Here is a 144,179-nt window from a genome sequence, read left to right on the forward strand (position 1 = left end):
TGTATTGATCTTGAAAATATAAAAAGTGAGACATTTTCTTATCCTTCTTTAATCTTGCTTTGTTTCTGGTTTTATCAGATTTTTCTCAAAGTGGTCAAAAATGATGCTTTGCCACAAAATGTAAGATGGGATGTGCACATACATTACTTTGTAAAAGCAAACATTGTCCCTCTGGCAGCATTCGATGGCAGAGAGCATATGCTTTTCCCCTTGGGAAGAGAAACACTGCCACCTAAGGAAAGTGCCCTTCTAGAGGATTTTCATCATTTCTAAGAATGATCTATACAAAATGAAATAGAATAGTAAAAGACAAAGAGATAGCTTGGAAGCTTATTTTATTATACTTTGGTGGTGTGGTTTACTGCAGATGAAGACAGACAGGTTGTTTGAACACTCCCGGGCTCCCTCAAATACAGTTCGGTATCACCTTGCTGTGTACTGCTGAGCACACTTTGAATTGATAATAGATAGAGGCATATCAATATAAAGAGTGCTTTTCCTAATGGTAAAACTGTTCTTTTTTACTAACAAAAAAATTCACTGAACATTTTAGGCTTAATTTTAAAAACCCAAAATGAGCTAATAAATTTTGCAAAAAAATGGAATTTCTAAGAGGATGAAATGCTGATTATAATTTAACAGTAGCCATTCAGAAGACACACTATAGTAGATCTTTTCAGAAGTTACAAAATATATACAGAATATATCATCTTAAGATGGCTTTGGCATTAGCAATGTTAACTGAAATACAGAATTTAAAAGTCAAAACTACTTTAGGTAGTTCTTCTTACAACAATTTTCACAATGGCTGTAACGGAAACTGTTCTGACTATATGCATCATATACAATATGCTGTCTTATACACCATTTCCAAAATAGTACACAAAAATATTTTAAACAAGAAATCCACATAAATAATGTTTTCAATTACGTGAAGTATGTGACCAACGGTTTAAAATAAGTACCTTCACAACAGAAACATATCCTGATGTAACCAGCACATACAGTCTGAAAGATAAAAAGGACTCAAATAATCTCTGCTAAGGCCACAAGCACCCTGTGTTATGAAGAGCACCAAGGCAACATGGACAGGAAACACAAAGAGGTAGTGTGCCATCTGTTCAGATGTGTGTGTCCACGAAGGACTGGAATAAAGAACGGTTAAGAAAAGAAGACTTATTGTACTGTGGCATGATACACTTTTCATATAAAAGCTATTGCACATTTAGGAGCATTAGCAGGTATTGCTCCTCAGTATCATACGTCTCCAGCTTTCCTCAGGATGGTTTTTGTGCAGTGCTGTTAAAAAGGTTGCTAAGAACACTTGATGTCCTGAAAAACTCCATGTTCAGATATTCCATTCCAGAGAATTATGCAAGAAAGCACCAAGAAATTTATTCTTAAATACTTTAAGAAAATTGCTTTAATATTTTCTTTCTTTCTTTTATTTTTTCAATGTCATTTCTCCTTAGGAGGAAGTCTCTTTCTTCCTGAGGTTCTTTAACCAACAACACTTGAAATGATTCTTCAGTTTCCTAGTAATTTTGCCTGCAATGGATCACTACTTTTGTATTCAATCTGTGCAGCAACTCCATGTTGATGCAACAAGAAACCTAGGACAGAAATCTTAAAGGAAGCAAACGGAGCCACTTTCTATGAAGTGCTGCTGGCCTGGTTTGAGGTGAGGAAGTGCATTAACTTGAACAACTGGAAGCTGATTCGTGTCCTGAGTGTGAAAAAAGAACTGTGTCTTATGCCAGCTGCCATCTTCAATCTGAAACACACAGGAGAAGCATATCAGAGTCGTATAAAAGATGAGCCTCAAAACACAAATGAAAATTGTGCTTACAGAGTGAAAGGGAAGTAGTTGGCAGAAACATTTATTCTCTCAGCAGTTCCTAAAGAAACTGTGTAATTTAACAAATGCCATTTCTGAAGCCTGAATTTTCATTTTGAGGGTAACTGTTTGTAAATTTTCCTGGAGGACCTCGCTATTTCTGTGCTGATGTCTCTGCAGTGTCTTTGTACAGTCTCAAAACACACGAGACACAATGCAAACAGCAAGTATAGACACCCTGTGTCACTGCAATTGCTTTTACCCTTGAAGAAATTATGAATTCAGTACCTAAAGGCTGGCATATGCAGAGCTATGAAAAGAAGCAAGCTTTAAGGGATATGAATCTAAATGATTGTCATTTATTTGCAGAATGTTAGCAATGTCTAAACAGTACCTCTGTCCTCCCTTTGATAATGTGATGCTAAAAGGTATTTACCATGCATTCATCCAGAAGCACTTTAGGTTCCAGGAGAGTATTTGCTTTAAATATTTGACCATTCCATCCTTTAAAGGTAACTGATGTCTTCTGGCCCCCTGCTGTAGTTAATGCCCACATGGGTGTGTTTAGACAATGGACTGTGATGCTGTGGGTTGCTTCTGAGCTCAGTAAATGAAGGAAGTTCATCTGCACTTTTCCAACACCGAACTCCAGCTGAATTCCAAGAGAAAAGCATTGTTAGACTTACAGCTGGACTGTGCTGAATGGCTCAGCAACACAAAGTGCCATGGATGGGAGCATGTATACATGTTTATATACATCAGGGTCAATGCCAAAGAGCACAGTCTGCATTCCTCAGGGAGATGTTAGGTCCTATTACAGTCATTACTATAAACAGAAGCTTTCCTAGGACATTTTCAAAGCTTAAATATAAACATTTGCTGACACTTACAACACTGCTGAAGAACAGCTGGTCAGAAAACAGTATTTTTAAATAAGGAAACTGAAACAAATGCTTTTGTGATTCAAACAAAGATATTATCAGCAGCAGTGTTTTAACTGCAGCCACATCACTCTGCTGTTTAGTCTTCTTGGACCACAGGTTCTGGCAATACTGATAGTCCATTACAAATTCATAATTTCATAAGTGTATTTTGATTTTAGACAGAAAATATAGTAACTCATTATACAAGAAGAATTTCTCCAAGACTATTCCATATTCAGGGATCTTCCATATGCAGGAATGAATATGTGAACTTCACAGTATTTCTGAAGCTCTTCAGTGACTACAGTGTTTAACAGAACTTCACACTTAATTTATATTCCCAAGAGTTCAAGAGCTAGATGTAAAGGGGAGCATGAACTAATGATGTACAGAAAACTAGTCCCTCCCTAATGGCCTTTAAAAGTTCCTAAGTGTTGGAAAGCAGTAATAATTTTCATTCTTTCTATTGTAACAACCTCAGCATCTCTATGCTTAGGTGTCCTGAGTGATAAGATACTAATGTAGCTTGGAAGTATTTCAGACTTATTTTTATGCCTTGTAAAAGAAAGTATAAAGCAAAACAAAATAATTCTATCAGCAGAGATAGATTCTCACACAGTGAGAATTACTAACATATGTAGTCTCCAGAAAATCTGTAACTTCTGTACCAGAATAGATAAGGTCCTTCCACAAAGATGCACATTAATGCCCCCCAGAAATCTAACTCTTTTTAATGAGTTGTGTAAAGAAACATGCATTTGTTTAGAGTTCAAGCACAGACACAGTGTCTCTAGAAGCAATGCATACCTTTGTCACAGACAGTGGTGTTAAACATGTCTGACCACCTGCAGTGAAGTTGCAGAAAACTTCAATGGCATCAGAAGGACATCCAATATTTGGGTCAATCCAGTATTTTCCTATTAGTATATAATTCCAGACAGAAAATAAAACCAAAATATAATTACTACGAATTTGCTAAAACATTCATACTTGGCAAATATTACATATATTATCACTATACCTTCACAGGGAAATGAAAAGAATATGAAAATGTTTTCACTATTAAAATTATATTAATAACAGATACTGAGAAAAATTACCATAATAAACCACTTCTGACTACAATGACACTGACAGCTTTAAATAGGAGGGGTTTTTTATTTGAAATATTGATTCAGGAACTTCTGAGATACAATGACTGTCAGTGGTCATGTATGTGGTACCCAATTTTCTAATTAGGAATCTAGAATCCTGCAAGATGAACTATAAATATTTGGAAAACTTCAAATCACAAAATTGCATTCAGTTTCAAATTTTCTGGATACATCTGTTTACTGATAGATATTATCTGTCTAATATTTATATATTAGATAGTTACACACTTCTACCTTAAAAATTCAGAAATTTTATCTTAAAGATGAAATAAATCTATTTGTGACAGGCACACCGCAAGAGAATACAATAAAAAAGAATAAAAACATTAAATCGATCAGATCAGAATTTTAATGTAGAAAGCAACATTTGGAAGCAGCACCTTTCAAAGGTACTTGAGTGCAAGTGGGCACTTACCATCTGCCACTTTAGGCTCACAATGGAGCAAATCCCTGCAGATGCGTGCTGGGTTATCCCGTGTGCCAAGAGGGTTCTTGATGCTGTGCAGTAAATTGCTAAGGTAGTGGAGCGTTTTGAATATCTCTGTACTCTGATCTAGTAAAGTTACTTCAGTATTCTGGTATTTCTGCCAAGGGCCATTAGCAAATGTGTTACCACAAAGAAGTGTCACAACAACAGTATATGCAATAAGAGTCAAATGGCCATTGAATAGCCAGCCAGAATCCAAGTGTTTATATGAATGCAATCAGCCACGTAAAACAACGTAAGGTTACATATCCCAATAAACAAATTAGGACATTTGATTAAAATTGACAGAGCAGTGACGTTAAGGAAGGTTTAGGTCATGCAAATTTGTCATTATGATCTATTGACATGAAAATATGAATACAAGGAGAAAAAGGAAAAATTGGTGCATTTTTAAAGTAAATTTAGAGGTTTCAGATTTGAAATAGTGACATTTACTCTCAGGCTAAACTTAAAAAATATATGCACATTTATTTGACTTCACCCACATAAGGGATTTTCATGCAACCAATGCAGCCCGACACCTATATGTTGATTTTTATTTTTTTTTAATCAAACCCTAAGTGCTGCTATTGTTATCTGTGTCCGAACAGATACAGTCCCCTATGTGTGATAGTCAGTAAATTCTCACTACTACCAATCATCACAAAAGGTAGAAGTCTTACTGCTTGTCTTAATTTCATTTCAACTCTATCCTGTAAATCCTAGCACATTTCATTACATCCTATAATTACTTGCTATCCATTATTAATTTAAACTAAGTCTTTGAAAAGAAACCCTGTTATGCCCTTAAAAAATAAAATTATAATTGCATTCCCTGTATGATAATGTAAATACATTTAAATATATACCTCCATCTGCAAGGCAGCATTTGACTCAAACAAAGCTTGAACAGCAGCATTGAGATCCACATGTTTCTAAAAAACAGGTATTTCAGAATATAAAAAGATTAACAAGAATATACAAAAGCACAGGTGGTAAATTCTTTGAACAGTGGAACAGGGAGTACATTTGAAGAGGATCCTGTTATTTTCCCTTTCAATAAAGCACTGGTTAGGTAGCTTAGGGCTGTTACAGAATTTACCCTTGGTCCTGGTGGTCCAGGTGGTCCCTGGAAAATGGGAAAAACCAGATATTAGGGGTGCTTCACATCTTTATATAGTGCAATCAAAACGGAAAAATACAAGCACAGTTTTTTATGCACTTACAGGTGGCCCAGGCTGGCCCTGCTGTCCCTGAGGCCCCTAGAAGAAATGGAGATACAATGCAATGGTTATACATTGAAATCTCTGGGTTTTCATTTATGTATTTATTAAATCACAAACATGTCCTAGTGTGTATAAGGAAGAAGGTGTGATATCAGCTGTGATAAATTGTGGATTATTAGTTACTATTGTTAAAGCACCTTGCTCCATTTACATATGAATATTGATGCTGGAGTTCCTGTGTTGTCTGGTTCCTTGTTTCTCCAATTACTTCTGATATGAAGGGAACATTAAAGGTAATAGAAAGTATTAATATATGATGTGCTATACATTGTGCCCGTGTTATATGTCTGCTGAGAAGATAACTAGAAGGGGTAAATAAGCACAAGAACATTGAAAATAATGTTATCAGTAACTGCAAAAAACTAATTGATCCACTTTAATCCATGAGCATGTGCCAGGCTTTTATCAGTTTAATTTTTCAGCAGTGTCAATTCTCAGCCAGAATATGTTATATTCATTGTTTTACAGTGATATGGCAGACTTCCTCTTTATTCAAGAAGTTATGCCCTCATTTAGTGTGTAGGATGATTGCAGAGGAGAGGAGGAACTGCTTTTCCCTAGCTTACAGTGCCTACAGTGCAGGTAAATCTGAGTTTTAGGCTACCTTAGGATTGAACTTTTCCAATACAATAAACCCATCTGAATCATTCTTTCAGCTATTTATTCAACTATTCACATTGAGCTGGAATGGTTGAGGTCATTTATTAATATGCAGTGACACTTGTGTCTCTGTTAGATTCTTATCTTCAAGTTCTACATAATCAACACTTCTAGGAGCTATTGTAACAAATAATGGCACAATGATCACAGGGAAAAGAATAGGTGGCAGTGCCTTAAGAAGAGAAAAAGAGAAGGAATGAAAGGCATGGGCTAGATCTGCACCTTAAATTACTAAAACCCTTTCAACAGAGCTAAGTCAATTTAAGCAGAACATTCTTTTGTCAGTGCTGTTTGTACCAATTACTTGAGCACAATAAGCTGTTCCAACAAAGCCCTCATACGTCAGTATGGTCACGCCGGTACAAAATCTCTGCCAAAAGTGAAATAATCTGATGTGACGTGGTCACGCTGACAAATGTTGTGAAACTGATCTAGTCAAATAGGAATTAAGCTGTAAATCACTTGATAAAGTAATAACAAGTGTTTCTGCTGTGAGATTTTACAGCAAGCAAGGTCTGTGTGAGTGTCACTTCATGCTACAACTGCCAAAAGCAGGGGCAGCTGGAAATGGTTAAAGACCAGATTCAATCTAATATTAATTCATGTATATTTAAAAAAAAGGATCTCAAACCAGATAGGAGCAATGTACCTAAGTCACTGAGGCTGCAACTTTATCAGTACTTAGGTCCTGAGGCAGAGCATGTGGCAGTGCCAGGGAATGCATCTGCTGGGGGTTACAGTGACAGCTGCACAAGTGGAGCGTGTCTGCACATCACCTGCCCTGCCTGTGCCCCGGGGCTCAGCTGCTGGAGGATGAAGGATGGGAAAATTGGGGGCCACCATATCAATCCAAGCACCAGCTCTGTGCAAGGCTATGTTGATGGACTGCAAATGGCTTTGAGGGAAGATCCATGTCTTGGATGTGTTCTTTGGAGAATAGAGGAAATTCAAAACTGAAGCAATTTCTGGATGTTTAGGTAGATGATTTTCTGATACTTAACCAAGAAGACCTTAATAAGATAAGGTCTGTGGATTCTAAATATTGTGAGCTTTTCAGCTGATACATCCTGACCCTATTTATTTATGTTTCATCCCCTTACACCCATAGAAGGGACTGGAAGCCATCTTTTAAGTAGATATTTAATGATTAACTTCTTTATAAAAGATGTTATTCATTAATGTTGGCAAAAAAATAGAAGAACAAGTAATTTTAGCATATCTAGTACTAATAGTATGGATATCCCTGTGGTTCTGTGTGTATTGACTAGCTGTCATTACTTTTCTGAGTTTGATTATTGCTCAGCTGGAAATTTTCTTTGAGATCCTATTACTACTAAATATGCATTAAATATTGTTGCTATTCATTATTAGAAAACCGATCCTAGTTTACACAGATTACATTCACTATTTTGGCATAGTTCCTCAGCTGTTGTAAATCAATTGGGTTTCACAGGGCTGTACTGTTGTATGCCAGCTGGGAAGGCTGACTCCACATTTAATTAATCAGGTCAGGTGTTCAGGTGCTGTTAGACTGCTCCAGGACACCTTCACTCTCATGTGAATATATTACTGGCCTGTCTGATCATGCTTGCACAAGTATGTTTAGGATAAAATGAAAGAGAAAGTGTGAAAAAGGATCTTGGGAAACAAATTTGACATTGTAAGGGTATATTTGTTTGTCTTGGTTCAGGACTTGATTATGCAAATACCAAATCAAGGAAAGGTACAAAGTCTTCAACAGTTTGTCCCAACCACTGCTCTCGGATGAATAGATGTCCTTGTTCTGAATGCTGAGATTTAGACATTCCAGTATATTTTTCAGATCACTGAATGCTTCAGTTAATGTTCTATGTTCTTGGCATATGTCACCTTTTAAAGACTCAAGAAGTCTTGGGACAAGAGCAGTTCAAGTTTATAGTGGTTTCTGAGATAGAACTGAATGTTTTAAAAATAAAAACCTGCGCTGTTGCAATGAGTTTGAGGTATTTTGCAAAAGAGGAATGTCATTTGTCTTGATCCACTACTGTCTCCTTGCCAGTAAAACCCATGGGAAAAAAAAAGAGGTAAACAGTGAATGCTATTTGTGAACTACTTTGTGGAATATCACATTTCTTAAATGCATTAAAACTTCAGAGAGCTACAGCAATTATCTTTACAAATCTTTAAAATGTAATATACTGCACAGAGTAGGGATTTTACCAATGTTCTTTCTCTCTGCTGCAGAGCAGAAAAATGAGGCTAAATTACACTTTTCATGAACTAAGTTAATTGCTAAATATTTTACTGGAATGTACAGGATTACTTTTACAAATCTGCTTAACTTAACCTTTGGTCGCATTAGAATTTAAGTGAGAAAAGTGTAATTCCAGTCCATGAAAACAAAAGCAGAGACTAAACCAGTTAGTTTCAGTGTGTTCTTAATTCTTTACTCACTCCATTTTATTGAACAGAAGTTCAAAGGCCAAAATTCCAATCTTTTACTAATGCTGAGAGGCCCTGATTTTACATACAATAGTACATATATTTAACTATGAAAGCATGAACAATCCCAAGGACATTCATATTTTCCAAGAATGTTTAAATTCTTGAGGAGTATATTTTTTAAGAAAGAATGTGTGCTTCACCACTGGCCTCAATAAGAAGACATGATTTTGCATTCCATGTCTTTCTGGGGATAAAAGGATATTTCTTGTAGTAGTGAACTCTGTAACCCTGACAGACTGAAAAATATGACAAAATATACTACAAAAAGGTTAAAATCTATGTGATTCTAGGAAGAATGCCAATATAAATTTTAAAGGTATAAATTAAAGCTCAGAATAGACAGCTGGATGAAAAAAATTTGGTCTCCTTTTTATGTAATAGTAGTTGGAAATAAATCCCTTTCTTGGGGGAAAGTAATGTCACTGTATATGACTTAGAATTAAACATTCTTCTTCTGAAGACAGCCTTACTAGATTAACTCATCATTGTGAATTCAAGAACTTATTTAGGAAATAACTTCTTAAACACCAGCACCAATAATGGAAACAGATGTTTCTTGTTCACCATTCTGGATGGTTTTTTAATGTGTCAGCATTTTCAGCTCTATGCTGTCATAACAATTCTTATGAACAAACAGTAGATAAAGACTGCTAAGATGGATAACAGCAAATTGAGAAAATAGCTTTCCTCTTATTCTGAGATAGCAATTGCCTCAAGAGCATTAGAATCAAAGAGGAGTGTTCTCCAAGACATAGAAAAGAAGCTTCATTCCAAGCTTTAGCTCTTTAAAATGTTTTGAATATTTCAGATCCATTTTTCAAAATTTTATAAGGCAGTTTGATTGAATTTTTGGAGGTGGCCGCTAAAAGGAAAATACAATAAGTGAAACAAATCATTTTTAGTGAGATGGGGTGAAAGGCAGGGTGAGAGAAACAGGAACAAGATCACATCTGCTAGTTACTGGAAAATGAACTAATGATAGAAGGTAACACCATAGTTATCAACTTTGTGTTCATAAACTTGCTCTAAATATGGTAACTTAATGACTTTTCACATAGCCATAATTAGTTGGAGACTTTACTGGCTCTAACACAAATTTAATATTAAATCCAACATTCATGAATGTACAAGGTCTCTTGCTGAAAAAGAGACAGCAAATTCATAACCCATCAGTGCTGCCTGCAGTTCCTACAGCTGGAATGCATTGCATGGACCTGCAGGTCTGGGCTTCTCCTGAGCTTCTCCCTTTCTGGACAAGGAGATCCAGATCTATGAACACGTGTGTTCTGTGAGCCACCAGATCTTTGACAGCAAATGTGACTCAAGATTTTCCTTTTAGATCTGAACATGGACAGATATGAAGTATGCTCCAAACTGCTGTGTGACCAGGGCCCAGCAGCTCACACCCACTGGGCATATCTGCTTTAGTCAACTTGAGCAAGTGGTCACACTTCTAACCCAGGCTACCAGCTTTCCTGGGCAGTGCTCTCCAGGAGCACAACACGACTGCCTGGCATGCAGGGCATGCATGAATACATTCAGCCCAACACAGGAATAGATTTTACACAGCTGAAAGAATGAAAGCACAAAAGTTGTTTCATCTTACCATTTCACCCCTCGTGCCCTTTTCACCTCTTGGTCCCTGTAAGAAAGAGCAGCTGTTAATCTGATATGCTTTCTAGCTTCCTAGGACTGAAATAAGCAGATTAATATCCCTGAGAATTTTACTGCTCACATGAAAAGTCCAGTCTCATCTGTGGAAGTATTTACAGCTCTGGGGGTTTAATTTTCCTGTACTGCTAGAAAATAAAATTAGTTGAAAACATCTTGTGATTCCTATATGTGGAAAGCTGTGTTCTTCAGCTTGTATGTTACTCTCAGTACTTTTAACTATTGTCTGTTGATCAGCTGTATTCTCCACAATTTCATCCACATTCAGCACATCAGAGCTTCACCATCTTTAGAGAACAAAACTCAGTACTCTGTCACTGAAGAAATCCATTCTTCACAGATATGTTTTTACTATGTTATTAGTTCTACTCTCATAACCAGATTAGATACTATTTTTCTGTCTCCATTTTTGGCTGGTTTTGCACTTAAATTATGTTCCCAAGGATGGCAACAATCTTAAAGTTCTTCTCTGGAAAAATTTTGTGTCTTAATGGCTGCATTTCATAACAAGTAGAAGTAATCTTCAGCTAAAATGCTTTCTTGATGATAATGGCAAACATTTATATTCGATATGAAGTCTGTTAAAAGCCTTCATACAAGTGCACACAACTGTGAAGTTTTTCTCCTCAGTGCAATTGAAAAGAATAGAGCAAGACAAAGTACTGATTTTTCCAACAAGTGGAAAGAATTATAGAAGGGATGAATGTCTCTTTTTTCTAATTCACTTGTAAGTATTTGCATTTCTTACTTTGATTGTATATTTACTATTATTATGATTATTTTGATTTTTAGACATTCTCATTTACTCCAAGTCTACTTGATCAGGTACAGGAACCTTCTGGTACAAAGAGTTTCTAAAATCTGCTTTACATGGTTGGGTGGTCTGGAGACATGAGCCACGGGGTTCTCTTACAAAACAAATCTGGCCTGGGTACCATGAATGTGACAAGAGATGGAAACAGGGATGAGGGCAGAGCTGCCCCGGTGCAGGGAGCCTGGGGTGCATTGGAAGCTGTCAGAGAGGCCCCAGGGATGTTTGAGCTGTAACAGGGACCTCATCAGCACCAGGAACAGCCTTACCAGGGCTCACAGGCACTCCCAGGGTGTCTAGAGGGGCACTCTGGACAGTTCAGCCCACAAGAAATGAAAAAGAAACTATATTGCAACTGAGTGTGGATATTCTGTAGATATATCTCAGACCAAAGGCTGAGAAAGGATATCCAGGTGATAATTACTGTGTGCTGTGTTACACCTTGGCTCGCCACTGCCCCTGCACACCTGCTCTCTGCGTGCTGGGCTTGGGCAGGGGGCCATTGCAATTACTTTTCTGTCACTGGTTTTGGTCTTTTTTTTTTTTCTTGTTTATACTATGAATGCTGGAGTCACATACATTAACTTACCAGCATGGCATAACAAGGAAGGTCCTGTTAGTTGCTATTTGCAAACAGAAAAATAAGAAGGTTGCTAGTTGAAAAACGAGATTAAACCAAAGGGTAATGAAATAAACAAATAGTACAAAAGTGAAGGGAAACTTACAGGCCTGCCACTTGGGCCTGCTATGCCTTCTTGACCAACAGGGCCAATATATCCCTGTAAACAAGCAAAGAATTTATTAGTTCACCATGTTTCCAAAATGAAGAACATTCTCATGACATGTCCTGATTTAAAGTTGCTCAGCACACAGACCTGTCAAATATCCAGAAGATCATGGTGGTACTCTCTAAATATTCAGTGCACATTACAACAAAATCAGTAAGGTCAATATTTTAGTAATTTGTAATACTTGTGCTTGGAAAGCGCCCACACATTCTTTAATGTGAAAAGTGATGTGCTAAAACCAGGGGAAACTTAAGTACTCTGATTACAAAAGACCACATATTTATTGAGCTACAACCAACTCTATCTTGAGCTGTTGGACTCTTGTAAGGCTGCCAGTAAGTGCTGCTAAAATGCCACTTTTCAGTTCCATTTCACTTGGAGCAAACTGCTCATGTCCACTCATCATCTCCTACAGGAATGTTTAGAAAAATAAAGTAGCTATTAGAACAGTCCCCTAAAGCTGCTGCTCTGCACCTGGTTGACTGAACAAGTTCAGTGATGGCAAAGGTGGCAGTGAGAGAACATGTTGTAGTGAGGCTTCCCATGATTCAGCCTTTCACACTTGATGCCACACTGGATGCAAAAAAATGCTAAGAACGTTTCCATGGTTTTTGGTGAGTAGCAAAGCAGAATGCCATGAAGAATGAGCTAATGAAGGTTAGGAACATTTTAGATAAAAAGAAAATCTTCATTGAAAAAAGATTACCTTTTAATCAATAATGCCTAAGCACCACTGTGTCTTACTGCAGGCAAAGTTTGATCTCTATTTTCTTTTACTGTAGAACTCAGTTATATAATGAGCAGTTTTGCCAGTGAGAAGAATGTCCAACAGACAAAGAAATACAAAGTCATAAGATTACACTAGGAGATCCACACTTAGTCAGCAGAGCCTGCTTTTTCTTTCAAGATTAAGGGCCCAGCTCTGTTTGTATGTCTGTGTACATGTTGTAACCAGAGCAGTCTTGCATCTAGGCTCAGAAAGGTTTGGGTTCTGGCCTTGTTAATAAGCAAAAGGATTATTTGCTATGTTAAAAACCGTGTACCACTTTCAAACCATCCTAACAATCTCTTTCATGTAGTGAAACACTTACAACTTGGCCTGTTGGACCTTTTGGGCCCAAAATTCCTACGAAGCCAATGTCCCCTGCAGGACCCTGCAAATGCAAAGGAACAGTTTAATCCACCATGGACATTAGCTATCCACCTGTTTCACACTCTTGTAATCAGTGAAAGCAAGATAATTTCTAAGAGCAGTAAGAGTGAAAATATCAAATGCACTGACATAGAATGTTTGTCCTTAGACAGGGAGTACACAGTTCTGCCTACCATGTTCCAACAATCCAGAGATATTGCGAACAAATTAGAGTTAAAGCTGATTAATTCTATGCTTTCATAATGTTCTCACTCTGTAAATAGCTTACAATCTAAGAGAAAAGAACGAGCACATACTTTTGGACCTGGGAATCCTTGAAACCCCATTAAACCTTGATCTCCATCTTCTCCCTGTAATAGGAGCAGGCATCCTTTCCATTAGTGCACGTTGCTAACTCTTGGACTGCTTGTTTTGCATCAAGCCCTGTGGTTACGTACAATCTGTCCTTTCAGCCCAGGGTCTCCTGCTGGCCCCTGGTCACCTGGTGATCCTGGAAGGCCCCGTCTGCCTCGCTTTCCTGGATGACCTAGAAGTCCTCTCTCACCCTGCCAATAAGAAGAAAATATATATTTTAGTACAATTATGGAAGTTACAGATGCAAATAGAGGTTTCCTGTCAGAGGTGTGGAACTTGCTTTCTTCTTAAGAAATATACTTTTTCCATTCATTTTATTTCCCACAGGAAAATGATTAAACATACACCAAAATGCTAATGTGACTTGACTGCTCCTTGAATTGGAAACATAAAAATCATACATGTTGGATCAATTCTAGTATGATATCTCACAGTATAAGCAGTAAAATTCACAAAATTAAATACAGAACAGGCAGGTTAAAAGTGAATTTTAAAAATAATCCTCCGAGCAAGAGACAGTGTACTTGTCAAACTCCCTGCTGTTAGAGTAAAAATCCACATTGATTCAAATGGAAACTAGACAAGTTCCTGCAAGAGAAATCCTCTGAGGACTATCAAATGCACAGAAGATGTCTAGCTCAGGAGGTTATGGAGGTGCAATAAAGGCTGTGAATATACAGATTTCATGCTTATGCTCTTTCCCAGGTTTTACCTTTGTGTTATTTGCCTTGAGTCAGTATGTGCATTATTAATGCTTATTCTGTAATATATGTGGCAACAGTTTCCTCAACTCATCTATTCCTTGCCTTTCTCAGACTGCAGGCACTTCTGAGCAGGAACTACCTCCTACAGCTCATTGTCTAGGCAAAGAAGTAAAATTCAGACTGGAGGCACTGGCAGTAAACACTGCAAATAATGAATACAGTTTATACTAAAGAAAATGATAACAAAGACATTATTTCCAGTAACTGGAGTTCCAGTAAGTTTCCAAGTAACTTAAGGTTTTAAAGAACAGCTTACCAATCAAATCTCACAAAGAAAAAGAGTTTAGATAAAAATCATGATTTTAGATTAAAAAATTCTATTCTAAAAAAAAGAAAATTCTATTCAAAATGAAGAAAATTATCTGTAATTGTTACTTGTTTTCTTGTTTAAAATTGAAATGAGTCTAATTTATATGAGGATATGCTGATATCAGGCACCTGGAACTGCCTGGAAAATGGAGCACACTCAGATTTCTTTCATTCCAAAAGGGCTAAACAAAAACAATTTAAGTCCTGTGATAATTATATACTTATTAGCCCCCAAACCTGACACTTAGGCTTGAAGTTATGGTAATTCTCTACTATTAGATTGCTTAGATGTTTGAATCATCCTGACTGTTCTAGTAGCCACAGAAGTTTAGAAATAAGTCAGGAAACATCTGACCTAAAGCTGGAGTGAATAAATACAAAGTGTTTTGATGGCTTCTGGGAATAGTGTTCAGATGGATGAGATCTCTATTTTCAAACTGCTGTTTATAGAAATGTTGTAAACACAACTTGTAATCTTAGCCTTCAAATAGGACTTGATGTCTTTCACTCACATGATTAACAGCAGTTTGGTGGCTCCACAGCCACCAAATGCAGCAGGAAGAATAAGCAGTATCAGCAAAACTGTAATCAAACAACCAGACCCCATGTGTGTACCCACCTTTAGTCCAGGTGCTCCCATGGGCCCTGGCATGCCTGGCAATCCCTTGGGACCTCGAGCTCCAGGATAACCTGCTAGACCTGGCAAGCCTGAGTTTCCTTGATTGCCCTTAACAAATTGAAAATAATGCTTTACAAGTAGAACAGCCAAGCATGCTTTTTCATTGTATGCTGAAACAGGCAACTTACATAAAATCAGCCAAAACCACTTAATGCTGTCTGTATATATGGACACACAATGATAGTACATCAAAATATATAGAAAGACAATGATCAGCAGATTCATGTGGATTTCTGCTAATAGTCCAAAAGTAAAAGGCTGAAAATTGTTTGAACCTCTCAGTATTCATCTTTCAAGAAGAAATAACTCCACATGAAACAGAATGAGGCTACCTTCCCAAAGAAATATTCAAAATTCAACATGTTTATTTATAATGATCAGGCATGCTGGTAATACTAGTATGCCTGTGTACACACTCTGTAAGGATTCACACACAATAACATTACCAGATGAAGAAGGACCAGAACATTTGTTATGAAATTGTATGAGAGCATCAACCTATCAACAAAAGCAACTATTTTAAATGAAAAAACATGTTAACGAGTACATGGAGTTAAGCCACTTTTGACATGCTACAAAATGGAAATTTGCTACCATACAAATGAATATTTCTGTGGTGTAATTTAATAGAAATCTAAGCATATGTAAATCTTCCCTATTTCCCATGACACTCAGTTAAGCCCTCATAGAAATAAAAAGGTTGTATAAAACACGATTTTTGTATTAAATGTGATTTTTTGGGCTTTTGAATATGGTGATGTGCCTTATAGATTGATGGACTGATAAACTTACATAGCAGAAGTTCTGTCCTTTTTTATTCATTGTGGCAAACATCAATTATAAACCTCTCTTTGTTACAAACTGTAATGGGGTAATGGAGTTGTCTTTACTATGGCTGTATGACATTTTCAGTGGAAAGGCAAAAATGTAAAAATTCTTTGGGGTGATTCTCCTAAATCCAGCTCCAAAGAATTTTAAGAACTTGGAAGAGGTTCATGACCTGAGACTGGAGAAGCTTGAGTAGGGTGCACCTGCCCCCTATGGGTAACTCGTTTAATTTTCTCTTTTTTTCAACCAGATTGGAAATTTATACCTGAAACAACAGTGCCTCATCCAGCACCTTGGCTAATTCCTAACTCCAAATCTAACTCTGTAATCTTTTATGACCAATAATTATTGGTCAATCTGGGGAGAATACTGAGAAATTCATACTGGAAATGAAAATGGTCAGACTTTCAATGATGAGAACTACTCAAGGAATCTTCTCCCCCTCTCTGGAGGGACTAATTGAAGAGCTGTGTCACTGCTCCCAGTGGCAGCAGGTCACCACCTTTGGCCCACTGCAAAGAACAGTCAGACAAAAAACCCATTTCCAAGAATGCTTTTAGATACCTCACATACCTAATACTCTGTTTCACTGGTTTGGGACAAAGCTTCATAATTATTTAGGTGGAGAGGCATAGGTTACAAAGTCAATAAGGAAATGTAGGATTATCTCAGACCCTAAGAGGAAATAGTCTCAGGCTAATTTTCAGGACCAGAATTGTGCAGCCTCTCTAAGAAATGATTTTCACTTAGCTGTAGTTACTACTGTCATACACCAATGAAACTGTTCTCACAGCACACTTCCCTTATGCTAGCTTTGTAACTTGGCTGGAATATCAGGAGCAAAAGAGAACAAAAATAAAAAAAATGGTCTAATTTCCAGAATACTCAGGGAACTGAGAATGGTCTTTTCCTTTTAAATACCTTAACCTTGGAAAATTCTGTAAAATGCAAAATGGCACAGAGGAAATGTGGAAAGCAACTTACCTTAGGGCCAGGCTTCCCCGACAGCCCAGTCTTTCCAGGGTTCCCAGGAATGCCTTCTGGTCCAGGGTACCCAACTGCTCCTTTCTGCCCTGGTGGCCCTGGTTTTCCCTAGAAAAAAAATCAAATCAAATAAAGCACTGTTTGCTCTCTTCATCTTCACCCTCCCAGAACTGGATTTCAGTCACAGAATTTCCTAAACCCTACACAACAACAGACCCAGTGATATGAATGAATAGTTGCAGAGGGAGCTCTGAGTTAGGATGTTTGGTTTAGAATTCTGGTTTAACCTTAGACTTGCCCTGCCATGGGATCTGAGCAACTTCAGCTGAAATCATGGGACTGATCCCTCTGTGTGCCAGTCTGGAAAGTGCCTGGGAGTGTCAATTCTTCACCTGAAGTGAGGAATCCTGATAAAGTCATCTACTTATCCCTGGAAAAAACCCAACCATATACCTTCTCACCCTTTATTTTACTAAATGCTCAGTACTGGACTTTCACAAATTTATGCTGTTCAAATTTGAACATATCAAAAATACAAATTTGTAATATGGCAAGTTTGTGGTAACTGTTGCTATACTTGCACAAAAAAGGCCTCATTTGGGATGAGTTTTAGTTCTAGTTCTAGTTTTACTGCCTTCTCCTCATTTCTCTGTATGTCCCCACTTTCCTCCTTTTCCTTTGCCTGCTGAATGATTCCTGCAGCTCTCCAAAAGAAAATGTTGAGTGTTTACAAAGGACACACAGTTCCTTTTCTTCAAGTCTCCTCTTGCACTCTGCCCAGCAGGTACAAGCTCTGTGCAACAGCTGCTTTTCTCCAGTTACTGACAATGTTTTGATGTGAGGTAGTAAAATTATTTACAATATGTGCTTGTGTGGCATTATTTATTAGGGGACCAAAATAACCTTGATGCATTTTGTTCTTCATGATGTTTACAGGACACCTACTGCTTCCTGCTCTGTTTTCTCCCTCGGGGAGAAGGGCATGCAAACCAGCTCCTCTGCAGTAACTCAAGAAAAAACATTCACATTTCAGCTCAGGGCAAGCAAGAGAATAAATAAACCTCAAGGCATTTACCACGTGTATCCATCAGGGACATATGGATCCAAACTTCTGTAGGCTGCAGCGGATCAAAGAACTGATGGGGTCAGAAGTGAACACAAGCACAGTTCTGTGCAATATCATGTGATAATGGACTCACAAATGGGCTAATTAAATAACTTCACAAGTGGTAAGGACCTTGTTAGTTGCACATCACTTCCATATGCTGAGTAACTGAATATAATTCAGTATAATTTAACAAAATTTCAAAAATCATGAATATTCAAAAATGACAGGGGTTCCTTTACACTTCCTGGATAATAAAAAGGTTCTTTAGAGTGAACACAAGGCCTTCTGGTAACCCTGACATGATTCAATTTTGGTTTTATTAGTTAGTAATTTCTTTGTTTTATAATTTGAAAATAGGCTGTAGAATTTTGTTACTTACAGGAATTCCAGCTTTGCCTGCTTGACCTGTTACTCCTTTCTTCCCTGTGGGTCCCTAGAAGTCACAAATATTTGTGAACTGACAAATGTCTCAAAGTCAATCCCCTAAGAAGAGCAGAGGATTGTTCCCCTCTAGTATTCATGTTCACATTGCCTGGCTTTGGACCAGATTATTCACATTTCAGGAGACAGCAGAAAGTTTTTCAAGTAAAAGCAAATAGGTTTTTGGCAGAATTGTCTATGCTTTTTCCCTGTTGTGAACCAGCTTTTAAAACTTTTCCAACAATAACCATAAAATGTTTTTCATCATGAATCTGGTAATTTCCCCTGTATCAGCCCTCCTTCTGTGAGGAAGTGCACTTCTACAGCATTTCCTGTACTCTTCAAATTGAAGTCATGAAATGTAAATGCACTGAATGTCTGTGGAAGAGAATATTAGAAAACAATAGTGTCACATATCACAGATGTGAACACTTGTTCTTATCTAAGATCTACACAAAAGATAAAACTTTCTTAAAACCAGAACTATTTTCATCTTGACTGATCTAGAAATTGGTAGTCTTAGAAAACTGAGAGATACAGAGCAGATAACATTCTAATAAGTGGTTTAGTGACACAGGAGGCCATGCACCAAGGAAGAAAAGCTCAGAATGGTCAAAAGCTTCCCAGAGAACTTTGTTATAGGATAGTCTGCACAGAATACAAACATTTATAGCATCAATTTTATCCTGCCTCTAAAAGATGCAACCACTGAAGAACAGGGACAATAATAACACTTTTTAGCACAGAGCAAGTAGAAAAAGTTTTCCAAGATTTTCCAGACTATATCAAAAATGCTTCTCAAAGCAAATGTTGTGCTATCACTACTGTGCTGCAATATGACAGAACATGCAATAAAGTGAAAAAGCCTGGGTTACTTTAACTCTAAATGTTTTATAATTGTGCAAATATGACAAAACCAGCAAAATGTTGTTCTATTGTCAATTTAACACTTTTTTTGCGAAGAATGGCATAAAGAAGTCCACCAGTCAGAACTGGAATGTGCATATTCAAATAACCTAATGCGTTTTTATTAGGATTTCTGGATGCATGTAAAGAAAACCCAGCTGATTCAGTGTTGCAGTGTGTGGGATCAGCTTTGCAAGGCTTGCTATAGCAGCACCAGGAATGGCACCCCAGTTAAGACTCTGTCACTGCTCTCACCACTAACACTTCTGTGGAAATCTTTAATTTCTTATGGGCAGCTCCATGCTGGATATTGGTTCCACATTTGTAAATGGCTGAATTGATCTGAGGGGCATTTGCAAGACAAAGAAAACATTTCTTCAAGAGGAACTACTGATTTTGTCCCGGGATGTGAGTAGTTTGTAAAAGCAATAGATCTGAGTTCACAGCTCACAATGTCTCCACATCACATTTCCTTTCTGTTGCTTCAGTCAGTTCCAGTCTACTACAGATTCCTGGAGTTACCTACAAAATTTTGAAACTCTCATAGAGTTGCTTCATGGAACTTCTCAGACAAAATATCTCATTTAAATTGCAATGGTAATTGGTATTTTAAGAAATCTTTTAGCCTAAAGCTTTTGAAATCTCAAAAGCCAATGACATTCAGTCCATGGAAGAACATAAACACTTTTGGCAATTTTCAACACACCACCAAGATGAGCTAATATTTCTAAAGAGAAAGATTTTGTCTTTGATCTTTGTCGTGACTTGCTCTGTCATTATTGCTCTAGTATTCCGTAGCAAATTCCTTATTCCCAGATCTCTGAAAACTCAGTGCTGTGCAGTACCAGGAGGCTTCATTTACAGATCTGAGAAGCAAAATCCCAGTTGGCCTCCAGAGCTACTTTAACACAAGAAACTCCACTTTAGGGGATAATTAAATATCACTCAAACGTTTTCAAAAGAGCTTCTCATAATGATTGATATCACTCCAAAATAAAACTGCTTACCTATCAAATAACACCTATTTACTAACCAAGATCATTATGCAATTTTCCACTTTATATTTTTTTTTTGTCCCTGCAGGTATGAAAAGGAAACCCAAACACTTAGTTTTAGCCTTATGGAATAATTTTCCAAGAATAGCCAGTGAACAACAAAACCCTACAAATTCCAAGTCAGTGCAGTTTTGATTTACTTTTTTCTACTTACTTCTGAACCTCTTTCTCCTTTTAGTCCTTGCTCTCCCAATTCACCTGGCTCTCCCTTTGAAGAGAACATACATTAAATAAATGCAATGAATCATTTGAATGCAAATGAAAAGATATTTTCAACAGTCCATAGAGAAATCTGCCTTGTTTGAAATACTTACTGGAGGTCCTTGCTGTCCAATAGGTCCTCTAAGCCCTGGAAGACCCATATGACCCTGGGAAGGAGAAAATATGACATATTGCAATAGAGGAGCTCAGGCTGCCATGCTCAGTGAGCTGCAGACTTCCTTGTAAAGGAAAGTTTAGCTCCTGGGAGGTGTCAGGTGGACCCAGATTCATTGACACAACCTAGAAAAAGTATGGTCAGACCTCCAAGATCAAACTCTACAGAGCTTTTATTCTTTACATTTTCTACTCCACGCTGTGAGTGGGAATTACACATTGTTTAAACATGTCTGCACTTCTGTAAGCATAGATTTGGTTCATGCATTTATTACTGTGTCTGTCTGTGTTCCTGTGTAACTTGGATATTCTGTGCCACGGACTGTCTCTCTTGTATTTCAGTGAACTGCATCAGTGATAAGCATGAGTTCCCATCCAATTTTTATGTGCTGAAAGACTGAATATAATTAATAATTTTTATGTGTTGAACGACTGAATATAATTAATGAATAATTTTAATTATTAGATTTAAAATAAGTAGTGCTTAAATTTCAGAGAAAAATGTTAACTAATACAGTATGACAGAAACACAGAACTGTTTATGTTAAAAGTGACTCTTTCTCAAACAAGGCCAGCTAGAAATGATTGTCCAGGACCATGTCTAGTCAAGTTTCCAGTATTCCCACAGCTAGAGACCCCACAACCTCTCTGGGCAGTCTGTTCTGGTGCTCAGTCATCCTCTCAGTAAAAAAGAAAGCCATTTCAAAAGGAATTTCATGTGTTCAGCTTTTGCCCTTTGACTCCTGTCCTGTCACTGGACACTACAGAGACAAGTCTGTGGAGCTCATCTTAATTTCCTCCCATCAGGTATTTATACACACGAGGGTCACTGAGGAGTTGCAGCTCCCATGTCCCCACAGGAAAGATGCTCCAAGAGGTTCCAGGAGTGCAGCAGGGCAGTGAGGGAACAGCACAGGCATCTCTGCACCCTTGTGAGGGAAGGTGGCACTGCTGCTGCATTACTCCCCATCTCTGCAGGGCATGCCATGCTCAAATCAAGACTAAAACCCAAGAGGTATTACCTTGTAGCCCTCATCTCCAGGCTCTCCTCTGTCTCCACGTTCACCACTTCGACCCTGCAGAGCAAACCAGGGAGCAAAATGAAACAGCTGGACTGAATATAATGCTGCAGTGAAATATGGACAGAAAGCTGGGATTTCTCTTAAATTATCCATGAGAGGGAACTGAGGAATACAAACATAAAGGGTAGCTTGGCTAAAGGAATAAACATGATTTTTTCCTAAAGAGAGTGCATTGCAGTCAGACAGTAGACACAGTCTAAAATTTTTTGTAACTGAAGACTGGAAGCTAAAAGATAAATATTACATGGTGCTTAATAAAACAGGAGCTTCAGTGGAGCTTCTCCAGATTTATACTTTTATATATATATATATATATATATATAAATATATATATATGGATTTAAAATCTGAATGGATAAATGAAGTGACTCTGGTTTCAAGACATGCAAGGAAAACACTCTTATGGCTTCTGTTAGACAGCCCTTTAAAAATTGGATTCTTTTCTGAAATGACTTGCTGTACTCACAATCTGCTTTAATGTTGAAGTTTGTACTAATAATTTTGACAGGTTCATGAATGCTGCTGAGATACACTCTACAAATGAATTCAGTACAAAAATGGTTACAAAATGAGCTGGATTAGTTTGCAGGGATAATAATTCGTATTTTTGATTAGTAAGGCAATTAAGTATAACTCAGGATAAACAGAGAGGGTAAAATTCTTTTCTAAAACGGGCTGATGTAAACACAGACTAATGGCATTATGTAATTAAATGGAGGGCACAGATGTTTAAGCAGGAAAGAGCACACAACAGCATTTTCAGACTGAGATGACTCATTAAAGGACCATTATTCTATATTTTAGTACCCATTCCTGAAACAATGATATAAAGCTTCAGAAATAAATGCATTTGCTCTTGTCCTGAGATGCACTAATATAATTTTTTTGAGAAAGAAAGACCTACTGGTTCACCTATGGGCCCAGGTAGTCCAGGGACTGTATTGTCTTCACCTGGGTAACCCTAAACCAAAGAGAAGGATTAAAAAATGTTAACTTGGAAGTTCATGTACCATGCACATAAATTCAAATGCTAATAAAAAGCAGAGATGTTGTATAGATGCTAAAAGTGAATATGATGCTTATGGTTTAATATCATGGGTGTGGTAACTCCATTTTAACATTCCCCTAAATGTCCCAAAGACATTAAGAACTAAAAAACCCTAAATATTTGCTTTATTCTCAAAGGCAGCTATAAGAAAAAAACAACAATTAACTGAACAATATCCATGTAATCATGCCTCTGTTTAATGAAAAAAAAGGATAAACAGGATATTTGACAAGGGGAAAAAAGAAAATTTCTTCCACTATTTTGAGAAACACACTTAATAGAAAGAAAAACAAGAGTACAGAGGACTCCAATGTCAAGCCTGGAGTTGATTAAAATTTAAATATGAAATAACTGACATCCAAGTTAATAAACAAAAGATTATCTATTCCAGATGATACCTAGCAACAGTAATGCAAAGAGAATCACAATTTAAATACGATTGAGGACTTCTACAGTGCACCACAGTGGTTTTTCAGAAGTGACCCAGCAACCTAAGCACCTAGCTGTCCACAAATCAGTTTTCAGTTATTGTTCCTTAAATCATATCAAAACCTATTTACAACATCAGCCACTAAATGCCTATTCAGAGTATTTATTGCAAAATTTGCTCCAGGTTTGTAGCTCTGTGTCAAGGGCAGCTCCAATCCAATCTTCATGAAGTGACTCCATGTACCTGCCTTCTTGGGTTTCAGAGAGCATACAAATCTGTTTTCAGGATTTGAGACTTGAGAGAAAAACAATAAATTTGACACTAAAATAGCAGCACTGAGGCCACATCCTGTCCCTAACATTTTATATTAACCACAGACATTTGTCCATCCTAGCTGGACTTTCAGGCAGATCTGTGGGTGTGCTCACAGGCTCAGAGTTAAGTAAATATTTAGCTGGTTCTGCACTGATTATTTTTATCAGCAGTGCTCGCTAAGGGCAGTGCTGCTGTCTGACACAATGGACTGTGTTCTGTACAATGGGTACCTTGTGCTTTAAAACCTCAAACATTTTAACAGTGTAATTGTGGGCTCCAGCTCTGAATGACCCATCTCCTCACTTTGCATTTCTTTTCCCAGTCTTTGACAACACTAACAAATGCTGCAAATGGTGCCTTTTGCTGCTTGCTGTGGAAAACAGTGGGTTTGCAGTAACATTTCCTCTCTTTATAACTTCACAAAACAGATCAGTAAAACCCATGTTCTTACCTTTTCTCCTTTGGGGCCTGGGGGCCCTGAGGGCCCTGGAGGGCCCTGGTGACCCTAAAGAAGCAAACCAAACACAAATTGTTTTAAAACACATAATAAAAGAAATAGCTAATTCCAAAATTTCTTTTAGCTCCTTGCTACATTTCTTTTTCTGCTTGAAAATTATTCTAAATCATGTTATGATGACAAAATCAATGGCAGAAAATGGACTGTGTGCAGGAAAAGCTCTTGCATTTTGGGAAACTGCATGTTCTGGTAGGGCTTAGTGCAGGGACAGGAGCTGGGCTGGGTCTGGCTTCAAGGTCAGGGCCAGTGCTGGGTGTTTTTGTTTGGAGAAGAGACTGGACAGTCTGCTCTGTGAGAGGGTGACACCATCCATCTATGATGATTTTCACAGCTATTTTTCAGTGAAAGCCACAATATCTTTGTGTCATTCAACTAACCTCATTCAATCAGTTTCTGTTGCTTAAATGGAAACTACATGCCCAGAGGTGGTGGTGTTTGCTGCACTCTCTTTACAATGAATAGCTGCAGTAGGTTTAGAGGAACTTTATTCAGAGGGGGTGAGATACATTGGATAAACAGCAGCTTAAAGTTTGTGGTAAAACCCCCCTGTGAGCAAACTAACAAAAAACCAGGCAACCTTGCTTAAGGCTAACATTTCTGAGTAGGCAAACACACCACATAAACATACGTGAGTATCTGGCTGTCCTGAAAATATTTGTGTAGTCTAGATACAGATTCCTAGGATATTTGAAATCAGAGTACCACAGACTTACTTTGGGATGTATATGGACATGAATTCAGTAAAAAACGTACCCCATAACCTGGAATTCCTGGCTCTCCTCCAGGTCCCATTCCTCCTAGATGTCCCTGTTAAACGGACAGAGAGAGAGAAACGAGCTCCTTTCTAGAGTGCTACAACAATGCCTACTATACAAAGTAAGCACTTGGGAAAATCTTGAAATATTGACATTTGACACCATGGACAACTTTCTTGTTCATTTATTAAAGAGTACTGGGCTTTTCATTTAAATGGTCAATGTTTTGAGTCCTAACCTTATAGTCTTTGTGCATAATTAAATCAAAAAGATCTGAGCTTTGAGAGGTGAGGAAGAATTCTCTTTATAAGTGCCAAGGGAAGCAGGGAGTGGTCATCACCTCAGAAAGTTGACTCCTTTTTTTGAAAATATTGGCCATTAGATAGTAAACTTTGCTTCTGTGCTTCATTCACACTGCTGCATTCAGTGGCCACAGGAGTGGACTGAGACAGGCATTTTGCCTCTCTAGTGTGGAGCCTGGATGCTGCTGCGCATCTGTCACACAGTATGGAGCAAACCTGGGGAGCTTACTATGAAAGGAGCTAAAAGTTCATGGAATAGACTTAATTCAGTTAACTTGGGACCAGATTCCTATTTTGTAGGAGCAGTAGCCTTCATCTGAAGTGCTTTGTTTCAGCCATGGCTAAAACAAAACTGATGGTAAAACATGGCTGATGGTACGTGATAGCAAACCCCTTGATTTTTGCTCCTGGAACTGGAAAGGTTTATAAACTGGAAAGGTTTATAAACTGGAAAGGTTTATAAACACCCCCAGCAGTGAGGTGGTATGTGCAGAGTGAGACAGGAGTGTTCCATGGCAAGCTCTGCCATCCCACTCCCACAACTGTCAGATGACCAAAAGCCTGAGGTGGCTCCTTCCAGACCATGCCCCAGGTTTCTGTCTGGAAAGGTGAACAGGTCTCATTCTGATGCTGAAAGAGCTCTATAGGTAACAAGGGTTTGTACTAACCGTGGGACCTCGAGTTCCTCTTGCACCTTTAGGACCAGTTTTTCCAGGTTGGCCAGAATCACCAGCAGGTCCAGTTTCTCCTGGAGGGCCAAGCTGCCCCTTTTCTCCCTGTTGGTATTATTGTATTAAAAATACTAAGAGATTGACACTTAAGCAGTTGATGCTTCATCAAAATGTGTAACAGCATTATTTAATAGGTATGACATTTACTGTATGTTATTTACTGTAGTTATTAGAATGTCTGAGCCCAGAACTCTGCAGTATAAAAGAGGCTCTGCTAAACCTTCCCATTGTGTTTTTGTTTTCTTTTAGTCAAAGCTTAAAGCAGAAACTGTTCTGAGTTGCAAAACCACATCTTGATACAAGTTTAAATTTCCTAAGACCTTGAATGTTATTGATTGCAGAATGATGACAATTGCTATGGCTAACAAGTAAAAAATTGGCTTGAAGCATGACACAAAACAGGGATAGTTTTGGTTCAATGGAATTCTGTAATGTAAATTTGAGTTTCAGATTAAAGGAAGGGAACTGGGGAAGATGAAAAACACTACCTTCTTTCCTAATCGGCCCCTCTGACCTGGATTTCCTGGTGGTCCTTCAGGGCCCTATAGATTTATTAGAGAGAGAAAAAGAAATGATTGAGAAAGGCCTGGACACATGTTTAAGCTCTGCTCCAAAGTGCAGAACTAAGTAGGCTTTGGTAAAGCAGAGAGGTGGGAGGAGAAATGTCATTAACTGTGTCTTCAAGCAAGTTAGTAGGGCTGTCTCAAATTATAGCATAAACAAGTGGGCAAGTTTCAGGGATCATTTATCAAAGTAGTGGAAATGCACTGCAAATAAGGGAGAAAAAAACCCATTAAATCTTGTCCACACAGAAAATGTTACTTTACAGATTTGTGAAGCTTATTTGTTGCTTTGTAAGTTACTGTTTAAGGAAAATGTAATGTTGCTCTCACCTCCAATGAAACACTCAGACAATGGGCTATAGGAAAATGATTTCCATGTTTAGACTAGGGTATTATGATCTGTCTGCATCCCTAGAATGAGGTCAAACCAAAACTGTGATGTGTACACTCCCAGATGCCAGGGAGGACGAGTGGAGAAGAAGGCAGCTCTACAGCTGCTTTTGGAACATGCAGAACAAAAACGTGAAAAATCCCTCCCTAACCACATCCTCCCAAAAATCGAATTGCCAGACCTGCCTGTCTCTCTGAGGCACAGAAGCACTGCTGATGTTGATTATTGTACACAAGTATAATTACATAAAGTGTAGCTATGCCAGTGTTGAGCTGTTTTACAACTATTTCAACATATGAAACTTCCAATGTTCCCCAAAAGTACCAATTCAAAATAGAGTCAAAGAAACAAAACTTGTTCTGCAGCGCACTAAGGGTGCCAACAACCAAAAGAACACTTTTTTCATTTCCTAGAAAAGTAGTTAACAGTGAAGAACCCAGGACAAAAGACAGCAGAATGCAGCACTGATGCTTAGAGGACAGAGTGGACAGTGCTCCCAGCCATGAGCAGCTGGAACTCAAAGCAATGTTTTGTCAGACCCCACCATCACATAAGAGCTACACAGAAGGAGCCAGAGGACTGCAGATGGGAGCATGATGATTTTTGGTAAGGGAAGCTGGTCTGATTTAAAGCTACAATACTTGTTTTGGAAGCTGTGCTCCAAAATTGTTCTCGTGAAGAAGTTGCATACAATTTCATGGATGGAGTTTAGTTGCCAGGAGTGATGCCAGAACACATAGGCAAGCTGATCTGACAATGTGGTCTGTGAATTCTAACGCTTGTCTACTATTTGATCTGTGTATGTTTGATGCCACATTGTTTGGAGAGGAGAGATCTGAAGTGAGAGGCTCCAGGTTGTGTGGTACATGTGTCTGGATGACAGATGGTGAGGAATCTCTATTTGCCAAGAGGTCCCATATTTAAGATAGGAAAAGCATTTGTCTCTTCTCTCTGCCAATCCTGAACCACACTGGAAGCTGATTTAAATACAGTCATCTCTAATTACATAGAAAACCAGGAAAATCCAAAAGAAAGGAAGAAAGAAAAATTACCTTTGTTTACTAAAGGCAAACAAGCAAGAAGTCCATTTCAACCAGAAAACACTTACAGGAATTCCCATCAGGCCGGGTTCACCAGGGGGCCCAGCAATTCCTGGTAATCCCATCTCTCCTTTTTCACCACCTTCTCCAACAAGTCCCTGGTCTCCAGGGTCTCCCTAAAACACAGTTAAAAAAACCCCAAAAATCCCTTAGTCAGCCTGCTTCTACAGAATTACTTGTTCATAAGAAAAGGGAATTCTGGATCTCTAAGTTTGAAAAAAATCACTCTGAAACTGATGTGAACCTTACCAGTCAAAATCAGATCAGGCTCTAAGTTAGAGTAAAACCCTTTCTATGCCATTCCTACACTCCTACAGCCACATTTTGCCTCATCCATCACCAAATATCTGAGGTTGTACTCTATGACACCCCCTATCCTGGCGCCTGTCACAGTCCCTGGCACAGCACTGATCTAATGTGGGGAGCAGAGCAGCCTTGGGCTTGCTTCCTCCAGCACTTCAGTCCCCACAGACAAGAGCTGTACTCAGGTAAAGCTTGCTTTTCTTTGTCAAGCCATTCAGCTTTGCAGCCTTTGCAAGCTAGATATGTACCCCAAAGGTACAGAAAAGCCTGTACTTTGCAGCACCTCCTAGGCTAAAACTAAGTGCACTCAACTGGGCTCAGTTGATCTGGGGCTGACCTAGGATAAAAGGGAGATTTGGGTCCTTAGAGCAATTAGAGTACTTCACATCTGCTGCAGAAATTGAAGGTACCTTTGGGCCATCTTTTCCTTGAATGCCATCTTCTCCTGGAGGCCCTGGTTCACCCTTATAGAAAGAAACAGTTGAAAACAAAGTTATTGCCTGTATTTCTTGGCTAGTTTTGTACATGTTTATTATCTTTTGGACAACTTTTAGTTGCTGTTACAGTTTATTTATCTTCAGTGTCACAGCCCATGAATATCCAATGCAAGAAAACAAAAAAGATCATCAGCATTAGAAAAATGAGGCAATATTATGCTGATATAACCCTGGGGATTTAGGCAGCAGCACTGAGATTTTGTTTGGATTGAGAGTATATAACATGCAATTACAGTAACCTCAAAAATATACCAGTTCTGTCCTGAAACTTCCATGTTTATGTGGATAACTACTATATTGGTATGTTTACTGTAGGGCCACTTACCATTAGAAATATTTCAGCATTATAATCACAGAATCATCAAGGTTGAAAGGAAGCTTCAAGACCATCTAGTCCAACCATCAGCCCCACCATAATCATATTCCCAAGTGCCACACCCAGATGCCTCTCAAACACTTCAAGAGACTGTGACTCCAACACCTCCCACGGCAACTTATTCCAATGTCCAACCACTCTCAGTGAAAATTTTACTTGTAATCTGAAGGTTCCAATCTGAAACTCTCTTGGTACAACTTAAGGCCATCCACTCAATCCTTTGCTGGCTGGCAGAAGAGACTGACCCCCACCTCACTGCAGCCTTCTTTCAGGTAGTTGCAGAGAGAAAGGAGCTTCCTTTTCCTCAGGTTAAACAACCCCTGCTCCCTCTGCTGCTTCTCAAAATCTGTGCCTCAGCAGCTCCATTGCCCTTCTCTGGACGTGCCCCAGCACCTCAATGTCCTCTTGTGAAATGAGACCCAGAACTGGGCACAAAGCTCAAGGTGCTCCTTCACCAGTGCCAAGTACAGGAAAAATTCCCTGCCCTGCTGCTGGCCACTCTGCTTCTGGCACAGGCCAGGGGCCACTGGCCTTCTTGGGCACCTGGGCACAGCTGGCTCATGTTCAGACGGGCTGATGACCAGCACCTCCAAGTCCCTTTCTGCTGAGCAGCTCTCAAGCCACCCTTCCCCAGTCAACACTCTTTTTACCTTACTACAATACTACACTGGATTTTGTTTTTTCTTTTAAAAAAGAGGCTATCAGAAAATAACTTCTTACTGAATTCTTCTGTTAAATCAATATTTCTCAACCTGCACTTCATTCGTAACATACTTGTCTGATATGGAAGAGGATTTGCATCCACAGCTTACCCTCAGACCTTGGTCACCTGGTTCTCCCGCCTTCCCAGCAGGTCCAATGTCTCCCTGGATATCACAAGGAAAATAATCCAATTTTAAAGGACAATATTTTTAACAATGACATGGTTTACAGCTGATGGAGTCATCATGACAATAACAGAATTTCTTACTGGTCAGTTTCCTGTATCACTGTCTACTTGGCTAATGAATCAGATATCTCTGATTTGCTTTTATGAGATTTTGAAAATATAAACATCTTAAGAGAGAATAATTTCAACATTTACCTTTGTGCCTGGTTCCCCCTGCAGACCAGGTTCTCCTTCAGGGCCAGGAGGTCCCTGCATGGTACAAGAGCTACTGTTACATGATCATTAGTAACAATTTTGCAACAATTAAACAATACACCCAAAACTGAAGCAGGAGAATGGGCTGAGATACTGGGAACCATGAAGGTCTGAAAAATCAAATCAAGACAACACAGTTCTTTGCTCTTTCTAGAGCCAAACAGAAAAGAAAGAAGGGTATAGAAGGAGTTCAGGAAATACAGTGTAGGTCAGGAGCATATTGAAGACTCAGCAGTACCCCTGAGCCTGCTCCTCTCACCATAAATTACTGCTGAGCAAGCATCCATCTTCTGCAAATCTGACTGACAACTTCAGCTCTGTTTAGGCGTGGAGCCAAGTAGCCTTTGGAGAACTAAACCCTTTTTGAAGACCTCAGCCCTTAATGAGTTGATGATATCAGACTGGTTTTTGTAAAGTTTACATATAAACCTTCTCTTAGTTAAGTCAGAAGTCTGGATTTTGGGTGACTGAGGAAGAGCATTTCCTTGAATAAGCCGAATCCCTACTGCTCTAAATGAGCTCATCCCTCAGGTACTTCATTACAAATGCTGCTAATACATTCTGTCACATTTCTCTCAATCAAATTTTAATAATAAAGCACAAAACAGAAGTAGAAGTGAGCAAGAAGGCTTTCTACAGCTGCTTTCCTTTATCTACAAATTGAAAGAACATATGATTAATGGTGTTTTATTGCTAGCTGCAAGGAGAACAGTACTTCCAAAAATTGTTTGCTCAATTAAACATTCACCTTCTATGACAAATATCATAACTATATGCTCAAAGGCAGTGCTTACAACAGAACAAGCTACTTATTTTAGACATTCTTTGGTAACAGCTTTAAGTAAAAGTCTCTGGCTGGTTCACGATATTTAAGTCAGCTGCAGGTTTATAAAAATTTTTTAGAAACATATTGTCCAGGATTAGTCAGTTGTTTGAGTACTTGTAATTGTTACATAAGTGATTAAAATCTCACCTCAAAACCTGTTTCTCCAATAGGGCCAGCATCCCCTGGTTGTCCTCTTGGACCCTGGCATTAAACAAAATTTTGGATGCATTATTCAATTAACATTAAATTACATGGTAGAGTGTTCGATTTGTCTCTTCACAATTCCTCCAACTGGAATAAAGATCTGTATTTCATTGTCCTTCCTCCAGAATACAACAGGGTCTCCAAGTCCCACGATGGCCTACAGTACCAACCCTGCTGCACTGAAATAACAAGTCAAATAATAGCACAGATGTCCTTTCTTTTAGATCAAAAATAAATTATTATCTGAACTAAGCTCTTCTCTTGACTAGCTGAGACTTTGTTTAATTAAGGTTTGTTAGACTGTCTGGTTTGCTTTGTGGAAAAGCCTACAGTCTGGTATGGAATTAACTGAAAACAACTGCTTCCCCATGGACAGAACAGTCACTGAGGCATGGCAGACTAAAGGCTGGAGCCTTCTTAGTAACATTGAGAACCATAGCATAAGCATTTTATGATAAGCCTTACATGTAAGGAGTAAATGTCCTGCAGGAACACCCAGGGATCATTTCCCATGTAGGATCTGAGCTCACAGAGCAGGATTCGTGTGTTGGGGAGCAGAAGCTGCCTGTAACAGCTCACAGCTGATTCTACAGCCACTGGGAGTGTGTGTCCAGACAAATCAGCTCTCTGCATGTAACCCACCTTGGAACTTCTAGGAAGTTCATGTCTATTTATCCCTTTGGGACTCATCTGTGCCTAAACACATTCTAAATTCAAAACATTTTCTTGATCTACAATTCTCATGTAAAAGAAAGATGCTGCTTCTATTTATAACAGAAGCCTTTTAAACAAATATTTACTCTTATTTTGTTTCACTTCCTCTTACAGACTCTGTGCATGATTTTGCTCCTCCTGATGACCTGTGAATATTCTCTTCCGTTGTAAAAATACCATAAATTGCATCTTACTGACAGAATTCCGGCAGATGCATCTATTTTACCTTTTATCTTCATTTAAACATGAACTACTAAAACTGTAGTTACTTCCCTTTGATAATTTACTTCATCCTAAACTAAGTTAATTGATTTTAATTTGCAGAAACTCCATGAAATTCCACCAGGCAAGTGTCAGAAAGCTTCAGTTTGCTTCACAAATCAAATATTTCTTCATATTACCATGGAGATCAGGCTGCTGGATCAGTGATGTATCTTTCTCCTGACACTTTCAGAAGCCAGAATTTTATAGCAGTATGGGGACTCCTTTTAACCATGAACACCAGGTAACTTGCACAGGATTTTACTGACACGTCTGACAAGTAGATACAGCTCGAGTGCAATTTAGATCAATCCCGTTAATACAAATAATTGTAATTGCTCATATTTCTCTGCTCCTCCACTAACAATTAGGGCTTTTCTGCTCTGAGTAGAGCTAGTGACAGGGCCAGAAAAGCTCAGCAGCTGGCTTTCACATAGTGACCAGCTGACACAGGATGAAATCAAGCTGCTTGGACAGGCAGCTAAAACAAAGAGCCACGCGTTTTGTTGTGCAACTTCTTCTGTCTTTTTATCACTTTCTAGCTCCACAGACCATCTCCTGAAGACATTTTATTCTTTCAGCACTTGATAGAAAAGATACTCTGCTCATAGGATAAGTGTTTCTTCTGACAGTGAATGTGTAGTTTCTATGATGGTGAGCACAGAGAAATGTAGATCACTTAGATTAGGTAAGGCAGACAGGCACGCTATTGATACAAAAATTCATTTTTGGCCAGAAAATGGCAGGAATTGGACATATAAACCTTTCATTGTAAGGCTCTCAGATGTTGCAACATGTAGATAAGATTTAATAAATTAAAGAGATGTAGTAATAGGAATCCAGTGATAACTATTGGAAAAACACATTTTCTGTGAAATATGTTGCCATTCCTTAAGGTTGGGAGTTCAAGTTAAATATGCAGTTCTATCCTAAAGAAAATTTGCTAGTGTTTTTCTAGCCCTCAAAATGTGCAATTACTTTCTGTAAGCATGGATCAGTAGAAACAATATAATAAAATATTATAAAATAATATTATCAACACTTCACTTTCAAGATTTAAATTAACTACTTGCAATTTACTGTGCAAAATTACTTTCCAGGAGGAATGTGAACACATAATTTTTGACTGCTCTATTAGATTTCTGCACCAGAAAATGGGAGCCTTCTCCCAAATCCTACTTAGACAGCATATGTTCTCTGACTGTATTTACCTAATCTGATTCACCCCCAGAGATGGTGCTGCAATACCATTCCTGTCCCAGCTATATCCTGCTGTTCAGTGCATTTATTTGCTGCAGGTTCTGCCTGATCTTCTGTAACAATATTAGCCAGATGAAAATGAGCGTGGCTTTGACACAGTAACAAGAATCCATCCAGCAGAGGAATGTCTGAGGTTTGTTACAGCAGGCTCTCTTGAACAAAATTCAACCTGCCAAATAGATGTGGTCCCTGTGTTCCTGAACAACAATCCTAATATTTGCCTAAAAAAACACCACTAAAGTATTGCCACATACATTTACCTCATACATAGCACAGATTTCTACCTCAACATGGTGCAAAGCCACATTATGTCGTGGTCTGTGCTCTGTTATTCTCTCTTATGTTGTGCCCCCCTTACTATACAGCTTCCCAACATATCAACAGGACTCCTTATCAAAAGTTTCACTAAGCAAAGGAGGCAAACTCCAGTTCTGCAGTTTGGGAGCAATCACCCCACAATTCCTACCTAACCACAGCTGGCAGCACAGGATCTCAGTACGTGGAGCTTGAGTTGTCAGGGAGCTTGTACAATACATGGAAAAAACTTTGAACAGGCATAAGGACCAACTTACTGGCTCTCCCATTGGTCCTCTGTCTCCTGTGGCTCCTGGAGGCCCAAGCAAACCCTGGAAATTAAAATTTAAAAAAAAGAAGTCACTGGAAAGAGGTTCTCCATACTCTGAGCACAGCCACTTCCTCTCTTGTTTTTGCTCATACAGTAACTAACACAGTAACAGCCATGAAGCATGTGTGGCCTTTTTCTCTGGTTGACATGCACTGACAGATCACTGGCTTCTGTGGCAGGTGAGGGAGTCCTGAATAAGTCCTTCCTCAATTTCTTTTACATACAAATGAATCTTAGGTGAACCACCATTTACCAGTTCATTGTAATTCTCCTAAGATCCACTGGGCTGCTTGGATGTCCAAAGTGCCCTAGGGGCTGTATTTTAGGTAATCAGGAAGGTTCACAGCACACTTTTCTCTCTGCTCAACCTTTCTCATAGCATTTCTATCTCACACTGTCTTCTAGAAGCTGTAGCTGTGGGAGTAATAGATCTGTATCCTGTACTTTGCAATTAATGTGCTATTACACATCATTTCAGCCTCATGAGGTTTTGCTTCATTCATTTCTGTGAAATTACATCTAAAAGTTCTAGTGAATGAAGAGGAAATGAAAACCCCTCATGTCAAGAGAGGCAACGAGCTCCTTAATCTGAGCAGAAAAGGCAAGAGAGGTATGGTGACAACAACATTTTGAGTTTCCACTGCAGAACAAAATCACCATCATTCCTGCTTTATGTTTGATTTTTTGCTTCTCTCTTTGTTGAAAATCCAGTACAATTTGGCCTGACTGATAACCTGCTTTGGAAAAAAAGCCTCAAATAGAACACATTAGATTTCCATTCAAAAAGCACTAAAAGAAGGAATTTTCTCCTATACATGATATTCATTTAACACATTTCTACATCTATCCCTACATTGACAATACATACCTACCCCAAATTCTACCACAGAATTATTGCTCTATGTTACAAAGACTTTCACCCTTCAAATTGCACTTCTGTCCCTGGTTCTTTGTATGAATAAATGCAGACTGCAAAGTTTTCCAGCTGCTCTGAAACAGATAAACTTCCTCATACCCAAGTGTCAAACAAAGTGTGAGATTTTCTGGATTTTTTTGGGTAGAAGTACTAGTGAATTTCATACTCACAAGTGCACCCTGATCTCCTCTTTCTCCTGGATTTCCAGCTTTACCCTGGTTAAAGAGAAAAATCAAAAGACAATGCTGGCTTCAAGTAATTTCCAAACACAGCTCAGAAATCAGAGTTACTGTGTTAAAGCTTACAACAAGCACTGGCTCCAATACTTACAATGAGCCCAGGAACTCCCTTCTTTCCTGGATCACCTCTTTCTCCCTGATAAATAACAAACCATGTGTAAATTCTACATGCATTTGCCTAATAAGCTGCATGCAGTTACTGTGAGTTTAAATGCTGAGTAACTACAGAAAATGCCTCAAAGCGCCTGGAAAAGCCAGAAATTTGCAAATCTCTGGGGTTAAAGGGAAATCACTGATTTCTGCTATGATGGGCTGGAGGGGTTTTTTGTTTGTTTATTTTCATCTGTTATGGTCTACCTCAGTGTTTTCTATAGTACTGAGCAATGCAAACACTCACCTTAACACCTTCTGCTCCCAGTTCTCCTGGAGGACCATCGAGACCTCTTGGCCCCTGAATATTGAACAAGTGGTTTGGAAGACTAATTATGCATAATTTTTGCTCGTCATTAAGGAGATGTTACATAAGCTTAAGGAGAGGGGAAACATTTTGTTAGCAGGAAAAACAATTTTCATTGTGTTTCAAGTGTGAAATAAAGATTCGAAGAATAAAATAAGTTTCTGGTTTGTTGAATTATGAACTTAAGAAGAAAGATTTTTTTAAAAAGTGTGTAAACAAAACATTGAGTGTCTCTGCTGGAGCCAGATGGCAGGCTGAGAGTTTCTGCTCTTTTTTTCATCCACTTTGTGCTCAAGCAGCAGACATGAACTTAGAGGGATTTAGATGATCAGTGGATATACAGAGTACTTGCTTTTGAGCACATTATAAGATGTATATGCAAAAATTAATCTTGCTAGTAAGACTAAAAAGAGCAGATAAAATTCTTCCACTAGTAAACCAGTTGGAGGCAAGATTAGAAGCAATTTATAATTGTGAAATATTGTGGTCTATTGTTAGACTAAAATGTTTTTGTACATTAATCTTTATAAGCAATAGATGAACAAAGATAGCCTGTTATATTATTGTAGCATAATACAGCAAATACCTATTGCCAAAACATTCAGATTTTGTTATTTAAGATTGGGAATTTAAATCCATTAGCTTTCAAGCAAATGAAAAATCCTTAAATATGTCATGAGCAAAATGGAAAATAATATTTTATCCATGATGAGTTAGGAAGTTATTTCCATAATTCTAAAAACCATGACTGTTTAGGTATGGAACATTTAATTAAAACCAGTTAATAACAACTTAAAACTAATGACCACTTCAAAGGAAGAGCTAGATAAGCATCAAGACAGGCTCTTTACAGCAGTGTGCACTGGGAAGATGAGACATAACAACTTTCATGGTGGCATTTGGGCTGGGCTGGCATCAGAAGGAGTTTAGTACACTACTATGGCAGGGCCTAGAGGAAAACAATCTCCATTTCCATGGTGAATTTCTGAGTTGTAGAGAACCTGACATCCTGGGTCATGGTTTATAGTGAAGGGCATCCAATTGTGACTGATTTTCAATCATCAGACTGTTCTAAATGATAATAATAGGGGCTTGTAAAATGACTTTGTTGGAAGCACATCTGAGTTAATTTAGTTTACTTTCTCTCCAAAAAATACCTGTGACTTCCATATGTCTCTTGAATATTTTGCGAAAAAACACACCAGATTTTGTTGTCTCTGCCTCAGACTCACTGATCAATACCAAAACCTCTCTTGGAACACTTTTCTCTGGAGCAAAAGGGAAAATGGCTGACTGGTAACTCAGGAACAGTCTGTATCCAGAATCACTGAGGCTTTTCTCCTGAAATGAAAACCTCTCAGGAACAAGCCTTTCCTGTGAGCTGATATAGAACCACAACCCCTGGCAAAGCCAGAAATATCCCATGAGAATTCATCTGTCATCATTTCAGCACTGCTACTTCAGGCCAGCACAGAGGAACACAGAAAGAGTAGGAAAAGGAAAAAGGGCAGGCAGGGAGAGCTGTATGAAACCTCTGCAGTGTGGGACACAGCTCTTGTGGGGCAATCCTTGGGCTGCTCTGCTGTGAGCCAGCACTGAGCAGTTACAGGCATTTCTTTGGGCTAGAGAGGAAAAGAGGCTACAGAAAACAACACTGAGGTGCCACATGGCACTCAATGTGAAAGGTCCCAAACCAAACAATACTGAAGTCTATGGAAAAAAAATCTGTGACTTCAGTGCCCTCAGAGATTAGAAACAAAAGACCAGTGGTGCCTTCAAAGGTGAAGGAGGCTTTTATAAAAACATCTTTATTGGGACTCATGTTCAGATTATGCAACTGGGTAACTCAATTGTTGAATTACTTTATAGCATAATTCAAGAGAAAGTGAAATGTCTTGATCAAATAATTTCAGATTACTGCTCTTCACTTTTTTCTGTCACTGCTATGTGTAGCACAGATATCAGTTCTGATGAAAATTCAAGGCAGATTTGCCAGGTTTACTGTTCCATGACCTGAAATGTCTCAAGAGCAGGAGGAGAAGGGACAAGAAGAAACTGAGATGGAGTGAGGACAGGTCATTCAGCTGTGGGGGTGAAGGGACAGAAGCTCAAGGAAGACCCGTGGAGAAACCTCCTATGGCAACAGAAGGAAGGGGGAAATGGAGAGCATAAAGTTAGCAACTGCAGGATAGTTTTAGATTTTCTCAGACTTTTTAGATGTGTGACCTGTCATGTCTCCTTATTTGTTCTCCACAGGGCTGACCAGAAGATAGACTCTCAAGATTAAATATTCAAGGAAGAAAAAGGACAGGTTTCCATTTTACAGATTGGTGTGTTTAGGAGTTGTCTTTCTAGGTTTTCCCTTCTATCATTCACAATTACCAGATAAATTCTTTCAACACTTCTGACATAATTTTAATCACAAAGAGGATCATAGCTTGCAGTTTGAGAAACAGGCCTGTCAGAAGACAGCACAAGATTCTGAGTCTGTGTTATGCACATAACACACCAAAACCTTTCTGGCACTCACACAGATCTCCATTCCAGTGGAGTTCACCTTGAGTTCACCTTGGAGTTCATGGCAGCCCATGACAACTGATCTGATCACTAATAGTTAAGCAAAAAAGCCTACCATTTAAAACACCAACCTTCACTATATAACTTGGAATTGAAAGCAAAGTAACAGAAAGCAACATGATCCTCTGGGCCATGCCTTCCTTTAGCCAGGCACAGAACAAAGGGCAGGAATCCAAGGGAAAGGCAATTTAATATCCTGACAAAAGCACACAAAAACATTCCTATAAATAGTGTGGTGTGACTCCTTATTGGCAGAGATGAACTGGATTGTACAATTTCTTACTAGTGCTAGCACAGAATGAGAGATATACTTGATTCGCCTGCTGTTATTTAAATTAGGTTGCAAGAGAGCTGGGGAGTGAGGCTGCCAAATGATTGCTACTGCTTTTTACCTTGGCATGGGTTCAGCTCTGTTTCTAAAATGGAACATTTTACAATGAAAACTCTAGGATGGTCATCTGAGAAAAAGTTCATCTAAGAAGGTAAAAAGCCCAATTTAACTATTTTTATTCTTTCTCGTCCTGTCTCCCCAATACCAGAAAGCACAAATAACACTAACAACAATATATAGCTGCTTCTCTTTTTTTGGTGGCTGACATGGAAGAATGTTAGAAAACTACATCAATTTATTCTCACCTCCTTCAAACAATTAAGAGAGATAAACATTCAGCTATCAATGCAGCACCCTGGACACGGGACACTTGTTTCACAAGTGCACACAATTTGCTGAGTTCCATATTCCCTGTGAGAAATATGGAAGATATCACTCTTTAAAACAAAGCACAGATGTCCTCAGGCAGCTGAGGTCCTTCATGCAGTACAGATACCACTGAACCAGGGACAACCCTACTGGCTGCTAGAGACATGAGTTGCTGCTGCCTGACCCTAAATTTACAGCATTTCACTGTGCCATTTATCTGCATTTTCAAGTCCAAATTTCATGATCTGCATTCCAGGAAAGTAAGAGCAGAAAAATTACTTCTTTTGAGCTTTTAAACACCAAATGCCAATCTGAAGAATACTAAATGCCAAGAATTTCAGCACCTGTTGGGAATTTTGCTTAGGTCTCACTTATGAAATGAATCTAATGTTACAGAATCTCTTCTTCTCAAACTAGGAGCTACAGCTGTGTTAGTCCAAGACTATGGCATGAGCTGAAAGCAGTCTCTGATGCTGTGGTTTATGTCACACATTAGCAAAGACAACAGAAGCCAGGCTTCAGACTAATGCATTTCTTCCTTCTGGTCATGGAAAGAAATTCTTTCTCCTACATATTGATACTCTCACCCTCAGTGGCATTCTGCCATTGAAGAATCTACAAAATGGTGCTGTGTTTTCATGAGATTAACACTAAAAAAATAAAGTGTCATAAACCTTCCACATGATTCTAGCCAAGGGCATCAAGCCCCAAGCATGAGCTGAGGAAGCTCTGTGCTGGTGCTGTGCTCAGTGGCATATTCCCTGAAATCCCCCAGGGCTGAGATCCTCCACAGGCTTCTGTTCAGCCTGCCTTAGCTGGCCAGAGCTGCTGGGGTACTGCAGAGTCAGCAGCTGGATGCTCTCAGACAGAAGTGAGCTGCTGGGTAATCTTGGATGCAAAACCATTGCTGAAAGGCCCAGAATTTATGAAGTGAAGGAATTCTATTCTGTGACAGTGCACAAGTGGAGGGTCAGTGTTTCTAAGACTTCTCACAGACTGCAGCTGTGAAGACAGGATACATTCTTGTTTCCACACACAATGAAGGGAAATTTCCATATGCTTCCATTTAACTTCTGTATCTGACTGTGGTATGCACTTTCTGAGGCCTTCCACACAGAGCTCTGGGCTCTGACACTTCTCTGTCTGAATCCAGAGATGACAAACCCCAGGTTTCAGGGAGCCTCAGATATTTTCCTAATGTGAGATTCCACTTTTGGTCTGATATTTTGATCTTGAGACCAGCTAAAATTCTCAGTGGCTTCAGTGGGAGTTTGTTCTCAGAGGTCTGTTCTGAGACCCTCTTTCACAAGGCTTTCCCAGTCATGCTGGGTAGAGGCAAAGGCATAAACCACAATTCCAAAACTGGACTTTCACTGAGCCTGAGATATTTGGGATTTATTTTGAGTGATCTTTAATTATAAGCACTGTACTCCATGAGGTGCTGCCAAAATCATGGAGACATATTTATCAGGAATAAATGGAGCTGTGAAGACAACTGGTCCAGCCCCTGGCATGAGCTGTACAAGTCTCTTAGGGATCATGGACATGGTGTCAAACTGGTAGGTGAGGTGAGAGACACTTCATTAATGTGAGCTTGGCATCAGTGTTCTGTACACAGTGAGAAAATGGTTTCCATTTCCCTGATAAAAGTGAAAAGGAAATGACAATCTAACAAGGGCAGGTGCAAAGTTTAGCACACACTGTCTTCTGATTACACTTCTGCCTCCCTCAAAACTGTGTTTGGGAGACTTTGATTGCATTCCCAAAGAACTAAATGCAGGTAAAGAAAATTGTCCTTAAAACATTGAAATAGTCCAGTGGTAATTATAAATGACAACTTTTGCATGTTTATGTGTACAGAAAAGAGTCAAGTGGTCATCTTGGTTCTAGTTTTGCTCTCACCTGAAACCAATGGCAAAGTCCACTGTGAGGAGAAATGAAGATTCATATTGTTTCCTCCATGGAAATACAAGAATAATCTACCTGATTTCAGGACAAAGGAGTTCAGTCCAGAGCACAAAGGGAGCAGCTGTAAATGGGTTATATTCCAGATTCACCTTTGCAACACCCTGCTCTCTGCTCTAAGTAACACAAGGAGCTTTGGTACTTACTCTTCTTCCCTTAGGTCCCTGTGGCCCTGATGGTCCTCGTGCCCCTGAAGGTCCCTACATGTCAAACAAACTTATTATTCATTGTCTTCTAAACACAGCTTCCTGAAAATTACAAGGTTATGCACCTTGAGCAACAACAAACGCAAGCAAAGCAAATCAAGCACTTTCACTCACGGTTCAAATTCAATTAATTCTGTTTGTACAATTTATGTAGAAAAATCTAATTAACAGAATTATCAATAAATGTTACAAATGTTTGTAACATTATTTTACAAAATGCTGATGTGACTGTTGGATAGATTATTTCTAACATCCCAAAATTTTTAGAAGATACTTGTATTTCAGCAACATTAAAAATTAAAAAGCATGAATATTTTTTGAAAAAAGGTTCATTTTTTATCTGTATTGGAGACCCATGGTAGACAAATTATATCAATTATACACAGCAGTTTAGAATATAATTTATTTTTTATTAACAATGAAACTAAACACATAATGAATCTATTCATACTGTATTAGGCACCAGTGAATTTAAAAATATGATGCAATTATTAACTATCCTTGCAAAATTCCATTTCCCTACTTGTCTCAATGGAGTGATTTTTAAATGGATGAGTAAATCACATAATTATTTTTCCCTCTCTCATAGATCATCCTGGCAAAGAGCAAGTGAACAGATTCTGTCTGGATGGGTACATTTTCATGACAGTTTTATAGATTGCAGTACAAACTAGAAACCATTCTCAGCTTCACCAAAGCAAAAAGACAATTTGAAAATAGCTCATTTTATGTCAAACCAAAGCAGCATCCTATACCTACAGGTAATCCTTCTGGCCCCACAGGTCCAGGGCCTCCTGGAGGTCCTGCATAGCCCTAGAATTAAAATAGACATAGAAAAGACAGAACAGTTTTATCTAAATTGCTGTTATAGCCAAGCCTGCAGCACATTTCCTAGAGCACTTCAGCAAGAGCCTGGCCATGGGCACAGCTCTGTCCCTGTGCACCCCAGCAGCTCCCATGGGGTGCTGTGTCCTGCCTCAGGACAAGGGCTCCTGGCAGCAAGCCAGTCCTCCACAGGAGCAGCACCCAGGAGCTGCTTGGGAAGGGCTGGGCACTGGAATTAGAGGTGGTGATATTTACTAATCTACTAGAATAACCTGGGCTACCCTGGTTTACACAGGAAGGGGTTATTTTACTTTCCCTCCTTTTAATTCTCCCTGCATTTTCCAAAAATGCAGTTGCTCTGCTGTTTCATTCAGCAGATCACTTTGCAATATCACTGCCTCAAAGGGGATAAAGCCATAAAATGAAACTTTGTAGGAACTATGCATCATAAATACTGCTCTCCCATAAGGCCTGCACAGCTAGAGAGGAGAACTTATTACTGTTTTGGAGACCAAAGTAAAGCCTTTCTAAGTAACGTAATTGAGGATTTTGCATTATTTGTAACTTACCACGACACCTTTTTCTCCAGGAGGACCTACAGGTCCTGGACTGCCTCGCTCACCCTTTAACAGCAAAGAAAGAGAAGAAAAAGAAAAGAACATTGAATATTCTTTCTCCAATGTCCACTGAGCACACCTGCCAGTGCATCACACTGTTGGCTGAGAGACTGCCCTTCAGAAACAGTGCTGACACCTTCTTTACCTTTTCTTTTTTTTTTTAATTCCTGCATTCTTTCCTCCTACAAGCCTATCCATCTTTTCAAAAAATGACAAAACTGAATTTCTCTCTCCTCCTTTTCCTAGGAGGAAGAACCTAGGAGGAAGAAGAAGAGGTTTGGCTACATCAGTCTCTGAGAACTGCTGTTAGAAGATGTTTTCTCTCTGTTGCATGCATCATATTTATAGTATATCCCTTAATCTATAAAATTCAGGACACCAAACAAAGAAGAAAGACAATTTTTTTTCTCTCTTCCTCTTTTCTTCAGTATGTGTTAGGAAAGCACAGGTCTAAAAGGAAGGCCAGCCCTTCAAGGGCTGCTGAAGCAACTTCAGCAGGGGAAGCAGGAAGGGTGTTTTTCTGGTCTTCCATACCTTTTCACCTTTCATTCATGTCACATCCAGCCCAAATATCAGACTTAGCTGTAGATTATCCTCAGAATATTACACTGTTATTACAAATAGTGCACATGACATAGTAATAACAATACAATTTATATTGCATACAGTAATTATGCTGGAAATGCATTTGTCATTTAAATCCACATAGCATGTGTTACCTTGCACTATTTAATCCACAGGAGAGGAAGACAATAAATTCTACAGAAACAGGATAGCAGTGACAATTACTGCACCATGAAGAAGCTTCCTTCCATTTGCTGATGATAAATTAATCAGTCTTTTACTGCATTTCCTCTCCTAGCTACACTAGCAGCAGTATAACAAGGTAATCTTTTTGGGCCAAGTGTAATTATGAAGAGCAAGAATCCTTTGACATGAAACTCTAAGATATTATCACTAAAACCATGTGAGATTTGTCTAAATCTAAAGCAGGGCTTTCCACTGATGTACTTCCTTTCACAGATTATATAAATTATAATCAGCTTTTAATGGAATTTTTAATAGTAGATTCAGACTTTCTCAACACAATATCTAAATAGCAGACACCAGTCTAGGTGAAATAATTCAGCCCTGCAGGAAAGAAATCAAAATGGTGCAGCATCATTCTGACAAACAATTATGCTTTTATCATAATTGAAGCTGACATGCAGTCCAGTAATAGCTTCCTGTTTTTCAGTTTTAAAATATTTCACCTAAATAAAACCATGTCAAATACACTTAAGCTATTTATACTGTTTAGTCACACTGAGTCTGCCAGACTTTGCTTTCACAAACACAACTGTTACTGCACAGCAGACAAAACTCAGCCTTGTCTTTTTTATTCAGTTAATGTATACAACCAAGTTTTCCTTTCTACTTTTGTCTTCATTATGTAGTAGTGTAAAACCAGTGAGTACTGAATAAAACAAGTGTAATTCATGCCAGTTTCTCTGAAACAATAGCAGTGTAGTAAAGCGACATAAGATAGGTATCAAATCTGTCAAGTCCAAATTAACTGTGAAGTAAAATCAAGGATATCAGATATATCCCTCAAATAAAAACATTTGGATTACAAGTTTGTAAATCCCCATGCTCTGAAATAGCTACAGGAATGTTAGCTCTGACAGTGGTCAGTAAATGATCTCTCACCAGTACTTTATCACCCCAAAGGTTTTTAAGATACCTTTTCACCCAGGTTTCCTGATGGCCCAGCTTCTCCAGGTAAGCCAGCTGACCCCTGTATAAAAAGAAAGCAGACTCTTGCTTGCATGATGCCTACACCAGCCCATGGTCAGCAGCTCTCCAGGGCAGTCAGAGCCCCGAGGGACAGCGAGGGCTGCTCGGGTACCCCGGCTCACAGGGACCTGCACCCCAGCACCGCTGCAAACAGCTGGGAAACTGCATCCATCTCAGCACAACAGCACCCTGCCAACCCACATCTGCCCCTCAGCCCAACCCTGCTCTGCTAAAAGCTTTACAAACACACAAATAAAGGTGAGAATTGCTCTGACAGTGCTTCGGGCTGACCACAAATTTCAAAGGGAATAAATTCAGTGGAACAAAGTAAAATGCAGTCAAAACAACTTATATTGGATCAGGTGTTGTCAGAATTTTCCCTTCAAGAATAGTAGCCCCAAATGCCTTTGAAGTCAGAGGATCAGAGCCTTTCAGGCATTCAGAAATGAAATCATTCTCTCTGGAGGCTCTCTCACAAATTTCCACTGGATAGAACAAGTACGACCACATGGGATGGGAAGCAGGAGAGGAAGCACTTTTAAGAAACCTTATTCCCAGTGCTTACAATACCTACTTTGTTATGAAAGCTAAAAGAAAAAGAAATTATAGCACAAGGTTCTAATTGAGCAAATATGACCCAATGAGCCTGAAGAAGAAGCACGAAGTGCCCAGAGTACATTGCACAACTGCTCTTGGAACATGGCAGAAATGTGGAAGCTCCCAGTAGCGACATAACACACAATTGTATGACGTCTGTGTCACTTAAAAAAGGGAAAAAAAAGGAAGTGATGTCAGTTCACACAATGGCATTGACATCTTTATGTGTGCAAGAAGGAACCAGCATTAGGAGCGCTACACTGGCATTGACGCACAATTTAAAAAAAAAAGGCATTGCTTAAAAAATGAAAAATGCAGGCTTTGTCTGTATAATCTGGATACAGCTCAGACTCAAGTCCTTTAACAAAACAGGTGCAAAGTAAGTAGAGATTTTATGATTACTTGTTCTCTTGGACTGCTAGCTATGCTGGAAATCCCACAGGTTGGACATATGGCAAAGAGCCAGCGATAAAGCTATTTTCGAGGCTGACAATACTGGCACAAATCACTTATGGAAGGAACTAAGGAGATAAGCAGGCAGCTCTATGGCCACTGGACTGATATATTACGTGTGGGAACTTGTGTATTATATGTCAGAACTGAGATGTCTCTTGCCTTGGCAGCAGCCAAAGATGGGTTCTGGCGATACTGGCGCTGAGGCAACGGCCCCGACGTCACTGGCAGCAGTGAGGGACTTTTGTGATGGATTCTGAGAGTGAGAGCTCCCAGTCAGAGCCAACAGCAGGCCTCAGGAGCAGGCAGAAATCTGTGAGACAAAGAATTACCCTGTACTCTTGCTTATCAAGGTAAAAGGTGTGGAGGTAGAGTTTCAAAATGCTAAAGATGAATCACTTTGATTCCCCTGTTCCAGAAAGAACAGAAGACATAATTAGAGCCAAAGTGAAACTCAGAGCTGTTCTCTTCCCACAGAGACACTCCTGATCTCCCACCCAATGCCATGCTGTTTACAGAACAGAAGATGCTGATCAGAAAGATGGAGAGCTGTGCCTTGCCCCAGCAGTGAATCATTTAATATTCAGCTCTGGTCAAGTTCTCTTTTCAATTCAGAAGTACTGTCCTCCCAGTTTGGTTGCTCTGGGCTGCAGGAGCAGGAATGACTAGGAAGCAGGGACTGTGAATGTGTTCTTGTACTCCCTAGCACATTTGGGCAAGCCTATGGCACCCTCCAGAGAGAGGACAGAAGTTGGTTATTAAACAGAAAGCTTCTTATTCTTTGCTATCCTCAAAAGTAGTTAAGAAAATTTATGGCAAAAACACTAAGAAGGCTGATAAAAAGATGCAAAAGAAACTTGGCATACCTGGAATTGGACATCCATGGAAAGCAAAACAATAGCCAAGATGACTAGAAATGAAGCCAGTGACAGGCTAAAAGCAACAGGGACTTCAGAAAGTATGAGGAGAAAGAAATTCATGGCAGGTTAACTAAATGCTCTTCCAGCCCTCTATTCAAAACAGAGGTCAAGTATCTGAGACTGAGAAAATGCTAGGGCTGGTATGCACACAGGCAAGAGAGCCAAAATACTTACTTAGAAATAGAATCTTGAATTTCAAACAATTAGTAGCATTCAGTGAAAAGAAAGTACAGAGAGCAAAACATCTTGTTCTGTCAACATATTAGACAAAAAGTGATGTTTTCCCTACATCATTCCTGACAGACTTTCTGTAAGATCATGTGTCTCTTAAAATCCCAGGTTTGGACTGGCTTGTTTTGAAGACCAGCTACTAGAACTGGATTGAGGTTTAAACTCTCTCTCCATCTTATGTAAGAAAATGAATACAGTCCAAAGCAGATCTGTTGAGTCAATGTCTTCCAGCATCCCTTCAGTCCTCTGGGGAGCAGTGATGGATTCCAAATATAAGACTGAATGTATTAGAAAACAAAAAAGTGAAGCAAAAATCCTGAAGTGATTTAAAAAAGGAATCAACAACTTATTAAAAAAATAGCCATCGACTTTCATTTACAAGGACTTGTGTAAAAGTCTCCAGTGACAACACCAGCATAATAACAGCATTTTAGAAACCTTCTTGACAGGAGCATTTTGTAGAAAATGAATCAGAGACCAGATCTCACAACTAACACATGCCTGAGAAAGACAAAAACATCTTGCCAGGGCATATGCTCTGTGTTAGAAACTGGACTGTAGTTGAGTAATTGAAAACACATTGTACACTGAATGCAAACCCAAGTACAGAGCAATCCATTGAAAAAGCTGGTAGTGAGAAATGAATGTACAGCTGGTTCCAAACATTCCCATGGCAGCAGTTACCTGCCAGGTTGTACTTTAATGTGTTCTTCTGTGATAATTGAAAATTTTCCAATCCAGTGCTACTTCATTTACAGTTCAGCATTCTCAAATGTCTTTATTCAACATTCATTTAAGGAGATGATATAACACATTTAAAATACTATCTTGTCACAATAACATTTTTCTATTAATTTTCTGTCTGTTGAGAAAGTTACTTGGTAATCAACCAGAGTTGATAATCTGAGTGAAAAATCTGTGATTTGCTATGAACAATGGAGGAAGTGAGTAAGAGCAGAGATGCACCACATTTGTACCTTGCAGCTGATATTTCACTCCATTCTTTAAAGGACTCCAAAATTCATCTACCTGAATATTTGAAAGCCAAAATGTACTGGCACCAATCACCTACTCAACAGCAGTTTTAAGAAAGAAATAAATAAATAGATTTTAGCACTTGTAGGGGAATGCTTGGATTTAAGGGAAGCTGCCTGACCAAGTGGGGGTAGGATGTGCTCACTGACAAAACCTTGGAAGCCAAACTGCAGATACCATGTGCAGGTACTATTATGAGCCCTGAAAATCAACTGAAACCAAATGATAAAGAGAACCACTAGCAAAAAATCCTTCAAGAGAAATGAGCCTGATAAAGCTAACTTCTAGACACTGTAACCTCTTTCTGCACTCCTCTCAGCAGGATCTCTATCAGGTCACCCAGGGTAGAAACAAGAAGCACAAGGTAAGACACAGAAGCACCTCTATTGCCAAGCCCTGTTAGGTCCTTCACAGAACCCACAATAATCTCTATCCAGCTGCTTTCTGAAAGCAGCTGAAGCAGTTCCTCTTTGGAAGCCCTTGGCAATGTCCCATGCATTCACCAGACTTTGGAAAAAAAAGGCTTTCCTCAATTGACTTATCTTGTAGCCTATGGTTTAAAATTCTCTTTTGTATATCCCTAAAGCCCAGACTTTTCAGGATAATTCAAACAACTCCTTCTGTTGGGTGTCCTGAACACATCAGTTAAAGTTCACTTAATCTTTTCTTCAAGCAAAAGGAATTGCAATTTCCATTCTCCCTGAATTATGCATCCCTGGTGCCTAATCCAGATAATTTTTACCCCTGTGAAGGATGTGGTAATTGCTTTATGGTAATTCTTCCCAAAAGCAGCTCAGCTACAAGGCACATGGCCTGACTGCAGTGTTTTATTGCCATTCACAGACCATTTGCAGCCTGCTCTGGAGCTGCCATCCACAGCCTGAACATCACTGCTTTTCCTTGCATTGTAAGGTTTTTTTCATGGCAAAGCACTTTTTATTTCAGCTTGGTTTCCTTCTGTTGTTTCAAAAACTATGTGCAACCAGGGAAATTTGCTGACATGTAATTTCTGAAGATTATTTTTCCAGGATTTGCGTTCATGAACTCTGCCTTTTGACACCAGTTGCACACACTACAGCTGACAGTTCTACCCTTCTACTCTGTCTCAATGTGTGTATAAACATCAAGGATTTCTAATTCAGAATTGGACAGGTTGAATTTCTTTAACAAATTTTAAGAAATAGATTATTTGCATGAGATGCTTGAAGTTAGTTTCAAATATTTGCTCTCCATCACTGAACAGCATTTACCTGAGCATAAAAAAATCCAGTTGCACATGTCAGCAAAGAAAAAAAACTTTCCTCCCCCAAAATATAAGGGGAATTTTCTCAATAGCTGAAGGGGTTGTTTCTTTTGGCATGACTTCCAAAAGATTTTGTCTCATCAGCAGTATACATTTGCTCTGTCTGCTGTTCCCTTGCTTCTCACTATCTTACCCAATCCCTCTTCCACTGGACCTGCTGGTCCTGCAGTTAACCAAACATCCTGCAGCAAGGAGCAGCTGCTGGGTTCTACCTCAGCTCGGGGCTCTGCTGAACCAAGCAGCCCCACCTCAACCTGCCTCCCTTCCCCTTTAAACAAGCACAACATGTGCTGTAGCCAGAAAAACAGCTTTTGTTGTAGGATTTGGTTAAGGAATCGTGTCTGAAGTCTGACTTTAAGCACATTCCTGGTCTACTCTAAAATGTGTGTCATTTACGCTTACGAGCACAGCGAACATTTTATAAATTCAGTCTACTCTGTTTCCACAGTGGACAAGCATCCAGAAATATTCTGGCAGAAATGAGCTCTGAAGAATCAGCAGCTTCACGTGACCTAAGAAATGTTGGATGCTGTGGCTTCTATCCTATTGACAGAGGTGTATTTCAGCACGTATTCCACCTTACTAGGCTGAAAAGCCAAGTGTTAGAGTCCAATCTCCTGCTGTTGAAATTTCCCTCCTTGTGCAGAGTTGCCATCTGTGCTCTTCAAAGCAGGTACTAGGCAGGACCTGGGAAAGCTGCTACAGAAAAGGAATAACTATTTTGGCACCTCAAAGAGCAGTTGCAGACATTTTAGTCAATGACAGGAGATGGATGATACCAGGGGAAGTAAGCAAATCGAAAGAAACAGAAGAAAAATATTGGTTCAACCCTTTGGTATCGAGAGCAGGCAGGCACATGTGGTCATGGCATAATTTTCAATGAATTCAGCACTTACAGGATTTATTATTGCTAAATTGCTTCTTTGGACAGCTTATTCAGGAAATGCACTAGTTGTCATTTGGAACTCTGGAATGCTATGATGGATTCCCCACTGCTAGGAACCAGGATAATATATTTTAACCATGGACTTGAAATATCCTGTAATTGAAGAAGTCTGTCCATAGATGTAATGAATAAACAGAAAATCATAGGCCAAAAAGGGAAGCTAGTGAGGTCGTGGTGCAGAAGGGAGAAACCAAATACACAGATTTCTTTAGACATTGGGCTTATTATCAACATTGTAGCAATTTCTTTTTCCCTTTGCCTTTAATATTAAATAAACTTGACAGTAGTTGTACATCTTTTACTGCTATCTGTACAGTCCTTTTCTGTACTTAGTGTCACCAAGCACCTGGTAGCACACAAACTGCACAAGGCATCAGTAAGGACAGATATGCCTCTCCATACCATCTCAAAATCTGTCCCAGTGGTTGGTAACACTTGTATTTTGCTCTTGCACTTTGTTTTTCAAACTTTCTTCTGTTTCTCAAACTTTTTGTTTGCTTGTGTGTGGCATGTTGGATGCCAGAGATGTCCTCATGCCACCAGAGCCAATACTGAATGGAGTGGATTTATCAGTGAGTTGAGAAGTCCATACTCCATGTGCATGCCAAGGGAAAGAGAAATTACTCGTTACAAACAGAAGCTGTTGAGAAGCTGGAAGCAAAGGCTGTCTCCAAAGCATCCAGAAGTGAATATTTTGCATCAGGACTTATGTCTGGAAAAGCATTTTATGCATATGAGAAAAACCATCTTCTTCCTGTTAGTACTTTTCAATTCTTTTTGGAACAGCCTAACTGTTACAGACTGCAGTGGTGAACAAGGTGAAGGAAAGGGGTTTTGAAAGGTCTAAGAGTTCAGTGTGCTTGAGTCCCCTCTTGGTGTTTCACCACTGGCCTCAATGACAACAAAATATACATTATCTCCCTAAAGATCATGTAGTGAGCACAGGTCCTCTACTGCCAGATAATGCAAAGGTAACAACAGATCAAGGGCCTTTGAAGCTCATTTGATTAGATACATGTACATAAATCAGAAGATATTCTACAATCCACAGGTAAAAATAAGAAATATTTATAAATAACTTAGAAACTACTTTGATTTTCAGGTATCATGTGCCATCCTGTATCACATGTAAATTCTCCAAATATCACAACTAGGAAATGGCAATTAATGACTGGCCATAATTATTGTTCTTTACAAGACAGTAACAGGGCTTGTTTGGCATAGAAAATATTTAATTCTTGCAGCTTGACCCTGACTACTGTTAGGTAGCTGGTATGATGATTTTATTTAACATCACTGCAACATATCATCATTTATTATGTGTTTGAGCTGGTAATTACTGCATAGAATGGAGGTCTTTTAGTGGTGAAAGACATTATGCTCACACAAAATATCTGAGTTGTGGAAAATTTGTCCACTGAATTCAAGCTCACTGTGGAGCAAAAAAAAAAAAAAGAAAAAAATTCTATGTCAAATCCAGAAAGGTAAGTAACTGGGTTCTGTGACTGTTTCATGTACTGGTATTGATGTAATGATGCAAGACTGAGCCCAGCTTTGTCTTTTGTTGGGGGTTTTGGTGCATGTGGCACTGTATAACATCTATCAGTAAATGCTATCAGTTTCTCTAATATGTCACAGCCTGAAAAACAGAATTCACACATAATAAAAGCCACCCTTAGAGGTGCACTGGATGACTTCCAAAGGGAATTATGGCATGTCATGGCACTGCTGCTTCCTGTGTCAGCAGCCACTCTTAACAGACTGAAATTCCAGCTGCTGGTTGTGCTTCCCCAGAGCACAACCTCCAGAGTGCCTGGTGGAGCTGGCCTGACCAACAAGCAGTTTGTAACATTTCTGCAGGAACCAACCCTTGGATGGCTGAGCCTCAGGTACATCTGCTTGGTGCTTTGCAGACAATGGGGAGCTAACTCTGACTGCCCACTGAGCTGAACAGAGTTTATGTGAGTAGTACAGCACTAAGCCCAAACCAGGGTGTGGTATCTCTCCTCAGCGTAGGTGAATTCCAGAAATAAAATCAATTTAATAGTGTTCTACACAATATTTGGGTAACTCAAGCATGGTGCAACAAGCTCACATCTGCTCATAAACCCCAGACAAAAGCTAAAAATACAGAAGGGCAGAGGATGAAGTTAAGTAGAGAGAATTCCAAAGTGGTATGTTTCAGTGACAGCTATCAACTTGAAAAGCACCTGCAGTGGAAGAAGAGGAGAGATCAGGCCTTTAAAAAAAGCAGGATAGGAGGCTGTGGATCTCAAACTGAGTAACAACACACTACTGTAAAAGGGAGCACATCTGTGCAAGAAATAGGCTTGTGAGAAGCAGTGTTTCCTTTCTCAATATTCTCAGCAACTTGGGCAGCGGGCTGCAGTCATAGATGTTTGCATGAATTGGAAACAGACTACAGGGGAGTTAGAATGTGACTTAAATTATCTCAAAAACATAACAGGCTAATTGAATTGGGACTGTGAAGCCTGAAAAGAAAGAATGAAAGAGGCACAGAATAACAACCACCATGTGTAAAATGCTGTTTCCAGCAGAAAGGAATCAGGTTACACAAGTGAGAGAACTTTTTGAAAAATAGAGAAGCCCTGGTCTTGGAACTTTTCAATAACTGGTTAGATAAATATTTGTCAGAAATTATGCAAAGATAACAGATCCTGCCTAGGCAGAAGAGGATGGCTACGTGTCACCACAAGGTCACCTTGAGCTCTGTGTTTTTATGGAGCACAGAGGGAACAAGCCTGCAAAATACATCTCAGGCTAAATGCAGCCTCTGGAATGACGTACTGGAAAAGGATCCCTTGTTCACTTACATGAACATGCCTTGGAAAATCCCTACAACCACCTGCAATATTCACACAACAGACCGGGAGAAAAGCAGAATTAATTTTGGAAAATGCTTTAAATGGGAAGTTTCTTTAAATAGTATGAATCTTAAAGATTACAAAGGTACAGCTGACATACTACAGCTTCAAATAGAGGCAAACTTCATCAGAGAGTGTCTGCAACCAATTTTTCATTTGCTCGCAAATAAAACAGAATTAAAAATTAAACCAGAAAGAGAATTCAAACTTACTGCTTCACCAGTTTTTCCAAGGTTTCCTTGGTCTCCTTGTTCTCCCTGTTAAATGTAGAAAACAGATGATCTAGTTCACTAGAAAAGTAATTTCTTTCATATGTGAATATTAAAGTCCTCTGTTTTCCTAGGATCCTCTTCATTTCCTAAATTACATCTGCCAGTTAAAACTTTAAAAGCTAAAATTAAGTTACCGAAACCAACTTTGTCAGTGGCTAATTTTGATTTGGTAAAATGATGTCCTAATGAATTCAGGATTTGCCTGCAAAAATAAAAACTATCAATTAAGTGCTCATGAAACATTAGGTCAGCAAACACTAAAAATAATTATTCTATTTTTTATTTAAATCTTTCTTTCAGGAAATTACCTTCACTATTTCACTATTGCTTCAAAGATAGATATTGCCTGTGCACTTTATTGATTATGTAATATTGTTATGAAATATTAGGAAAATTGACATTTGAATGACATTTTAATAAACTTCTCCCCTTTCCCCCAAAATCTTGAAGCTGCCATTAAGTATTGATTAATTCTGTTCTCTACAATAACACTGTTACATAAGTGGAACAGTCTGCTGTGTGTTTCACAGGTAGAAGCTGGGTGTATAAGCACTTTTCATTATCTGGCTGTGACTATAATCCAGTTATCCAAGAACTGATGAACAGTTATTTGGGCACTGTTTACACAGATTGCAGATCAGCACTGGGAAATTCTGCTGCCAGGAGCTCCTCTTTTGAGCTGCAGCCCTTCATCTCATCCCCATCCACAGTTCCAAAATCCTGCCAGAGTAGGAGCTGCCCTGAGTCCCTCGCTGCCCCCTGGCCCAGGCACCCTCACCTTCCCAGGCTGCTCAATTTCATTTTAGCAGGTGCAGTCTTGGCTCACACATCCCTGTCTCCTAGAAACCCTCTCTCCTGTACAATATTCTCCTTTCTCAAAATGGGATCTTGCAAGAAACAGAATCATCAGCATGATACACATTTATATTACGTGTGCTTTCACTGGTATGTCACTGTAAATAGCTGTGTATAACTCCATTCCAAATACATTCTGTTTCATAATAAAACCATCACTTACCTTCAAACCCTCTGGCCCAGGATCACCTACATAACCTTTCTGTCCTGGCTTTCCCTAAAGTAAGGATTAGAATAAAATATTGTAAATATTTTATTTCCAAAAGGTAATTTCATCCCAGTTTATCTATTAATCAAAATACATGCACTAAAAATGTACAGTTTAGTAATACTTAATAGAAAAATTTTAAGTAATTGTATTTAGAAATCTATCTGAAAATACACTGTTGAATATTTCATCAAATACTGGAACAGTGAGCAAAATTTGTATTAAGTCTTACAGCAGTTCACACTGAGGAAAAACTATCACAATCCAAGATTGAAACACATTTCAATTTCACATAGAAAAAACATATTAGGGAGACAAAAAAAAAGGCAAGGCAATGTTCTATCCTGGTTAATTCCAGCAGAATAGGGACTCAACACGAATAAAATTTGGTGCTTAGACTTCAGGGTCTGGTGTCATAACTGTCCTTCCTCAACCAGACAGAATCAGCTCAAACACCCTCTCCTCCTCCTTTAGAAAGTTGATGATTTTGAGCCTCTGGCACTGGCATTTTGCTGCTGGCAGATCTGGTTGCTCTGATACCGTGGCAATAACACTGCCAGCCAGAAGAAACGCAGCAGCATCAATCAGAGCAGGAGGCCACAAAGGGACAGGCTCTCTGAAGCACTTTACAGCATGCATCCCTCCCTCTGTCACCACTCACACAAAGGCACACAAACCAGAAAGCTCTCCCCCTTAATTTCCAACTGGATGTTTATAAGGTAATTATGTCTCCCTTTTAAGAAACTCTTTTCCCTCCCAGCACCCTTTACTTCCTCCACAACATAAAACACAGCCTGACCATTTGTCTATCCGGACACACAGCCCTGCCTAGACAAACTCTCCCCATCTGCTCTGAGGAAAAGGCCCTGGTCCAGCAAACAAAGGTCCAGGGGACTGGACCTGGCTCTTGAGCAAGTTGCTGATGAGATTGCTGGAGGCTGACAACTGGAGAAAGAAAATTAATCCAACATTTTAATGATTCAGTATCAAAACCATGCAGATTGGTCCTAAAAAGAAATGCTCAGTGGCTGTTCCAGCAAACTGCATAATTGGAATGGCCAGAGTCCATAATAAGAGTTTTCCATTCCACATAAGCTGAGAAAAGAGCAACTAGAGCAACAGACAATAAAACTTTTCTTAAAAAGAGATGGCGTTTTTTCATTTGGCTCTTTTGCTTCAGCTGCTCTGTTCCTGCCTTTCAGAGTATGTATGTGTTCGTTTCTGGGCACCTGAGAAATAATTCACTATGTGGGTTAAAATGGTATTGAATTGTCTCAGCAGGTTCCACGACTTCTCATATTAATCCCTTTCTATAACTCTCATTCTCTTTGCCCACCTGAGTGATTTCATTCTGCCCAACAAGTTCCAACAAATAAAACCACTTTAGGAACATATTTTTGTTTTTGCCAATGGACTAATATATGGAAAAGCCAAGAATGCAGGGAGAAAAGACCATGAAGAGAAGTTCTGAGAGAAGCAGATAAAGCAAGTCATGTCTTTCCACAAGGCTCAAAGAACAAGTGATGGGCTCTGCAGGTCACTACATTCTGTTTGACCACTCTGTTGTCAAGAAACTTGAGGTCTTTCTATACAAAAATGCTTCAAGTGAAATTCATCAAAAGAAAACTAGTGGCCCCTATTAACTGCCTTGATAATTGTAAGCCTTATGAGAGCTGAACTGGAGTTACAGCTTGTAAAGGTTTCTTGGCTGTCATTCCTCAGCTATATACTAGCTGCAAAGGACATGGAACAGATGGAAGTTGATCAGAAAATGGAACAAGTGGATTTAACTGGTAAAGCAATCTGAAACACATGGATTTGGCTTCAAACAGAAATACAATACATTTATACATGGAGGAAAAGCCACTGACAGAAGGTTAAAGTAGGGATGGCTGCTTTTCTACTTGTAAATCCCTGAGAAAATTACTCTTCCAGGGCAGGGTAATCCCAAAGGAAATGCCTGTTTCCTAAAATATTAACTGCAAGTTCTACCCTTCTCTTTCAGGAAACAGCGACCAACTGTGCTTCCTTTCACCTCCCAATGCTATGTGCAGGTGTGTATATAAATATCTCTCACTGTCATTCTGCTTCAATCCCTCCATAAGATTCCCACATGCCTTCAGCCCACAGGGAGGCACTTCCAAAAAATACTGCACTGGGGGAGTGGGGCAGATTTGAGAACATTTTCCACTATCATGAGGAGAAAATCCAGCTTCTGTTTAACACATGTAGCTCATAAAGGAATCAACCTGCAACAGATCCTTTTTACTTTCTGGTTTAAAACAATCTCCACTCTTTTAAAGGCATTTTCTTCTCCAGCAATGAAGATACTAAAAAAAAAATAAAGAAGCACCAATGCTTGCATTGAGTGAGCTGAGCTACACTGACAGTTCCAGTGTTAATATTTGGACAGTCTTTGAGAGAGAGGGTTAACTGGGTGGGCACTGAATAAACAATCACACCTTTAGCATGACAACTCCTGTATTTTCATGGGACAAATAAGCAAGCACCACAAAAAAAAAAACCCAACTTTTTTTTTTTTTTTTTAATGTAGAAGGATAAATTTGAGAGAATGTAAGTATTTGACTTTGGAATTGAATGGGTGGGAAGGTTTGGAAAGGAATTAATGAAAGATCAAATGATGTGATCAGATTCAGCTCAAACACCTCTTCCAAAGTTGAGACAGAGTGAAGTCTTTGGAACTGAGATACATCCTGAGTGTGCAGGGGAACATCCTGGGAATTCTCCTTTGAGTGGGGACTGAGAAGCCCTGTGCAGGCTCACACTCACTTCTGTCCCAGCAGAAGATGAGCTGTTTGATGGCAGCACTGCTCAGGTGAGTCCCAGGGGTCTTTGGTCTCTTTCATGTTTTTTAAAGCAAATGGTAGAAACAAGGGCAGGGGAGGGAGGAGGGAGAAAAATGAGGTGACATTTTATGGCTGCCAGCTTGCCACATGCCTAAACCTGAACCAGGGATTGGATATTTTGGCCTGGAATTGTAAAAGAGCTGAGAATTCCAGAAGCACTAGAAACCTGCTCTGTTATTGTTTCATAGGAATAAGGAAAGGGTTACAGTACATCACCTACAAGGATACTTGACCTACCTCAGACAAGCCCCAGCAAATTAAGGTACCAGTGGCTGAAAAGGGGACTAACCTATTTAACCATGCCCACAAATAAAGTCTGTGGGGCAGGAAGCAAGGTTGTAGTGAGAAAAAGACAGGCAAGGCTTTCAGACAGAACAGCTAGACATTAGAAAAAAGGACTGTAAACCAGGCAAACAACTGAAGCAGTCTGATGAGGAAAATGAAGAATTCCCACTCCTGGAGGCTGCAAAGCACAAGTTAAACACATCTGTCAGCTGAAGACAGAGCTGACAGCTGATGGTGCCTTGGGGCCATGCATGGCCAGAGCACTTCTTCAGGCCCCTCCTCTGCCCCATGGCTGTTTAATCAGCGCAGTGACAACACAGCTGGGACAGTGTTTGCTTTCAGGTGTAACATCCACTTCTCAAAACTCCTTTCTTGGAAGATGGAAGCAAAAGCTATGGCAATCAAATGAACACCAAATTGCAGTGGAGGAAGCATAATTTAAAAAGCCAGATGTGTTCAGCAGCCTATTGACTCAGTCCTGCTAGGCTCTGTGAGATGTCAGCCCTGGCTGTGGCTCTCACCCACACAGTCACAGAGTGTGTCACACTGGGAGGGCAGCACCAAGGACAAGCAGAGGTGGGAGCAGAGTGCAGAGCAGCAGCACAAACCAGTTGGCCTGGAGCTGTGAAACAGCTGGAGTCAAGAGAAGCCAGAGAATCCAGGCAAGAGCCTCTGGGCCCCTGGACAAGGAGGAAAAACAGGCAGAGCTGCCCATCAAGCAAAACTCCCTTTTCCCCTAGCTCTCATTTCAGGAGGGGATGTTAGCCAGCAAGCTACTAAAATATGTCTGGAGCCAGCAGCCCTGGGGCTCCCTTCAGATGCACAGACTCTGCTCTCAGCAGCTAGCTGTGAGAGAGAAACCAGAGAGCCACAAGACATGCCAATGGTGTGCACTCTTCCCACTGAGAGAAATAAAAACCTAAATAATTTAGGTCAAATTGACCCATAAGAGATAAAAAATATTTCAGTTTGCTAGGCTACACAAAAATGTCTCCTCCTGGGTCACTTTGACAGCAGCTGATGGTGGCCCTGGTGACGTGGAGGATGGAAGGTGGGTGTCTCATTGCCCATGAGTCACCCACTGCAGCATCTTCTTTTCCACTTTTCACAGCACAACATGGGAGCTGCTGTCCAGCCATGAAGCCCTGCCCAAGGAGGAGACTCAGAGGATGATGCAGCCAAAATAAGAATTTCCATGAGCCTCTCGGCAGAAGCTCAGACAGATTAAACTCAATATTGAACTAAGTTACTGAATGTTTTGAAATTCTGTTTAATTTTTTGCATGTTTTCCTCAGCTGAAAAACAAAAAGACTTTTTTGGGAAGGTTTTGTGTTTGGTCTTTTGCCTTTTTTGGTTTTGGTATGGGTTTGTTTGTCTTAACACCTAATCTATGCGGCAAATAAATATTTTAATATAATTTTTAACAGAAAGCAAATTCCCAGCTTTGACTAGCTACTGAACAGGAAAAATGACATATGCATATATCCCTCCAAAAGCAGAAAACAGTGGAAAAGACTCTCAAACTCATGCAAGAAATGGGAAGTCATCCATAATGAAAGCCAAGTCGGTGATTACCACACATAATCAAATCACGTAAAGGCAGAAGATCAAATTGCACTCAATAAACTTAGAGACTCCTGCAATCCCTAGAGCAGCTTAGTATCCATTTTAGTGTAGAAATTTTCTAAAAATAAGCTTCAAGTTCACTGAAATATTCTTAGACAACTGTATATTTTTATAACTAACCAAAAAATTGGATGACAGCTTTAAACTTCTATCTTTTAAAACATGTCAGCATAAACAGCATCATGACCTTCCAGCTTTATTGTTCTCAGTAACTATCTGCCAGGTTTCTGGTAGATTTCTTAAAGCATACATCCTTTCTATTTCTCCCTGTGAGCTGAGTAGGTTCTTCCCCAGTAGAAATATTTTGATATATCAGCTGGTTCAATCCCCAGGAGGTGCATGGCAGTTTCATCTGTCTCAGAGGAGCACTATATTTTGTGCACTATAGCAGTGATTTCCTTTCAAACCCTTTGTATGGAAAATAATTTCCCCTCCCAGCTCTGCTTTGAGCATGTTCTGAGGAAAAACACAAATTTATTCAGGAGATGCCATTTTATCACAGTCATGTCTCACAGAACACTTCCATTTCAAAGCAGTATTTGACAGCCTGCCCTACCAAAATTCCTCGTACTTACTCTTGGGCCGACTCCTCCAACAGGTCCAGCTGGTCCTACTTCTCCCTAAAAGAAATCAGGAATTCAATGATCTTGATGACAAGTCTAGTTTTAAAAAATAAAGTCTGCAGGCAACTGTTTGTATTTATTATATCATCCTAAGCTTCATGTGTGTTTGTCTGAGTCCAAGTCTGACAGAAACACCTGGAAACAGACCCTTGTGCCACTGTTAGCTTTCACTCCCTCGGTATCTGGTATAGAAGCCCATCATTTAGCTCCTCAGAAGTCTAGAGATCTATCTTCAGAATCACCAACTAAATTATTTTAATTATTTTTAGCATACAAGATATGAGCTTTTATTTTTATGATGATGAATTAAGAAAACTTGATGAATCTATAAGATGAGGAACTGCCTTTCTCCCCTTTCAGTTAATAGGGGTCTAAGTATTTACTTATGAGTATCTAGGACACTGTCATTAAATTGGTACATGCTTTCTATTTCCATACAGCTCCCATTTCCTTCCTCCCCATCTTCCCAGTTTAACTAAAACAACCACATACAGCTCTGGACATTTATTATCTGAGAGTCCACTAAAATTAAAATAAATCACATAATGGATGCACATCCCCATAAGGCCACTAAAAACTTTTTAAAACACTGGCCAAAATGCCAAAGAAAACTTGAAGTTTTGCTCGACAGTGCCATACACACCTAACCATTGTCTAACCCTCTTAACCCCTCACAACTTGGAAATATAATCTCTTAATTGGATCATTTTTCATCTTACCTCAACTCCTTTGGGGCCCTGTGGCCCTGGAGGCCCTCGGTCACCCAGAGCTCCCTGAACATCCAAACAGACACAGTGAGAACTTGCAGCAGCTGACAAAAATCACCCTGGTCTCGTTTCTCTCCTGTACAAACCGGGACCAAATCCCTAAACCGGGGTAGCAGACCCAAAGCCTTACCACTGTTCATGGTGTTTCCCATAGAAAGCCAGGCAAAGGTGCAGAAAACCAAACATCATAAAAACTTATACATAGGTTTTGCTGAAGCATTATTCTTTTTGTGTTGTGAGAAGGAAATAAGAAAACATTTGAACTTCTCTCTTTTGGAAGAGGTAAAGCACACTACCATGGTAAGATGAAAGCATTATCAATGTGCAGACCTTGTATTAGGGAAGTCTTGAGAATAACACATGTTGACAACTTTGCAATGGGAAGAAACTACAAAGTGAATTTAGAGCACTAGCTTGTCCCAAACTACTTGTGATTATTAGGATTATAATCAGCTGCCCAGAGATAAAGCACCAACCTCTGCCAGCTCGGAGTTTTCATGACTGCTCACACCAACATTTTCAAAACTTTGCTAAAAAGACTTTGCAGCTAGCAGTGTATCAAAAACCTTGGGGACCCCAATTACAATGGGATAATTGGGAAAAGCACTTGACCTGGCATAGTACAACAAAAAAAAAGTGTAAACATATTAATGTTCTGGGAAACCTAAGCTTAACAATATCAGATAAAACAACAAGAACAAAGAAGCTGCCCTTTAGGAGAGATATGATTATCCTCTGAGGAAAGCCATGGTGGAAAGTGTAAGCCTTATTAACTGTGCACTAATGAAGCTGAAGTCTAGACTTTGGTCCAGGCATTGGTCCAGTAACAATTTACTCAGCAGGCAAAGTTAAATGGAAGAGAAAAATGGAGCAGGCCATCTCAAGGTGGTGAGTGTCATGGAAGAGCCCCTCAGTCTGGGAAGGACTGGGGTGGAGTGCTGCTGGACATATCACCACAGAGGTGACAGCAGGGCTTTCAGCAGTAATTCAAATATTACTAGATGAGTAATATTCTCCTATGGTTAGTAATGACATTTTCTCAATGGCACAGCTGTTGTTTTATTCTAGCAGCAAAGCCCATTAGGAGATAAGGATTTCGGTGCAGTGTAACTGCACAGTGGAAATGGCAGCAGCACTGCTGCTGCACACATCCTTCCACTTCACTGAACTGAATACAGAAAAAACAAGTTTCAGGCTGTAAACTGAATATTAATATTTAATGACATTTCCATCTCCTCTTTGGGGTTTCGGGCAAAAACAGAAAATGAAGGGAGTCAATACCCATGTGCCAAAGTGTCTGGAAAAAAACTGGAGTCAGCAAATGGGGTATCCTGTATTTCACATGCATAACTTCCCAGCTGACCATCCTCCAGAAGAGGTGAAACTCCTAAAAATCAGTTTATTAAAAAGTGTTATACAAACAAACATAAGTTAACAGGGGAAGGAAGCTCTTAGCTTCTTCCATGGTACAACACATACTGCTGGAAAAACTACAGTGGTAGTCAGCATATTCTGACCATCTTTTCCTCTCATTTTTCTTGGTTAGAGAGCATAAATACTTGCAAAGAATAACATAGGGAACAAACAAAGTTATTTCAGAACTTCTTAAAAACATTCTTATTCTCTTTTTTAAAAAAATGGGTGTTTTGGAATTTTTTTAATAAGTGGTGGAGCAAGATCAAACACCTTCTAAAATATTGTTTCCAAGCTGAGTAATGTTTTGTAGACCAAATTACATAATAAATCCTTTGAACACTGATTTAGAAAGGTCAGATTTGCTGATTATTTCACTAATTTGGAGAAAATATACAGTTCAGAACTTCTACTGGCATTTACAGACAGCTGATCACACTCAATAGAGCTTAAATGTCCAAGAAGTTGAATTTATCCCACACCAACTGCTAAAAAATAAAGCTTACCCTGCTTCCTTGGCTTTTAAAATGGGTATTGCTTCTGAGGAAGCATAAGCAAAAACATGAGGAAAATAGCAGCATAATGAGAACAGTTTTCTAAAAATAAAAGCTGGAGGAAAATTTTAGAACTGCAGTCAACTCGAGGCAGCTGGGAATCCCAAAAGCTAAACAATTCCAAAGCCATGCAGAGCTTCTCCCTCAGTACTGGGAGCAGTATAAGAGTTTTTCCAGTTTGGTAATCCTTCTTTTCAAATGTAAGCCATCAGTTCTCCCTGACCAGGGCAGGCTGTCTAAGCTTTTGTCTCCAACACCAAATGTGCTGGAGAGCCCCGAATCTGGTTCAGCTGTAATTTCTGTACCAAAGGAACATGGAGTCTCAAACTTTACAGTCCTCCTCTTAGGAACTTTATTCTCTGGAATCTGCAAAAAGGCAACACATCTGTAACAGATGTATTGAACAGAAACAGAATTCTAACAGAAAATCCTCAGATGCAACGTGCAACAATTTGCTCTCACTGAAGAAACTGAGCAGAGGGGATTAGTTCTGTTATGTAGTTCATGTATAATCTTGGGCAGTTAAAGCTGAACTGCAGCACAAGAACTGTTGCATTTCTCTATTTCCCCTAGACCCAAGACAGAGTCTTTCACCACCACAGGGTTTTTTTGGTGAACACTCAGGTAACTCAGAAACACAAGAGCAGCAGACAAACTCATTCACAGGCTAACATTATGCAGACATGCACATCCACAAGTCAGCAAAGCAATGAATCAGAATTGAAGGTGGACACCCTCTAGAGACACATTTTAACTTTTCCTCCATTTGCCCCATCAGATAACTAGCTCTCAGCCTTCCTAGTCAATTCATGTCTATTTTGGTAGAAGGCTTTTGCCATGGTTGAAAGAGAAGAGATAGAGAAAACATTGGCTAGGGCTTCAGCAACTGGATTTTTTGAGAAGTTCTTAAGAATGATCAGCTTTGACATGGAGGTATTGGTACAATCTTCCAGGCACAAATAAGACCATATCTTTAAATTATTTACTGCTCCCCAGTAAATTTTTGTGTGCAGTTTGCTACAGAATTTCACAACTCTTTTGATAGAAAATGTTGTAATTTCCATGTCTGTTTATTCATAGACAATCTGTATGATTTGTTCTTGGTCAAATGATATTTTTGGTCTTGCACAGTTATTTTGCCTCACCAGTTTCTGCCCTCTGGTTTACTTAAAGGTCAAAAAAGCCTTAATTTTGGTCAAGTGAACAAACTGCCTCTCAGAATAAAGCCATTCAAGTATTATTTCTCCATCTAGTCTCACTTGACCAAATCCTTCTGGAATAAAAATGCCCAGCAATGTACTACAGAGATAAAGCCTTCTCATGCTTTGAGCAGTGGCATTAATGAGACATCTTGACTCATATGTTCTACAATTTCACTTAATTTCTAACTGCATTATTGTGCTTTCATTTCAGAGATCTGGCAATGTCTTTGGTCTAAGTTTATAATGGGATTTATTGTTTTAGTCCTTGCATGAATCCATCAGAAATAACTGAAGTGGAAAGAATTAGCAAAAAGTGCATTTTTTTGGATAATCTAAAGATGCTCAACTTGGTTTCATATACAGATTTCATTCTGCCATGCTTGTGCCTATTCACCACAGAAAACACAATGTAAGAATAGTCCCAAGGCTGATGAGTGAGGAACTTCATTGGTATTTGCCTTTCAATAAGCAGTTAATCTTTAGATATCATCCAGTCATTTTCCTCTGGGTTAATTTCTGAGCTACCTGCACTTTTTCTGTTAGTCTCTACCCATTTCCAATTCAACAGAAATTTCCTACATTGGCTTTTAGTCCAAGCTTCATTGAAAACTCTATCCATGTGAATTATTGCCTGAGTTGGGTCTAAAATCTTAGTCTACTAAAGAGCAGGAGCTAAATTATTCTGGCACAGTTTTGTAGATAATAGATATAACAATGAAGGAGAAAATTTATTTTATCTGTAATTTAATCTGGCGCATAAATTTCACACATTTTCCATACCTTCACATACTATTTCTTTTAAAAATGGTTAAAACCAATTTTTAGTACAGGTGGAAGCAAAGTAATAAAAAGGTCTGCATACATTTGGCATGCATTCTATTTAAGTACAGGTGAAACATTTGCTACTTTCTAGTTACAGAGCATTTTCTCAAGCTTATTTTGCCATTACATGCTTCCACCTAATACTGTAATTACTCTCAGAATTGTGTGGACAATATTAAACATTCAAACAACTTCCTCATATAAATACCTGAGGCAAAGTACCTGCATTCTGACAGTAGGATTATCTTCTCATAATGCCAGTGTCCATCTCTCAGAGCCTTTTCCTCAGAGATCAACACTATTTACTGTTATTTTTAATAGGTTTTCATATAATCTTACCTTAGGACCTTCAGGGCCATTTAATCCAGGTACACCAATATCTCCTGGAAAACCCTAAAGAAATCATACAGACAAATGATTTGCAGAGTAGGAATGTTTTCAATGTACTTGTTTTGATTCTGTTCATTCATTTAATAAACCTGAGTCACAGAAACAAGAAATAAATTTGTTCCACCATCCCAAAAAATGTCAAAATCCATTATGTTTCCTTGAAAGGACTTGGAGAAGTGACAGATTTTAGGCAGCTTTTGTTAAACTCAATTTAGCAGATGTCAGCATGGATTTAATTTCTCTTACGATAAGACTTTTTATCCGCTAAGCAATGTTTGAAATTAAACCATTGGACTGGTTTGGAGGCACAAAAAAATCCCCAGAGAACAGCCTACACCAGGTCCTGCACTTATGAATCCAACTATTCTTTCCATAAAGTTGAGAGAGCAGCCGAAGCCCTTTAATCCGCGGCCACGCGTTAAGGACAAGATCAGGGCAGGATTAAGGAAAAGGTGAGAGCCTTTTGCCTCAGAGCAGCAGGGGATAATCGAGGTCTGGCTGGCACCAACTGAAGGTCATCAGCATGGAGCATTATTCAGAACAGGCCCTTGTGAAATGCACTCTAGTGTAGGTCAAGCTGTTAGAAAAGAAAAAGTAAGGATGCGCAGGAAAGGAATCAACTGAAATAATCGCTGCAAACCACCTGGCCAGCAGATATTGACTTGGGACACCATGAGGAGACCTCTGTGTCACAGGAATTCAGCTCCAGCTAGATTTCTTTGGAAGAAATGAGTGTATTTTAAGGGGGGAAAAAATGCTGCCACTAACTTTTATGCAATACAGTAGTGGTTAAGTAGTAGTGAGGTAAATTTCATCAACATCCAGAGAGGATACATGACCTTACATTTGTAGGATAAAATAAAGCATTGGTAATTGACCCTTTGTTTATCACACTGCTCATTCAGTCCTCTGCCAAGATTTTGCTTCTTTAATAAACTTCCACATTTCATTAAATTTTGACCATCTGAAAACAGCAAGACTGCCACTTTCTCTGAGCAAAATATTCATTACTACATCTAAGCAAATCCATTGTCTGACACTAGAAAGAACAAGTTTCCTTCTTCATTAAGAGAAAATCACGCCAAATTAAAATATATGCATACTTTTTCCAATAGTGGAAACAAAAAACACATACACAGAACAATTTTTAACAATCAGGTTTAGCACTTGGATGCTAATGAGTCTGAAAGAAAGCCACTAAAGAGTTAAAATGGTCTGAATTTTCAGAAGATGGGCAACAACTCTAACACTCAACATTTCACAATACATCAGTTTTGTGAGAATATTATGAAATGCAGTGGTTTCCCTTTCTTTTGCCATAAATCAGCAATTACAAGCAGAGCTGTGCAACAATTCCAACATGCCTCTAGGTGGCACAGAGCATATTATTTACATGTGACCAAGGCCCTGAGACTCACATCTAGAACACTGACTTGCATCACCCTTGATTTCTAGACAGCTCAAAAGAAAAGGTGCTGTTCTTAAAATCCTGGCCACTGCTGTCTACTGAAAGACATTGAAGAGTTAAGTCAATTCCTTAGAATTTTTTTTTCTTGCCCTTTCTTAATTTTAAATTTACTTATTTATAGACCTTAAATAGTTTCCAAGGGGTGAGTTGTTTCATACATGTGTAAATCTTAACGTTTCTGTATTCTGAATACATGTGGAAGCCTGTCAAAGGCTTGTCTAATTTCAATCACATTAACAATAAGCACTGCATATTTCATTGTGCACAGCAAACTGAGACATGGTGGGTTAGAACAGTCAGATCTGCACTTTCCAGTTGTCATGCCAATAACACAAAGCTCCACAGAAATTTCATCTTTTGGCAGTTCATTTTCAGATGCATGACAAAGCAGCACAATGTGTCAGTTGATGAAGAGCCCACCCCATAAAGCGTTCACTGAGCACATCCAGTGGTTGGTGAGCAGCAGGCATTCAGGCACAAGACAGACCCTGGCTCAGCAGAAGCACACCCAGAAGAGAATTTGGCCTGACAGTGCAGGACTCCTGCACCCAGAGAGTCACTTGGCAGCCAAAACTCGTCTGGCCACCCAGAGGCAAGAGCCAGACCTCTGTCCCTCCCTCTGCCCTCCTGCCAGCAGCACTGCAGGTCCCAAATGGACCCTGGCTAGAGGTGGGTGGCTTATTTCAGCTCTGACCTGGTGTGCCTTGGCTGCACAGCTGCAGAGGAAAGACTTAGGAAGCAACTCACTGGTGATTTCAACCCACAAAACCCCGTGAGGATGATCAGAGTCTGCCTGCCCTGCTCCCATGGCTGTGCAGAGATGGTCACAGAGCTCAGCTGCTGGAGTGCCAGAGGTACTGCAGGTTACATGGGGAGAAAATCAGGGACAGGGCTACTTGTTCTTTGCACTGGGAATGAAACACTCAAATGCATCACTGGAAAGATCGAAGGATCCCCAGGTTCTTACAACACATGTACCCAAAACAAACAGGGACAGGGCACACTTATCAATCCTACTGTCTTAATGTTGGACAAAAGGAGAGAGGAATAGCTGGAAGCAGAGTTTGAGAGGTTCTGCCACGGGGCAGACACAGCCTTGTTCCTCCAGCTCACAGCAAAGTCCAACAAATCCCAGTACAGGTTTTGGGGGTTTTAAAAATGAAATCTTTCCTAGAAGGCATATGGTATGGATTGTCACATCTACACTAAATCCAAAGAACTCTCCTTGAACAACACTAATTCATCACATTCTTCTATTTCCAGAAACATCAAGGGAACATTTAGTATAGTATATAATGCACCTTTTCTCCATGGGGTCACAGGAAATCTGACCATTCAGATAATGAAACAGGAACAAGGAAAGTAGCCCTGCCTGACCTGCTAGCTGCCTGGTTTTCAAGTGGAGACCTAATCAGATGTATGACAGTAGGCTTTTCTTGTGGAAAAATCTACATTATTTGCTCATAGTTCATCTATTTGGTCGTGTCTAAACTTCTGGCAACAACAACTAGTTTATTTTTATAAGACAATGTAACTGGAGGGGCACATACACTCTTCAGTTTGAAGTTGCTTATTTTAAATTCCTTTCATTATAGAACTTCTAATATCTTCAATTTGTCTGAAATCCCAGTATGCTGCTATCCTACAACCCTTCTGTTTCTATTTTGCCATATGGTGACCATATTCTTATGAAGTAAAAGGTGGAAAAACCTCTTACTTTATTTGGAACTGTCTTGCATGGCTGAAGTTAAGAGAAACATTGCTTTGCAGTTTAAACTGACCATTTTGCAGACAATTACTAAAAAAAAAGTACCTGGACACCCAAGTTTTAATTATCTAGCATCGTGCACCTTATTTGCCTTCTAATGATAAAGCAGCTGTGTGCTCCTGAGCAAGGGGAAATGCTGAGCTTTTCAGACAGAAGGAGTCCCATCCCTCTCTGCCCTGAGGGTAACCAGCCCAGGATCAGCTTTTCCCCAGACACAAAGGAGTAGCATGTCTGTCTTGGAATAAGGAACTATGAAGGACTACCAGGGGCAGGGGCACAGGCCTCAAGACCAATAATTTGGGATTAACCTGCTGGAAGCTAGGCAAAGAAATCATGCAATGAAGAGTAAATCTAAAATCCTGAGCCACAGAGGGTGGCAGCTGTGGACAACACACAGCAGGCTTTGTGCTTTCTGCACACCCTTTGACCAAATGAGAGGGACTAATTCTCACAAGACCACCTGGTGCTCCTACAAGGCACTTCCAGTGAGTTTTCTCTCAGTGAGAGCTTTTGCCTAATAAGAAAGGTAGGAACAGGGAGCCTTGCTTTGAGGAGATGTGCTCATGTAAAGGCAGAAAAAGAATCATTGCTAGAATAGATCTTCCATTCATATTTTTTTTTTTAAAAAGAAAACCCACAAATAAACAAAAAAACCCCACCACAAACCAAACAAAACCCAAAATACATCAGTTGCAGAAGGGTGAGTAGAAAGAACAATCCACAATTTCCACTTTCATCTCTCCAGCAAATACATGTGTCTGTGTATAAACATGTCTTTCTGGCACAGACCATAGCATTCTTCCCTAGAGCCTGTGATATAAATGCAAAAAAAGCACAAAAATGGGACAATTTGGAGACTGAGTTTCTGCATAAACTTCCAAAGCACTCAGGAGTTCTTAGGAAACTTCACTTCCAGATTCAACTGCTTGGCAACCCTTCCCAGGTGACTGGGACTTACCCTCTGTGTCTCTTGTAAGTGATAAATATGCAACCAGGCCTGGAAAATGGAAAATCCCATTTGTAAACATGTTTTAGTATTTACAAATGGAAGTGTGCCTGAGAAATCACATGACTCTCATTGCAGGTGTGCCCCATAACAACAGGATTCAAGAGACACCAAATCCTAATCACATAAGCAAATGAAGAACTACTTTGTATGCAAAGATCCTCTACATTCATATTTTGAAGAAAAAAGTTATGAGCTAGAATATTCTGTACTTTATGGAGGAGGGTGAGTTTATCAAATATGACTGAATAAAGAGATTTCCCTAATTCAACTAGGAAAACAGTCTTTTATGAAGCAAACCCATTTCCCTCTTATTTTCATCATTTAGAACCAACATTCAATTTACCACTACCAAGCAATTTCTTACCTCCGGTCCCTGGAGACCAAATGGTCCACGTGGTCCAGGTTCTCCAATTTTCCCCTTGAAAAAAATCCAAACAGTTCAGATTTCTGATGACAATTTATTTTTAACAACAGATGGTTGTGAATATTTTTAAAACATTTATTAACAAAAAGGTCAAAGAAATGTTGAGATGACTTTTTCACTAAATAGGAAATTTTATACCTTCCTCTCTTCAAACCTATTAAAACCAATTCTTCATATCTCTTTGAAGTCACAACAAAAAAACTTCAAATTAGTTTAGGACAGAGAAAATTGGGAGTTTGGGGAGGAACTATATAAAAACTCCTTTACATATATAGCTGTTTTCACAATAAAAACTGCATATTATTTAAATGTCCAGGAAGCAACTGTTACGGATATTGGTTTACACACTTACTTATATATTTTAAGTATTGAGTCATAGACAAAGAAATGGCAGGTTTGTGATTAGTAATAACAAAATGAGGTCCTATCCACGTGCAATGGTAGCTTCATTATTTACAGATATCAACCCATCTAAAAATGGGCCAAATTTCTCTAAGTTATATCTGTTCTTCCACATTTTCAGGGTCTTTCTGACACCACAAGTAGATGTCACTTGAGCAAAATTAAGATCTGACCTGGGAAATATTTCTCTAATTTTTAACATGAATGACTGCATTGTAAATTCATTCTACAAAGGTAAATTTCTATTACTGGCAGGACTGAGGTCTCATAGATTAATTTAACATAACTCACAAGGTTGGTCACATTTAGCTTGTGCTTAAAATCCACAACTCTTTCAGTTGTGGATAGGCTGATTCACATGCTTATCTTAGAGTGAAAAATCTTGTACCTTTACAAGCAAAAAATAGGATTTTTTCCCATCTAAGCTTAAACAAATATGCATAATTTCATAGCAGGATTTGTGTTTATAATATCAACTCTATAGGACAAGGAAAGTGTTATTGAATTTAAGGGCCCATGACATTCATAAAATCTAACTAGGTTACCAGTTATTGGCTTGACTGTACATAAGAAAATTGACACTGGAGCGAGTATTGGCAGCTTGTGAAAAGATATTAGCACTAAAACAGGTGAGGAAGAGCCAGGTAACCCTGTGCAGTGTGCCTTTTCTGCCTCAACATCTAAAAACCCAGCAGAAGTGGCAGCAGGGCACAGATGCTGTTAAAGCTGCTAAAAATCAGTAAATACAGGAATTCATGACTACCCCCATCCCTGTGAGAAATGAGTGGCTGTTATTGATGAGATCTCACACATTCCCTGCAAATCCAGCTAGTCCAAAGGGTCATCTGGAAGTTCCCAAAGCTCTCAGTGGATTTGTTTCAAATATTACCCACAAGTCCATTCCCCCTCCAGTGATTGTCCCAGAATATCTACTATTCTAAGCACTCTATTAAAATTTGACACTTATACTGATCTTGGTAATCAAATCTCACATTTTAGGATCTGACTTGCTCATTAACACCAGTCACTAGAAATAAAAGCAGCTTAGACCTCATCCTTTGTGCATTTTGAATTAGGTCACTTCTAGGGGATTCCATGCACTGTGAACAAACATCACACAATAGTGTCAAATATCAACAGGAGTAAAAAACATCAACAACACACAGTGATATACTGAGAACAAAATTTGATGTGTAAACTTACTGGGGGTCCTGGTTTTCCTCTGATTCCTGGAGGTCCTGGTAAACCAAGAGCACCCTGAAAAAAGAAAGCTATTAAATACACATGAAAATTGTTGTGTTATGTTGGAAGCAATAAATTGCTATATCTTGACACCTGAAACAGGCTTCAAAAGAATTCTTCAGGTTGAAAACTATCTTCTAGCATTCAACTTTCATCAAAAGAGTTCTTACAGGATGTGCTATTCCAGTGACTTCTGATGTACTAGCCAAACAGGAAAGAAGATCCTTATTTATCTCAGTTTGATGATGTGAAGGAGCACGCCAGACTGCGTGCTGCTGCTAACCACAGCAGGGCCAGGTGAGCTGCAGATGAACCTCAAGGGTCAAGGGAAAAATACCTTTTACAGCAGCTCCTTAGAAACACTGAGACCACACCTTAATCCCCTGCTTGATGCATCTCTATACACACAGCTGCCAGAGTTCTGCCTGTGCCCTTTACTTGTCTTTGTGCACCCTCCCCATAACTGAGTTTTAATTAGCACCGAATTTCTTAAAAATATGTTAATACAGTGATATCCAGACAGTATTACTACTGCATTCTACCTTTATGCAACCAACCTGCTGCATTTTAAGGGACACATAAGCCTGATGAAGTTGCTGAAGTGGGATAATTTTATAAAACAATGCTGGTATAACTTACCTTGTCTCCAGGGTACCCCTGATCTCCTGGCTCTCCTGCAAGGCCATGTTCACCCTAAACAATATATAATTTTATACAGACATGTGTGTGTGGCTTAAAATGGGGTAGTTTTCAGAAATAGAGAAAGATTAATTCAATATTCACTATTTAAAATTAACACAGATCTTTGTCAATGCAAGGTGCTGCCCTGAAATACCTCTTCCAGGAAAGTCTAAAGGCACTGACATGGATATTATTATGTTCAGTGGTTACTGTTCTGTTCAGAGAAAACCTTGTCTATACTACCAGATCATGAGTCTGACAAAAATTTAAAAAATAAAAGTCAGATGATGAAAGAAATCAAAAAGAAAAAGGGAAAGCTTTGCCAAGTACATTATGCTCAAGTTTTAATGAAGAGAGCCTGAAAGAACTATGTATCTCCAAGATAATGAAAATATTTAAATCACCTTATCACCTTTCATTCCGGGCTGTCCCACACTCCCTGGGAAACCCTGTTAAAGAAAACATAAACCCAATGCTTGACCCTAATTTGGAAAGCAGCACAAGCCTTGGGATGATTAAATAATCAGCCAGCAGCACCTGGCTGTGGGATGATTTAATACCATACCGTGGGCCCTGGAATTCCTGATGGTCCACTTGGTCCTGCTGGCCCCATGTCTCCCTATCAAACAGCAAGAAAAGTGACTGCAATTGGTGAAATGGAGGAACCTAAAGACTCTTAACAGAATGTGGCACTTTTCTGCACCACAGAGAGAAATCAAAATATTTTTAGGCGCATTTCTTTGGGAAAAACAAAGGTATTGGTATCATAAGCCCTCCATGTTTACTGTTCCCAACATCAGCAGAAACACACAAAACAACACTTGCCTCTTCTCCTGTAGATTATAAACTCTAGAGAAGATCACAGTGTATTAAGCAATGCCAATTAAGGAAGGTTTCTTTTGTACTGCAGCTGCACATTCAGTGGCCATCACTGCTGTCCTTAGGGTTACATAATAGCACTTCTCTCTAGGCATCAAATTTGGCTTAAAGAAATGACTCTAGGATGAGTAGGGCCATAAAAAGTGGCCTTTTTATGGTCCTTTTACTCAATTTCTCATCTATTAGTGACTTCTTGAGTTAAAAGAAAAAGAGATGTGACTCTAAATACCACGTGTGCAGAATCAAACCTGTGTTCCAATGGGCGTGCTAACCTTTTCTGTTCTAATGTACCTTCAGAGCCCTTACTACAATTCTTCTTCCTGGGATTTATTTAGGCAGTTTTATGACAGAAAAAAAAAAAAAGTGAATCACAAAAATAGAGCATCTTTAAAGATCAGCACAGCAATAATATTAATGAAAAAGCATGAGCTAAACATAAGACCTGACTCAGAATACTTAAGACTACATCACAAAGGGAGAAGTCTATCTACCTTCTGCTTATTCAAGCTCAGGGGGAAAAAACCCCCAAAAGACAATGTTCTATCTCTATGTCTATGCAGAAATTTAACAACACATATGAATAAGGAAATCATTTGCCCCTTGCTGAGTGTGATATGGAAAAGATGAGATGGACATCTATGCAATTCTAGTTGAGCACACATTATTCTCTGGAGACTCTTTGGCAATGTCAGCAACCACATCCTTCTGCAGCCACCATCAGACTCATTGCTCAGTGAAGAAAAAGCAGAACCAGTCACTTAATGTCTTAATGGTGCTTGGTAGGTCTCCCAGGAAAATTGCCACTCTACGTTGCTTTAGCTTTCCATGACTGCTAAAATGATCTATTCTGCCATGCTAGCTGATCAAGGAAATTGTTTACATTGCTGTCTCTGAGCTGTGCTACATATTCTAGTTCAGCTGATGCTGAAATGCACATTTATGGTAACAACAGCATTGGCTGGAAAATCACAGATAGATACCGAGCTGGGGAATTTAGCTTACAACAGCAACAGGAAGGAATTCCAAAACAGCTTTGTGACATTCAGGTTCATTAAACACCTGACACAGTCTCCAGATACATTGAGTGACTTAATAAACAGCAAAGAACGAGAACTGCACAAAAATAAAACTGAAAATGCTGAATTAGTTAGTTAGTCAGTTTTTTTAATCATTCTCCACCTAAAACTGCCTTGCTATATGTTAAGATACACTTTTCACTTTGGATAAAACTTGCTGATCAATAAAACCTGCAGCTACATAAAGTGTACCTTTTCCAACATCTCTAGGTGACAAGTGAAACTAAAACCAACTTGCTTTGTCCAGACAAAAAGATAAAATACCAGAAAAGAAAGACTAATGCTTTCCTAGTATTAAGTGGGTTTTTTAAAAGGAAAAAAAAAAAATAAAAACTAATTGGGGTATCTAGCAGTAAATTTTCTGCAACTCTTCATCTTATTAAAACTCATGGCCTTGCTAAGTCTTGAAAGATTGACTATTCAGCCAGCCAAAACTCTGAAGTTGGCAACAGCTTTGTATATTGAAAATAATCATGGATGGAAGGAATTGCTGGACTCAGCTTGCTGATGCTGCTCATTTTGCCATTGTTCTCATGAACAAAGACAAAAATACAACTAACTCTTGACATTGACCAGCTGGGCTGGACAAGCTACTTGAATTAATGCTCTTGGTTTCTGCCAGAAAAATATATTGAATCCCATGTACAATATTGCACCTCGTAGTAGTATAGTGTGTTATTATTGACCAAGTATTTTAAAGCAAACACTGAGGGCTGTAGCTCTTGACTCACTTTTGGATGACCATCAGCATCTGCCTGGACAAGAGAGCTGAGGCCAGGGAGCACTGAGCCACCTGGAGGGCAGGGGTGGCTGAGGAACAGGGCTGCTGGGGTCACCTGAAACTCCCCAGGGTTCTTGGGGGAATTCTGCTACGGATTAAAGAGTGCCATGGGGTGCCTTGTAAAGAAACTCTGGAAAAGAGCACAGCTCTTCCAATTATGTGGCTGTGAAAGAGGAAACCAGACTAACCCATATGCTGGAACATGAGAAAGAGTCACACATATAAACACAAGGAGGCCACTCAAATGGAGCTCAGACTCTAAACAATTGCTAATTTTGTGCTGTTCAAAATCTAAACATGCCAAAGCTAAACATTTCTTTCCCCCCAAGAAATAGCTCTCATTATGATAACGTTCCATTTTTGTACAAGTGGCAAAAGCTTTGGACTGGTTATAGATAATTATTTTTCTATTTCACTAAAAATTATTGACACTCAATCTCTCTGTAACTGACTGCAACTCAGCAAGAAGGCACATGCAGCTTTGATCCTGCAAACATTTATGCTCATGAACCCTAGGCAGGGCTAAAATGCTAAGTTTTAGTCAACATAATCAGTAACAGAATCTTTTTGGAAGTGACATATTTTTTAAAAACTTCAGGTACATTTATACAATTATCAAAATCTTTGAGATTAAATTCCAAAGACAACCATGTAAGAGAGAAAAGCAAATCACAATTCTAAGCAAATTCTCAAGAGTGCAAGCTCCAGTCTCATAAGTGTGTCAATTGGCCTGAAGAACAGAAAAACATGTTTGCATGATGAAGGCTGGAAGCTACAGAGGTTTCTTGACCAAGATTTTGTTTTCACTATGGCAATGCCATAACAATCCCAATCAGACAGCAAGGGATGACTTACAGGAATTTTTTTTTTTTGTTATGAGCATATAATTAGGAAGAGTAACAATTGAACTCAACTGTTGTGCTTCAAAGGAAAAGTAAGATGACCATCAGTGTAAAGTGTAAACTTATCAAGAATGTTTCAGATCTGCAGATATTAAAAAACCCACAAAGCAAACACTGGAGACAATCATGTTTTTTTTTAACTCAAGTGTAAACACTTGCAATTTCTCCCTTGTTAAGGATGTGGCTGTGTAGCCAGACGTGACTGAGGCAACATCAAGAATCAGAGGTCCTCTATGAGTAAATACATCAATTAAAAAACATAAGGAAGTGAGACTACTCAGAAGGAAAGTCTTTCTCACCTTCTGTAGGACTCAGAGCTTCTCTGGCACAATTGATAGATACAACTACTGTGTACAACTCCACAGAGAGCATCACAGCCTTATTCTACATATATTTTTTAAAATTAATATAATATTGTAAACATGATAAAGTAATTTTTCTTAGAAATTAATTCTGCTTTGGCTTTGGTAGCCATATTCAGGAACCAATGAGGACTGCTGTCGTTAAAATGTCTGAGGTCATTGCACCCTTCACACTGGCTTTAGTGCTATAAACTAGCAAACTTGGTCATTTCAAATAAAAGACCCAAACACACTGGGTCAGAAACAAGCATACAAATCCACACCAAGTATAGAAGTGCTCCATGCTGCCAACATGATAGCAGTTTTTAGTGATATTATTTAAAATCATGGCTATCTAAAGCAAAAGCAATTTAAATCCTTGAATTTTCATAATTGTTTTTATTATTACACAAAAAGTGGGAAGCACAAGACAAATGCTCTAATGCAGCCATATCAAAATAAGTAATAAAAGTATACTCACTCTCAGTCCTGGAAATCCAGGAGGACCAACACCACCAACAATTCCCTTTAAAGAAAGTTAATCTTAGATTACCTGAATTTTACCATTTAAAAAGAAATCCTAGAACCAAGATAAAAGTGACCTACAAAGCAAGTCAGTTTTGATTTTTACAGGATTTCCAAAGAATGACAGCTTATCACTGTATAGAGAAGTATGCTCAGTAAAAATCCCTGAATTGTAGAATTAGATCACCAGATATTTGCATCATGGGAACATTTCTGCTCTTAATATAGGAATATGAGATTTTTTTAATCATGATACTTAAAGTGAGGGAGAAAAAAGCAATTTTTTGAGGGTGAAAAATTTATTAAGAGTCCTTTGAAAAATAAATAAGAACACCATCTCAGTCCATAGAAAGACCTCTGTAAATTAAAAATTTATTATCTCTCTTAATTAAAAACTACTTCTTGATACAAACTACGGTATTTGTACTTCACATAGAGCTTAAATTTCAGTAGTACTTCACTACTGCCTCTGCCACAGTTTAACTCAGAAGAGGCTAAAACACTGCCAAAAGCAGTTGCCAAGTCTCTGCCCTACGTGAAACAGATACTGCAGTCCTCCAGGTCACCGTGCCTCATGCAAGCTGAGCCAACACCTGGCACCTGCTCCCGAGTGGAAAACATTCCCAGGGCCCACTGCAGCCTGCTGGCACCACAGGGAAGGGGAAGTCTCATGCAAGCAAAGCTAAGCCCATCCTGAATTTGTCCCTGCACATGGCTCAGAGGACACCTTGGTGCTCTCCTCCCTCCTTGGCTGCCTTCAAACTGTCCCCAGCCTGCTCTAAACTATCCAGGGGAAGCTGAACGCTCCAGCAACGTCCTCCAAGGCAGACTGACATCCTCAGAGAACTGAGAGGTGTCCTGGAAAGGAAGGATGGCATCAGCCAGTTAAGCAGAAGAAATGAGGCATGGAGACAAATGCCATTAGTGTTAAATCAGCACATGGGAAGAAATGCCTTCCCTTCAAGTTCCTGCTGCCCCAGGCCTCCCAGGCAGCCCCTGGTCCCCAGTGCCAGCTGACAGAGAGGCTCTGTACGTGTGCCACTAGCGCTGCAGACCCTGCAGCTGCAGCGCTGGCCCCTTGCCTGAACAAGCCCTGCAGGGTGAGCCCGGGGGCAGGAGGGCAGAGGGGTTGCTGCCTGTCAGAGGAGGCAGTAGGATCAGCAGCTGTCTTGGCAGATTAGATGGAACTTGTTTGCAAATGCTCCCAGTAAAACGGGCTTTTTGTAACGTGCAAGTCTGTCATTTCAGATCCAGGCTTCCTGAGCTTGTTTCTATTAAAGCAGGGTTCTGCAGATCTGGTGGAAAGACAGTATCTGCTTTATCAGGAATGGAGGGAGACTTGGGAGTACGAGGAGGAGAGGGAAGAACTCACCTTTTAATATCATCTGCAAAGCAGCTGGTGACACTCAAGCCCTCAGTGGGTTTTCAAGAAGAAAACCAAACTCATATCACCTGACATTCCAACAAGGGAAGCTTTGCCTTAGGGACCAGAAATGCGTGAGAAATTTTTTCCTGTGTCCCAAAATGTTCACACCAGACACTGATAACTCACCAGCAAAATTCATGTCAGCTTTCTAAAATAAGTTTCTAAGATGGGTGTAAAGGCAGACCTTCAAAAAACAGAGAAACCCTGTCTAGCTGATGACTCTGGTCCATATCAGAAACATCTTTCGACACAAACCGATAGCAGTTTCCAAAGGAGCACCCAACAATACAACAGGATTTAAATCAGCTGCTCTTTACCCAGCAGTTACTGCTGTTCTCTTCTCTTGCCCAAAGCCTTTCACTGGTTTTTGACACCAAAGGAAACCTGAGTTTGGAGTCTGCAGCCAGAGTTTCCCGACAAGTAGAGCAAGACAGCAGAGCTCCTTTGAGGGCAGCCTGTGAAGTGAGGTGACAGCAGGCTGCACACCACAGTGCAAGGGCACACACTGCCAAGGACAAAGCTGGGATCACTCTGATTACAGTGCACTAAATGACAGGCTAGCATGACTGTGTTCAGTACCAGTTCAAAGGATGAAACCAACTAGCAAATGCACAAGCACACATAAGCTGGGGTTCTACATGCAGGCCAAATCCTATTTTGTTAAGGTGATCTTAGAATAATGGTTTAAAAAAACAACATTAAATCATCTAATGCAAGAACTTTGGAAGACAGAACATTCATCACTCATGCAACGAGGACAGCAAGAGATCTGATTCTCAAGGTAGTCAGCACATGCTGCAGAGGAAAATGTGTTCTCTCTGAATATTTTCTTCCTCTTTTTGATACTTATTATAGTAGTTTCCTAGCAGTTTCCATGGGAAAGTTAACAGTCCAAAATTTTCCTGTGGCTTTCAAGACACTTCTTTTGAAGCAAAAGTCTCCTTTAATTTTGGAGAGGAGTTAACATTGAGTTTCATAAATTTTATCATGTTAATCAAGACACAATTCAATACTTACAGGACTTCCATCTGGACCAGGGGGGCCTCTATTTCCAAAGTCACCTGGAAAACCCTAAAGCAGAATAGAAAATACCTGTTCTTCATTATTCAAGACATGAAAGGTGGTCTGAACACTGAATCCGTATAGATTTGGAGAATTAAGACATCCTAAATAGATTGAGGGAGTGTGATGGAGGAATGGGAAAAGCAGGAAGTTTCAGCTACACAGTTCAAATGAACAGAACAGTGATATCTGTTTGCCTCTTAAAGTCATAAAGCCAAAATGATAAAAATATACACAATGGAAACACATGGAAAAAACAGACAATTGAATTACTTTCAGAGCAATATTAAACAAGTATTACTTGAATTTTCTTGGAGCCTGTTTTCCTAACTCTTTGTTTTTCCTGTTAGCTTCAACATTCTCTAAAACCTCTGTCCTTCTTTCCTTAACTCATCCCCAAATATTCATGGTTAGCATCTCAGTATGAGATCTCATATTCATTAGCAATCAAAATTTTCATCTTTCTAACCGATGGCAACACTTGCCTGAGTCTGCATCTAGGCCCTGAAACAATAACTCAAGGCACAGTAAAGTCTCATTTATTTTATGAGAGTTTTGACTTCACAGACTAGATTATCGGAACAGGAAAGAAATCTGATTTGCCAAGCCAAGCATTGAAGCTTAAAACAGAATTTCCATTTCTTGCTTCAGAAAGAAAATGGAATGGAATTCCACCACTTTACTGGCTCTAATCTTCTGTCCTTCCTGTTAGGGTTTTGAAAATTGCTTTACTTCTTTCAGATGTTGCCCACTGCAGAAGCATAGAAGTTGCTGGGGGAAAACTTATTTGATTTTTTGTGTGATTTTATAGGGGAGGTGTGGGTGGGAGATTGGTGTGAGGGGTTTTAAAATTAATTTTTATCAGTTTGGTATTACTAGGCAGATCTGACTATTTTACTGGAAGAGCCACATGTAGCTAACTAGAAACTCATGCTATTAGTTTGAAGCAGTACCATGAAACATTTTCATGATTGCTATATATTCACTCTATAAAATTAGGAGGAGGGAGGTAGATGCAGATCTATTGAGAAGTCAAAATAATTTTTTAGCTACAGTAGAGTAAGATCTATATAGGAGTTTACCAGAAAATTTTCAAAATACTAAGCTGGAAATGGATTCTACCTGGGAAAATCCAAGCTACAGCACTCAAAGCAAAGAGACTTTTCTTGGAATTGAAAAATGCCTCACAGCATTATTAGAGTACTGAGATAACAGAGAGATGCACTGACCTCAAGAAATCAGCCACAAAAAAACCTGAGCACTACTAATCCACCTCCATGGAGAAAAGGAGCAAATCTCATCCTTACAATAATTTTTATGTGAAATGCTCTTCTTTGTCCTTTCAGTGTTGCAGTATTTTCTTACCCTCTGTGTGTATCAGGGACAGTTCTTGGAGGCATTAACCTTTCCCCTCAGTGAGACCATGTTCAACCCTGCTGCAGCTCCCAGGTACAACTCATCTGGGCTCTCAGAGCTGCTTTGCTCAGAGGGCACCCACGCAGCGCCCAGGACTTGCTGCAGCAGTGTCTTTCCTCAATGAATTGGGGCATCTACATCACCATGAAATAGTATTCCAACAGTAGTCAGGGAGACAAGATAAAACTGTGTCAAGGAGATGGAAAAATCATACCATAAATCAAAGTAGTTTAAGCACTGCTTAAGCCATATTTGGCTTTAGTAACAAGGCAAACTTTTATAAAAAGGAAGGCACCATTTTACGCACATGTACACGCATGCACACTGCCAAAATATGTTGAAACAACTGAATAGCTATTAATTCTCCTCATCATGCATGATAATGTGAAGTAATCTGAGACAGCCTTCTGTAGCATCTTTCGGGCTGAATTTAGGTGGAGATTTTTTCTACTTTCTCCTGTTGATTCAGAAAAGCTAAACACAGGAATTCCTCTCACTGCTATGAATTTTTTGTTCAGCATCTGATCACAGAGCTCACAAATAATCTATAGCTGTAAGATCTGACAATACAGGTCTTCATATTTTTGCCACCTTACAATTTAAAAAGTAGAGGTTCTTAGGTAATGGTCAATAAAGCAGGTTTAGTTGATTCTGAAGGTTGTACACCATTAGTCTTTTTTTATTTTCCCAGCTGTCAAAATGTGTGTACAGTTTTACATATGAAAAACGGCTATTTGAGAGTGACTATGTTGTTAAAAGCTACCAGCTAAGAGGATGAAGCCAAAGATTAATTTATGTCCCTTTCCTGAACAGCATATTTGGGTTGCACTGCCTACCATTGGTAGATGCTGGAAGAGGCAGAATTGTCATAACACACATGTATATATTTTTGAAACTACAAACGAGGCCTCAAAGGGGAAATGAAGGATCCTGTGGGACATTTTTACCAACCACACAATCACAAATGATACAGCACAATCCCAGCACAGCAAGAATTACAGAAGTGACAGATCACCCAGTCATTATAATCACATTCTCAACAGCCTGTGTTTTTGGACTGATACTGAAAAATCTATCTTAGTAAGTAGAAAAATGAAAGCAAAATGAACAGTCACAAAAGTATAAAACTGGAAGCAATATAATAAAACTACTGTGCAACAACTGTTTTATTAAATCAATACTATCATTTAACATTATTATTAAGCATACAAAGGATGATTATTCATAACTTTAATATAAAACAGAACCTGAACTGTTTTTACACTTAAAATGGACTCACTTACTGAATTCTTGGTAAAATTTACAAGGTCTGTTCTGACACATTGACAAGAGGTTTTAACTAATCACAGATAGAAGAAAACTATGTAAAAATCTTCCCCCAAATAAAAGCAAAATGCATCATGCTAACAGGACAGAAAATGCATTAGAAATACTGCAGAGCTAGCCAACAGGAAGAAATTGAACACATATACTTCTACCATGAAATATTTTCTTTAAATGATATTGTATGCAAAACAAATATAAAATTAAAACAAATCCTCACTCTATAGGTTCAGGGAATTGAATATTTTGTACCATTTCAAATATGCCAGAAATGTTACAAATATGAACAACTGTTCAATAAACCTACTAAGTAGCAGCATTTTGTCAGTCATAAATGTTTACGATTCACTTGTATGATCCACTTCTATACCTTAAAACTGCTTTCCAAAAATGAGATTATATTTCAATCTCATTTCTTTCAAAAAGATCTCTACCAGTCAGACAGGGTTTTTATTTTCTCAAGTACTATTAGGGACAGTTTTGTCCAAAAAAATAAGTTGTACCCTAGAACAAAAGGTGAGGACCCTGGCTTCAGGCACTGTAGAATTCCCATGCCAAATTTCTTTTAGTGACAGTGCCCTACCCCAAAGCACTGTCAACTCCAGGGCACAGTGCCAAAAAACTTTGTCATTACAGCTATCATTGTTTTGGGGGTTAAAATAACATGTATTCTCTAAGCTTGTGATCCAGCAAAGTACTTCAAGCCAGGTTCCCATGTGATTTCTCTCCTGGCTGCTCTCCACATTAGTAGCCTTTAGTCAAATAAGTACTTTATAGATCATAGAAAGGAGCTGGAATGAACCTTGGGTTTGAGGAAATTATGACATTACAAAGAAATCAGTACTGAACGAAGGCAATCACAGACATCCTGCAGAGGTGCTTTTGGTGCTCTGCCACCTATGTGAATCCTCTCTGAGCAGATTTATGCAAACAAAAGTCCTTACAGAACATAGTCAGGCACTGACAGAAGCTCTGCTCTTACTGGAAATGGAAAATAACTGCTGACCACAGCACCAACAGCCTGCTATGGACTGGGACAAATCCTACACCAACCATCGCACTGGCAGGCAGAATGCTCACTGAAACCTGCCCCAGAGACTGATGGCAGCAGGCAAAATGTGTTTTACTGTACTCTGCTGTCACCTCCCCTTCCAATTCACACTGAGCATCAGCCTTTGATTCCCATCCAGGTTCTTCTCCCTTTTAAATGCTGCTTGTGACTCAGGGGCACAAGACACTGCCAACTTCTGCCGGGGACCGATGGCGCAGGGACCTTCCCGCCCAACATGCAGATGCACAGAGTGGCATTTATTCAGATTACATGCAAACTGCAATATGGCCTCCTGGCAGCTTCAGAAAGAGCAGTCTCTAGACTTAATGCAATTTGGCTTGCCTTTCTTTATATCAAAGCAATTCTTGTAGGCTGGTGACTGTTTTGGCTGGTGTTAGATCACACGGAAAACAAAACACAATGAAACAGAATCCTCTACAACTTCCATAGCATAGATCAAGGGCCAGATGATGATCATCATACTGCTGCTGGACAAATTTGTTCATGGTAGATGAAAATCATCTGAACTGCTGAGTACAACTGACTGCACAGCTGGAGAGCCCTATGGTGTTTTCCAATCTCAAACCACAAGAAAGTTAAAACTGGAAACTCCTGGATAGCTTCAAAGACTTAAAATAATATGGTTGCAACAGAAAACAAAACATTTGACATTGAAGACACACCACAGGAAATATGTAAACCTTGATAATGTGTACTTGGCAGATTTGTGTTTATTCTCAGCTGTAGAAATACATGTTAAGAAGAGGACAGCTTTAATTTACTACAGTCCAGAAATATCAGACATTAGAAGAAGCTGATTTTCATCCAAACCAGCACCAGACTTGTGAAGCTTGCATCATATCTGCACCTCATGCTAACATCAATTTTACAGAATACATTTGTGTGCTTCTGTCACCTCTAAGCCTCCTCCTAGCTGATACCAGTAACCTGCCACAAAGCTCACAGTGGTAAGTCTTCCACTCTTTAGTGCTCATAACCTGCACAGAATCTGCAGTTCTGAAAAGTACTAATTGAAAGTGATAGAAAGTTATTTATGCACAAAAATAAAACTAACATTTTTCAGCTGATTAAAGCTACAGAGTGAAGTCCAGGTGGATTTTGACTGGCAGCAGGAATTGTAACAAGTATTAGAATCCTTACCTGTCTCCCTTTAGGACCTCTTTTTCCACGGAGCCCTGGGATACCCTAAGAAAGAAATAACCCATCATTAATAGATTTTCAATACTTCAAGTAATTAAACCTGCATTTGATTGGAAACAACAGGGTGTGAGGAGCACCATTTAAAAAAAAAATTTAAAAGTATTTGAGCAAAGTATCCCAGAGCCAATGTCCTGGAGCAGAAGGACAAACTTTGCCTGCCCTTCCTGTGGCAATATCAGAACAATTGTGGAAAAGAGCCTTCTCCTGCTTCCATCACTCTGCATGCCCAGACAGCCTTTTGGCTCAAGTGCAATAAGAAAAGGCTCAAGCAGAGTGATAGAGATTAACACTTCCATGGCTGGTTCTACTGCAAAGATCCTCCAACAAGAGACAAATATTAATTATTGTCAGAAATTGCTTAAATGAAAAATATTCATTCGCACTTTGCTGAAGAAAAAGAAAAAAACCCAATCCTTGCAGCTGTAGATTAAAGTGAACTAATACCTTACAGCTGCTCCCCACTTTACTTTAGCACCAAGGCATTTCATTAATTAGACTAATTGGGTATGTCCTATTCATCTCATTTTCTCCAAATCAGTTTTGCTTTTAACCAGGAAAAAAAACCCAAACCAAACAAATGGTTAAACCTTGTATGTTTCCCCCCATTCTAACATATACTGCATTACACACAAACATCAACGTTTCATCAATGTAACATTAGGCCTACCCTTTCTCCTTCAGGTCCTGGTTGTCCTGCCACACCTGGAGGTCCAATGAAACCCTAAAAATGCAAGAACAGTGCTTGATTTCAAGTACTGGTCAGCTAGGGTTCAAGACAGGGATTAAATTCAAACTCATTTGAAACTACCAGCGAAGCTCTAGAAATTTAAATGTGACTAGGATTTAATTTCTTGGAGGTTGATCTTTTTTTAATTATGGAAGATGGTACCTACCTTGTCATCCAGACCTAAGGAGAGTAAGGACAACAAAGGCACATCTACTTTCTGCAGTTACTTAAAACAGCTGAGAAGCAGAGCACAGTTTGATTACAGAAATATTTTAAACCTAAAGCTCTAATATAGATACTTCATATCATGTTGCTACACACCTCCATGGCACAGGAATGTGTGTCAGGAGGGCTGTGTCATCATTTTTACTGCAAGTTACTTTTAGAATTCATACACAAGATTTAGCCTTAAGGTGTTTTCCCTAAAATTATTCCTGCATTGGCCATTTTTAGCTTTGTGTAAACAGAGAAGCAGTAACTTTAGGGAAGTGACTGGGATCACTTATATCTTGTTCATTGAAGGGAGAACAAGTCAAAATGCAGATGAGAATCTGAACAAAAATAAACTGAAGAAACATAAAAGAAGCAATCCCTGAGGGTGCAATATCTGTTGGCACTTGATGCTGCCAAACTAATTTTTCCCATCACTGTAATCAAAAGTGGCATTAAAAAAAAAAAAAAAAAAACATTCCAAAACCCCCAGACATGTGTTTGAGAAGCTGCTGCAGGTAAAGGCTTCTAATAACTACACAGAAAAAACAAGACAAAAGCAACTCTTGCAACACAGTAAGATTATATTAATTGATACTTGAGAACACAACACACTGCTGAGCAACCTGTGTATGAGCTGAGGGCCTGAAAACACCCACCAAAAGCCTCCTTCCAACCCCACATGCAACCAGCAGCATCCAGGTTTCTGGAAACCTGTGCCTTCTCCTTGAGGGTGAGAGTCAGTCTGAAGAAATCCTTAGCCATGCACAAGCATGTGTAGGCATGCTCATGTGTCTACTCCAAGAAAACGAAATTACACAGCTCCCACCCCAAAAAACAAACCAAAATAAAAACCAACAAACCCACAACCCTCAAAAAATCCCAAACCACCAAGAAGGAGCACGATAAAAGGCACACACACAGAGAAAACCCCAGAGCAGCCAGGAATAAAAACCAATCTTTTTTGCTTCCAAGAATAACCAAAACCAAACTTTGAATGCACTGAGCATTAAGAATCTTCAGTGCCTGGGATACATATAACTATGACTGAATCATTCTAAAATCCCAAGATCCCTTTCATGGTTTTTATGTGACAAGACTGTTTCCCTTTATCTACTTCTGTAGCTGTTACAGATTGCAAATGTCAGATCTGTCTCCCTTCTTGACAGCCTCCATTATGGAAATAATGCTCCAGGCCTGAGAAGCATCCACTCAGCCCTCTCACCCAGCATTGCTTTCTTTTCTCTCCTGCATGCAAGTGAGAGGAAGGGCAACAATGGAAAACTGCTCTCCATGGAAAAAAAAAAAATAAACTCTTGCACATATTTTGAAAGAAGGTTAGGTTCTGTAAAGAAGGTTAGGTTCTGTAAAGGTAGTGTGGTTCTGCAGGCATACAACTGGCACAGCTGAGTGAAATTCCTCAGCCCCTTTCTTACCTACTGTGTGGCTAAAACTAGACAGGGATATCAAAATGCTTGAGATGCTTACTTACTCTTACTCCTTTAGGACCTGGGTTACCTTCTGGTCCAGCTAGGCCCTGTTACAAAAAGACAGGAGTTGTAATTAATTAACTTTAAACAGCCAGATATGTCCTATGTAAAAGAACTGCAGCAGCACTTATTGACTCTGAACTGGCAATACATTCTTGACATTTTTGAGGGTGAAGAAGGTGTCATCAAGTGGTCCCCTGGTCCCCTCAGAAAAGTCTCCCACTAGTGCATGGCTGAAACACAGATCATGACTGAAACTTCCATTACATTAAATTATTTCTTCTGGGAGAAAGTTTTTTTCCAGACACAGTGATCAGGCTTTACAGTGACATAATTTCACAGGATTTTTTATGAGCTTTTGTATTTGGACACATTTCAATTACGTTCAAGCTGCTGTCAGAATTGCATATGTGGTCCAAATGCTCCAAACATTTTATGTGATTGAACAGAAAACTCTACAAAACTTTGTAATGGAACTTTAAAATACATAGCCACTACAAACTTAATCCAGCAAAACACTGAAGTATTGGTGAAATTCACCCTTTAAGCAGATACAAAACCACAGAGTCAGTCGTAGTCAATTGGCTCACAGACCTTTACACAAGGAAGATGCTGAGCATTTCTACTTTTTATCTTATTTGTATTACTGTACTGAGGTGTCTGTTACTTTATGCATTAATCAATATTTATATAAGTACTTCTGTGTAAAGAAGGCTGCTTTCTGGCTTTATTGGTTGTCCTAATATATCCCAGCTGGAAAAAACCACCAAACTTTTAATGTTCCCCTTCCCCAATGGACTAAAGAAATAGTTTCAGCAGTGAAATAAACACACTGGTGAAAACTCAGGAGGAACAGACAGTTTCTTGCTGCCTCTGGACTTGAAAGTCCAGAGGTAGATAGATAGACAGACAGACAAAGAAGATAAAGCACACAGAACCACATGAATTTTATGAAGGGAGTGTAAAGTATTCAGACATTCAGCTCTTTGGTAATGCCATTTATATACTTCAGAAAGGAACAGCATTACTGCATCTAACACATCCAAGTTTAAAAGACATGAGACTCAACATTCCTTCCAAGCCACTACCAGAGAAAGAGGTTTGTTTCACAGAAAAAGGACAGGATGTAAAAAAATACATTTTTATAATTAGTAGCTTCAAAAGAGTTAGATATGGTACTTGTGAAAAGAATAAATGAGAAAAACAAAAAATAAAATGCAAAGACATTTGTATAGTTACTGCACCTGCCTGCCAGGGTAACCAACTGCCCCAATACTGCCAGCCATTCCTGGAATGCCCTAAGTGGAAAAGGAAGAAAGAAAAGGAAAATAAACAACAAACATGTTTAACATCAGGTTTAGAGTCTGTTCTATCATTTTTCTTTTAACATCTACTCGTATGACACAGCTTAAGCACATGGAAAAATCACTCTTTAAGCAAGCTACACTGAACACCCAAAAATTGACTCATCATACATAAGTAACTCTGCCAATTTCAGTCACATATCCCTTAAAAATATCTAAGATTTTGTAAAATACAACAGTGGATGCCTTATTTCCATAATTCAAAAATAATTCAGGAGGTCTATAGGAAGCAATGAGGTAATTGCACTGGTCTTAGATGTATTCGAAACAAATACATTAAACTTTCAATTAAAGAATCCTTGTGTCCTTACAAAGCCAATTTTTGTTTTGTTTCTTCCAAAATCAGGTCAATATAGCACTGGATAAATCATGAATGCACACAACTCTCTCACCTTCTTCTTCTGATGTCATGAATCAACTTTTTTTCCTCACTTGTTATCTCTATCTCACTGATAGATTACAGTCATCACAGAAAACATCCTGTGAGGCTGCAATAAAAATCACCACTCATTCAGTTAAGGTTTGGGCATAGAACTCAGAAAAGTCATGAATTATGTCCTTGAGTTTTCATCTCCTTTCAGGTGTTTACCATCAGCTATCATCACCATTTCCTTTTCAGTGTGATCCAAAAGGAGACCCTTCCACCTACTCTGCATTAGGAGCATCATAAATGCTAACAAGAGACATCAGCAATTGCATATCTTTGAAATCACATTCAGATTTCTGCCTGAACAGACATGGAAGTTTAAGAAATGCTTCATTTCCTACATGCTAAGAGATGTAAAATGCATTAAATCAGTAGAGGTTTGAAATGTGCCTCTTACAAGAATTTTACATCAACATCCTTCCAGTTGGTGTGGTAGTTAAAAAACAAGCTGGATAAGCTTTTCCATTTCATTTAGACAACTTATTCACCATGCTGATCTCAACACAATCTGAATTCTTGCTCAAAACTTGTCCAATATTTCCTTGAGCAGTTCACACAGCTCACTTATATTGATCACTTCTAATGGAGCATCCATTCTCCCATCCTGATGGCTCATCCACAGACCTCTGTGCTGGCATCCCTCACCTGCTCACCCCGTGGCCCTTGCAGTCCTGGGAAGCCCTTAAGACCCTGCAGGTAAAGAAAGAAATCTGTGATAAATATAATTAAACAGAAAAAAATAGACCTTCTTTTTCTACTCTATTCTCTTTTCATCAAAGAAAAAAATCCAGATTTGTCTGCCTGCAGAGTTAGTATGGTTTACATTTAGCAGCTCATATGAAAACTGAGCTAAAGAAGTAAGAAAACTTGGCAGTTTAGACAACTTCAAGACATCAGTATGCTTAAAGGCAGTTTCAGACTTGTACCCTTTTATACAAATGAATACATGGGATGCTGTCATAGATTCTGTACTGTGCATTTCCCCATTCCAAATCCTTGTCACAATGCTCTTTCTGAGCAAGGCAGCTCAGAGGAAGGGTGTAGAGGGTCGTCCCAAACTGTTCTAGGACACACTCAGCAAATACAGACCTTCCAGGACCCACAACACCTCTTTTTAAAATTCACATAGAACAAATTTTGGCTGTTATACTCTGGAATTTATATTGGTGGTGAGAACAGCCTCATCCCAGAAATCTTCTCTGTGATGCTGGAACCACAGAAAGAGATAAAACTCTTGAACTTCACTCCCTGTGCATCAATCATTTCAAGCATATTTTAAGTCTTGAAGAAAAAGAACTAAAACAGAGCTGGAGTCTGCCTCCTCCATCAGTACACTTGAAATAAGAACCACCTTCTTGAACATCTTCACACCAGACTAAGCATACCCAGACAAGCTGGCCTAAAAGGGAGCCTTGACTGTTGCATGACGGATGCAGAAGCCAAGTGTCTGGTCTCCACATCCCTTCCCAGAGATACTGGGAACACTCAAGTCCAAAAGCTACAGCTTGAAAGACAAAAGACCAAAGCAATCCTTATTCTGAATGGAAATCTATCATAAACTGGGACTCAAAGGCATTGACTGAGCAGCAGGAGTGTCTTGGCTGATGCTGAACATCTGTCTGCCTTGCAGCACGATAATACTCATCACTCAGTGGAGACTTGAGACTCACTGTCTCAAAAAGCAGTTCTGCAAGTGATTTCAGCAGATCAGGTATTCCAAAGTTTTGGATAAGCTTCTGTGTGACCACAACAGCATTGCTGCTGCATGAAATCAATTTTACTACCATATAATTATGATAATAATTAAAATGAAAAGATAATTTTATTTTGCTTAGTGACAATTTTGGCATGAACCAGTAACTCCTCTTTAGCTTTTGAAGTATGCCTCAGGAAACTACAATTTCTTACAGCCCCAGCCAATCCCTTATCTCATGAATTTCATCCATTACAGAATTTTATCTGCTCTTCATACTCAAATAATTAACAGAAGTTGGTGTAGCTAGAAGAGACCCCTCAGTAGTTTATTTTGTACTAGAAAAAAAAGAAAGCTATACACAGAAATGTTCACTGAAAATTTACCATAATTATTTCAAAGTGGGTCCTTTTAGCTGATTAACACCAGTACAGACAGACTCAAAAGGAGGCACACAAAAAAGTGTGATGAAAGACTGACTTCCGCTGTGCGTATTTCTGCACAACAGCCTTTTACTTCTGTCAGAGGAAAACTGCTCTTAACTCATGTTTTAAAATAGTATGTTCATATTTTTATTCAGAGTTAACATGGCCTTAATTCATTCTAACTCACTCCGTGCTGGTTGGGAATGGAACTAAACCATGCTAAAGTGAGTGCCATTCCAGAGAGACAGTTTTCACACATAGGTTTCTTTTCCTGCACCTTAGCTAATCCCCTTCAAATTCTTAGCTCTTACTAGCTTGAGTTTCTATTCTTGAGCATACCCATATAATTAAGTTTAATCTAAGCTAAAATGAAAATTAAGAATAAAAGTTCACATGTACCAGTTTAAAAAATTAATTACCTTGCAAATTCTAACGAAGAATAATTCTCTGACTTAAAAGCTCAATGTGGAACAGAATGGTTTGAAGCTTCCAATTACAAACTTCAAGCACATTTCAAAAACACAGCAAGTTGTAAGAATAATTCAGTCTGCATGAGAGAAAAAATATTCACTGCCAACTAAAACGTAGCAAGTTTAAGTGTTTGACTTCTACCATGTGCAGCACAGTGGGACCCAGAGGAGCGAAGCCTGTACCCAGCAGTCTGTATATGACAGCAAGGACTACTTAGGCTGCCTTTCCATTCTACTGCTGCCCTCTGTGATTAACCAGAATTTCTAGGTATTTGTAATTAAAACCTAGCACAACATGTTTTTCTGTTATACTTGCAACACCAAACTACATTCTACAAAGACATCCTTTAGTAGCAGTTTTCTATGATCTTTCTTGCTGATTTTTGTCACCAGTTTCTCACCACCTGATTAATCAGAGTGGCCTACTGGATTTGTGCCAGGTGACTTCTACATAAACTATGTTCACTCAGTCTATTTTGCTCATTTTCTTATGGTTGTCCATTTCCTCTACCATCATCCTTTATGTTCCCTCCCAAATCTATATTTTCATTATGCTTTATTATGTTCACAGGACTCTGCTAATTTGGATATACTTCTCAAATGCAGTAAATGGCATCTGAAATTTCTCATATTAAAAATACTGCATTATATAGTACCCAAAATTGGAACTTGTTCCATCTGAAGTCTATTTTAGCAATGCAGGCACAGATTTGGAAAAAGACAAATAATTCAAATGCAGAAATACTGAGTTCATGATCCCACAGAGCTTTTTCTGCGCTACAAAATACACAATACAGGAAAACACATGAAAAAAACACTGCTATATGTTGCATTATAGCATATAACTACCCTGTATTTGAGCCCAATTGAATTTAAATGGTTTCATTTCACAGGTAAGCCTACCTTCCCTAGTAGCACTTCTCTCTGAACAGGGGCACACTGTGCTTTTTTGGAGAACACCAACCCAAACAGCTGTGATTTACATCCTGCTGTGATGACCCCACTGAATTGTTGTAAGGGGAGGTTTTGTACAGCAGACACAGCGCCAACAGCGAGCCTAAAGTTCTTCTACCACCTCTTGACCATCAGACACCCAGCTGGTGGGCACTGATTTGAGCCAGGATGAGTTACATGGGAATGAAAACAGCATCTTACCTTCTGGCCTTTGATCCCAGGTGGGCCTGGAAAGCCCATGGGGCCTGGATCCCCCTGTTCAACAAAACATCCAGAGTCAGTAAGCTTCACTGGAACGTGACCCAGGTTATCAACACGTAGCACTTCATACCTCCCCTGCACTCTTGGACATTTGGCATGGAGAGCTAGCTGATGTTGTCTGATTTTTATCACTTTTTTAGAGGAAGAAAATGGAAAAGGCAGCAGTTCCTCAATTGCAACCACTGGGTGCAGCACGTCTGCTCCTGCAGCCACATGGCCAAATCACGGCTGAACAGACCTGGTTCACAACCTCAAATGGCCAAATCACGGCTGAACAGACCTGGTTCACAACCTCAAATGGCCAAATCATGGCTGAACAGACCTGGTTCACAACCTCAAATGGCCAAATCATGGCTGAACAGACCTGGTTCACAACCCCAAATGGCCAAATCACGGCTGAACAGACCTGGTTTACAACCTCCCAACATTCACTTTCAGCCAACATAAACAGGAGTGAAGAAGCCTTACAGCTCTTGAGGCAACACTTTCCTCAGAAACAAGTGGTTTCACCTCAAATTCATAAATATATATAACCACTAGCGTATATTGTTTGTTTTAATGTTGTGCCAACAATCAGCAGTCAAGAGCCAGGACACCAAAATGGGGTGTGCTGTGCAAAATCTGCAAAAATCTGATCTCTGTGAAAGACAGCTTGAGAGGTGCATATGGACAGAGAGGCTGTGGGGGAGCACTGTTGCTCTCTTTGGGTTCTTTGAACTCCACAACCACAGCAAGGTATATGGCAATAAGAATCAGAGCATCTCAAGGGCTGGGGAGACAGAAAAAAACCACAAATTTTCATGGTTGTTGCAGATGGGGAAGAAGGGAAGGTTTTTTCAGCTCTTCCTCTTGCTCAGGACTGACTGTGGAGAGATTGGCTGTTTCATGATTAGTGCCTGAGTTCAAACCCAGCAAGTCAAGGAATGCATCCTGGAAGTGAATTACTGTCCAAGTAAATGCAAGCCTATTCATTAGAGTGAGCAAATTTGATTTGAGGGAAAAAAATCAAGAATGCAAAATAATGAGAACTATAAAAAAGCATATCAATCCCATAACTTCAGATTATAGATGCAGTCTACATGTATTTAGGGACAGTCATATAAATATGGGCTTTAGACTGTTCTGTGGCTGCTTGGGCTCGTGCCAAAGAACACAGCTTGGGTTTCAGGCAGCCTTGTACAGCTCACCACACTGTGATCTGATTGCCAAGAACCTGGCTAGATTAAAATATTTCTACAGAAGCTGCACTTCAATTTCTCATCAGTGCATCAACGCTGACAACATATATTTGTGAATTTTAGATTCTGGCAGCATGCATGCACTAAAAATAAGTTATGTACACACATCAGCAGCTAGTAAACCATAGTTATTTCCTAATGTTTTTTCATAACAGAGAAGTCCTCAAATCTTACAGTTCTTCCTACTTGGCACAAATTTTCCACAACTGATCTACTAGTAAATGCTCATAATAGAACTTAGCATAAATGCAGGATATTCTTAAACATCCAGCACAGGCTAACACATTAGAATGCAAACATGCAATTACATTTCAAGTGTTCTCACATTACTGCGTATGATGCTTTAGTGTCAATCTGAAAATGAAACAATCACAAGCTTCCAAGCCTACAATTTCTACTAAGAATGGAATATTTGAATATTTATACTCAAATATTTGGGCAGAGAAGGCAACAACTAGTTTGGCTAAAGTTGCTTAGGAGGCAGTAGCAGGAATGTGTGCACTTATCACCAAATTCTGTTTTACACAACTTTCTGGAATAATGCAAGGTACTAAGGAAAACTGGGATCTGTGCTTTGTTATATCAGCGTGAATCTAATCCAATTTCATTGTTCTAAAGTCCTTACATTTCATTTTTATAAATTAAATAAAATACATAATTTAAGTTTCAACTTTTAATATATTTTAAAATTATCCTTGGATTCATTATGTCACCTGTGTTTACAGTGGTCAGTCTAACATAATTAACTGCTAAAATACACCAGTGTTAACGTAAATACAAAGCATTTTTCTGTTATAATTTATCTGAATATTAAACAAGACTTCACAGAAGAATGGGACAGACAAAACATTTTTCTCTAATTAAGAAAATAATACCTTTTCTCCACATTTTGCCCGTCCTGGAGAGAATCCTGGGTCTCCTTTAGGGCCCTGTTACAGAGAAATTAAGCTCAATAATTCCATCAGGAGAGAATTTCTAATAATAAGTGCTATAACAAGTATTCACAACTGTTACAGCAAGAACAGGAAAAAATGTAAATGTGCTTCCTATTACAGATATTTTTCTCATAACTTTTTCAGTAGAGAACTAGGAAAAAAATAAAATAGTGCAGGTTCACGCTGAAATGAGATTTACATTTTCCAGATTTTGTAAAGTCACAAAATTTTGAAAAGCAGATTTTCTGGTAAATCCAAGCAGGATTAGAGCAGATGCTCCAGCCAAATTGCTCTGCCCCTGTGTCCATCACTTCAGGGCACCAGTTGTTCCTCCAGCAATGTGCAGGACTATCAGGCTGTGTTACTGCATGAACCATCACCTTGTACAGGTTTCCTCAGGCTCAGCCTTCCCACAGTGCCAGAATCCACAAAATTAGATTTTCTTAACTAATCTGTTTTCCAAAGAGCCAAGAATAAAGCCAAACCTCATGGATGCCCTTACATTGCTTTACAAACACCTCCAGCTGTTTGTCAGGAATTAAATGCGGAGGGGTTGGCCATGGCTTGGAACTGCTGACCCTCACTCAGGGCTGGACCCTGCTGCAAGGATATTGATGTTGTGCCATGGTTCAGAAGCAACTGCATGAAGGATCCTTCAGCACAGGAGGGAAACATTCATGCATCTTAAAGACAGAATAAATTTCTGCCTTCATTTACTGCTAGAAAATTCTTACAACTCATCTGCCACGTTTTAATACCATCAAGAATGTTTGTTTCAGTGGAGTCAACTTGAATTTCATAGACAAAACTTCAGGAGCATCTGGTTAATTTTTATTTAGAGAAAAACACTTCAGAATATCTTTGCATCAAAAGGATAACTTATAATCTAACAGAAATTAAAGAGATCATTAAGCACCTAGTAATATATATATTTTGATATTTAAATTAAAAATATATAGGTACATGCACATATGTACAAATCCTTCTATTCTTAAATTAATGGAAAGAGATACAGAACTGATCAAAATTATCATCCAGTGGAGGGAGAAAATAAATTACAAAACAAAGCCTAGGAGTAATTGGTTACAATAATTATTTTCCTAGAAATGTATTCTATTACATAGCCAGCATAAATAAAGTAAAAATTAATTATGAATCTTTAACTGTCCCTGTAGAACTAGATAAAACAAAAACACTCACAAAAACCAGAATCACTTGGTTTTACAGCTCTTGGCACTGAAAGCTTTATTAAATTTCTTTTTATGTCCTCAAGCAGATTTTAGCACCTGTCCTGACATGTCAGATTCCTGCAATTAGGAATCATACTAAACAAATCATGGTGCTGCCTTTTTCCTAACAGATCTATCAAATTGCTCAAACTAAATATGAGTTGAAGGCATTCTGCAACTGCACAAAACTGTCAAATCCATTTAAAGGGCCTATGTTACACAAGATTGAAGATGGTATTTGAGCTTTAAGTCCAGTATTTTGTCTTTGACTTTAAATATCACTTCCATAAGTCTTCAGAAAATTAGTCTAGCATATTAATAAAGAATAATGCTGCAGATAGCAGAATATTTAAATAGCAAAGCTTGGACATGGACAATAAAATAGGAATTTATAGGAACTAACAGGCTACATTTTTCCTTTTTTTTTAAGTAAAGCAAAAGTTTACAGCAGCTAAGCATTTAAACCTCAGTTTTTCAGAGGCTGAGCTGATTTTTAGGAACTCTTTTGGGAAGTACAGATTACTAGTAAAGATAACTGTTCCCAAGTCATCATTCTGCACACATAGGCGATTTCCTTTCCACTGAATAATCTGCTATTTTGTTTTGATCTGAAGTTCAATTTGATTGATTGCATTTAATTAAAATATGTTTACAGTAGCATTCTCCACCTGTAAACAAAAGAAGGCCAATTACTTCTATTTTAAGAAACAGTTCTGGGGCTTCCAAAAAGTATTAAAAAATTCATGTATTTACATGTCACCATGGATAAATAAACTCACCTTGGGACCTGGCAATCCTGGCAATCCTGGGTTACCATGTGGTCCTGGAATACCCTATTAAAAAAACCCAAACAAATGAAGAGAACAACAACTGGGATTACTCTGCACACCTCTGAATAAATGTGAATGGATTGCAGAGAATAATTTTACTGCATCTTTCCTGCTTTTAGAATCACTGGTTAGGATTTTCAAAGGATTCACAGGAAATAGAATATACACATCTTCCTAAAAATTAAAAGTGAAGGTGAGTATCCCCTTTTTTATTACAAATCTCAGTTTCTATTGTCTTCCCAGGTAATTCTTAACAGGTTTGGCATAGTCACTGCAATGCTGCTCTCCAGCTACAACACTTGAAGGCGTGGAATAAAATCAGTACAATCACATTCTGAGGTACCTAGCTGTACACTGCAAAGGGAAGGAAGTGGATGAATTCCTGGTGACTTAAAAGGTGTCTGAAAGCAATGCATCCCACCTTCTTTCAAAAAAATAAAAATTACAGATTCTCCTGATTCTCCCACAGCTGGTGTAGAAAATAGACTTGTTACTAAAATAATTCCAGGAACTGAATAAACTACCAGGACTATCTATGCCTTCCAGTATAAATGACTGTTCCTGCAACACATTCAGCAATCTTCACTCCTTGAAAAATTGCACATTAGGGAAAATATTTGTTGCAATGGTTGTCAGCAGCTCTTCATCCTCCAAGTACTGAAGGACCAAACTGGTGCAAACCCAGCCCTGACAAACTGGCAACAAAGCTTCTGTCGAATTCACTAAGGCCAAAAGTCTTCCAAAATCCAAATACCAAATAGAATAAGAATATTTTGAACTTCCTTGTCTATTCAGTGGTGTATCCACAGACAAACAGTGTTTGCCTTTCCACCACACGAGGCCACATTTACCAATTACACCTCGCAGCACCTCTGAGAGCTGCATCTCTTAAGGGCTCCCTCTCACTAATGACAGTGTTGACACAACCCCACAGAAATGCTAATCCCACGTGCTGTTTCAGAGATTAATTTGCACACTGGCAACTCTGGAGGCACTCTCAGGGATTTAGGAGAAAGGAAACAAATAGAAAGTGCCAGCAGTGCTGCAGTGGCTCCTGCTCTCACTGCCTGCAACATTACAGTCTTGGGGCACAATGAGGCATCAGAGGAGTTTCATGTCATCACTAATTCTGAAACTGCTGAAATTTCGTTATCAAGAAACTTGGAACAAGCCAAGACACTACACTCATTGTCACATGTGAACTCCTTTACCATGGAATTGCAGGGATCAAAATCAGTTTTCAATGGAAGTCTCCAACCATTAGCCACACACGCCCCAAGTGGATCTCTGCCAGGATCAGCTTGGGACACACACACTGATGAACACCCAGGCAATGCAGCTCTGCACTCTGCTGCTTCCCTTTGACACCCTGAATCACATTTCAGGATCACAAATGGCAACTCATGTGAAGGAGAGCAGAAGTCACAGGGCAGGCTGCTAGATGAGGAACTGAATTTTGAGTAAACAAAGTTTTCACAGGCATTTTGGCCCACAAAACTCCTGTCATAACATACATCATCACTGCATGCACCTGCCTGAATTTATCAGAATTGTACAAACTGAAGAACACTGACGTTTCAAAACCATTTTTTTAATCAAATAGTTTTATAGACTTTCTTGGCCTGTATAAATATGTTTTAAACTCAGAATTACTGGTAAATATTAATCTCAGCCATTTTCATACTTCTCCAGGCACCTTACAGTAAGCTGTCCCTTACAGTAAGCTCCCCACACTGGAAAGCATATCCTACTCAATAATTTATCCAGAGAACTCACAGAGTACAGCACTGTGCTTTTAAGTACTCTATACCACTAAAAAGACCTTCAGAAAAAAATTCCCAAACAAGGACAATCTCACCAACAGGCATGGCTTTAAACCTATGAACAGCCTCCTCTAAAACAAAGAAAACTTCCCAGTTGTGAGGATCTACTTGGATAAGTGAGATCCTGCCTCTGATGCCAGCCATATCCTTGCCACAGGCAGTGTGCACCATAAAACAGCTGAGGGGTAAGAATTGCCAGCTCTTACACAGAAGGATCCAAGAAGTCATGAAGAGATTAATTTGAAAGAATAATTTGCATTTTATACTTTTGAATGTGTCTCTTCTACTCCCTTGCCTGCAAATGCTCTGGAACATCAGTTTGGTTTTTGGTCCCTTTGACCAGAGCACTTCCCATCCATCAGGCCAGGTTTAGAATGTCCTGTGCTGTTCTGGCTTTAAATGTTCCTCAAAGGCTGAACCAAAACTCCTCCTGCTCATCTGCTGAGCCCACAGATGTGAGCCCCTTTCTCCCACTTTCCATCTGCCTTGCTGACTGCAGCCACAACCATTCACATCCCCAGCTGCCATGGCTGAAATCATCCATCCCCACCCCAAACCTTCTCCTGCTCCCTCCAGCTGCCCTTCCCCTAAAGCCCTTCCCACTGACCAGCCCTGGCCTCGGGGACTGCCCAAGCACAAGCTGTTAGTGCACAATGGCACCAACACAGATTCAGCCTCTTCTGCCCATCAGTTCCTCAGTAGAGTGGCACAGCACAGGTTGTCCCCGTGCCTGGGGACACAGGTCACCCCTGCGCTGTCCCCAGGCACAGGGCACGGCTGCTGCCCCTGCTCGGCTGCACCCACTCACACAAAACAAACCATCTCCTGCTGTAGCTCATTTCTTCAGCAAAGCACCCTGAGAGCAACCTAGGATGGAGCTGCTGAAGCTCAAGGGACTAAAAGAGATTTTTGGGATTACTTTTTACCCCCACACTGCCTTGCAGTGGTTAATTTTGTATCTGTGCCTGCATTGCTCACTCCCCCTCACTCCAAAACAAATGAGTGTGGCTTTAGATTGCAGCAGATGGAAAAACTAAAAGTTAATTCTGGGAGCAGCAAAAGCCAGGTACAAATATAACAATGCCCAGTGTATGCACCCATACATGGAATTAACTACGCTGGAAGCTCACAGCAAGAGAAACAGTTTGTTTGTCTTGCTTTAAGCTATCTGCCAAATGTTCAGAATCATACACTTTCATAATCACTAAGCATATGAATAAAGTTGAGAAAAACAAAATGAGGCAAACTCCAGTGTGGTTACTGGTGACCTGCCGAGGGGTGCAGAAGAACATGGTTGTTTTACTCACCCGAGGACCTCTCTTTCCTGAAGGACCAGGTAAACCTGGAGGACCTGGAGGACCCTGGTGACAGAAAATCAAAGCAGTTGAGGCTGACACAAAGGACAGTATCACAACTCTAGATGAGACCAGTTTTGCTAACTGACAACCTTGTGCTTGTGCTGACCTCCTCAATTTGAAAACCAATTCCAAAACTACAAGAAAGTGTGGTTTTAATCTGACTGCAAATCAGATTTCTGTTTAGAAAGTATCTTGTGTCAGAGAAATTGGAGCCAACAACCTGGATAGTAACTTTTACTCAAGTGTATTGGTACTACAGGAAGAAAGTCTTTGATGAAAAAAACAAGTACAATGTATTTCTAAATAAAGGATAGAGAATAACCAATCCTTTCCAATAAACTTTCTGGCATGCCAGACATTTCAGAAAGGTTGGAGTAAGTGTGAAAAAATAAAATACCACCTCACAGAAATTACAAATATGAAATAGAGGAAATAAATGTGGACAAATTACTGTTCAATTTCCTATTAAAAGCTTCTATTAAGAATAACTGGTAGCCCATTTGCCCTTCTATATAATGAATAAAATTCTCTTTAATGATTAGGCAGACTTTTCAAGATGCTAGTATATGCCCAAACATATCTTTTGCAAAGGAATTAGATTATTAGTTTCCATATTAGACAGTGTAACAGCCCCTGCATATCTGGTTGTTTTGAACATAGAAACCTTTCCTTTTCTGTACAATGATTGCTGTTTGGATTGAAAACCCCAGGATCTACTTCACTGTACTCAAATACAAATGGGTGCTCTAAACTAAAATCTGCACTACCTTATATCATATTTCCCCAATCAAATTAGAGTCCTACAGAGGAATGGGCTGTTCCAAAGGGTGAATTCAGCCCCATCACATGCCTGCACAGCAAGCCCCAGCTTTAACAGGAACCATGTACTTTCTGCAAGGGCATTTGGGCATCAGGAAAGTCAGACCTCTGGAAGGAGGTCAGTGGATGGCAGCAGCTCAACCTGCTCTGTCACCCAGGCTTCCTCACACTGTTCTGCATGTATGGCATCCTCTCAGCTGAGACACCACCAAACAGCAGAGCTGAAAACTGCCTGAAAGGAGTACCAGGAAAAGCAGAAGGGCCATTATGGGGGCTGAAATGACCAACAGGAAGGTTTTGCTAAACAGGGAAGAGATAAAAAAGGGAAGTGAGGAAGGAAAGAGAGACAAACAGCCTTGAGGGTTTTATTAGCAAGCAACATTTCATTAAGACAAAGGCTGTATTTTTGAAAACCTCCTGTTTTGTGTGACACTTTTTTTTTCTTAGAAAATGTCACTGCAGAGAAGACAGTGCTGATTATGGAATTTAGGCATCATCAACTAATTACATTAATTTGGCCAAAATACAGATCATTTATGCACATTTCTGGGAGAACCACTGTTGTTCAAAGGAAAAAAAAATCTGAATTATTTCCTCTCCAATTATTCATAATAAATGTAGGAATTTAAATGTAGTTGGGAATATCTGCATGTCCCTACATGCTACACTGGGTGACTCTGAAACCCATACCTGCACTTCTCCTGGTCTTTAGGTCAAACCATGACATGTCATGCTTTTAGCACAGGACATTCTCTATTCATTATGATTGCACAAATGCTCACTAACATCCTCATTTTTCTGAAGTAGAAAGACCCCGTGCTTAATAGCACAAGAAACGTAACAGGGAGATTCATGGAAAACTCTTGACCTGGCATTCTTGTCCAAAAATCCACTTGAAAGGGCACAGAGAGCTCACACCCTGCCCTGCTGAAGCAGTATGTTTTTAATACCTCCTCTTGAAATGTAAGTTAAGGGATGCCTTTTGATTAGATAATTATCCTGGGACTACAAAGGAAAACATATTTTTTGTTAAGTGAAATAGTTGCAACCAGTCTGCATTCTTTTGTGATTTGTGTTCTTCTCTATCCCTGTTTCAGAAATTTCCTTAAAAATACAGTAATAGCTAAACCCCATCATTTTCCTAATAGAATCTCACTGAGTATCAAGATCCCTGATCTTTGTTGCTGATTTATTGAATGAGTGCAGTGAGAACATTTTTCCCTCTGTGGCTTCTAAATTTTTTCAAACACTATCTGCTTCCTTTGCAACAGAAAACAAATAAAGGAACACCCAAATCCATCCCACCCTTACTTTGATTACTGCAATTCAAATGTAGCTACCTCTTTTCATACAAAAGGAAAACCACAAAAAAAAAACCAAAAACAAACCCAAAAAAACCCTCTAATCACAACTAAGCCCTCAGAAACCCCTAAAAGAAGCAGCAAAATTTTGAAGTAGGCAGAGATTAAAAACACTTTCCAAGGGCATATTAAAACAAAGTTAATTGTTGTAGATGAAGTCTCTGGTTCACAATAATAAGCAGCCCCAGCCATCCAGGTGTTTGATTAAAATATTAAAGGACCCTCCTTAACCAGAGGATGCTGCTCTTTAGCCTCCAGCACAGACTCCTCCTGTGCTGAGTTTAGGCTTCAGCAGAGCACACCTAAGTCTTCCTGGACATGCTTTCCCAGCCAGCAGTTCCACCTTACTCTGTCCTATATATTTCTGCAATCTGGGAAAGCAGCTACAACTTCAAATCAGTATGACTATTTCTATACTTGCTAGGAAGCTACTTAAGCCTCTCAGGCATCCATGTAAACCACAGAAATCAACATCTGAGAGTGAGCCAATCTCTCTTAAACCAAGGAATAAGTCACTTGTTCGAATAGCTTTTCTTCCAACTACTGGAAACAGTAATTAAACAAACCTGACACGATTAGAAATGTTAATGTGATTTTTAGCATTTGACACTTTTAGCATTTGACACTTCTTTGTGCTCCTAGCTGCTTTGTTTACCTTCCTTAAGCACTTCATACAGATATTAATTTAACTATTAATAGCAACAAGGATCCTACCAAATTTGAATGCACACCTATTGTTTTAATTCTTGTTTCATTTGCATTTCACTGGAAACAATAAAATCTGCACACTTCTCTTTCCAAATGCCCTAGAGCAGGCAGCTACGTCTGTATGAGTAACCTCCTTTCTTTGCAGTTGTGGAAGTCTCCCTTTCTCTGTCAAAAATTCCTACAACAATCAAAGCAATGTCATCAACATCTGAGCAACACATATTTGTGTTTTGGTAATGGATTAAAGTTTTTCAATATTGTTGTGCAGAAGATAGGGAAACTGCAACAGTTGTAGGGAAATTAAATTAAATATTTAAATTTTTAACAATAGCATTACTATTTGCTTCTTAAAAATAAAATAAAAAAAACCCAACCCTGCAAGAATCTAAAGTTTTTATCTGAATCATCAGGAACTGAGATTTCTCAGCCTGGGCAGGGAAATGCACTAAAGGGATTAAGTGATCAATATATCCCCAGTGGTCAGGGGGAGCCTCAACATGCAATTTTGTTCAACTCAGAACTACACAAAGAGTGCAATCAGGAGAAGTGTGAAAGGTTCGCTGAGAGAAAATAAGTGAAATAAGCTAAGTGTGACAGAGAAGCTACTACATTTGGGATCTCTGAACTGCTCTCCCAGAGTTCTCACTCTCACACCTCTGGATTGCAATAGGACAGGCTCCTCCAGCACTCAATTCTGCTCATTGCAGGGCTTGCCATTTCCCCTTCCTCCTCCTGGCAACAATTCCAGACTGCTTCTCTTTACCAACTAGAAGGAACATCACCATTTGGTCTTCTACCATTCCTCCCTCTGGCAGAGTATCTTGAAAATCTAGAAAAACTTTTCCAATAGGGGAAATTTATTCCTAGCTCATTTCTCTTGGAATGCCACATCCTGTGCAGATAGGCCTGAAGATGTAATTACCTACCAGCAAGTGACATAAATCAGCACTTTAGCTCACATCAGCATCTCCTTCTACCAGTGTGGGACTATGCACCATGTTATTGCAAACTACTTTAGGATTGAGCAATGAAAAATAGCAGCTTGAAAGTTAAACAGTTAAAAATACACATCACATTTATTTTTGTAATCTTTACAGATTGCCAATACCCTCTGCATCCCAAAAAGGAGATGCTCATCAAATGAACATAGAAGCATTCCTTTGAAAGAAGTGTTTCAGAAAATCTTACTACTCCAGTTTAAAGTCACTTTATATTTTTTTAGGGAAGGTTTGGTCATTGCAGCTGCTAGAATTTTAATCAGAGTCTTAATAGTTTTGAGAAAATAGCTGTTCCCTTTTTATACCCTATCCATAAATGAAAGCCTGAATTCTGGAGCCCTGCTTTGCAGTGGTGGGTGAATTCCACAGCTGTGGGATCATGGAATATAAGAGGCCTAATTATACAAGGCAAGAATCAGTTCTGGTAGATGATTAAAAGCTAAAAGAGGCTGAGTAGTTGAAGAACCACAAAAGCTAGTTCTTGCCTGTCAATTCCAATAGAACGAACATTAACTTCTGGGTTCAAATCTTGAAAGAAGATTCAAACCAACCACAACATAGTACAAGAAGTAAAAAGGGGGGTTTCATGCCTCATCAGGACTTTTTGCTGCAAGGGAAGTTTTCAAGTCCTTCAGTGTTGCTCTTTAGGCTCCACATTGCAGACTCCATGAGTACTTATATACCCAAGTGTCAGAGCCACACGTATAAAAGCTGCATTAATTCTCGTCTTCTCTACAAGGGAGGACTAGACTGAGAAAGTAAACCAAGATCATCTCTTCAAGTCTGAGGCCAACAGCAGTAGTAGATACTGAGCCACACAATCTCCATAGAGCACAATTCTTAGTTTCATGCAGGGATCTCTTTTCCCTTTGCTGCCAGCCTCTCTGGCAGAGCACTGTTCTAGCTTTGCCTCTGTTCCAGCAGGTGCTGCTGCTCCCTTCAGCCAGCCTGGGGCCCAAAAGGTCTAGATTAACTTCCCAGCTCTACCACAGATCTGTAAGAGCTTGGGCATGTTATCTAAATCCTGACCCAGCAAAACACCTCAGTACAAATGCACAATATTCCCTACAGACTAGAGTCTGCATTCCTAAGCAAGACAAACTTCTCTATCCCCAGTCCATAAGGCAGCATTGAAGATGGTAACAGACACCTCTGAACCCTTCAAGTCAGCTGTCATCTTTGCCACTGTGTGTGTAGTGTCTGTGTGTAGTGTCTAGAAAAACAACCCAGAGCATTTGCTTGGAATTTCTTAGTAATGCAAACAACCAAGACTATCAGGAGCCATTTCTGCAAAATGTGAAGAAGAGCGGATTTAACTTTCTTGGCTGTGACTGACTGAAATCACAACAAACAAGCTACAGGCTAAAATTAAAACCTTCCATTAGTAGCTACTAAACATCCTAAGGTCCAAAAATGGAAATTAACCTCATGCTGATGACAGCTACATGCTTAGTGACATGTCACCATGAGTGCTATCATAAGGGACAAAGAAAAAAAGACTCACTTCACAATCAAAAAAGATTAAGCAAGAGCACTTCTGGAGTAGTGTGAATTATTTGTTAACACATTTTTCAATTGTGAAAAATTACTTTGTGCCTGGATCCTGTTTAGAGTAAAAAGTGAACTTTTGAAGAGGTTCTTAGTTGTTGACTAGTTCAAGAAAAAAAAAATTTCAGTGCTGAAAGAATAGACACAATAAATTTATGGCCATATTTAAATATATATTAGGAGCTGCTTAACACATATCAAATTGCTTTCCAGTAATAACCAAACAGATGAACACCTACAAAACCAAAACCAACCAAATAAAAAAAGTGAGTGGTTTAAAAACTATGGTTTAAAATTTTAGCCAAAATCTCACACAAGCACGAAGCATGATCTATCATATTTCCCAGGCTAAGCAGGAACTGATGTTCTTTCTGGTCTGTAGCTTCATATATATATATGGGCACATTTCTATGTATTAAAAAGTTTATGAGACTTGTGCACACAAGAAGAAAGGATAAACGAGTTTCTATTAAAACCACTACTGTGCTTTTGCAACTCTATCAAAAATCACTTACCCTGTGAACTGAAAAAATACCTCAAAATCTTGTAAGACTGTTCTAAAAATCGTTTTCCATGAAGGTTTGCTTAACCCCATAACCTTGGGTTAGGAATTATTGCAGACTAGATTCTGCAGCTGGTCTATTTCTACAATTATAAATTTTGACAGCATTGCTCAACCAAGACAACTGTGTCAGTCTTCCAAGCAGCCTGGTTGTTCTTTTTATGGACCAGCACCCATATTTGTGAACTGCATTAAATTAGCCTGCAATTTTATTACATGAGCAGTCTCTGTAATTAGAAGTTACAAATATCCAGCTGCATTCCAAATTTTAAAGAAGTCTGGGCTGCCTACCACTTCACCAGCATGTAAATATCTTGGATGTCTTTATATTCTTCCAGTAAATAAAAGTATATGACACTTTAAAATTACACGTGAGAAAAAGACACATTTAAGGCGGACAAGCATTTGTACAATACAGCTGGGAGAAATTGCAGTCACAGCTTTGGCAAACTTGGAGAGGTTTCTCTCAAAGCCTCTGTTAAATGTATGTTGCTGCAATATAGTAAAAAGAGTAATAAAGATCACTTACAGGAGGTCCAGTTTCCCCCTTTGGACCTCTGACACTTCCCCTTTCAAACATTTTGCCAAGATCTTCATAGTCATAAGCATAATTATCAATACCATTTTCATAAGTGTTTTCTGTATGATAAGTCTCATCAGCACCAAATGCACCTTCCTGCCCCGGATGGAGTTGATTATCCAGAGGGAGTTCAGCAGGCAAACTGTACGGGGTTGTGTTGAAGATTTGCTGCTTTTTGTTTGGTTCATCTAAATGCTGTTTTGCTTTTTCCATTCCCTTGCTTTTAGTTTTACTCTGTTTTACAGGGGAGATCATAGAAGGCTCGCTATGTCTGCCTGCATCTTCTGTGCTATTAGCTGAACTATTTGGATATGATCCTGCAGGGGTTTTTGTGATGTTTCTTTTTCTGCTCATCTCCTGCTGCTGAAGAGCCAGATCAATATTCTCCTGGAGTTCTGTTTGAGGCCAAGCTTCCAGCAACAGAGGTTTGGTCTCTGCAAACTCCCATACAGAGGCATTTCTTAACTCAAAGTGGTGTGGTAAAAAGTGAATCTGAGCAACGTTGGTAACAGGCACGTTTGATACTTCTTTCCATCTATAAGCTGATATATCTTCCTGGTTTTCCTCATCAATGATCATCTTTGAAAAAGCATCCAGCCCATCTGGCAGAGATCGGTAGGTTTCAGCCTGGCGACACTGCTGTTTCACATATTTACAGTAGTTTGCAGAGGCTTCTGCAGAGGGAATAATATCCAGCTGACATATAACTCCTTCAAAGCTGACAGAGTGAGAGTTCATCCTTCCCAGGGTGAATACACCCTCTGAACCAAATGTCTCCACTTCAGAAAGTACTTCACTGCTGTAGTACTTGTTTCCACACTCAGCAAATAGCGAGACAGTCTTGTCCCCAATGCCAATGGCAAAGGAATGCCACTGTTCATTATGAACACAATAATCAAAGTACACGGGCTGCTTCCCTCCGGTGTACACCGCTACCTTTCTCGGGAGCAGCTGGACACCAAACTGCAGTCTACTTTTGTTCCTAACACTGAAAAGAAAAGCATTACTGGCTCTGTAAGAGTACAGCCCAACCAACAAGGTGAACTGATGCCCTAGATTCGACGGTATGACCTGGGGGACACGGGACTCAATGTGCGCATCATCGCTCAGCACCACTCCCGATGCAGTTAGACGTACACCCTGAGGTAACAGAGAGGATGTTGAGGGCACTGCTGTCTCTGAAGGCTCTTGGACATCTTTCACAAGGCCTAGTTGATGAAGAACATCTATTGCTGTAAAAAGAAATAAAGGCACACTGTTGATTTAATTTACAATCTCATACATTCAGAACCATATAAACAAACGTACGCACGATTTAACAAATCTGTACCTCTCAGAGCATATACACTTCACATGGTAAAGCCACCAAATCCCTCCTGGAAGGCACTGTTCTTTCACATTAATCAAACAAATAATTAAAGTCAGAGCAAAATTTCCATCTAAATAAAAAACCCAACCAAACTAAACAAACACACAGAAAGGTCCACAAAATGCCCATTGTGGGTTAACTCACTTATGAAAGTGAAAAATCCTCATTTGCTCTCTTCAAACTTTCCAGTGATCAGTGAACACACTTTGGTTAGTTCCTTATTTATTTAGCTAATCCTGTCTACTCTTTGAACAGAGAATTAATTAGTCTTTTTTTCAAAAACTCTCTCTTCTGCAAAAAGCCTTCTGCAATAAATCCATGCTGTTGCTCTTTATCTAAAAAGTTCAAATCAAAGCACTTGAGGGAAGGGTTGCTTTGTTTATAAGAAAGGACAAGCTCTTTATAGCACAGTAATGCCTCCTTCCCCTCCACACAGTTCACTTGTTAGAGCCATGGATAAGGTGAACTCTGGAGCAGTGGAAGAGGTGAGGAGCAAGGAAAGAGGAGAATTGTCAGGACCCAAGGGGTAGAGCTCCTGTCTTCTGGCTCATCTCTCCCCCTAAAGTGCACAAGGCTGCAGCTACCATGACAAGACATTGAACTAAGAATGCAGTCCACAGCAGGGGACAATAGGGAGACAGAGCAGCCAGCTGTCCTACTGATTGATTGCTGGATTCTCTCGTTTCTCATTCAATGTGAGCTATGTCCTTTAAGCCTTCCCTTACACAGCGTCCTCATCTTTTACCTGGTTAAATATCTTCAATTAATGGGTAGAAACACAATTATCTATCATCCTGATAAGCTGAAATCTTATCTGTTCTGGGATAAGAAATCAAAGCCACCTTTGGGTAAATCAACAGTTGAAGGTGACCCAATTAATTTCTTATTGCCTAAATCACATTTAGGCAACTTGGAGCTGGTGGGCATAGACAGATTTCTTCAGGATGAATATAAAGACACCTACATCCCTTATGATGCACCTGAAACACTACAAAGGCTCATTAGGAGCTAAACCACAGATCCTCAAGAGCCTTTCTGCAGGATCTCAAAATAAGATAGCATTTATGGCATTGATAGATCAATTGGTAAAACTGCCTACCTGAGTGCTTGTAAAAGGTGCAGAAATATTGCAGATGTTGAATCAAAATGCAGCCACAGAAATATGGAACAAGATTAGGAGCTAAAACACACTGAAAAGGCTGAAGAAACAGCATTTGCTTGGCCTAGAGACAGGAAGGTTTGGGGGAATCTAAATAAAATTGTTCATTATCTGAATTAATGCCACAGGGAAAACAGAGAAAATCGGAGAAGCAACAGTCACAAGCTGCAGCACAGGAAATTTCAGCTCTGTACAAAGGAAAAGCATACTAACCACAAAAGGGTCAAGTGCTGGACCAGGGGGCAGAGACACTGGGTAATGTCGATTCTTGGAGATTTTCAAAGACCAACTGGGCAGAACCCAACAACCTGAAGTGACTTCAACATTGACTCTGACCTCAGCAGGAGTTAGGACCAGATGAGTTCAAGGTTCCCTTAACCTATATTTTAGGAATTTTTTTCACTAGGGAAAACTGAAGACTAGTTTTCATAAACAGCATTACACAGCAGCATAGGATATCATCTGTTTCCACCTCCCAAGGGAACAACTTCAGAGAAACACCTCTATTAAAAATTACCTGTAGTATCTAATAGTTGCACTGATCAAATACGCCTGGCTGGGCAGACAGAGGCACTTTCTACAGCATTTTACTGAGGCTACTTTTGCTATGGACATGGTTACACTAAGTAAACAAAACTATCATAAGGCACAACAAAAATTTAGAGTAAAGAAGAAAAGTTAAGGATTTGCTGTGATATCAAAAGAACCACTGAAACAAATGGATATTTATGCTTTAAGTGGAAAAAAAGTCTCCTTTCCCAGTTTCCCTTTCTCTGTTTACTGAATGTATTCATAGCAAACTTTAAGAATAGACAGATGTTGGCTTAGTTTCAGTGCTAAATTATGAGAAGTGCCTGAGATTTCCTTGAGAGTGATTTATAAGTTGGAACCAAAAGCATCAACCTGAACACACTGTACGTCTTGAAAATTAATTACACACCTTGTAGTGTTTCTGGTCATGTTTGAGATTCACGGGCGGGCCAAGACGATCCTGGCGAGTAGCCAGTGCAGACGGAGGTACAGAGAAAGAGAATTTCTGCAGAAAGTCCTGGGTATGCCAAGTTCTCAAGATGTTTCGCCTCAGAGCAATTAATTCACCATGGCTGTATTTTTATCTGTCAGGCTGATAATAGAGGTCAGGTTCTAGTAGAGCTCTGAAGCACAGTGCCTCTGCTAATGAACCACTGCTCCTTGCCAAGACCCCGTCCTGCCCGGTCTGCCTGTAGCTCTGGAGGAGAAAGCTGTGCTTGCACTGCCCTTGTGGAGGGAAGATGGGAAGAAACACAGGTCCTGAGCTCTGGGCAACGCAGTCTTACACATGCAAATGGTCCCCAAGGCAGAATACACTGCCCCACTAGTTCTGTGCATGGGCAGGGCCAGCTGGCTGCACAAGGAGAGCAGCTGCTGGTCTAACCTAAGGTTGTGCCATAGTATAAAATCCTAACCTGAAATACTGGGCAAGAAGTTGCATTTTTTTAAAATTTTAGTTACATATTTTTATTTAAAAACAGTGATGCATGTGATCTATCAAAAGTATAAATTCAAATGTAAAATAAAAATCTTGAACTGGTTTAAAATAGTCAGCTTAAAAATTACATTCAAGCCTATCACTTATAAAAGGCAAACTGCAAGCAAAATGGTCACACTTTTGGCAGTTCTGATTTGAAAAGAACACATGGTTTAAAAGTTATTAAAGAAAATAATCAGCACGATGAAGAATAAGATGTTTTTCTATCCTGCAAATAGATTTCTGCAAACAATGACAGGTCTTGAGAGAGCTAAACACAAATAAATATTGTGTGAAAAATGACATCAAAAAAGTAAGTATAAAGGAATTGCTCCTCGCTGACTTGCTGCCTGTTAACCCACTGTCAAGCCAAAAGGCTGTTCCAAACTTTTTTGGCCAGTCATTTCACTTCTGATCCAACATGCATATTTATTTTATTTTAAGGCTTTCAGAAGCTCTTGGCAGCACACTGGATTTTGGGAGCAGGCAACCCTCTCATTCTTCCTCCCAGCATGACAACCACTATTTGCTTTACCTATCAGTTGTCAGTTTTCTTTGTTTACTCATGTCTGCAAAACATCTGTCTTCACTTACTGCTTATTCAACCCATTAGTCCCCCAAATTGTAACAGCTCAACTTCTTGATGGAAAGGTTGTTTCAGGTTTTTGGTGTCAAGTGCTTTCCTTCCACCTTCTAGGAGATCTTTAAAAAATTCACAACCTTACTGCATCATGAGGTAAGGCAAAACCTTACACTAGCTTTGGCAAAAAGCCTTCCCACCCTCATGTGGCACAAAAATAACCCCAGAGAGGAACTGGGGAGGGATGAAGGGATTTGACTGTAGGATTGTCTCACATGCATATTCCCTTCAGTCCCTCTTGCTCATTTCCAGCGTGGCTCTATACTCAGGGCTACTCTGAAGGCAGGATCTCGGAGATGCTCTCTCTATTTCAGCAATCTTAGTACACTCATTTCTCCCTTTCCCTTTTCCAGTGTGGGTAAGGGAAAAGAAAAGGGCCATCCATCAATCAGCCCCACCAGAACCAAGAATAATTTCCCTTCAGATTGCCCATGTTCCATGTTCTAGGTGATGATGCATCTGCAACTGGGTACATTAAGATATCTGGCTGCAACAGATGCTCTCCTGGACACCAGATCAGATTAGTGGCATAGCAAAGCCAGCAAGACACATTAATTCTGCATGTTCTTGTGCCCCACTCAAAGCATTGTTCCTAAAGTCTGAGACTGTATCTTTACAAGTATTTTACTGGATAGGATTTATAGCAGCATACCAAACAGACCAACGTGTATGTATCCTCTCAGGTAAAGCATGCAGAGGCTGTCTCCTCACCTCAGGAGAGGAGGCATGTTAATCAGCTGGCATCTTTGTGTTTGGCAGAATATTCTTTTTTCAAAATACAACTGCCAAGGAAGTTTAAAAACCAAGGTGTTAACATGTTCCTAGTGGGCATGCAATCCTGTTCCTGGACAAACACTGAGCACCCCAAATGCAATGATGAAGCTCTGCAGCTTATATACTGAAACTGAAGGATATACTTGAAATGCTCTCTGTTTTTTCTGAGGAGGTTTCCTTCTCTGAACTGCTTTTTCCAACTTTGTTTACATATTGTGCAAATAAAACGCAAGAGGAACCAAATTCCCTCGTGGGAAGAAAGTTTCAACAAGATTCAATGCATCATTTTGATCCCAAGTAAGCACTTAAAGAAAATAAGTATGACACCTGTGCATCAAGGATGGAGAGGAGTTTCCATTCAGTAAGGCTTCTCATAGGGCTATCTAGAAATGCTGTTGAATAGCAGTAACAACAATAACAACAAAATAATAATAGAAAAAAAAGAAAACTCCATCTGCTGATAACAAAATAAAAACTAACTCAATATAAGCATGTGGAGACCAGAGGCTTGACCCCATTTCTGCAAAGCTCTGTGCATGGGGGCATTCTCAGCCAAGGGGCAGGTAAGACTCAGTCCCCACCCACTCCCCTGTGTTCCTGCACCCCCAGTTCTGCAGCTTTCACAGTCCTCACCTGAAGGGTCGGTGAGAAGCAATTCTCAGGCTGAGGGACATGAGGAGTGAGAGAAAAGGTTTATTTCTTTGCAGAGGAGGAGGGTGGGCTGGAGGGATGAAGGCACTCAAATTGTCAGCACACAGCTGTCTCTGGCATCTGTCACCTGCTCCCCTACATCGAGAAACTGCAAACTGCCTCCCTAAAACTGCCTCTCTCCCCTTTCCATCCCTGCAGCCTGGAGCAGGGCAGGCCACACACATCTAACAGCGCTGCCCCTCCTCCAGTGAGAACTTGGCTCAGCTATTATAAAAATCCGGGAAAATCCCATCATCACAAAAGCATATGGCCCCCATTGAGCGGGATGTGAAACATCAACAACCAAGCTTACCAGGCAAGCACCGGGCAACACTGCAGGGCAAAACTACAAAGGCAAAACAAAAACTCCACGACTGAAGGAAAAATCAAACTTTGCCAATCTCTGGGAATGACAAGCAGGAAAACCGCGTTGGTGAGAATAATGGTGGGAGGCTGCAGAGATATCCCAAAGGGCTCTAGCAAAACATGATCAGGAATGAGTCTGGCCTTAACCATGCAACCCATCTGTTTGCATTCAGATGAGTGTTTGCAGTTACACACCCACCAGCCAAGGATGACCTACTTCATGCTTCACCTGTACAGCAGAGGGCCGTGGTGGAGAACTGATGCTGCCACTCTCATGGCAAATAAATGACTAAATGGCACATTGGCCTCCACCACTTTGGGACCTATCATTATGACAGCAGTCTCCAGAGCAAATTGCACATCTGGTGCTGTTATAACAGCTGGCAGATTAAAAAAGAAACTAAAAACAAGACAACCCTATTTCCTCACAACATCTGCATCTGAATGCAAAGCCAAATGAATACCAAATTTCACATTTTGCTTTGGCGATGCCAGCCTGTATTATGCACCGTGGTTTGCCTGCCTTAAGTGCAAAGGTAACTCAGTCATAGCTCGCCACCCCCAAGGACACCCACTTGCAGTGAAGACACAATCAAAGCCTTTTCACTGTACAAGGCTTCTTTTTTATGAAGAGCTTGCTTAAATATGTAAGCAATTTCATAGACAGAAAATCTGAGTAATTTTTGAAAGGTCATCTTTTCCAAACTGGTGCTTTAAACTTTTGCATTATGCTGTAATTGGTATTTTCTTCAAGTCACATGAATTAATGAACTGAACCTAAGGTCACAAGTAACAAAAGCCATTTACTCTTTTCATCTACTAACATATTACACAAATGTCCTCTTATAAACAAAGCATTCTCACCTTGTTTGGGTACTTGTGCAACACCCACAGCTATACATGTTGTAATGAAAAGGAGAACTTTCCTAAAAGGGAAAGAAAGGGAAAAAACATGTGAGAAAACATCTATAGTTTTAGAACTCCAAGGAATTAGAAACCTGGTTCAAGATCCAAATGGCAGAAAACCACTGACTTCAGCAAGTCCTGAATCAAAGCCATCACACTGTACAACTTTCCACTGATACTGAGAAGGCATTTCACACAAAGATCCAGGTTGTATATGCCCTCATACATAACACATACATTTTACACTGTTTTTAATAATAAAATTATTGCATCTGCTTTATATTTTCTTGCAGCAGTTTTAAAATATGAATGCTGCTACATAGTAAATTTTCTTCCTGGAAAGAAAAAAATGTTACCATTAAAAAAACATAAAATAAATGACAAGTTAATTCCTGCAGACATCATTAGATACTTTAGACACCTTTGACATCTTATCAGTCTTCTCACTAGATCACATCATCTTCCCATAAGTGAAAATGTTGTGTCAAACTTTTGTTCTTGTATCATAAAATTTTATCATGCTAAAAGCAAGTCATGCTCTTCACAAAGTAAAAGAAAAATTCCATCACATTTCAACTTACAAGTCCATGCTCAGGTGGAAGAGTGTCCTACTGACAGCTATCACAGGCTCACTGCCCTGGTTTCAGCCAGCGAGAGAATTTTCCTCTTAGTAGCTGTTTGAGCGTTGTGTTTTGGATTTAGTATGAAAATAATGTTGATAGCACGCTGGTGTTTCAGTTTTTCCAACAAACATACATAAGATTGACCTAGATTATGTGCTCAAAATTCACTTCGGAAGTGTTGAATGTTGTACAGACTACATTTTTACTGTGATTAAGAACAGATCGTCTGCTGTTTCTTAATTATCATTTTAGCCAGATTAACATCTAATCATTCTCTTATCAGTGACTGAATCTTTTAATAAATGAGAAATCTATTTTCTGTTAATGTTGGACAACCAGGCAAAAATGCATGTAACAATTACAGTAAACTCTATCAACTCAGTTCTAAGAAGAATTATTTCAAAAATATCTGAAATTTAGTTCTGACAATAACTAATCAACTTACACTCAAGCCTCTTGCTCTTTAATGTTTGTAACCTCAGTGATTTTTCATACTATGGAATGCTAGAGTGACTAAAAAAAGTTTCCTGGACCAGGTCAAAGAGCACTTGAGTATCTGGATTCAGGTATATTTGAAAGTAACATAGCTGCATCTAAAGATATATAACTTCATATCACCTAATTTTGCCAGCTAATTAGCCAGATTTTCACATGAAAAAAAAAAAAGGTGGGAAGAAAACACTACCACTCTTTATACAGGAACATATGGTTTAAACAGAAAGAAAAGATACATAAGTACATGTGCATACACACACACAGAGCAGTGTTTAGTGAAAGTCTTACTAATTCTTTAAAGGGTTTGGAATTCAAACATTTCAGAAACATCCAAGTACATGAAAACCACAGAGCAATAGCCTGGTTTTATCAAGTGGATTTGTATATTGTGAGAGCTTAAATTTTGGCAAACAGAACAAATTAATAATTTAAGGAACAATAAGGCACGATAGCCATCAGTGCCACTGTAAAATGGTAGATACATCTTGTATTTCAGAAGAAAATGCACAGAACATATAGGATATTCAAAAATATGCATCGATGCTTTAGCTCTGATCACAGAGGGAGGGAAAGGTAGAAACTATGCCTTACACATCCCAACATGCTTGTAGGGGCATGTTCTTTAATTAACCACTACAATCCCTAGCTATTCCTCTCTTCAAGCTTTCTCCTGCTACAGCCATGAAACGTCTACTGGAGCAGTTCTGCCACTCCTAAAAAGGACTTAACACAGACTCTTGTCCAAACAGCTCGTCCACTACAGGACACTCAGTTCATTTTTTCAGAGTACTAAAGCCCAGAATTCAAGTTCAAAGTTTCTGCATCTTTTGATCAAATGAGAAGCTCAGTGACAGGAGACAGCTGTGCCAGAAACAAAGTCCATGCTAGACAACCCTTTATTTTACCCTTGTTATTTTCAAAGGTGCAAAATGGATTCGCCATTAAAAATCACATAAAACATTTTAGCTAGCCAAAAAATAAGGATGCTCAAAGAACCCCAGAGCCCAAAATTCAAAGATGACTCCTCTAATATTACAACAGCCTCTTCTACTACACCAGCCAGGTACAAAGCTGTGTTTGTCAGGTCCCCGCCTCTGTCACTTTGTAGGAAAGCAAGAAATTACAACATGTTCCCAGGGCTGTAAATTACACAGATGAAACTGAATATACAGAAACATTTAGTGAGAAGCAAAGACACTGGCTTACACAGTGCTCTCCAGCTAATGACAAGAACAGATGAGTTATCAACTAAGAGAAAAAACAGGGACCAGAGACAACCATAGTGCTGGGGGTCCTCTAATGCGTGAGAAAAGTGAGACTTCCTTCTATCTTTTTTCACAAGGAAAATTTTTTGTAAATGAAACCATGTGCAACCTAATCCATGCAAACCCTCCCTCTTGGTTGAGATCACCACTCTGTACATTTGCAGAACACTCAGTTCTCAGTCTTCACTCTCACATCAGCACAGCCACTAAGACCAGGCATAATGTGCATGTGGCTTGACCCATCATCTGCCATAGCTGCAGGAAGCTTGGGTCCTTGCCTCAGCTGAGTCCACAGCTCTTGGAGATGTTGGGACACACCAATAGAAAAATGCAGAATAATCATGTGGTGTGGAAGACTTCAGCTGACCCAAATGCTGCCTATTTCCTTCCCCACTGACCATCACACCTGAAGTTGTTCCAATATCTAGGCTTTAGGGCATAGCCAAGGGGTCTCTCTTAAACTTCCTCCCCTTCTTCTACCTTTTCATCTGCTCTGTTGTACATGCAAGCATATGCTGGGGCCACTATTGAATCATTCTGGAGGAAGGCACTGCCAAATGTGACTGAGCTACTGTACCACTAAAACCGAGTTTATCTTTCTGATAATCTTTGACATCTTGTGGCCATTTGCCTCTTCCTACAGAGTGGACAGCAACTATCCATCGGGTTATTTTTGCATTAGGGGTGAAGGGTGGATGAGAAAATTGATAAGCTTCAAAGCAAATGGTGGCAAGCTACAATGAAAAATTCCACCCTCTGAAGACAACTCAGCAGCATACAGAGCTCAGGTTTGCTCAGTGCACAGCAGTATCCTCTCCATTCAGCCTAGTTTCAGAACTCTCAAGTTTAAAGGAAGAAATACCACCAGCTGGCTGCTAGGAAGGACAAGTAAACCTCTCTGCAATGTGACTGCCACGGGTGCATTCAGTCCTGCACTCCTCAGGGATAATGGTTTAAACACCAGCACCTACCCCACACTCGTTTCTCCATTGGATCTGTCTGGGGACTGCTGAGGAGGAATGGCACAGTTTGGGTCCATCAAGCTGGAGAAAGGCTTTGGAAAGGTCACAGCACCTTGTGGACAGAGATGCCCTACAACTCTCAAACTTATCTTTCAAGATATAAAAAGAAATATAACTTTCTTTGCTACTATAATTAAATTAGCCAGCAGGTCCAGTGCTGCTTCCCAAACTTTAAAAGACCTTCTAGCAATGCAGTTTGAGGGGACACAACAGCCTGCAAAACCTTTCTGGTGTGACACTCACATGCCCTTTGGTCACAGACGGCACCAATTAGCCATCAAGGAATCCTTTGCCAAATTTCAAAATTTGAATGAATGGAAAATGGGAGCAGTATGAGATGAGAGGTAGAGGAGCATTGCCCTGAGAGTTGTTCTAAAACAGAACTGGAGAGAGGAAACTCCCTGCCTGGTGGCCCATTATTTGGACAGAATCTAGTTTAAAATGAGAAACTACCACATCCAGAAGAACAGTCAACTCTGTTAGTATTTCTAAAAGAAAAAAAAATTGAAAAGACGTGATTTTAGTACAGTTTTAAGAGTAAATGTCTTGATTGCTTACACTGGTTCTCTTCTCCAGATAGCACACACCATTTTTTTTCCTGTATGAAGGAAAAAGTATATAACTTGAATTCCTACTCATGTGAAATACTCTTCTTTCACAGGGTTTGTCTCTGTACATTTTGTAGGTCATCCTTCAAATGTACTACAACTTGGTGCTTGCAAGAAACAAGGGTGACACAAAGCTGCTCATACTTTAAATACTCTGTCAATAAATGGGGTGAGAGATTTAGAAGTCATGCAGCTGTTTTACATATTTAACCTGCAGAGACGCCCCTGCACAGGCCTGACCTAATGGTATTTCAAGGAAAAGGTGGCTGAAGTTGCAAGGGATTTACTGGTTTGACATATGCTAAGGAAACCTGATCCTTTTGTGAGGAATTCTGGTTTCTTAATACAGGCAAGTGACCAGGTTCCTTGCTCTCTAATGAAGTAAATGAGGTAAATATTATAGAAGCATATAGATATATTCTGAAGCTATCTCATATTTTGAGCCTGAGTAAACTGCATCTCTGCTACTGCACCTCTTTCCTATAATGCAGTTTATGTTTCTCCATCAGCAATACCCCTTCATAGATTTAAAATAAAACCATTCCTTGAAATCGCACTCAGACAATTCCTGAAGTCCCAAAGACACAGCCATTAAAAACAGATCTCCTAAGGAAGGCGACCCTCATGAAGCCCCTTAACTGCTCACAAGCATTCAAGTACAACCAGATTATACATCAGGCACACTTTAGCAGCATAATCCTCACTACAACACTAAACAAATTCTTCTGTCCTGCTCAGAACGCTCAGTAAACTTAAGACACGGCCAGAACAAAATCAGCCCTTTACAAAGAGAGACACAGATAAGTAACCTCTCTAATATCGTTACAACTATAAATTCAGGCATTTTCCCCAGGCTGCCTTTAGGTAAACGGTAGAGAACAGAGCTCTACCTTTGCATCACAGGTGAGAATGCATCAGAAATACCTCTGCCAAATGCAAAAACACGTGAATACAGAGCAGCTCAGCTGGCTATCTCTGGTATTAAAAGAGTAGCCTTAGCTCTTTAGCGTAAATCCTACATGCTTTTGCGTTTGCTCGCGTGCCGCGTTTTACCAGCTAGGTACCAAATGGGTGCAGGAGCTGCCGGGTTACGGCGGGCACTGCGGAGCGCTGGGCCCCGGGACCCTCGTTTCCCCTCGGGGATCAGGGGGCACGGGCTCTCGGGTCAGGCTGTCCCCGCTCCCCGGGGGCACCGGAGCCAGGCTGCCCGGTGTGGGCTCGGGAAGGACGACACGAGGGTGCTGGACGGGATAGAGCACATCCACAACGACGCCAGGGGCGCGGAGGAGAGGGACAGGGACAGCCAGCGATACAGGCGATCTCCGTCCGAGCAGCCAGCACCCCGCCGGTCCGCCGGGGACACGGGGGACCCCGCGGGGTTACGGCAGGCGCTCGGAAGGTAGAGCTGGGGACGCTGCCCGCCGGGGTCGTCGTGCCCTGCCGAGCCGCAGCCCCGTCCCCTGCCCGGCCCCGCGGCGGGGTGGCGGTGCGGTGCGCCCCGTCCCGCCGGCTCCCGCTTACGTTTGCGCCGCGGGAGAGATGCGTCCTCGCCTTGTCCTCTCGGCTCCCAAATGCATTTGTATACATTTGCCCGGGCAGCGGAGATCCGAGGGAAAGCCGAGCGCCGCGCCGCCGCAGGGTCAGCTCCTGTCCATGAAAGCCCGCCGGCCCCGAGGTCTCCGCCGAGCTCCGCGCAAGCCCGAGGGCGGCCCGGCCCGCGTACGGCCCGCGGGGGCGGGCGCGGCGGGTGGGGGGGGCGCCGGGGGCCGGGCGGCGGGGGCGCCCCGCGGCTGCCCGCGGAGTCCGGCGGCGGAGCGGCGCTGCCCCGGCACCGGCGGAGCTCCCGCCCGCCGCGGTGTTGAATTTCAGCGCTGGCTGCCTGGCGATTACATCAGCACACGCGGCCCCCGGGGCGGGCCGGGCCGCGGCCCCGCATGGTGCGCGCTGCCCCGCGCCGCTCCCCCGGGCGCCCGCCCGCGCCCGGAGCCGGCCCGGAGCCGGGGCAGCCGGCCCGCGCCCGGAGCCGCCGGCCGCAGCGCCCGGCCCGGCCCCGCCCGGCCCAGGTGCGGCGGGACAGGTGATGCCCTCCGTGCAGCCGGAGGGCGAGAAGAGCCTGCGGCTGCCGCTGGGCTCCAGCTGGGGAGACGCGGCAGGAAGCTACAAGTTAAATTAAAATCTGGGGACGGGAGGGGAGAGTTGATGAAATGATCTAAACGCAAAAAGCTGAGTGCGCCGGACGTTTTCTATCTCCAGGATAATTGGACTTGGGTCTAGAAATCCTCCCTCTGAAAAATGTTTGAGGAGCAGATGTAATTTAGTAGCATTACAATGCCAAAGAAATATGACACCCTTCACTGTCTTCCTCGAGAGACAAAGGTCTTTTTAGCTTTAATTTCCAGTTTTCTTACCTTGTCCCCACAACAAAGCATATTTGTAACTTTATCCCATAAGACATCTTTATGCAAACTGTTGCTAAAAACAAACATGGTAGAGTTAAACAATACCAGACGTTGCAGTACACACTCTACAGCAAACACGTGGTCGAGTCCTGCAGACTTACTTAGGCAAAACTTCCATGGACTTCAGAAGAAATTTGATGTGAGTTAGAGTTATCGTACTTACCGCTTTCTGGATGCTACAAGAATGAAGATTTCACATCATGCAAATACCTTCATGTCATACAGCATATACCTTCCAGTTGTAGATCAGTTAAAGAAAGATGTCATGAAATAAAACCAAAGATATTCCCAGCAGAAAACTATGGAAGTGCTAAAACAAAAAGAAAGGCTGTAAAATATAAAAATTGGATATTGTTGTCACTGAGGGTGCCCCCCTTTGCTGCAAAGGATTTCTCTGGGTGATCCAGGTAGCTAGCAACTGGCAAAAAATGTGGGGGGGAGGAGGGAATTTTGAGGGAACCAACAGCAAACCTAAGGGGCTGAATTTTACTGTGGATAGGAACCCAAAGTTAGAGGGGGAGAAAGTTATTTTCAGGCAATACCGCAGAGTGTTTGATTTCAAATTCAAATTAATTTTCAATATCTTAAATCATTCAGAACTTGTATACTCTCATAGACTACAATGGGATTTCCCATTTGCTTCACTTTTTGAAAGCCAAAGGTAAGAAGTTGACAGCATTTTACTTTCTTGTCTATGTACCTTATGTTGGCCATATTGACAGCAAAATATGAAAATGTACATTTGCACTGAAGAGACTATGGTGCCTGCCCAAGGAGATATTGGACACTTCAGCAATAAAGCATTTGTCAGCTTTTCTGTTGTAAATCACACTTTATTGGCTTCCAACAAGAGAAGCCTTGTATTTTATTAGGTTTTGTTTATCAGCATTACAATGAACTACCACACGAACGTTACTGATTTGGTTTGGTGCCCATCTCTGAAATCTATCAATCTCTTACATAACATGGCCTGTATGAAATAGACAAATAGTTTTTTTCGTAACTTTTTAGCATCAGTATTAGGGATATTATGGAGAGAATTCTTCCCTTAGGGTGACCCTGGATAAATCCTGCCCTTGTTGCAGTGCACATCTACAAGTACAGGAGCCATCCTGCAGCACAGGGTGAGATGGGCTGGGGACATTTTGTGCAGAGATCTCCTTTCTAGCGGCATTTGCACTGAAGAAGGCACAATTTGAGATTCTTGCCAGCTGCATACACAGGGTGTAAATGAAGCTTGCTGACCCTGATTATGCAGTTCCTTAAGACAGCATAAAGTTTAAAAGCTATCATTGGGTGTTCAGTTTTCTACCCAACTAATTTTCAAAACTGCTCAGCTAATTTCACAAAGTAGGGCTCTTGTTGGCTCTTTGCTGCTTGTGTCCTTGTTGTGGCCCCTGCTGGAGTTGAACACAGCCTTTAGATTGTTTGGACAGGTTCTTTGGCCATGAGGAGGCACAGGCCAGGAGAAGGGCTACCTGTGCCCTACCATTGCCTCACTGCACACAGCTCACACATCTGAGTCCTGTATCCACAAATGGGTCAGGAACGTGCCAGGCATTCTCCTTTTCCCCTTCCCTGTGTCCCTCTGTCTGGAAGATCTTGCACTCCTGTTTTTTGAGAAGTGGCTGATGCTATTCTGCACCTCAGTTGCTTTCTTTCCATAATAGGACCCTGCAGAGCTGCTTCTCTTCTAAGCTTCATGGCAAAAATCAGTACTAGTTCTATTATTATACTCGCTTCTTCCGAGTGTTCTTACAGTCTAATAAGAAAACCAACCGTGTTTAAAGCTATCAGATTACATGTGTTTATTTCCAGAGCTATATTTAGCAGTCTGTATACTTACACACACCTAAGCCATGGTCAAGCTCCAAACCTATTAGCACCAATTGCAACACAGTGATGCTGGAAGTTTCATTTCCTATGGCAAATGTCCCAAGATCCCATCTTTCCACATCTGTTATCTTCTGCTTGTCCACAGCCTATCCCAAATTTATCATCTTTCCAAGTAAACTCAGGGATTACTGAAATACAAAATTAATTCTTCCGAGATATCACTCCTTGCCTTTCTGATACGATTACGAGATTTCCTTCTGGCTTTTTGCTCCTTTTCCAGCAGCTTTTTCCTCCTTTCATGATCTGACTTGCTCATCTGTCACTCTGGATTACAGCTGCTGAGTTCCAGCTGTGCTTTGGGGCACAAAACAGGAGCTACTCTTAAGCAGTGTGAGAGATGAGGAAAAGGGTTCCTATCTGTGATTTGCCTTCCAGAAAATGTACGGGAGAGTGCAAGGGTTTTGCCACAGCCTAAAAATAAAGGAAAAAAAGAATTTGAAGGAAAACGTGTGAAATGGGAATGTGAGGACTGAGTGCTGGAGCCTGCAATTGGGAGGAGCTTTGCCTTTGAATTGAGTAGGAGCAAAATGGGAGCCACACAAGTTTCCTGGTACTGTCCCAAAATTAGGAATTTTTGGCAAAAGGTCCATGCTGCTATTGAGTTCCTTTTGGAGAACTGATTTTCTCTGCACACCACAATATATGGTGTTAGGCTACGTACCAAAACTGCTGGAACCTAGTTCAGCAAAATTGTTTAGAATACTCTGTGGCAGCCAAAAAAAAGTTTAACACATTGCTCTGGTTAAAGAAAGTTACTAAGTTATCAAATGTGATTAAGAAATACAAGAAATGGAAAGGATTACAGCATGTCTTTGACAACAATTGGCCAAAGTTGAAGAAAGGAGGTCTCCAGGTCTGAAACCATTAGACTTGCCTATTCTTTGTAGAAAATGAAAGAAATTGTTGTGACGAGCATTTGTCTTCTCTCTCTAGTTATGCCTGTTACCTTCTGAGAGTTTTGAATATGCCAGAAATCTGGAAATGCCTTTAAAGAGCACACTTGATGACTATTTGGATTAATCCTATCCCTTCTAATTTCCTACCAAGAAACTGAAGAGAAAATGAACATCAATTTACATTCTGAAGCATTCAGAGTGGAGAGGATTTTCCTGCCTTACAAGACCAACACACAAAAACCTGTGACAGGAAGGAGCTGAGAGAGGGAAGGAGAGATGCTGTGGGTACAGGGGACCAGAGATCCTGGCTCACAGAGCAAGAAAAATGGCATGGTAGGGTCAGGACTGACAAAAGTGCCAAGCCACAAATAACTATATAGACTAGTGAGATTCCTTAAGATACTTAGTTAAAGCAAACCAGGGAATATAGTCAGCCAGGAGCAAGAAACAGAAGAGAGTCTTAGCAAACCACAAGACAGGGTAGAGACTCCAGACCGCAAGACTCCAGCAGCTCCAACTGAAAGGTGTCTCACTGAAGTCAAGATACTTGCAATTGTTTACAAGTCCAGGTATTATCCATTTTGGAAAGTCACTGCTATAGCAGAAACCCACCATGAAGCAGAATAAAAACTCACGTGGAGAGAGCTCAAACAGGCAACTGAAGCCAAGCCTGCTAGAGGAATAACCACACACACAGCCCCGAAAAGCTGTGACGTCTTGCTCCAGTGATGGCACATAGTATGCCATACCAAGAATGCAGAGAAGCCTAGCCAACACACAAGAAACATTAAAGGAAGAGAGGAGCCTCAGAAAGTTATTAGGAAAGTAATAAGGGAACACTAAGTACAAGAGCAAGAATGAGTGTAACTAGGGGACCACGGGAACAGCTCACCAAATGAGAAGACTCCAATTACCAAATAGGCCAAACTGCCAAGAGAGAAGCACAGGAAATTTCCATGTTAAAGAGAGTCTCTGGAGCCTAAGAACAACCAGTGAGACTAAAACCAGTGAGAAAACCCAGTGACTGTCATTTTTGGTTAATCTTTATCCCATCATCGATGGAGTGCTTTGCCATCCAGGCAGGAAGTGGAGACGCCCACTCCTACAAGCACTAAGATGTATGAGACATGAGGTATTTTCTGGGATACTCATTGAACTGAAAAACTCCTTCTAGGCAAAGTCCATAAACACAACTAAGAGTCTGATTCCTGCCATCACTACTGGGTTGTGCTGGGAGACACACAGAGCAAGATGACTTCAGTGGGTGTGGTAAAGGAGCATTCCCCCACCAGAATGGGGGCTGTAACCTCCTGCCATGGACATTCAGAAACCTTGGGAAGGGCCCCTGCATCAGGGCTTCCTCAGCATGGCTCCCCAAAGCCTCCTATCCAGAGTAGAAGCTTTCCCCAAAGGGTCCTGGTTTTCTTGGTCATGATATGAATCTTGCTGTATCCATCCCTAAAAGGAAGTAAAAGACTACATTTGCAAAAGAATAAAATCTGTAGTTGGCTGAGGTAAAAAACCCACAAGCTTATAGCACCCAAGGATCTTACTTAAGCTCCTTGGTAGTGCTCTGTAGCACCTTTTCACACTGGAAGGATGGGGCAAAAAACCATTTGAGGCATCATATAAGACATCTTTCTGCATGCTAAGATCTACAGGTGTTTCCTGAAAACCATTCTCTGCAATATAAAAACAGAGCCTATTTGAAGTGAAACCAGCCAGACTCATATGCTCTTAACTGGCTAACAAAATCTCATCAGCACTAAAAATTGCTCACACATCTGGAAGAAGCAGCGCAGTCATCTGAGAATTATTTCATTCCCAAGCCACAGAGAGCCCTGCATTAGGCCAGTGCTTTTTGAAGGCATTCCCTTCCTTCTGTCAGCAACTATGAGAAATGCTTCATTCTGCAGCTCATCAGTCCTAGAAAAGTCTTTCCTGATCATCTCTGCTTCCAGACCTGTGGCTGCATGGGTTCTCACACTGCTGCCCTGCAGCCAACAATATGTGTTCCTTCTGTAATAATTGAAAGGACAATGTTAGCTTGCTTCTGCAAAAACATCTTCTGGCCACTGCAAGGGGTGTTTTCAGAAGCCTTCTCACCTGATGAGAAGTGGCTCACCTGATGCTTGGTGGCTAACACCATGTTAAACTCTGCCTTGGAATAAGAAGGCTTGTTCCCACACTAGAAATTTTATCAGAATTTTCTCACCACTTATAAAAGTAGAAAATTCCATGAGACTTCTATTTATGACCTTCAAAATGATAAAAAAGATCTGTAGCTGTTTGAGACAGCTACAAGTCCACTTCCCCTGCTCAAACTTTAAAACTGAGGAATATCATCATACCATGAACAGTTTGAACACCATCTTCTAGAAGTAAGAAATTTAATTGCAAGACATAAATAATTTGACCAATTTCCCCTAGTTGGCTCAACAATTAACAATAAATGATTGCTCTGATGTGTCAGAAAGCTTCCTCCTGGTTCCCACCAATTCTCTCTAGTGGTTTTTAAATATCCTGAGTATTTTAACACACAGCCTACCTAAATCATGTGGAACAATGGAGTAATTTAAGGCTGACAAAACAATTGTTGATTACAATCAACAAAGCAGGAGTTCCCAGGCTATTTCCAGGCAGGTATTAACATTATCAATGAAAACAGAAATTGTAATACTTCCCACTTCAGTTGTCTCTCACATGATTAGGTCATCATTGGACATCTCCAGTACTCTTTAACTCCCAATAAAGAAAAAAAAAGTGTCTTATTGTTGTCTGATTTCTTATAATCTCTGGCTTAAGAAAACCAAAAATACAAAATGTCAATAACAACATGGTATTTTTGTATGAGGAACATTTAACTTTCAAATGAAGGATTTTAGATCAAGCATGTATCTAAAATTCATGCCTGAATGAATTTTAGGGGTTTTTTTTCCTGCATGTATAATGGCAGGGAAAAAAAAATCTATAGAGAAAGATTTTAGATTGATTGCTTTTTCTGAAAATACCAGACAGATGAAAATGTGGAGTCCAAGACCAAAATACATTGGCACCAACTTCAATGCTGATATTTTTACAATAGTTATATAATTAATTTTCATAAATCCCTTACAGCTGTACCACCAATATAGCATAGTATTTTTAATAGGCTGTTTCATCACTTTATTTTTAGAGATGAAATTTTGATTGTGTTCCTCAGTCTTTTAAAATTGATATGTGAGGATGAACTACTGTTGCAGGAAGGTAAAGGACTAAGTCTTTCAGCAAGCACAGAATTATTTCAGATAACTTTTCCTCCTGCTCCTCCCCACTCATGTCACGTAGGAAACTGAATAAAATCCTCCTATAAACACTCACTTTAAAATGAAAAAATAGAAAAAAAATATTAATACATCTGAGAGATGAGCCTTATTTTTTCTGCTGGGATCAAAGATGTTCATTAAGCCAGATGTGCCTGGATTATTCTTATTACAGAGAGCCATAAAAACCTCATGGTTGCTTAGTTATCCAGTGTTGGCTTAGATATAGTCAAAAGTTGAACAACAGATGAGTAACTGCACCATGTTGACCCAAACACACATGCAACAGTTTAATGAATTAACTTCTTCAAAGCTGAGAAGTTCAGCGCTTGTCAAAGAACCAGCATTAATTTTTGTTTGCCGCTTCACCTCGCACACTGGAGTCCTTACAGAGTCCTGGATTACTTTACCAACCTGATTCTGGCGCTCTGGGTCCTCCAGATGGGTGTTGCACCTTAGGGCCTGCAGGAGGTGTAGAGGGGAAAGCTGCAGCGTCTCTCCTGGATGCCACCGATCTGCTGCTCTTTGAACGGCTCCCAGCCTGTGTGGGTTGTCATGGCAAGGCAAGGGACGCGGGGCTGGCACAACCATCTGCTGCACCACCAGCCTTCAGCTGTTTTCAGCCAAGCAGGAGATGCCAAATCTTACCTCAGCCTCCATTTTCAACAACAGGCACAGTACAGTCTTTACATCTCTTCAGAAACTACTGAGGCTGCTTGAACTTTTCTGAAGTATCCAGCCTAGACAGCCATACATGCATGTCAAAATGTAGACGTCTCTAAAACCAGTAAGAGGAAAAAAAATCATAAAAATTCTACAGTTTATTATTTTTCTATTTATTGTTTGGGGATTGACTTTTTATCTTGAGTACTTATGGCAATAGAATGTGCCTATGAAAAATAGCATTTATGGTTATCAGATGTTCAGTTTTAAAGTGGTCAGCCAGCACGTGTAAGCTGACTGCCCTTTTCCAAAGATATTCTCTCTCAATAGCACACTTGTAATGATTGAATGTTATGTATGCAAATGTAACAGCATTCTTATTTACCTGTTGGAAAAAAAGGATTTGAATTAAAATTCTCCACAAAATTAATATTTTTGCATCTCAGAAATTATTTATATAGTTTAAATACACATTAAGCTGGGCAAATATCACTAAATATTTTTAAAATATTTACACCATTCTTGTAGTAACCCAGACTTAAGAAAACAATTTTCTAATCAGTAAAATTTTTACAAGTGTTTTTGCTTGTTTGTTTTTCTTTGGGGTTTTGGGGTTTTTGTAATTTAATGTTAAATTTGGGTAATTTAATTTGGAGTGTTCATAGAGCCTAAACCACCATGTTTGTTAAAGCAGACTCCTGAACAAAGAATGGCAATCAAAAGATGTTAAATTTTTTTTAACAAAAATAATAATTAATAAATAAAAACCTCTCTTAAATCCATCTGGATATTTCAGTGACACTTCTTTATATGAACATGACTTTCATTTTCAGAAATATCATCTATACCAGGTCCAGTTTACTTTAGCAAAATGCCAGTAACTGTCAAATGCACCCAGGGATTTTATCTTGTGACATGGAAGGGGAGCATTTCGAGTGTCTCTGACAGCCAGCACCAGCTCTTTGTCTCATCTCAAAGACATCTTCTCTTTGGAGGATGGAAAACATTTTGAATACCTTTGGTTTAACAAGTTCAGGAGGAAGACTTACTTTTGGCTTCATGTGGATTGCTGGAAGAAATGACATGTACCAGTTACTGCCAGGCAAACACACTCCTGTCCTACACATGGAACTGGAGATGATGTGTTAATCCAAAGAAATGAAAACATGCATTAAGAAGATAATTTTATTATCCTCATGATACTTTTGAGGAAATGCTGGTGCCAGCAGGAGCACTGGAAGTCTGATCCCTGCTGGCAGACCATCATTAAGAGGAGTCCAAGTGGCAGCAAAGTGTCCAGTTTTGGGCCCCTCACTTCAAGACAGACATTGAGGGGCTGGAGTCTTTCAGAGAAGAGCAGTGGGGCTGGGGAAGGGCCTGAAGCACAGGTATCACAAGGGGCAGCTGAGGAAGCTGGGGGTGTTTAAGCTGGAGAAAAGGAGGCTCAGGGGGAACCTCAGTGCTCTCTATGACTGCCTAGAAGGAAGATGTCATGGTCTTCTACCATGACCCAAGTGAAAGGATAAGGGGAAATGGCCTTAAATTGCATTGGGAGAAGTTCAAATTGGATATTAGAATAAAGTTTTTCACTGAGAGTTGTTAGGTATTGGAATAAATTGCCCAAGGATGTGGTGGGAGTCACCGTCTCTGGAAGAATTATTTCACTTAGAAGTCTGACAGGAAAAAAAAAAAAAAATCTAGTCATCATTTTGCATACTAGCAGGTAACATATTACTCCAGGTCTGTAAATAAATTTAACAGAACAGTTATCAGGGAAATAATTGCTAGGACTGACTTCCTTGTTGTTGTTAGGGGATTTATTTTCCATTCCTTTCCTATGCCTCTCCAGTTCAGCTGCTTCCCTCATTTGACAGTCTTCCACAAAGACACTGAAGAAAATGATACCACAAGCATTTGGAAGAGGGAGTGTTTACAAAACATATAAATAGACTGTGCTGTATCCAGAATAATTAGCTGTAAGCAAAGTAATAAAAAATGTGGAGAATTCACAAGTATGCCAGATAATTGAAAATCCAGCATTTACTAAGATGTTAGGGATAGGTTGCATGCTATAGGCAGACAGGATAAATGGCACTGCATAATCTGAGGGGAAGAAAGTGAGCAATGAGCTACATTCAGACCAAATGCATGTAATACATCTGAAATATCCATCGAGCCAGATGTTAATTTAGCTCATGACCCTAAAAATACATTTCTGCAATCTTATGCACAATGTGCAATGCAGGATGCCTTTTCCAGACTATTTACTGAAAACTGAATTATTCTGAAATAAGACCTTTAAAAGCCTTCGAATTCTTCAGAACTTTGCCATTACAATCACAGCTTCTGGGGAGAATTATTTAGAAAAAAAGAACAGTAAGCACTGAAAGTATACCTCACTTCTACTGTGTAAGCAACTAGGTCTGAGTGAAAAACCCTGTCCCTCCTTGCCCCCTGCTGTTATGTTTTAAAAATTAATGCAGGACTCCATCAGATCAATGTTTATTTCAGACGGGGAGCTTTTGGCTGAGCTGCAGCTGATGTCCTTGGCAAATTTTAAGTAGCATATCAGAATGAATCATCTGCTTTAGCAATACCACATTACGTTTCTGTAGCTTGTTTTGAGAAGTAATGTGTAACAAGGGAACCTTTAAGGATTCAGTCTCCAGTTTGGGAGACAATTACATGTACTCATGGTGTGATTTGTGACTGCAGTCCATTAAACACCAGCAACCCTGGACTTACACACTCCATACACACATCTCCTTGATTTACCTCCCATAGCTTAAAATATTAACTAATCCTCCCACCTCCTGTCTCCCAGAATAACATAATACAGAACAAACCCTCAGTGGAATAATTTCAACCATTTTGTTTTACTAAGGGTCTCAATGTATGATACTAAGAGGAGCCTGCAGCACTTTCTAGCCACAGGCTGAGGAGCTGGATGAAGAAGGAAGCAAAGCCAGTCAGGGGAAGTCCATCATCCTGTTATCCTCCAGCACTGCTTGCTAATTTCTAAACAGAGTATTAAATGCATGCAAAATATAACAGTTGCTGTTGGTTGCCATAATGCATGGTGAACACTTCCCACTGAATGGCTTCTTGGGCCGTTGAGATCCCTTATTATTACTCTCAGAAACTCCCCTTTTGCAGAGGCACACTCAGCACTTGAGGCAGCTCAGGCAGCTGGAGGTAGCTGCTAGCTGTGCTGTCAGTGTCTCCCCTGAACTGCTCACTTCAGCCAGGCACTGTCAGTAACAGCATGGTCTCAAAGCCATGCAAGATTTGTTTTATCTCATTCAGTGGCTTCCTCTCCTGCAGGAACCATTCTTCCCAGTAATAATATCAGAGGCAGCCTGGCCCTTGGCAACCTTTAAAATCTCTAGCATAGTAGCATGAAGTTTCTTAACACAAGACTGCTTCCTTTCCAGTCTGTTGTATAATTCCAAGTACTGTAAATTCAAGAAGCTCAAAGGATGGTGGCACTTCAAATTGCATTGGGCAATTTTTTTTGTCCTGTAAGTATGTAAAATCTGAAGATATTATCCTCCCAAACAATACCAACTGTGTTAGTGACTTTTTTAGTTGTCAGTTATTTGGATTGACATTTCCAACACCACACTAGAGTCCACAGCACAGGCTTGCTATTGCCTGCCTGAGCTCACACACCCAAAAGTCTAGCAAACAGCAGCATACTACACTCTGATGATATTCCTGCCCAATCTCAAAACAAAGCCAGGAACAGTCTACTAATGGCAGGTATTTAATTTTCCCACTTAACTCAGCTGCACCTCCTGACCATGTCCCACGATCCCCAGGGAACCCCACTCTTCTGTGTTTCACTTCTGCAGGTGCCTTGTCTCTTCTCCTGCTCTTTTCCTCTCCGTTTGTGCCCTCTGAAGCTGCAGTCAGAGTGTTTGGTACCCACTTTGGTGCTCTGCTTTCACTGACAGCTGAGCTTCCCTGTGTGAGGAAGAGCACACACAGAGGTTATTAGGGAGCCAAACAGTGCTGCACTCCCAACAGTGAGCCATAGAGCTGTGCCTTGTACGTGGCCTTGTTTGTAACTTTTGTGATCCTCAGGCAATAGCCTTATTAAAGCATTTTGATAACTTCTCATGACAGATGATAAAATAGCTTTATCCTGCCCTTGTACTTGTGTGTTTTGGTTTTTATCTTTTTTCCAAGATGTTCTGACAGTTGTTAAATCACTTCTATATTGTTTGCTGACAGCGTAATTGACCTTAGGAAATGTTATCTCCAATTGTATGGAAGTCTTGAATTGCTTTCCCAACAGCAGGTAATGACACCTCACACCAGGGCTTTGTTTTGGTCTGCTACCCTTTGTCAAATTTTCAGTCTTAATTTACCTTGCAATTGTGGATTCCTAAATGTCCTACAGTAGGAATTCACAGAATACCAAATCAGTTAGAAATTTTCCACCAGACAAGTTGGATATTGGTTCGTATTTAAAGGAGTAAAAGAAGTACTTAAAATAAGTGCATTGCAGGGGATTAGCTTTAGTGTCTCAGTAGAACAAGTGAAGCCATGCTCTGGAATGATATTCAGAAGTATAGCTCATACTTTGCATGTCTTATCTTCAAGAAGATCGTGTAAGAAACCTTCATTTTTACCCAAAAATGATATATTCATGAGTCCTTGTTTCATACCACATACAGTATTTCAGCATATATAACTGCCAGTAAAATGCTGCAAGCTTTTGCTCCAGCTCCTTGCAAACACCAAGCCTGAAATTCTTTATCCTGTTTTACTTGAAGTTTAACCAAGCTGAGCAAGTACATCCTCTTTTCTATAGAATTGCTACTTGCAAAAAGAAACTTTTTTTTTAATATACAAATATATAAGGAAGATGTTGCAGTCTATGATATTCTTCTCAAAGAGGCAGATTTTAACTTATTTTCCACAGAGGCATCTCACAAGGACAAATCTCCGCTCTACCAGTTTCAAGTAAAATATTTACAATAAGCAACAAACTCCACGAGGAGAGTGAAGGTTCAGTGCTTTCCCCTTGTGTTTTGGATTCAGCCTCAATAAAATCAAGCAGGCAACTGTTTTCCTTTGAGCCATCATGACCAAAGCAATAGATGCCAATATGTTATCAACATCCACACCACCACACAACACCATCTAAAGGAGAACACATTTCAGGGCAAGAAGAGTCACAAATAATTTTAGTGAGATATTTGTGTGCCTGTGACAGGAATAGGGAAAAAAAACAACTAAGAAACCATGGGAGAAAGATAGCAAGAAGATGCTGCTCAGAAAGCTTCTTTGGGAACATCTCACACAACCAGGACCTACTCTTCGCTGAACATTAAAGTTGCTTATGGAAAAAAGCATAAAGAAAACTCCACTAAACACAAAATAATTGAGTATTTCAAGATCTAGAGGTGTTTCAGGCTGACATAATAGTGGGAATGAGAAAACTTGAGGTGCCACGGAAATTTGATGGGGCATTTCCAATGCCAGTCTCAGCTGAATCCTGTCATGCCATCCTCAGGATAACAGGTCAGCACTGTCAGGGTGTCCAACACCACCACCAGTGCAGCAGTTCTTTAAATTCAGTTGCACAAGTCCCACCTGAAGGGCCACTTTATCTTCCCCAACACAAGCACCAAGAAACTGTGCTGAAGCCTATTTTTACTGCTAGTTTCAAACCTCACTGCAATGGAGCTGGCACACAGCTCTACAACAGCATCAGTCCTGATGGCAGAGGCACTTCAGACACTGCAGGCAGGTGTGTAGGGCTGGTTCAGTGGACAATGTTCCCTTTGGACAGCAGAGTCCAAGGCAAATGTAAATAAAATTTAGTCATTGCTCGGGTCAGCTGCTTATATTTCTCCTGTACTATCAATCAATTCTGTCCTCACTTAAATTTGTTTTCCGCTAACTGTGCCAATTTTCATGATGTTATCCTAGACTTACACTAATGAGAAGAATAGAACCAGACCTGCTAAATTCCCTGAAAATTGTCTTCATTTTGGTTTTGCCTTTTCTTAGCTCATCTCATAACAAGACATGTGACAGACTTACTCAGTAACACTTCTTCAGCCAACAACTGATGGTAAAAAGAATAACTGAAGGAAGCATTGCTGCTCTTCAAAAAACATTTGTAAATGAAAAAAAAAATCTTTACATCTGGCATTTTCATTTAACAGCAGGTACTTTTCATAATTTTCTAGGATATTATGTCCATAAGAGAAGGGTATTAAATGATCCAACAAAAACAGTTGCTATCTACAAAGCATATTAAATACTGATGTCTGGCTTGGAATTGGGACAGAACTGAACTGGTGACAAAGCAAAGGAGCCATCTCCCAAGATGCTGCATAGTAAAAACCAGCATTAATTCATTTTCCATCTCATTTTCCATCCTGATTCAACAACCTTTTTGAAATGAATGAATGCATCTCCTTGATGACTTTCCCAGCCTCGTTTTACAAGAGGAAATGGAAGAGACTGTGGTTGATGCATTAAAAACAAGGAGAAAGCTGTGTAAGCTTTGTCATGTTTCCTCTTAACTCTGGACAAGGTTGAACTCTGTTGTATGAAGCTTATCAGAATGGACAAGTATTACAAATATTCTGGAAATTAACAGTTTTTGTCCTGGTGACCTTTGATGGTGAAAAACTGCTCAAAGGGCAGTTTGGAATTTTGTAATTGAAAATGGATAAACCCTTGAAAGTAATTAATTTAAAAAAGCACTGGATTGTGCTTTTGAGGAGGCTCTCCCCTTTTATCCCTCTCAAAACGAGGATAATCTATATGTGTCCTTCACTGTTATAAACATGACTTCCATGGGAAGCATCCCGATGGGGAGGATGGAGATGGCTCCAGTCACTATACCTCAGAACAGAGCCACTGCACTCAGACATTGGTACTCTGAAGGGTTTCCATTTCTGCCTGTCCCCCAGCATTGCTTTAGTAGAAAGCACCATCACTCAGGCTTCAATTCCCTTTTGCATTCATGTAAAGCAGCTTTACCATAAACAAGAATCAGCCCCAGATGTCTTTACAGGAAATAGTACATGGGAAAGAATGCATAGTGCTACAAAGATAGAAACCTTTTCTCTCTCCAGCCATTTCCAAACCTGAAATTTTCCTTAGACATAAAAAGACACATATAATTAAGGACATTGAGCTGGCTGTAGGGATGCAAATTTGTAGCCCTGCTCTAAATTAGGCCATCGACGCAGAAGTGGTAAGACAGACCACTAATCAAGGAGGAAACCATTTATAGAAGGAAGAAGGGAACACGTGTGCCCAGAGATCATGAAGCAGCCCTGCACCTGCAATGCCCCCATTACACAAGTGACACGTTCTCTCCCTCCAAGCATCACCATATTTTTTGTCTGGTGCCCATGGCAAGGGTTGGGGGACAGGAAGAAACACCTTCTGAATTTAGATAGTGTGATTGGGGGCTTCTGTATGGCTGAAATATCATATTCACAGCTTCCCAGCAGCTTACAGTGAGGACACCCCAGATGGCTTCTAGGCTTCAGTGTACAACGCTTCCATGAGTTCATTCCAGAGTCTGAGTGGGAAAAGGGGGATCACTGGCCTAAAACCTTTCACTGCAATAAAAATTATTATCAAATTACCTGGTGTTTCATGGCAGAACAGGAATTTGTGAAGGAGCAGTTCCCCCAGGGTCGCTACTGAGCAGTGTCCAGCTCCTCAGTGTGCAGTTGTGGGGGCAGCAGTGGGGCAGTGGCCTGCAGCACAATCCTGTCAGCACCCACAGGTCTGCCAGACTCCAAACACCCTCCATGTATCACCACTCTGAAGTGAAACTCCATCGCAGAGCAGTTGCTATGTGAAGCTACAAAGAAACCATGAGTGCAGTCCTTTTGATACTTACAGACCAGGCAAGGCTGACTCAGTGAGAAAGTAGATATTGTGGATATTTAAAATTTTCCTCCTTTGTCAGGTGTAGGCTGACAAGGCCAGTGAGAGCATCATAGTTGAGAAAACTTTCTTCTTTTACATGAAAGCCTGTACTATGCAGCTCTCAAACATCTAGTTTGCCATGTTTGACTGAAATAGTTTGGATGAAAGAGGAACTCTTTGCAGTTTACCCATTTGTTGCAAAACCTGGGTTTGCCCCTGTTCCAGGAGTGAATCTGAAATCAGTGAACAATAAGTGACCACCAGGCAGCTCCAGATCTCCATAGTTTCAGTACACCAAAACTTTTGGAAGAGCCCACCCACACCCACCAACAGCACCAGGAACATGGGGATATTGGCTTTCCAAAGCATTTCTAGACTGGTTAGATGTGAAAAAGCCTGCTGGAAAAATAGAGATGGAAGCACACAGTTGAATGAAAAATAGAGATGGAAGCGCACAGTTGAATTGCACTTCAGACCTTCTGTTCTCTTCTATCGTACTTTACCTCTTCCTGAAAGCCCCACTCCCCTTCCCCCAGAGTTCTTCTTCCTCCAAAGACCACAGTCCTCCTTTCCTATGTCCCCAAAATGATACTCCCAGAATAAGCAAGTAATCTACCAGCCATGCCAAAACAGTGGAAATACTTTCCTAGGATAGTGTTGCTTGCCGAGCAATTAATTTAAAGGTGGATAAGGTAAATCCAGCCCTGTTTGCTCCCTGCAGCAGCAAGGGTGGAAATAACAATGTTGCTACTGCAGAGACAGTGGGTTGCTATTTTGCAGCTCTGCATTGACTGTTTCCCCTGCCCTTTCAAGACCTCAGAGATATTTTTATTACCAGCTCAGTGAATGCAAATACTGCCAGAGGTGAGCATAATTACCTTAAATGCACCTCCATGCCAGTGTTTCCACTCATCTGCTGCAGATTTAGTAGGAGAAGTCTCATGACCCACCATTGAAGGCTTCCTACTCTTCCTGTTCTTCTTGCTTCCTGCAAGAGCATGAAAAAAAGAACACACCCAAAATAGCTCCCCAGAACCAGCATTCACCCATCCAAAGTGCAGCAGTTCTGCAAGAAAACATCTCATTAGGCACCCCAAATCAAAAGGAAGGATGCTTGGGCCTGGAGGATATATAGGGACACCAGGTGATTGTTTGGGGGATGATCATTGCAATTGCAGAAAATATATCTCAGCTGGAGCCTCATATCGAAGTCCATTGTGTATTTAATCATCAGTCTGTGTTTTATGTTTTTAAAATCTATGTTATCTATGTTTTTCTGGCTTATTGAACAGCAACCCACATGCAAAAGGGTGAAGGAGCACAACCCTATGTCATCAAAACCACATCACCTTCAAAAATTGCTAATATGGAGTTAAAGCTTTCACCCAAGCAGTCAGCTTCCCTTACCACAGCTGGTTTTTTTTTTTTGGAGGGGGGAGAATAGATGTATTTATATTTCTTTTGAACTTCTAATCAAGCTGGAAGGAGTTCAAGTGCCCAAGAGCAATTTATTGTAAATGCTGGGGATAGGAAATTTGCATACACATTCCTGTTAATATGAGTAAGCATGAAAAGAAGGCAGGAGCTCTACCTCTGTGTAAAGCACCTGTATGCTACAGTGATTTATGTGGTAAAACCATTTGCCTGTAAGCATCTTTTGAAGTAGAGTCAACCAGTGATAGTAAACCAGCTAGAGAGGTTGATAAGCACACTGGTATAAGAAGGTGCAGCTTAGTGTCTGTCCACACCACAGGAAGATCCAGTACCATGGGTGAACATGAGTCATTGTAAATGGCACCTTCCAAAGTAGGTTCAGAACTATATGCAGTACTGAGCACCATCTCTGTATCTTCCAAAGTTATATATGACACTGTTTGGTTTCTGTGACCTGCAAAAATCAAAATGCTTCTCTTAAATGTAGTACACTTTACTGTGCTAAACGACAGCAAAAAAAGGTCTTGCAACATCCTCCAGTCCTGGGTTTCCATAGCTAAACTAGGTCTGGGGCCAAAATAGGGCAACTGGTTGATAACCCAGGTTTGTCTCACTAGAGGTGACATTGTCACTGAGAATATTTCTGAACTGACACTGCGTAGTGCCCAGAAAAGCCTGGAACACACACTGTACATGAGAAGCTGTTCCCAAGCTTTTTTCCTGGATCTTTTCGCACTTGTGAGCTGAAAGAACACGACATTATTCCTTGCTGGGATGTTACCAGCTTCACCAGACATGTTGTGAAACATAACTGTGCAAACCCTCCTCCCTGTGCCACCCACCCTCGGGCTCTGGCATCTGCTGCGTCTGCTGGCTGCCCTGGGGGGATGCCTTTCCAGCCAGATGCCTCTGAGCTTTACACAGTGTGTATATGGCTTCCAGCTACAGACTTGATAATATCTAAACACCCACTTTTCACCTCTTTAGGTGAAATGGGTTGAGTCTGTATGTTCAGCTTTTATTTCTCCACATTCTAGAGCACATAAATCCACACCAGATGTGAGTGAGAGGGGATGAACTCCTGTCAGACAGCAAAAAGCTGCATCAGAGCCTGTCTTTGCATCTGCAGCTGCTTCTGAGGATGCTTTTGCACGGGCTGGTACCAGCTCCACTCACAGAGCCCTGCAGGAACAGCTCGGTGTGGTGACATGGTCAAGGGCTGATCACCCTTTTCACATGTCACCACCAGGGATGGAGAGCATCCTTCCTAAATATGATACCCCAAAGGGGCATTTCACTGCAGACTGTGCCCTTTGGGATTCAGAGTTAATGTGCCAGTAAATTTAAAAAGTCAAATACAGAAGATGGAAGTCATATGAATCTTTTAACTCAAGTGAAGAAGACATCACAGTTTTGCCTTGACAAGACTCAAATGGCAATGTCATTCACCATTCTGCTCTCAGTAATTACTAATGAATAGTAAGAATAGATTTTGATAATGTTTTAAAAACTCCTCTTTTTCTCTACTTCATAGATTTTTTTCTCTCCCTTTACAGGGTGCAAAATTCTTAAGGAATTCTTTCTGCTGTAAAGATTTTTTTTTTGTCAAGGGAACATGTGTCTTTTATTTCCAGAACATTATATACATATATATTGCCAAGCACTAGATTTTTTTCACAACAGATAATAGCTAAAAAAAGAAAAAAGTCCTACAGACTTAAAATTAAATCTTTCAAACCAGTAAAAGCATCAACAGGAGCTCAATTATGCTGTTTATTAGAGAGATTTTACTAATACCAAATGGTTGGGATAGATTCCAACGGAAAATGTTCCCTAAACATAGTAAATTTTAATGATAATTTGGCTGAAAATTGAATGTATTTATATATAATGTCCAGTGCAGATAATGGTTCTGCTTACTATTGGATACACTTAATCAAACAAAAGCACTCCAGAAACACTCTTGGAGTGCCTTTATTTGACTGAGTCCAGCTGGGAGCTCCACATATGTTAGAAATAAGATTTGCAGTTAATTGGCAAAAGCTTAAACGATTTGAGAAAGGTTCTTCTGCACAGGAGGACACAAACCACATCCACAGAAAGTCATATTTGACTCACAGATGCAGCTCCATCTTGAAGATGAGCTCCTGATGACTATTTCCACCAGAGCTGGAGCTGAGGTATCTTCAGCTGTCACACAACCACCCATTTGCTTGAAGCCTTTTAGGACTGAGGCTGCTCCTCCTGGTCGTGAGGACATGCAAGAAGTGCCACTGCCAAGGAACCCCTCACAGCAGCCAAGTCACTTTTCTTACATAAAACTTCTAAACAAAACAAACTCTTAGTAAAATAATATATACTGGAGCCATTGGCTTAGCCTAGAGACAGCAGAAATTTTCTAAATAGCTCTAAGCCAAGAGGATGTTTACAGTTTAAGATTTGTTTAGCGCTTGTGGTACGATTTGTGCCATATGTTCTCTTCTTTAGACTTTTCCCTGCAAAACGTTTTTATTAGATGTGCAGTACAAAGAACTCACACATCTTCCCACTTCATTACAGTAGCATCATCCTTCCAGGGCAATCTGTAACCAAGTAATATGTACCTTGAATTTTTATTGGGTCTCTGGCAGTAAAGTTGCAACTGATGAGCCTGAACTACTGAAACCTGATCTGATAGAATGGAGCATGCATGGAAAATGCAATGCAATTGGGTCTTTCATGACAGTCTGTATTCATCCAGGTAGAAAACCTCCCTTGGAGACTGTTTCCAGCAGATAGCCTGGGACACTGGAGCAAGCCTTTCAGTAGAAAACAGCATGCCTTATGTTACTAATCCTACTGAAACTGCAGCAGCAGCAGTAGCGCATGAGTGAGCATAACCTGTCATGATCACTCTGAAGTGAAAGGCAGAAATTTTCAGTCACCATGGGAAGGGCTTTTACATTCTTCTGAGCCTTCTTGAAGGGACTGGGTGTTGATGCTTTGGCATACAGTGGAAAATCAGGGAGTAAGCCACAAAGGCACAGGGGGAAAAAGGATGTGAAATTAAATATTGTCAGATTGACCAAGGAACTGCTTTTCTTCCATTTCTGAGTGAGATTTCACTTCCACAACACAGCAAGTACTTAAAAATCCTTATTGTGTCTGAAGAAAGGCTTTTCCTTTACTGACAGTCCTTTCTATTAGTTAATGCATTATCAAGAGATATCCATGCAGGAAGAGTAATGGGAAACTGAGGGTTTTTACACTGGCAGAATTTTTAATAATAAACCTGTAGGATATTTTCAAAATGCTAGGTGAATACCTATCACCAGATGCTGAGCTTTTGGTTCACTGGGGGGAATAACATGGCAGCAATTAGATTTGAAAATTCAGAGTGAATAAATTAGGCATACAATTCAGAACAAATAACCATGGAAATATTTGCTATTTTTCTAACATGGTTTTCAGACCACCTCCACGGGGAGTGTTGATCATTGGACTGATACTACTTAATGGCAACAGTTTCTACACAGCTTCTATTGTCTTGCTATTGCACCTGATGATTCTTTGTCATCCAGTGAGTAAAGAAGTGAGTGGCCCTTGCAGTGGCCAGACTTACAATGTTCCACTTGATATTTCATATGCTTTTGCTAAACCTGCCATTCCTGTTTATGCATCATGTCTTTGGGCAGAACCTGCTTCATCCACACCCTTCTCCACCAGAAAGAAATGGTAGACTGGAATGGCTTTGCTTTTTTTGCAGATATCACTGACCACCATCAGTAGGCAAGAAAGAGCACCTTTACTCTCTGGTAAAATGGAGTCAGCAGTGCTTGGCTCAAAGCACAGTTCAGCAGCAAACTTGATGACTGTTGTTCATTTTAATTTTAGCCTATTCTTAGCACCCTCTTGAAAGTGTCCATATATTTATTGAGGAACTTCACTAAAAATAGATCAAGGGTGTTAATTTGACTGTAAACATAATGCACCTGGCATCTTTGAAGTAAGTTGTTTAATCATTTCACTGAAATCAAAGCAGCTTACTAACTGTTAATTAAGCATCTTCATCTGGTGGGTCACAGCCTATAGAATTAAAACTGTGAATAGTAAAATGAAAGAAACACAAAAGAGTTCTTTTGATCTGGAGATTTTTCCCACAGGAATGAGATCACAAATGCTTCATTATGTTTCATAAACTGATGGAAGTTCAAAGCTAACATGACACAGAAATTGGTTGTCCTTATTGGATTAAAGATCAATTATTCAAACAGATGTAGCTAGTACTTATGATAATTCCATAAGAGTGTAAGAGTGCAAGTATGGTAATCACACACAAAAATGTTTAGACTTTCCTTGGAGCCCATTACTACTAGTGGAAACAAAATTCAGCATTTTACTATGCAATGCCAGAAACAAAACAAACAAGATGTTGGGAACATTGAAAAGATGCAAGTTTCATTTAATATGCAGCTGTGCCCAGCTGATTGTCAAAAGGCCAAGGATGTGCCTCTACTTACCAGGGGGTAGCAACAAAAGCCCATTATTGACTGTGTTTCCAGTCAAACAGACTGCAAAAGCTGCCTGCAGAGAGGAACTGGGGACTCAGGAGCAAAGCAAAGCACCTGCACAGAACCTGATGGGATGGGGTCCCTTGCCTTGAGAGCAAAAACTGTCCATGGCCTGGACCCTGCTGCCACACTGCTCAAACTCTGAGTCCTGAGAAAAATGAGTAAATTACAAGGAATTAGTCAGGACTACATTTCATTTGATGTAAAAATATATTCTTCGTTGCTCATATACATCTTTAAAAACTGGGTGCTGCTGAAAATGCCTGCCTGTTTTGTAGCAGGAAGTTTGCAAAAGCACTTAAAAACATAACACATATGTGAGTGCTGTTTTGGATACTAATCCTAAATGGAGACCCTACTTCTTCAGCAATTCTTTGATATAGTTTTATTCTCTGGACTTTAGATGCAATTTTACCAAAATTAGTGTCTGTTCAGTGCAAGCACAGCTTTGCAAGAATTCTTTGTCTCATGAATGAAACATAGATATTCTCAAAGCAAATAGGGGCAAATGAGCAAAGTCTGATGTACAGGGACTATTTAAGAACAATAAAGTGTAATAATAAGGAAGTAATTTCTTCCAGGCTGTGATTCTGGGATTTTCTGTGGGCCTTATATAAAGCTTTACCGTTCAACGAGAGTAAAATTTTCATCTGCTTTTACCAGCTCCAATCATTTCTTCCTCTCCTTTATAAGATCAATATACTCAATAAGAAGGGTTTCAGCTAATGAGTTCAACATTATTGAAAGACTATTCAACATCCTTTTTCTTGAGCAGATGCTCCAATGAGTCAACACCAACTCATCATTTGGTTATACAGATTTTAAGATTATATTAAGAACTACAACCTCTCTGATTATTTGTTTAAAGAAATCCAAATATAGCCTCTTTTAATGTTTTAGTATCCAGAGAATAAAACAGCTGTCAGCAATATGTTCTCCTGAGTGGCTTTCAAATGAACACTCAGTCTCTTGTTGGTAATTTTAAAAATACAGCCAGTCAATTGTCTCCCACAGACAGGTGCGCAGTCCAAATATAAATTTTATATTTGCCAGCACATATGCAAATTAAATATGAAGATGGTAACACTAAATTTTACACAGTGGAACAGTAAGAGCTCTAAAATTAATATCAAATGCCTTGACACTGTCAGATGGTTACCAGGTGCCTTACCCTATGAATTTCCCATTACTAAGGACATATTTAAGAAATATGAGTTGTGGTGCAATATGTCATTGAAATTGCCAAATTCAGACATTGAATTATGCAGGGTAAAATTTCTCATGCTGGACAGATTTAAGTGGTTTAATGGATATTTTTGTCCCATGGGCTCTGTGAGCACTTAATACAGACATTTAGAAGTAGGCAAGCTGAGGATGCCTGAACAGCGTCACTGAGTAAAAAAGGTGTGAAATCCCTGTACATGTTTGGGTTGAATAAATCCACAATTGTCTACAGTTCTGAATAAAACAGAGTCTCAGCTTCAGAAAAAAAGTTTTTTTAACTTGCATGCAGCGAGCAGAAAAGTATCCAATACATGCCTGGTCATGTTGATGTCACTGGCAAAACCGCTATGGAGTTTTAATAAACTCCTCTCCACTGACTCTAAAAGTAACTGTTATAATATCAAAAAATGTTTTAGATAGCGACTGAGCACAGTACTAGGAGTTGCCTCATTTAATATAACACACTGTGTGAATTAAAACTTACTTTTGCCTTTGTTTCTGCTTCACCAACAATAATGTCTGAGGATGCGTGGCACAAATTGCATAGAACTTCCAAGTAAAGATACTGAAGTTCCCATTGAGTTTCTTTTCTCATGAAATAACAAAAACATTATTTTTAAAGAAGAAAGGGAGGGTAAGTTGAGGAATGAAACCAAATGTTCTAAGATATTTCTGTATGAGAGTATTATTTCATTTAGCCAGGAATAGTGGGCATGCCAGACAAAAGGACATGAGGGCACAATAGCTGCAACCACAAACATCCACACTCTCACTTTGCTCACAACCTCCTTTTAAAAAAAAATTCTGTCCATGCCTGGGATTCATTATGTGTCTACACATTTCTGATGCAGCACACTTCTTCTACAAGTGTGGGGCTGGGAATCACCACCATGTGTGCTTCCATCTCTAAGCACTGGAACCACTCTTTAGTCCCAGTGGCTGGGAGAACCTTCCATGAGCAACGCCATCAAAAGCCATTGCAGATTCAGAACAAACACAGCAGTTTACTGATAGCAGTTGATTGCTTTGAAGGAAATGCCTGAGACGGGTAGTGACCCAGAAACCTCCATTATTGGGCTATGATTTTTAATTTAATAAAATTTTGATAAGGCCAAGTTAATCTTGAGTAATATACTGGTATGGAAACAATCTAGTTCAAAGGATGAATAATCTGTTGCAGTGTGATAAATGTTAAGCAAGGATAATTAATTCCAGATTTTTAGATTCAAGAACTTAAGCTTCTGCATGGCTAATCAAATACATAAAGTGGTAAGATAATGCAGGAAGTCTGATCACATCTCATATGCCCCACCAGAAGCCTCATCTATCATAAAAGAAACAAAATAAATAATCTTATTCCTGAAGCAACTTGACAGCACAGTCAGACATTGCACCTAAAACTATCCACATCTAGTCATCCATTCAAAGCATACTGCTTGGACATTCACCTCAGAAGGACCTCTGTAATCCACATGTTCTTTCACACGATTTTATAAGTGTATGTGAGTCTTCATTTTGATCTCTGTTTGGACGTACTCAATCTATACCATTCTAGATCAAACCAGATGTCAAATCATTAAAATCTGGAATCAAACCTGGCAGCCTTGGACATAACTCTCAATAATTTATCCATGTTTAGTGTACAGTTTTTAGATGCATCTTTTCTTATTTTGTGGAAGTGAAGTCTGACATGCACAATGAAGTATGAGGTTCACTACTAGAAACCAGTATTTATCCAGGAGGTAATAGTTACACTGAAGTACATTTCCCCCTTATTTAAGTAAATGATACTGTGAGATTAATAAGATTTTAAACCATAAGTTAAAAAAAAAACAAAACAAAACAGGAAAACCCTGAAAGTTTAGGATGATCCTGAATAAGTAAGGAGATTGGTAAAGAATACATTGTGCAGGGGCAGTTGCTGTTGTAGTCTACATGTGAGATCTGGGCTACCTGTGTTGAGGCAAAAAGGAAAATTACCATCAGAGAATAATTAATGAGTTCACCCTGAGGAATTTTTGGCATGATTGCCTTGTTTCTGATACTTGATTGGCCAAATTACAGCTGTCACTGAAATGTGCCCTTTTTGAGAAAAATGAAATGGTTGTTTGAAATAAACTTCTCACTGTAGAGTCACATAATGCCAGTGAAGTACATCCAGAGTTTCTGAAATTTCCACAGCTGATGGAAATGGCAAGATGCAAAGCAAAGACAAAACAGAATTGAGCAATAAGTCTTGGGGTTACATTATATCTTCACTTGGATTAGAATATTCAGGCATTAGACTCTAATGTGTGCAAAGGTGACTCCAGTGTAAATCTGATCTGGCTTCCAAAATAAGTTTTAGAAAATTATTTAAAACTGTTTTTTTCTGCCTAGAAAAAATTTAAAAAGAAGGAGACCACTTCAAGAATTTCCA

The 144,179-nt window shown here is 39.8% G+C and overlaps 1 protein-coding gene across 1 annotated transcript; it reads right to left on the reverse strand.

The window, feature by feature from the left end:
* Positions 1 to 1,627: 1,627 nt before the first annotated feature.
* On the reverse strand, positions 1,628 to 119,027 carry COL24A1 (collagen type XXIV alpha 1 chain; the record flags this gene model as incomplete). Its single annotated transcript, XM_084211809.1, has 60 exons — positions 118,944 to 119,027; positions 113,368 to 113,429; positions 105,948 to 107,230; positions 99,372 to 99,425; positions 96,191 to 96,244; positions 94,123 to 94,176; positions 91,950 to 92,003; positions 88,852 to 88,896; positions 87,660 to 87,713; positions 86,418 to 86,462; positions 84,656 to 84,709; positions 83,929 to 83,973; positions 78,933 to 78,986; positions 76,446 to 76,490; positions 72,551 to 72,604; positions 72,390 to 72,434; positions 71,944 to 71,997; positions 71,266 to 71,319; positions 69,601 to 69,654; positions 64,941 to 64,994; positions 60,563 to 60,616; positions 59,796 to 59,840; positions 54,398 to 54,451; positions 53,320 to 53,364; positions 44,685 to 44,738; positions 42,914 to 42,967; positions 42,279 to 42,332; positions 41,460 to 41,513; positions 36,012 to 36,065; positions 35,706 to 35,750; positions 35,546 to 35,590; positions 34,407 to 34,460; positions 31,543 to 31,596; positions 30,510 to 30,563; positions 30,238 to 30,291; positions 28,963 to 29,016; positions 28,258 to 28,365; positions 26,684 to 26,737; positions 26,133 to 26,240; positions 25,161 to 25,214; positions 24,342 to 24,395; positions 23,002 to 23,058; positions 22,038 to 22,091; positions 20,955 to 21,008; positions 20,795 to 20,848; positions 18,639 to 18,692; positions 17,152 to 17,259; positions 15,280 to 15,387; positions 13,671 to 13,778; positions 13,530 to 13,583; positions 13,172 to 13,234; positions 12,018 to 12,071; positions 10,417 to 10,452; positions 5,607 to 5,642; positions 5,483 to 5,509; positions 5,250 to 5,315; positions 4,330 to 4,498; positions 3,568 to 3,677; positions 2,274 to 2,489; positions 1,628 to 1,774 (listed from the first exon to the last, which is right to left on the reverse strand). The coding sequence occupies exons 1-60, from the start codon at positions 118,997 to 118,999 to the stop codon at positions 1,628 to 1,630; spliced, it is 5,055 nt and encodes a 1,684-aa protein (XP_084067935.1). The 5' UTR covers positions 119,000 to 119,027.
* Between the last annotated feature and the right edge of the window lie 25,152 nt (positions 119,028 to 144,179).

This window comes from Fringilla coelebs (assembly GCF_963513975.1).
Source record: "Fringilla coelebs genome assembly, chromosome: 9".
NCBI lineage: Eukaryota > Metazoa > Chordata > Aves > Passeriformes > Fringillidae > Fringilla > Fringilla coelebs.